The sequence below is a fragment of the Argiope bruennichi genome, chromosome 9, assembly GCF_947563725.1.
Source record: "Argiope bruennichi chromosome 9, qqArgBrue1.1, whole genome shotgun sequence".
NCBI classification, from domain to species: Eukaryota; Metazoa; Arthropoda; class Arachnida; order Araneae; family Araneidae; genus Argiope; species Argiope bruennichi.
In genome coordinates, this window is record NC_079159.1 from 9136986 (window position 1) to 9281164 (window position 144179).

The 144179-nt window shown below is 30.5% G+C and overlaps 1 protein-coding gene across 2 annotated transcripts; it reads left to right on the forward strand.

Moving 5' to 3' along the window:
• Positions 1-1012: 1012 nt before the first annotated feature.
• LOC129985221 (POU domain protein CF1A-like) lies at positions 1013-69159 on the forward strand. 2 transcript variants are annotated; one of them, XR_008785544.1, is made up of 2 exons: positions 1013-2508; positions 68582-69159. XR_008785544.1 is itself a non-coding variant. In XM_056095161.1 (1 exon), the coding sequence occupies exon 1, from the start codon at positions 1052-1054 to the stop codon at positions 2144-2146; it is 1095 nt and encodes a 364-aa protein (XP_055951136.1). In that variant the 5' UTR covers positions 1013-1051; the 3' UTR covers positions 2147-2514. The 2 variants fall into 2 exon arrangements, 1 of the variants encoding a protein (XP_055951136.1); XM_056095161.1 differs by lacking the exon at positions 68582-69159 and having other exon boundaries at positions 1013-2514.
• Positions 69160-144179: the final 75020 nt, after the last annotated feature.

A 144179-nucleotide genomic window follows, 5' to 3' on the forward strand; every position in this document is an offset into this window, starting at 1 on the left:
TGATCTCCTAATACTAGCTAGCCAGATAATTTTAAAACTCAACATACATACATACATGCACATTTTTTTTATATATATTTTGCTAAATTATTTAAAAATTTATTTATAGTCGAAAACATTCAGCAAACGACTTATAAACCGATGCTTATCATTTTAAATTTAATTTACTTTAAGTCAATGAAAATCTCTCTCTCTCTCTATATATATATATATATACATATATATATATATATATGAAATGATATTTCGGAGATATCATTTGATATCTCTGAATGTCAAATGATATTTCATTTTTATTTTTGCAAAAATACATGCGTATATAAAATTTCTACAAATTGGTTAAACCTGAAGAATTGTTTAATATCATCATCACTAAAATTTGATTTCCAAAAATATAAATAAAAAAATTTTCTCAATAAAAAAAAAATTAGGAAATACTTAACTGGGTTGTATTTAAAATGATACTAGTAAAATATCCTGAAAATTGAACACTCAATATACATTTTCCCATTCCATTACTCATTATTTAGCTTAAGAAATTAAAACTTCTTTCTGGTTACCCTTTGTTTACATTTTTCGCCCGCTATTCCATAAATGAGGACGGTATTACGCATATGTATGCTTGCTTTGAATAATGCATACAGTCCGAACGGGGGATTCTCCTTTACAAGATGTGCCGTAGTGATTGTGTCGGGTCCTCCCTATAGTGTGTTAGTGCGTCTAGTTATCGCCTTCTTCTTTATCAGCGCTTTTCCAAAAGTCTCCTCTTGATCGTTTGGCTGACGAGGAGAATATTTTTTTCTCTTTCTTTTTCACAGGCAGGCAACAGACGAGAGCGCCAGCACGTGACAGCAGGTGAAGTCGAGTCCCTTGTTTACGGAGGGCCATCTATCTTCGACGTTGGCTCCGCCCAGGCCACCCCTCCCCGCGTCCAATGGCAGGCTGCTACGTCACTAAGGGGTGGCGCTAGTGGCTGCTCGTCGTTCGCTCGACTCTCCCCCTGCCTCACACCACGCGGCGACGTTCGTCGAGCTGAGATGTTCTTACCCCGATGGCCAGCACGAGCCCGTACCTCTCATCGTCTGCCGGTCTGGTGAGCGACAGCCCCGGCATGCAGGTGGCTACCTCGCCGTACGCGCGCGACGCCGCCCCGGAGATGAAGTACATGCCACCACAGAGTCACAATGGACATCACGCTGCCATGGCGCCCCAACACCACTGGGTTCACAACGACGCCTGGTCAGTGGCTATGCCGCAGGACGTGAAACCGCCCGATCTTCACCATCACCACCGTCCGCCCCAACACATGGCACCTTGGCACCACCACACGCCCATGTCCAGTATGACCGGCAACGGTCCTTCGCCCCACCACCATCACATTCAGCAGCACTATTCCCTTAATGGAATGATGAGCGGTCACCCTGCCATGAGAGAGATGCAGCAGCACGAGCACCATCACCATCCACACCATACGCACCACGAGGAGCTCTCCCATCCCATGGACCACCATCACCGGCACCCGGACGAATGTGTACCATTAGGTGGCGGGGGCGAGGAGGCTCCTAGCTCTGATGATCTGGAGCAATTTGCAAAACAGTTCAAACAGCGTCGCATCAAGCTGGGCTTCACACAGGCAGACGTGGGCCTAGCCTTGGGCACGCTCTATGGCAATGTGTTTAGCCAAACGACCATCTGCCGATTCGAGGCATTGCAGCTGAGCTTCAAGAACATGTGCAAGCTAAAGCCTCTCCTGGCGAAATGGCTGGAAGAGGCCGATAGCACCACGGGCTCACCGACCTCTATAGACAAGATTGCAGCCCAGGGGCGCAAAAGAAAGAAGAGGACGAGTATTGAGGTGTCTGTGAAAGGGGCGCTGGAGAATCACTTCCACAAGCAACCAAAACCGGCCGCCCAGGAAATAGCCAACCTCGCGGACAGTCTCCAACTGGAGAAAGAGGTGGTCAGAGTGTGGTTCTGTAATCGCCGACAAAAGGAAAAGAGAATGACTCCACCTGTGAATATGGGGCCCGGAGGACAAATGACCGAAGGGGGCCTCATGATGGGTAGTTCGCCCCTGCACGCGCACAGCCCCAACCAACTCATGCAGTCTCCCCCACCCCCGCATTCGATGGCTGCGGCCCACTGACCAGCGGCCGGGCCCGCGGACTCCGTCCATCACCAAGCCGACTCCCCGGTCGACCGCGAGCCCCTGCCGCCGTTTTACTTCTCTCTTTTGCGGGGAGACGCCGCCCCATCCTACAAGTGTACATGAATAAAATGTTTTCTTTCCCATTCCTCCAACGGACCAGAGGGGATGCGAAAGAAACGAAACTCCCCACAACCGTTTTTCTTGTGCGTGTGTGTGTGTGCCAATGTGTGGTCCTCTTTCGCAACCTGGAGGAGGGGTGACTGCCAGACAAATGACCCTATCGTATTTCAACCCCTGCCTCCTCGTTCCATTGAGTGATGTCGGACCTAAATCGACACCTGTCGAGTCCATCTGCTAAGGTAAGAGTGATTCTTTCTAAACGATTTCTTTATGACTGTTATTTCAATCGTTTCTATTTGTTTTTTGAGGTGTTTTGTATAATTTGTAATTTATTCTCATACCATTAAAAATGTCATCACATCATGGAATAGTATTAATTATTTAAAAAAAATCGATGGGTATAATTTATTTTGAATCTTAAATATTAAAGAAAGATAAACTCTTTCTTTTAATATATATATATATATATATATAAAAAACGTATTGCTAATATTTCACTTAATATGACAAATGTAATTTAATTAAATAATAAAATAATATCTTACTTACTAATCTATCTAATCTTGGAATGTAAAATTATATTTTAGCTGTTTGTTCCTATATTGTAAACAAACGCGTGTAGTATTATGTTGTAATTTAAGAGAGATGTTTGAGAGGGAAAATTGATGTTTAGAATTTGTAAAAATATTTAAATAATTTTCATATAAAATAAATATCTATGAGTTTTTAAAATCTTACATAAATTGTCTTTTATTCTTTCAATACAGCAATATTTTTTTCATGTAGTATGTACATAGCATGTTCATATGTACAGCTTTAATTAATAATTGTAGTTACGATCAAGCTTATAATTATTATTCTTTTAAATTCACAGCTTAGAAGAGATCGGCTTAGATTTCTGTTTATTTCGGTCACTGAAATGTTGTAATGATTTTAACTAAGCTTTTAATTAATTTGAAATCGTTCTATGATGAGAGCAATTATTCCCATGATTCAAGATATTTACACGTGCTTTAATGAGAGACTCGATTAAAATTAATTTTTATGTGAGTTTTGTATCAATATGCTTTGACAAACATTACAATACTATGTCTGAAAAATATTAAATCTTCACTGTGATGTTTTTATGCTTATGAGAAGTAGGAAATAGTTTTATTTTTGATACATATTCATAATTTGATGCATATTGATCTTTAACTAATAAAATCAACCTCCCCAGAAAAAATATATAAAATTAAAATTCACTACATTAATATTAAGAATCATGATTGTAAGATTGTTGTTAGATATTTTAACTGAGCCATAAATAAAGAAAAAATAAGACAAGTAAAATTATGCTTTCACAACTTATATTAATCTGAAGTTTTCAGGAGAAATACTTGGTGACTTGATATGTATTTTTTAATGTTCAGAATTTTTCAGACATATTTAAATGATGTTCAAAATTTTTAGAATAATATTCAAATATTTCTATTGACTTCTATTAAAATACTGTGAATAACTGCAGAATGTCTGTTGAAGAATGTCTGTCTATCAGAATGCCTGTTGTTGTTCAATATATGTAAAATTCGAAAGCGACGCTTCGAATGAAGCGATATTTATGGAAATCTTAAATACTCACGTTTTGACATTTAGCAGTATATATTTCTCGAAAACAGCCTCTATTATATTAAGTTCAGTATAATGTAGAGAGATTTGAAGTAAATATTGTATTACCGATTTTTTTTGAGTCGGATATTTTTATAACATATCGCAATTTAGATACATACATTATTTAGAGAAACTTTTCTAATATTTGTAAATCCTTTCACAGAGTGGGAACAATGTATTGCTTTAATAGTTTCTTGAATTTGTTTTATATTGGAATATAAGACCATATATCTAATAAATAAAATAAGTTCAGATACTTCATATTGACGAAAAAGGATTTTTAGTACAAAACTTACTTCTAGTAAACGATAAAAAGTTTCATGTCATAAAAACATCTGTGTGAAAATTATTGAGCTTACAAAAAATCAATTAGATAAAATTATCAAAAACTTAGAAATCACATGTTTGGCACAAAATAATCTTAAATAATTTTTGTTCAATTGCTTTTTTTTTTTCAATGTTTTTAATTTATATCTATAAACTGAAGAAATGTTTTACGATGTATAAAAAGCTCTTCTAATATAATTTTTGCTTAGTTCGAATGGTAAAATTCCTGAATAAAAATTCATTTACATTAGCAAATTAGTATTCCAACATTTTTCTTAAAAACAATAAAATAATATTTAAAATATGGTGTTAAATATTTAAACAATGCGCTGAATGAATGCATTGGTATTTTCGCTTCGTCTTCGGAAAATTAATATAAATAATAGGCGATGAAAAAAATACTGAACTGAAAAAAAGTTAATATATGCATTAGAAATTTTGTAAGAAGAATCGTTTGATTTTTTTTCGGTTTGTTTTCAGTTTTAGAAAATAAAAGTAACAAATTCAGCTTAAATACGGCTGCCAAACATGTGCGTTTCGATCGGTTGTTTACATATGGTAATTTTTTAATGCATGCTGATTTAAGCAGCACATTAATGATTTGATCCGCCGAGAAATGCATTTTAAGGTCAATTCTATTTGTATGGGGGCAGACGATTTTTTTCCCTTCTCATTTGAATAATTTTATGATCTATTTTAAGCATTACGATCTCGAAATACTTTTATTATTTATTAGAACTTACATTTGATTAATTCTGCAATTTAAATAAACAGTTTTCACTAGTTCTTTGTGCCTGAGCTACTACTTTCTTTTCACCAACAGGTTTCTGCTGATAGTTAGGTACAGTTTATTCTTGATTTTGTTTGTTTAACAAGATATAAATAACTTCAAAAAACCTAAGATAATTTTTCTCATGTATATAAGGCAAAATTTAATTAATAATGCTAGTTTTTTTTCTATGTGATTAAAATCAAAGTCTATGTTTCCGTTATTCCAATAAAGAATTAGCATAATATGTTATTTATAAAATTTATAATTAAATTTTCACTTACCTTTATTAAAATATACTTAAAGAAAAATTTATTTAAAATAATTTGGTTGAATTTGTTTCAGATTCATCGTGTTAAATATTTTTTTCTAGAATGAATACAAACCTAGTTTACGAATTTAAGTTTCTCTATTTTAAAAAGCAGGCGATGCCATATATCATTAATTTTTAGCCAGTTTATCTCATATCGTTTGCAGATTAAATGTAATTTAATAGAATGAAGTTTGAAGAAGTTTTTTGAAATTTCGTGTTAATTTAAAACAATGTTGAGAAACCAGCTGGCGTTTTGATTTCATAAAGTATATTATAAATTATTTCCATGTATCGTATTAATATTACTATTGCATTTTTAAATGAGTTTATTAATTGAAATCACTATTAATAATTTTTATGCTTTCGATGTTACTATCGAAAAAGGTAGAAACATAAAGATCAAATATTCTATGGCTCAACAACTCTCAAAATAGTTGGATTCCTGTGAGCTTGGTGGATCTTTTATGGAGGATTAACTTAAAATACTTCATATGTGCCATGAATATTTAAAAAAAAAATATTTTAAAAGATGTTATCGATGCCAAACTCATATTGAAAAATCTTCCTTCTAACAATAATAGACTACTTTTCTTTTAGAAACGCTGTTATTTTGTAGTCAACTTTTACTTAAAATTCTTTCTCGTGCTATTTTCCTTTTTTATTATGCTTTCATTATCATTGGAATTTGTTTGAAATTTTAAGACACATTGTGAGCATGATTTTAATAATTCACTTTTTTACGTGTAAAATGATGGCCACTATTTTTTTTTATAATTATATTTTCTAATGTTATTTTTTGATCAAAAACCTTATTTTAAATTTTATAATTTTAAAGTTCTCTTATTAACTATATTATATTCCTCGTTCAATATAAAACTATGAAAAAGGCATTAATTAGTATTTTTTGTCATTAGTATTTTTTAAGGCATTAATTAGTATTTTTTGTTTACAGATCGAATAATTTTTTTGCGTTTAATTCTGAAACGTGTACTTCTATATATATTTTATTAATTGATGTCGCTTTAAACAAATTGAATTATTCGTTATTAAAAAAGGCATGTTTAAAACAAATTTGTTCAATTACGACTTGTATAATGCTGGATTTGTTATAATAGCCCTAATGAATTATTTTCTCTATTTGAAAACAGAAATTTCGTTACCGTTTCTGTAGCAGGGATTGAAATCTCTAAGAATTAATTATATCTCCAAGAAGATTATATATATATATATATATATATATATATATATATATATATATATATATATATATATATATATATATATATATATATATATCAATTGCTCCTGATTACTGATATACTGATTTCAACACCTTTCACTGAACGATTGATAATCGTTACCTTAACATAAAGATTTGAAGAATAGTGAGAATATATAAATGATTATCGTTTTTTTTTTTTTGCTTTATTTTTAATGGGAAAAAAAAGAAGCACCAACTTTTATATGAACAATCTTTAAAAACTTAATTGCAAAACTGTGAAGAATAAGATCTTGATCAAGCAAATAGATAAGTAGACTGTTAAATTTAATTTCAAGTATGTTAAAAATTATCTTTCATTTAAATGAGATCAATAGTTCTGATCCATCATATCTGCATATTTTTATTCTTTTCTGCCGGAGATTTGATACTATCGGTCGGTTTTAGTAATACAAATATTTTCCTCTGTTTTCGGAAATTTGTATATCTACTATCTCGCTACCAAAAAAATACAAAGGTGAATTTCCTTTTTTTAAATTTTATTTTTATTTATTTTTTTATTTTGACTTTTGCACAAAATATGGAATTCAATATTACTTTAAATTTTAATTAATCTGTTGAACTTTTTTAGAGAAATTACTATTATAAATTGATAAAAAGGCAAAATTTTTGTTTCTTTGAAATTTATATCATATTTTTGAAAAAATAGTATTAGGTATAGAAAGATGGTATTTGCTTTTCGTATAAAAATCCAGGAGGCAAACGATATATCAATGTAAGTACTTGTAAGGATCAGAAAGAAAAAAAATTCACAGAATTTATTTTATTTTTTTCGGAAAACTGGGAAATAAAAAATTATTTTTATTTACCAAGTATTAATTGTAAAAATATATTTTGATAACTTTACCGTTAATTTATTATGAATTTAACTGAATTATATACAGGGTGTTTATAAAGTCCCGGACCCATTTTGATGCTTAATAACTCATAAAATAATAAAGATAGATTAAAATTAATAACATAAATGGTTAAATAGACTCAAAAAGTTTCATGACCCTTGTCAATGAACTTTCACGTGTGCCTCCTTCGTCGCACGGAGAATATCAAGTCGATAGTCAATTTCACGCCAGGTAGTGGAAAGAATGTCGGCATCCACAGAGCCTATTGCGGTTGTAATTCTGGCTTTTAGGTCATCAATGTTCGACACTCTCCTCCTGAAAACGTTGGAGGATCTTTTTGGTAAATTCTGAAATTTCTCTGTGCTTGCACTATCGATTTCGTTTCTATGAACCACCATAAAATCTGTACTTTCTCTTGTGGTGTATGCATTCTCATTAATATCCGCTCGAATAAAACATCACATACAAAAGTACTACATAGAACAAACTCATCAAAAGTAAACATAACATAGCAATAGTTGCCAAAAACAAAAGAGAGAAAAATGCAATTAATAAGCAGACGATATTTAGAAAAGTACAGATATTTAGGCTGGAAAATGAAATTATCTGAAATTAACCACACGCGCAGACGATATTTACAAAAGTAAAAATATTCAAACCTGAAAAGGAAAATATATGAGTTATTCCATCGATAAATGCCATAAGTTTGTTTATATCTTCATTATTTTATGAGTTATTAAACATCGAAATGGGTCCGAGACTTTATAAACACCCTGTATTTAACCCTCCAGCTGCTTATCTGCGGGTTGGCAATCTTGTTTTTCGCAGTTTAGTGTGTTTATTTTTACGATTACAGATTTTTATTATATTGTATTATTATTTTATAACATACAGTATCAGTTCACTTTGTTTGAAAAATATTCGAACTTATTTGCAAACATCGCGTCTAAATATTGTTTTTTAAAACATTATGCAGTCAGAAGGTTAATGGGGCTTACCCTATTGTTAGAGCAGCCAATGATGTGGTTCTGTTACTTTTTTGTAACTTTCATAAAGATAAGGAAAAAAGGAAGACCGATAATTTGATTGCGATTCCGTCATCGCTGGTAAATCATGATGTTTATAAATTAGTAACGTATAACAATCTTTGTTGTTTTTCATTTTGATCGTTTATTTCTTCTTAAGTTCTTTATCTGACAATTGAGAATTATATCATTAATAATCTCTCTTACTAGTGAAATGAAATTTTGCAGAGGCATTTCCTTTTAGAATATTTCGTCTATAAAATATATTACATTATGTTCATAGTAGTTATAATCCTGTTCCATTTAAATGCGCTTACAAGAAAAGAAAATTATATATTTATTGTATAAAAGTTTTGGATGCAGAAATAGTTTGATTCAAGAAAACATATTCGCGAATGCATGTTTAAATTTACTAAGATCAATGCATTATTTTCTTTCCTTCGAATGACAGTGTTGCACTCTATTTTCGCAGGGAAAAAAAGATTTTTCTATTTGTAAAAAATAAGATTTTTTATTAAACAATAACAATTAAGTGTGACTACAAATTTCTTTAATACACAGAGGAATTTTAAGTCATTATTAAGATTTTAACTTTATTAGAGTTAATTTATCTCCCATTTTGAACTGTCAACCTTGAAAATGTTTAGTTCTTTTTCTCCGTTCTAGAAGAATACTGAACTTAGAAATGCTTCAAAAGCATATTTTTCTCATTTTGCAATTATTAAGCGCCTCATCAAGGAACTTTTAAACAAAAAAAAAATTGCATATTTATATTGGTCACAAATTAATTATTAATAATTAAACTAGAGAAATCTTCAGATTTATATCTAGAAACTCGCTCCTGATAATTCCATCCATTTATTATTATTTTTTTCTCTTTCTTCCTGGAATTTTACTTATTCTTATTTTTTATCATATTATTCATGTTGTTATTTATCGATTTCTTCTTATTATTTTTCGTTTATCTTTGTTATTATTTTAATTTTTGTTCAGAAATTAGTTATAACATTTCGGAAATTATGAATAATAACCTTAATAAAATATCAATATGTGAGAGTTTATATCACTCCAGTTAATCACTTTATAAATCCAAATGAGATATTATGAAATAATTGTTTAGTTAATATTAATAAAAACTCTGCATTACAAAAATTATATCAACAATATTATGTCGACAATACTAGAATGACATTCTTCTACGCTTCGTAAGATTTCTGAAAAACTTTCATTTTAAATAATGAATTTCATAACGTAGAATATCGATTACTGTTGCCAAATTGTCACAATTAAGTTTTTAATAGAATTCTTATGCCAAACGATTTGCTAATGAGAAAAAAAAAGTAAAAATACCGGTTGAAATACTTTGCTGAGTTACGATTACTTACCCTAATCGAATTTGTTCGTCTTAATATGATTCTTATTCATTTTAAAATATTATTATGGTCATAAAATTAGGCAATATTTATAAATTTTCAGAAGACTAACATTTAAATAACTGAGCAACACTTAATGATAGTTACAATAATTTTATAAAAAATTTAAAAGAAATTCGAATTTGTAGTTTCAAAATCAAAAATTTATTTTCAAGTGCAGCAACGATAACGCGTGGTTTAAAAACAATGTATTTAATATCGTTCGCAAGATTTAGTAATTGAAGCAAAGAAGCGAAGGAAAGTTAAATGTACCTATAAATGTTAGTAAAACATAATCAATTTAGAAAAATACTTACAGAATTAAAAATAGATATTTTTGAAAGAATAGGTTGAAAAAAAATTTAAAATGATGTAAATATATATATATTTTTGCGATGATACGCGCATAAATTTTTGGAAAAAAAATAACATTTTGGTTAATTTAATTTGTTTTATAAACACCATTCTTTGTAAACACCTATTATCCAAGAAGTAACTGTGCATCAAATTTGATAACTCAGAAAATTATCTTGCTTGAAGTGTGTTTTAAACAGTTTTTGTCTAGTATGGGTCATGTGACGCATCGAGCAATTTCTAGATGATGTCCAACCCAAATTTTATCATATTTATAATCCATCCATACATGTTTGCCATAATACATATTTTGTCTTTCTTGAATTTTCGGCATAGAATTTACAACTATAAAACATAACGTATAATGATAATTACCATCATTAAATCCACATCATGATTTTCATGCCGTATATTCCATATTTTAATCATATCAATGAACAGCCATCAATCACTATCTACAGGACTGAGTTAGCTTCGAGTTGCTGATCATAAGAACCATTCATTTGATGAACTATGTTGTGCTGGAAAAAGAACACTACGGTTTAGTATTTGAGTTCAAAATATAACGATTAATGTGTGGAATTTAGGAGTATGCGAACTAACGGACGCCTGCAACGTTTTAAAATTTCTTTAACATAGAAAAATCAAAAATGAAAAGGAATCAAATGTTTATAACGTGCAAAACGAAGCCCTAAAGATCTTTCATTATAGTTCCTTTTAAATTCATAAAAATCATATTCACAACTATTCATTTGTGTATAATGATAAATGATAAGAAAAAATTTAAAATGATGTAAATATATATATATTTTTGCGATGATACGCGCATAAATTTTTGAAAAAAAAATAACATTTTGGTTAATTTAATTTGTTTTATAAACACCATTCTTTGTAAACACCTATTATCCAAGAAGTAACTGTGCATCAAATTTGATAACTCAGAAAATTATCTTGCTTGAAGTGTGTTTTAAACAGTTTTTGTCTAGTATGGGTCATGTGACGCATCGAGCAATTTCTAGATGATGTCCAACCCAAATTTTATCATATTTATAATCCATCCATACATGTTTGCCATAATACATATTTTGTCTTTCTTGAATTTTCGGCATAGAATTTACAACTATAAAACATAACGTATAATGATAATTACCATCATTAAATCCACATCATGATTTTCATGCCGTATATTCCATATTTTAATCATATCAATGAACAGCCATCAATCACTATCTACAGGACTGAGTTAGCTTCGAGTTGCTGATCATAAGAACCATTCATTTGATGAACTATGTTGTGCTGGAAAAAGAACACTACGGTTTAGTATTTGAGTTCAAAATATAACGATTAATGTGTGGAATTTAGGAGTATGCGAACTAACGGACGCCTGCAACGTTTTAAAATTTCTTTAACATAGAAAAATCAAAAATGAAAAGGAATCAAATGTTTATAACGTGCAAAACGAAGCCCTAAAGATCTTTCATTATAGTTCCTTTTAAATTCATAAAAATCATATTCACAACTATTCATTTGTGTATAATGATAAATGATAAGATTTCCCAATACTCATACCTTCATTAGTCACTGCCTTCGGAAGCGATAAACAATGCATCATTTGTGCTGATTGCAGATATTATGAAATAGTTGACAGTGATAAATTTAATATTTAAAATTCACTCCTTCTCATTGACGTTAAAAAAAGATCTGCAAATGCGTCGATCGATTTAAATTCATTTTCCGATATAAATGAATAGACAGTCTAACGCAGGAAGTAAAATAGAACATGAAGGAATAGAACATGAACAACAAATTTAACTGTCACTTCAAAGGTGAATTTGATTGTGAATTGTTGGTAGTTTTTTTTTTTTTCTTCTTAAATTTTGTTTCAGATATGTAATATCAAAGAAGAAGAAAAAGAACAAACCGATATTGGAATTCTAGATAAGAGGAAAATTTAATAAAAACATAAGCTCCAGCAAGCATGCAGTGTCCAAGAAAGAAAAAGTGATAGTCATATCAGAGATGAAAATGTTTCTACTTCTCTTTTGCTTTGACATTATCTCTTTTGTTCTTTTCGATACCGATTATTCCTGGCGGTAGGTCATTGAATCGATAAGCTGGGAGAAAAGCATTGGCAAAATGATATATCTATTCTCTCAGTCGGTTAAATCGATGTAATATCAGAACTTTACAGAAGCATTCCTTTTTTTTTATGTGAAGAGAGAAAAATTTATTTCGAATAAAACTGTTTTTTTTTTTTTTTTTTTTTTTTTTTTGAATTTTGAATGTTCAAAACTGCATTTTTTAAAGGTGATTTAAAGGTGGGATTTCAAAGGTGATAAAAGGAAAAGACTAGAAATCAAAATAAAACATTTAATTTAAATAAGTCGGTACATCTAATAGTTTGTACAATAAGTAGTTTGTAACCATCAGTGGAGGCAATGCTTGAATAATGATTCATAATTAAATCCATCGCGATGTTTAAAAATGAAGAAAACTTACTACTAGGTTTAAAATTTTGGAAACATTTCAAGCTTTTTTACTCATTTTTCCCCCTCATTAATTAAAAAAAAAAATTCGTACAATCTTTGTTCTTTTTTTCGTTTTCGATTACAGTGAATATAGTTGATCCTAAATGTTTTATCTTCTGAAATATTTACTTTTCTGTATTTCATGAAAAAGTGTTATTTTTTAATTTTTACTGTGTGGTTTCCCATTGATACCCATTATCTTTAAAAGAGTGGGAAAATAAATTGTATGTATATATTATATGTACATTTGCTGAAGATCAGGAGCTAAGCCGTTCATTAAATGACTTTTGTTAATAAATTAAAATTATTTTAATAAATCAAATAAGTTGTTCTTAATAAATTAAAATGGTTTTAAAACAACTATTTATTCAGAAAGAATTTTATTTATTTTCGAATAAAACAGTGTTGTGGACGATTTCGAAAGTAAAAGTTAATGAAATGCCTTCACAAAAGTAAAATATTTATCATTAATACTTTATCAAATTAATTGAAACGTTGAATTAATTGATAAATTTTCAAATTGACTGATAGGTTCTAATACTTAATTATTTCCTTTTAGTTTTCACTTACAGATTTGTTTCATAAAAAATTATTTCGATTCAAAATACCGTGGTATTGTAGTTATTTGCGGTAATTTCTTAAAACTTTCAATTTCCTTCATCAATAATTAATTCATTAGAAGTTAATTCATCAATTAATTATTCTTTTTCAAAGAGAGAATTATTGATGAATTTATTTGCTAAATCTGAATAGTTATTTGACACTAAATTATACAATACGATCTCATCAAATTAATGTCCAGTTTTATAATTCCTCGTTTCGTTTATCTTATTTAGTTTTATTTCATGAAGGAAAAATATTTCGAATGAAATTACTGTGATAATTTAGTCATTTTGTTTAGCTTGAAGTTTTGTTAGTGAAAAAGCAATGCTGATGAATTCTTTGGCAACTGTTGAGTATTTACTTTTTAGTAAGTGACAAAAATTTATTAAATTGTTTTTCTATAAATCTATTTTCTTTGTCTTCATCATCTAGCTTCATTTCGAATTACTTAGATTCAGATTATTGCGATGTCTTGACGTAAGTTCTAGAACATTATTTCGATTCGAATTATTACCATTTAAAGATAATAATTACTTTCAGTAACATGATCATATAATTTAATTTCATTATTGTGATGTTTCAATTATATGGCTTAAGCTCTAGAACATTACTTCGATTCAAATTATTGCCATTTAAAGATAATAATTACTTGCAGAAACGTGATCATATAAAATAATTTCATTATTGTGATGTTTTAGTTATATGGCTTAAGTTCTAGAACACACTTTCTTTTTAGATTATTGTCATATTAAGATAATAATTTTTTTGCAGTAACTTGATGATATAAAATAATTTCATTATTGTGATGCTTCAATTATATGGCTTAAGTTCTAGAAAACTATTTCGACTCAAATTATTGTCATATAAAGATAATAATTACTTGCAGAAACGTGATCATATAAAATAATTTCATTATTGTGATGTTTTAGTTATATGGCTTAAGTTCTAGAACACACTTTCTATTTAGATTATTGCCATATTAAGATAATAATTTTTTGCAGTAACTTGATGATATAAAATAATTTCATTATTGTGATGCTTCGATTATATGGCTTAAGTTCTAGAAAACTATTTCGACTCAAATTATTGTCATATAAAGATAATAATTACTTTCGTAACTTGATCGTATAAAAGAAATTCTATCTTGATATACAAATACAAAAATGAAATAGCTGATTAAACTACAAATCAAAACGTCTTCTTGTCAGTTCCAAAATTTTGGAACTTAACAGCGCGCGCGAAAGCCTAAACGCATCATGAATTCTCTTTTGTGTCTGAATTCATTCTGTCCTAACTTTCTCAGAAGAAAACTTTTATGACCCATATCCGTCTGGAATAGTTAGTTGCTAGCTTTCGAGTATAGCGTCTGAGAAGAATTGGAAGAAGCCATTGTTATTTTGAGCATAGTCTCTGGAATAAAAGTAACCAGTTAATAAAAACTGATTTATTAAACAAATGGAGTAACTTAATTAACCAGCAGTTGTCAACAAAGTTACTAAAATCGAAGAAAGCAAACAGAACTTCCATTATTTTACTTGTTAACTTTGCCGTGTCTGAATTATAACGTGAATGCGTAATTTTTTCACGAAATAAACAAAGGTTTGTGCAAAAAACCATCCATATCAACTCCCGCTTTATATCTTACATAAATTGGAATGTTGTATTTCCTTATTTGTTATAAAAGTGATGCATTTTCATATACTATTGTTGTGTATCTTTATCATTGAAGATGCTTTAATAACTAATTTTGAGCATCAGTTTAATAGATTGTTTGTTTCATGGTATAGTAAATACTCATCTATATTTCAGTATTACAAAGTTCAAATTTAAGGCGTAAAAAAAGTTCTTCAAGTTCAAATGAAACTAATGGCTACATTTTTAATAGTATACTTTTAACTATTACGAAGACCTATTCGCCAAATGTTTTTTTTTCCAATTCTACACTTATTGAAAAAAAGGCGAGCCAAACTGTTCCTTATCCCAAGATTTTGTTGATAATTCATGATGAAAGCATTAAAATTAATATATATATATATATATATATATATATATATATATATATATATATATATATATATATATATATATATATATATATATATATATATATATATATATAAGGAATACTGAGCATATGATGATATACTTCGCGATGAACTCTTCGGCATATACTATTAATATAAAAAAAATTCCTCATGGTGCGAAATTTATTATTCAGTTTTAAATATCGATTGAAATTCGTTTTTTTCCTTTATCTTTTTATCGAATAATATTAAATCATTGTAATGAAAATAATGTTGGCCAATTCTCTTCATTTTTGTCTTGAAAAGTATATATCTTATTTGAGGAAACAAAGTTACAGTTTACTTAAAATTTTCCTCTGATGACGGTTTGTACATTCTATAAATTTATGGTATGCAATAGATTACTAAAATTGACTAAATTTTTGTTGAATTATTTTAGGAAAAATACGTTTTCGCCGCATGTGCTCATAAAAATGATTTGGGTAATGAAGAGGGATTATTTATTATTGTAAAGATAACATCTCCGAATAAAAATAACTTTAATTAGTTCTATTCATTTTTATTTTAATATTTAATTGTCTAGTTTCATAATTTAAAAAATGGAATTTTGTGTTCACCTTCTATAATAATGGAATTTCGGAAGCTTATACACTTTAGATCCCACAGCATACTATTTGACTATATCTAAATTTTATTAAACAATTTATTAATAAATTTACTTAAATTGTTGTATTACACTTGTTTTCGAAGCTTCATGACACTTCTGAATTATTAATTTCAATTTAAAAAGGCCAAAATAATATAAATGAAAAATTTAATATTATATCTTTATTTATGCTATCTAGTTTTTATGTCATAAAATAGTTTCTATTAAAAAAGATTGACTAAGTTTAACTCTTCAAAAATATTGCTTTTAAAGAATACGTTTTCCCAGCTTTTATTATTTATAAAATAATATCATCCTGATACAACCCATTTTGATGAATCAACCCGAAGAAAATAGTAAAAGGAATAGCATAAAATATTTTTAATGGTTCTTTGTCTATTCCTACATTAAAAAAATTATTCCTTTCCCATTATTTTTAATTTACTTAAATTATTTACATAATCTTAACATAACTTAATCATAACGTAATAATTTTCATCTCATTTCTCCAAAGCTGCTTCATAGCTGATATTTCAGATTGCGTTAGCTCTGGAGCGGTTGCTTAAAAAATTACATAGCAACTACAAATATCAATTATAAATGGGACAGAAATAATAATTGAGTTGCTTGAATTTACTTAAAAATAATTTTATTATGACATGCTAAAGATTTTTATTCATCAAATATATATATATATATATATATATATATATATATATATATATATATATATATATATATATATATATATATAGTGTAAGCATTTTTTGAATCTTTCCGTGCTAATAGACAATCTGTTTGTACTCCTAGTGTTTGATTTGAATAGTTTTTCGTGCAGACAAATTGTAAAGGTTTTTTTTTTCTTTTCTTTTTACAAAATTACGAATTTTTTAATCAGGAGTTTTTCATTTCTTACAAATAGTCTCTTGCAGATCAACTTATTTGTGAATTGTAGTTTGCGCGTTTGATCATATTCAGCATCTAATGCTTTCAACAATTTAGAATAAAAATAATAGTTTTTACAAACCTGTTCGAATATTTTTACATAAACATATTCGAATTAGGAAGTACGAAGAAACGTTATGCAGGAAAATATAGAAGTGATGAGGGTTTTATTGTGAAGATGATTTTATTGAAACGGGCGGAATACTTGCTTTAACTTTTGTCCGAACAGATGTTGCCAATTGTTGCAAATAAAGTGAAATTGCAGATAAAAGCAGCATAATGAATTTATATTAATGTTGTAAATTGAAAGGCGTAAAGTAAAATGTTTAGTTAAAAATGAAAATCTCACTTAGAATAAGTTGAAATTACTAGTAAATTTTGAGCTTATATTCGCCAAACACTATTGCATAAGTGAAAGTCCTAACCTATAGATTATGTATAACTTCAGCATTGGCAAATTTAAAGAAGAGAGAAATTACTCGAAGTGAGTCTTGCAGACATAAAAGAAACTCTAAGAAATTCTAATAAGCTAATTATTAGATTGTGCTTTACTGTTTAAGTAAAATACACTCGTCTAATATAAAAATAAATGCTTACTATAAAATGGGATAAATACAAAGGCCAAGCGCAAAAATTCATTTGATATTAAATATTTAAAATTTCAAGTTTCAGTAGATAGAAAACAAAGATACGGAAACGTTTACAGAAGATGCACGATTTAAACTGATTCAGAAACTTGGATCTGATTACTAAAAGACGCAAGAATAATTTGCTGATTATTGAGAAACATAATCATTTTAACTGTTGATTGAATGATTGCGTTGTTTTTTAATAATGTTAAACATTGCACAAATTTATTTTGATAACTGATAAAAAAATACTCATAATCGCGTTGTACTTAGGATGCTTAGTTGTAAAATAAAATGAAACAAAATTTCAAATGCGTATCATTAAGAAAGGATGAAAAATATTGATTGAAAATGATTATCTTTGCTATATCGCTTTCAGAACTGCCTGTTTCATGGAAATGTATCGTTAACATAACACATTTTATCACTGTGAATTAAAATTCACTGCTGTATAAGATTACAGCACTTATTTCGTAAGATATGCTATTTATATACTCCCGTTTAAAATAAAATGTTATGAATAAGGCAGTGTTTGTTGATTTAATAGAAACACGCAGTCTATCATTTATTCATGCCCGTGAGAGTAAGTATGATATCAAATAAAATATCTTATGCCATTTCGTTACAAGTATCTTCTGTCGTGCCCCATAAATTCAACTGACGTTCATAACATGTCGCTTAAAGCTTGGATTTTATGAGTTCTATTTTTATTTGTTACACAAAAAAAGTCTTTCTGGCATATTTTGCTTCAATAATTAACTTATATCGTGTCTAAAATATATGTATATTTTTGAAATAATACTTTGTTTTCGTTGGCAAATAAGTGAAATTATGTGCATGAAACTTGTGATGAATATTTAAAACTTTAAAGGATTAATGGTTATTCATGACATGAAGACATAATAGCACGATATAGCGATTTAGTCAGTAGCCATGTGAATTATTTATTTTTTTCAGTTTGTTTATAATTTTATACAAATCTAAGATATTTAAAAGTGTTCAACTAAGCCAAAAACAGATTGTTTTAATTATTAGCAATAAGAGAAAATGGTAAAAATAATCAAAATCATGAAATGTAATCTTGTTGTTGCTTAAACAGGCGATCACAAAAAGCGTTTTTTATTATATATCGGACACATAATTGTATTTATGAAGTTAAAATTATTAAACTTATGCTCTTGGGAAAAAAAAGAATTTTTACATGGTCTTTTCTTTTATATTTTTAATAAAAATTCACATTATTTGAAACTGGTCCAAGCTTTTAATCGAATAAAATAAGTAAATTAAAGAAACAAACTTAAATGAACCTTAATAAAAACTTTCTTTGAATTGCAACTATGGTTTAAACTATTAAATTCTTTGAATTTATTCTTTTAGACTAATTAATAGCTAATTTTCATTATGTAGACTATAAACTGATGGCATAGTGGGTAATCGGGTGGTCTACGAACAAATCGAATGACTAACATATTCGCGAAAGAATTTTATGTTCGGATAGTAGAAGCTTCATTATACACATTACTGAAAAGCAATCGATATTTGGCACATTCTTACTCTTTGAAGTATATTACACTTCATTAAAAACGAATTTTAGAACCCCAAGATATTAAATATTTCTGTTATAAAAATGATACAAAAATACAACTCCATGAAATTAGTTTAAACGAAATGTAATACAAATACAAGGTGTTCCGAAAAGTCGTTTCTAAAAGATTGGGGAAGGGTGCTAGTTTGCATAATGAAGTCCTTTTGCCTATAGAACATAGGGTTGGAAACATAAAAGGATGGCTTGTCCGTGGCCTTTCCCTACTATATGACGATAGGTCTCTTTTTTACTGAAATTTTAGTATATTATTATGATAACGGTTTCTGGTAATAGTAACAGAGCTTGAAATATGTTGAAAATTTAATTATTTTTTTGAAACTGAGAAACGATAGTAATAGATATTAAAAACGACTATTTTTATGGCTAGAGTCCTTTTTTTTCTTTTAGAAAAACAAAGAAACTAATTTTAAATTTTTCAGTGCTCAGTTATCTTGATGATTTAGGTTTCAGATATGAAAAATTAGTTTTTAAAGTAAAAATGAACCGATTTTTTAAAAATATAATTTAATCATTGATCAGAAATCTTAAAATTTAATTCTTAGATTTTAAAGAAATAAAAGTAGATATGAATTATCTGTTTTTCAAATAAACTTAAAAAATCGGAAAAAATTGGTTCCGGTTTTTTTAAAAAATGTCTAATAATTTGGATAGTCGTGGCTTTTAATTTTAAATTCTAATTGAATCACTTATTTTATCGAAAACTTTTTTCTGTGATTTTTAATGATATTAAGATTTTTATAAACATGGAATTGAATAAAAGTGAAAATGAAGTGGGATAAGGCGAAATGACATTCTAACGAGTAACGTACTTAAGCGTTTCTCCAAGCTTAGAATGAGCTTCTGACAGAGAGAAAACGCATCTTTTGTTTTCATTAGATATAAAATAACGCAGTAAAGAAATTATTTTCTGGAAGTTTAGATCGATTCACTAGATTAATAATTCACTGATAAATGAACAGATCAGTTTGCATTCAAAGTTATTGAACTGATTTTTTTTAGTTAGTCAATCATCCACTATACATCATTACTGCTTTACGATCGATTAAATATTCATTGCTTGTCTAATTAAAATTCTTTAATGCCAAACCTGCTATCATGATTATGTCTTGAAAGGAAATCGCTATGTCTCATATGTCTCTTCTACATTTCTTGTATTTAAATGTATTTTATTTCATCCTTAAAATAAATTTCTATTATAATATAATTCAAGTATAATAATATAGAATTTTTATTACATTTAATTCAAGCATTTCCAAAAAAAAAAAAAAATTGCTTTCTAAAAATATCAATTTTAGTTTGGCATGCGTAAGCGACTTTTGATACTCTGATATTAACTGATTTTTAAGTTTTGAAGACATAAATAAAAAAAATTGCTATTCATCGTTAGATTCAGAAGATATAAAAAGTAAGGAAAGTCATGATTTCTCATTTTCTAAAATATCTTAGTTTGTTTCATCTAAAATAATACCTCCCTCAAAATGCTTTTTTGAACAGAAATATTTAAATAAGCAATGAACAGTCTTGTTGTTAAATACTTATTTTACATTTTCAATTCGAGTGCTTTCAACCAAAATGTTTGTCATTTAACATGAAAGATGAAATTAAAAAGATCATTAGTCATTTGAACCAACCGTTCTTATAAAAATTTAGTAACTTTTTCTATTTTTAGTATCAAATTAATTTCAAGCTTTAGATTCTTTTTTTTAAATTTCTTTTTTAATATCACAACCATTATATACGAACTTTTAAGAACTTTTATGAAATGAATTTTTGTTTGAATTTCATCTATTTCCATTATTCCCAAATTTGCGAAGTTTATTATTAAAAATGGAAAAAGCGAAAATGAAATTTGATTTCTTAAAAATTTAAAATATTGTGATATTGTAGTATTAAATAGCAAATCGTTGGAGTTAATGAATATTTTAAGTTGCAATTCAAATATTTGGTACTAGATAATTGAAGTTGCTAATTAATTGTAATAAAATTTATTCATTTGAAATCACAGATCTTTTCATTTTTGAAAAATGAATATTATGATTTATAAATAGGATAGTTAGTTGAAAATATAGCTTAAAACGCGGATGCAACTGAAAAACAATTGTACGAAAATTTAAGTTCTTTCTGTCGTGTTCATGTTAGTATAGTTTGTTAAAATATCGCCTTAGAACGAAATGCGGAAGTATACCTTCAGTAACATCTATAGATGTTTATATAAGCATCACAGCATAAGTATTTGCAAAAATTAAAGATAAGGAATTATTTATATAATAGTTAAAATATTACTATTTTTCCATTTACCGATCTACAGCTTGAAATATCACTCCTCCAGTCGCACGTTTTGAAATGGCGGAAAGTTCTAGTTCCCAATTACGTCACTTATCATCGTTGCTTAGTCTAGAAGAAACGCCACGATGTGTAGAAATGAAAATCGAATTAATTGATATGCTGCAAACATAACGGTGCAAATTACAAATTCTCTATAATTTATTCACCAAGGCTACCATTATTATTATTTGTTTCTGTTGTGTGTACGCTTTTATGTCCAATTTTTTTCTTTGTCGATGTTGGGCTTAATGTTTTTATTAATAATAATAATGTTTATTTTATTGAAGTTGTCAAATATAAATCAGTCAGTTATAATTTTGAATTCTGATATGAAATTATTTTTTAATTGTTGTTAAAGAAAATAATATCACATTAGCTAAAATATAAGTATTTTGTTAGATATCATTTTCAAAGCAAGATGATTTTATGCACTTAATATTTCTACGAAAATTTGAAAAGACCAATAATGTGGGATAAGCCAAGAAATGTGGTAACCTAAAAGCCCATTTTCGAGTAAAAAACAAAACAACATGTTAGTGCATTGTAATACAAATTGTTGAATTGAAAGTTGAACGCATCCGTTAAATGTTACATGCTGTTCATTTCCCTTCATTGCTGCACAGATCATTATGTTAATAAAAATCATTAAGCATTTTCAAGGAAGTTCCTTACAATATACTGTACTTATTAGCATGTTACTACCCACGATTTAAAAAAAAATAGTGTTTCTGCGTCCAAAATATTTATTTCAGCTTTTATTTCATTTGAACAGTTTCAAATAAAAAAAAATGATACTCGTTTAGGTTCTTTTCATGTATTGTAAGCTTATAGAACAGGTTTACAGTAAAATAAAAGAATATATAGTACGGGATTTATATTATCATTCCCCTAAGTTCTATTAGTTATTTAATTTTTGAGTAGTTTTGACCAAAATGAGCAGATTTTTCTTTAAAATCAACTGTTCCAGATATTAAGGAGGAAAGGAGAAAATGAAGCCAGGATAAAGGATCAAAAGCTCGATTCTAATGTTGAGTACCTGACCATTTGTTATGGTCAAAAATAGCAGCTGGAACTTGATTTATTAAATTTATTTTAATAATATTCAAACAAGTTATGATTCTGAATCGTCATTATTCTTTATAATGGAATGATCATGCTGTTGAGAAGAATTGAAGAAAGAAGTTGTTGAGAAGGATTTTTCCAATATATATAAAGTTTAATCTTTTTAATGTCCTTTTAAAAATCGCAGAATTTTCGCCAAAGCTTTAAGTATTAGCACACTTAATGCATGACTAATATTTAGCGTCGTAGTTTAGCGTAAAAATAAGATATGGATTTGAGGTATCTTCCCATTCGCTGAATGGTTTCAAACTTTGATGCAGATCTTAAATCCTGGTGTCAAAAATAGATATCAGATTTCATTATTTTTATCATTCGATTCATTCTACTTTTGGGTGTGCACAATACATGCAAATCGATATTGTAAACCAGTAGATAGTCTGCAGTTCGATCGGTTTAATCCAAAATTAATCATTAGTATATAATTTTAGTGTGAAAATCTTTGGCTAATATTCATCCGACTAAAATATTACATTTTCATAATATTACATTAATTATATGGCAGAAAGTCAATCATACGACGATTTTCTTCAAAATGACAAAGAGTTTAGTTATATTTAAAGTTATATTACCCGTTTTAAAGCTACACTAAATTATATAGAAATTCAGACGATTAAGCTAAACGTCAAATATTTTAAACATAGCTGTTAGCGTATTTCATATGCCGTGTTCACAACGCATAGACGGAGAAACTGACAGACAGATTTTCTGTTGACAGATTCTCCTGAAATTTAATACAAACCTGCCATTTCGTTCTAAAGATCACATACTGCATTTCATTCATCTAGCATCGTCTATTTTTTTGAGTTATCATGTTTGCTGACAGCAGGAAGAACTTATTTAAATTAAAACCGAATATCGATTAAATTAATCTTGGAATGTTCTTAATGAATTATCATTTTCAAGTTGCATTTTATTTTACGGTTTTAAAAGATGTGATGTTTTACAATTTAAAAAAAAAATGTCCGATCCTATTATTAAACATTATTTGAATTGATTAATTAAAGGTTTGCATTTTTTTGCTATTTTGTTTTAAGTTATTTTTAAATTTAAATTGTTCATTTTTTTAAATACAATATACTGAAACAAACTTTTTGAAAAGGATCTGCAATGAAGCATTTTGTTATTTCAGTTTTTCATAATTGGCTACTGTGACTTATATAAACATTAAATTTATTAAAAAATTGGTTTTATTAATTCGGAAAGGGAAAAAGGAACGAGATTTGCAATGTCTAAAGGTTCCTAGAAGGCTAAATGCGACCCTGACCACTAGATATAATTCCAAAAAAGGGGAAGCTCGAAACGTGAGTATGAATATTCATATCAAACTATCTACGACGATATTTTTCTAATATAAAAAAATATATGATATATCCTTCTAATTATGAAAAAAAATCTGCTCTTTATCCGAATATGATACCTTTTTCCGTTCGTCATTCTGTGTTATTTCACTCATCACAAGCCATAAGTCTTCCCAAAATGCAGCTGAAGGCCCCGGCCGGTGGCCAATCTACTGCAATAAACCTCCAAAACGACGAATACCTTTAGTACAGTAATTAATGAAGGTATTTTCTAGAACTCTTTATATTTTCTTTTTAATAAACGCGCCATATCATGATTTTTCCGTATTCACACCATTTGGGAACCTGAAAGAAAGAGAATCCATGAATCATGAAACAGCAGGTTTAATTTTTACTTCTCTCTACGACCGTTGCTGTGTTTATGTTCTGTTTCTCGTAACCGTATCGTTCTGAGCGAGCTGAGAGCTCAATTTGATTAATGTGATGACTCCATGAAAAAAAAAAAAAGGAATGCAACCAAATTCGCTGATTCTACTCAACACTGTGCAGATGTTAAATGGATAACCGTTTCGTCTGATTCATGCAGATCGTTTTTTATCTTACTTTTTTTCAGTCCTCACCTTTGGATATGCAATTGCAAACATGCTGATTCAGCTTTGCGCTTTTTGTAAGCTTTTTTCATCCGTCGAAAGAGAAAGAACTTTCGTTAAATACCACGCTCTCATTATTTGTGTGGGAGACCTTCGGAATCAAAAAACACCAATGATTCATACTGAGAGAGAAAATATGTATTGCTTTTTGGCTTGTGATAGAAAACCTCTTTTTCGTTGGACTTCAGAATTCGAACTGATCTTTCCATGAGAAGTAACATGTGTGCTGCATGTGATTTTCGGAGCTAAAACTCGGGATGCTCTGGATATTATCAAGACGGAATGCTTAACTCGAAAGCTGGATGACTTCAGCAGATAGCACAGATTTAGATACTACAGAAATTATCAATATTCAAATGAATTACGAGATTTAATTACTATGATTTACTAACAAATATAATTGAAGTATATTTACTTCATTTATATATACTATTAAATAATCTTGCTATAATTTATATATATAAAAAATTCATTCAAACCTTTTTTACTATAATTGAAGCAAATAAATTGTAATTGAAGTATATTTACTTAAATTTACATATAATATTAAATAAACGTACTGAAATTCGTATTTAAAAAAATAATGCAAAAAATTTTACTGTCATTGAAAACAGACCAATTAATTCAGAATCGGGAAATAATATGTAATATTTTTTTGAATTTGGTCAATAGTTAGTCCTGGTTAATCCAATGTATCTGATCACTTTAGAATATTCTTTAATGTAAATTATAAAGATTAATTAGTAGTTTCTTACACTTTTAGCGAAAACATTTTTGCTGAAGGTTATGACCAGTACTCATTCGAACATAACTTTATTATTACGAAATTGATAATTACTTTTTATTATTTAATTTAAAGAAAATGGGATGTTTTATTCAAAACCAGAAAAAATAGGAGATTTTTTTTAAATCTGGTCAGTAAATAGTTCTGACTGATCCAAGATATCGCCTCACTATAAAATATTCTATTTGTGTAAATTATGAATGAATAGTCTCTTAAACTTTTAGTGGGGACATTTTTGCTAAATGTAATGATCAGTACTGATTATTCAACTTGATTATTTTAAAATTTATCATTATTTCGCAGTGTTTAATTTTTAAAAAATGAGACAATTAATTCAAAATCAAAAAATATATAGTACATTTTTTTTAAAAAATCTGGTTAGTAATTAGCCCTGGTTAATCCAATATGGCTGATTATTTTGAAATTTATCATTATTTCGCAGTGTTTAATTTTAAAACAATGAGACAATTAATTCAAAATCAGAAAAAGTATAGTACATTTTTTTAAAATCTGGTTAATAATTAGTCCTGGTTAATCCAATATGGCTGCTCACTTTAGAATATTCTTTCGTGTAAATTATAAAGTTTAATTCATAGCTTCTTATACTTTTAGTGAAGATATTATTGCTGAAGGTAATGATCAATACTGATTCATAACGTAACTTGATTATTATTAAATTGATAATTACTTTGCATCGTTTAATTTATAAAAGAAAATTAAGCAATTAATCCAAAGCCAAGAAACAAGTGATTTCGCATTTTTTCAAGCGATAAACAAATTAAAAATTAAGACGGTTCTGGTTGATTCAGAATGTTTAGTTACTTTAATATAAAAGTAAAACAATATCTTATGTGAAATAGGAAATAAAAAAAAGCGTTTTGTGAGAATTTTGAATTATTGTATGAAGGTCAGTGAAATTCTAAAGTTACATAACAATTACAACTGTGCGTTAATGATCCAAAAATAGTTATATTTTAATTTTAATCTTATTCTTTATTTACTCAGCTTTTAATTTGGCTTGCAGCCAAAATTCGCATAAATTTTTACGTATAAAATTCCTTTGTGGACTAAAATCGTCTGAAAATGTTTAATTGCACGCAGTTCCTATCTAAGCTTTCATTTGTAATCATTGTCATATTAGGCGGTTTTGTTGATACATGTTGGCTTCAAGTTTCAGTCGAAATTTTAAAGTAAAATTGTATATTTCAAAAGAATTTTCAGAAATAAGCTCGAAATATTATGTGTTGTAATTCATCCTTACTGTAAAGCATTTAAAAAAATTTGAACATTAAGAGTCTGTTTCTTTTATATACATTTCAGTACATAGCCGAAATCTTTATATGTATTTACCTTTCGCAGGTGTCAAAATAGAAGTTTATGTATTAAAATGTTATGTATTATATTATGTATTCTGCTGTACTGAGTTTGTAAATTAATATATGCTTTCCCTTTTATATAAAAAAAAAATTATTTTTTTGTGCAAAAAATGAGAGACGAGAGTGTTTGAAACCATTCAGATACATTTTAAAATAAAATTCCTGTAATTTTCATTAATCTTTAAAAAAATGAAACTTGTTCTTTATACTAAATCTTTCTCCGCTTGTAATTTTCATCTTCTATATTAAGTATAGTAAATGCAGTACTTCAATAATAACAAGTCAATTAGATGGATTACTATTTAAATTTTTTTGATACTATTAAAAGAGCAATTATGAATTCGATGTTGCGTTACTATTATATCCTGGCAGCTTCATTTTAATAGGAATTTTCCAATTATTTGTAGTGTTTTAAATCATTTTTTTTTTCAAACGAAAAGAATTTTTCCAATGTTTAGATATTTTAAACCTAACTACGATGAGTTAGTGCATATTTTTGATATACCGAATTTTCGAAAACTATTTTGCTGCGATATTTATTTCAACAATAAATGTCTGTTTCATTAAATTGGAACAGCAAATCTTATTTTCTTCGTATTTTGCTGTATGCGACAAATACATAAAAAGAAAAATATTGTTACCAATAGTCGCGAATTTAACAAATTTCGATGCACCTTATTAAATAAAAAACATTATTTATTATTATTGGCATGTTTGTTCATGTATATGTATGTGAATATGAAAACTAAAAAACGCAGTAAGTTAAGTGGATGAAATATGGCATGATGTTCTTATGCAAAAATTGTAGATCTATATCAATCTATTACAGAATCGATCGACGGTTAGAGGACTTTTATTTTAAATATGGAACTATGCCAAAAAAAGCTATATCTATAAAGAAGCATCGTTTCAATTTTTTTACTTTTTATTTATTTATTTTGCTTTTTTTCAATTTGGAATTTATTTATATCTAGAAAACAAGAAGCTTTTTTTATGCCTTGCATTTTTTTTTCTCGTTTCTTGCATTTTTTTTTAACTAAAAAGCTAATCAAACCTCATTCCATCTCGAGAAACAAGAAGTATTATAGCTTGAAATAATAACTTAGTAATCTCCTAACTTAGTATTATAGCTTGCTTCAAATATGCATTGTAAATTTTTTACATAGTAGAACCTATCTTTTGCCTTTTGAATTTGAAGTTTAATTGAATTTGTTTGATACTTATTATTAATTTTTTTTAAATAAGGCCTTATTATTGGGTCAATATTTTTATTTTACGTTTTATGTGTATTACCGTGTTCATATTATAAAAAAGCCCCCCCCCCTTTTTTTTTATCAGAATTTGGAAATACATTTTTTTAGTAAGGGTAATAAAATTCTCCTGACTTAATATTATAGAGCATTTCTTCCAATTGTACATTGTTTTATATGCTATAATGCAACATTTATGTCAATAAATGCAACTTATTCAAAAAAAAATGTTCTTTAAAATTGATCCTCCCGTCGAATGGTTATCATATGAGGCTGAATTGACTATATTGAAGTATTTTCATATTAGTATAATTTCAATTCCTTCTGAAAATGGGCGCTAGCATTTTTCTCTAAAATTATTTCTTACGGTTTCTATGAATGTAATGTTCTAAAGTTTTTAATATATAAATATCAATTTTTACTTGTTTATTATAAATTTTTAACTGCTCCCGGAATTTCAAAATGCATTAATAACTACGAAATTACACATCTCCTATTTAATACTTGATTACAAATTTCCTATTTGATGTGTTTAATAATGTTTTTATTATTAATTTGTTGTATAAAAATCCTGGAAATGCATCATTTACCTACAACTAACATTAGCAGAATTTTTAAATGTAGTCTTTAATGTCATTAAATGTAGTCATTAATGAAAACCGAAGTAAATAAATAAATAAAAAGGCATTCTAACATCATGGATTTCGCATAGCACGAGTCCCTTTGTTAATGGGAATTCCGAACCTCGCCTACAGCGTAGTTTCCATACAATACAGAATGAATATATCATGTAATGGAAAAATTAAATACTTCGCCTGCAATACGTTTTCAATACATGAAACGAGTGAATCTTGTTATCGAAGGATAGAATCCCACTTATACAGCACCGTTTCAGTATAACACGGAACGAATAAATTGTGTTATCGAAGGATAGAATCCCACTTATACAGCACCGTTTCATTATAACACGGAACGAATAAATTGTGTTATCGAAGGATAGAATCCCACTTATACAGCACCGTTTCAGTATAACACGGAACGAATAAATTGTGTTATCGAAGGATAGAATCCCACTTATACAGCACCGTTTCAGTATAACACGGAACGAATAAATTGTGTTATCGAAGGATAGAATCCCACTTATACAGCACCGTTTCAGTATAACACGGAACGAATAAATTGTGTTATCGAAGGATAGAATCCCACTTATACAGCACCGTTTCAGTATAACACGGAACGAATAAATTGTGTTATCGAAGGATAGAATCCCACTTATACAGCACCGTTTCAGTATAACACGGAACGAATAAATTGTGTTATAGGAGGTTAGAATTCTTTTCTTATACTAACTACGGTTTCAATACAACAGTACCAAGGAAATCAAGTTATAAGAGGATAGAATTCTATTCTTATAGCACGGTTTCAATATAACACGGACCGTGACAATCGTGTTATAAAAGGTTATAATTCTCTTATAGGTTTCAGTATAATACCGACCTAATGAATCGTGTTAGAGGAGGTTAGAATTCTACTATGATTTCAATATAACACTGACCGGGATATTCTTGTTATAGGAGGTTAGCATTCTGTTCTTACAGCAGGTTAATATTCTATTTTTATAGCAAGCAGTCAATAGTCCATTATTATAGCATGGTTTCAGTATAACATGGATCGAGTAAATCGCTTTATAGGAGTTTAGAATTCTATTCTTATAGCAGATTAATATTCTATTCTTATAGCGCGGTTTCAAAGTAACACGGCTGAGTGAATCGTGTTATAGACGGATAGAATTCTATTCTTCTAGAAACGGTTTCAGTATAAGACAGACCGAATAAATCATGTTATAGGAGGTTAGAATTCTATTCTTATACCACGGTTTCAATATAACGCGGACCGAGTGAATTCTGTTATAGGAGGTTAGAATTCTATTCTTGAGAACGGTTTCAATATAACATAGATCAAATGAATAATAGTCTTATAGGAGGTTAAAATTCGATTCTTATAGCACAGTTTCAATATAACACTGACTGAATGAATAATAGTCGTATAGGGGAATAAAATCCCGTTCGTAAAGCACGGAATAGGAATGTATATATATATTCTTGTAGAATGAGAAAAAAAAAATAATGTATCGTGTGTATATATATGTGTATACATACATGGTACATTTTTTGTCATTTTACAAGAAAAATGTTTGTATTATTGCTTCTATTCTTATTTTTCATTATGTTACTATTCTCTGTCATGAAATTATGCTAAGCAAAATCATCACTTCCTCTAGCAGCATATGACAGCTCCTAACTACGCGTTTCCTCGTCTTTTGATACAGTTGTCACGGTAAATTCCTTTTTTTTCCCGGTCACCAATTAGGCAGAGGGTAAAAAGAAGGACAGATGATGATAAAGGATTGCGGTGTTTGACAAACGACATCATGAAAAGGTGAAATGGAAACCTCTGGCGCGGGGAATTGGGTTGTAACGCACCCAAGTACCTCAGCGGAACATCCTCGTGCCTTACAGAGGAGCTTAACCCTGTTTTTGAAACGCTTTACTGGAAAACACGTGGTGGAATATTTGTGATTTGCGTACAAAAAAAATGCAAAACTTAGTAAGAGATTTTTAGATTATTTTGAATGTAGTGATTCCAAAGATTTATATTTACGTTTGCGGTTCACTTAATTTTGGCTTTAAGTTATCATTAGTACCTTGTTATGTTTGAAGTTATAAACAGAGAAAAAGTACTGTGAACTTCAAAGATTTTAAACTTAAAATGTTGATGAATTCTAACATTTTGAGACTCATTGAGGCCTCGAAAACGATTTTTTTTAATAATGGTCTTTCTGGATTATTTAAATCATGATGGCTCAAAAATGTAACAGAAAGTGAATTGATAATGAATAAAATTGTTATTGGCAATATGAACTAGTTAATGTATCATTTATAAAGTTAAGACACAAAATAAAATGAATTAAATATTAGGGAAATCTATAAATAATATATTTTTATATGGCATAAAATGATTACTTAAAATTTTAAAAAATTAAGCTTTATATTATCAAATAATATAAGTAAAATTTAAGGACTGATTAATTTTTTATAAATTGAATTTTGGTAAACTTTTCTGCTCTATATTTTGGTGTAATGTGCAGTTTCTTCTGTTTTCATATTACATTATTAAATGGAAGTATGCACTGTATTAAATTAATCACTGAAAGTATGTGAGTTTAAGGCCTACCTTTCATTTAAAATTTTATTTTGAAACTATTTTCACTTTTGCGAAAATTACTTTTCCAGCTTTAATTTAGTTACATTGCTTATCTTTCAAAAGACTCAGTTATTAAGAATATTTAAAAATGCATTGCAATATAATATCGCCCACCTGACAGCAACTATTATATAATGTTAGTTTTAGTTAACTTATGTTAATGATAGTTAATTATTTGCTTCAAAACTGGTGATAGACTTTTGAATTATCTAATACTGCTTTGATAGTAACATCGAATATAATTGTATATCAACCCATATTTTCCCATTGAATATTTTTCTGTATTTTTATTGTTTTCATTCGGTAAAATAAAGTTTGATTTTTTCTTGAAACATACACTTTTTTACAAAGGTAATTCAACCATTTTATACAAGAAACTGAATTTATTTCTCAAATTATTTTATAAATATATGTAACTATAATCATATATTTATAAGAAAATAATTTATGATCCAAACAGGTGAAAGTTTAACATTTGCTATCAATATATGTTTGCTAGATCATATGTTCTATTAAATATGGAATACACATTTCCACTGCTGAGCGCAGGACTTATTGTCGTAACCTTGTTGAGTATCGTGTCGCGCTTTGCAGATTGAAGTCGCCCAAGCCTTCACAAAACCGGACGATACGCACAGGGAAAAAGTAACGTAGTATTCGATAAAAATAAATTTTCAATAAACGTTCCGAAGGACGCATTTTCATGAATGCTTTGTAGCCTGCTGTGTGTGAATGCCACCAACAACGAAGGTCGTGTCGCCTTATTTTTTGAAGACTACTTCCTGTCCATAAAATCGCGTCGTTTAATTCCGTCGCCCGAAAGTGTCAGAAAAATCATTCTTTAAACCGCAGACGATGTCTCGAAAGAAAATACAGTTCCTGCAAATGGCAACAGAAGAGAATGACAAAGACATCTGCCCAAAGAACTCGAGTGTCGTGATATTTTTACTTGTACCTCTATTTTGTTATTCTGCGAATTTGGAACTGTTCAGATTTCTCTGTCTTTCATGTAATACAAGTCCATAATAAGAATCCCAATTAAAATATTAATTAATGAAAATTGAGATAAAAAATGTCTTGGTTATTTATATTAATTGAGGAAACTAAATCCGAATATACAGATATTCGACTAACAACACTTAATTTTTATTTTATTTAAAATAAGAAATAGTTCTTCGTAATTCTCTTTTTAATTTTCTTTTATTTATTTAATGTATTACACTTTTTAAGAAATTGATTTTTTTTTCTGATCATCATGCATTGTCTTTATACACAGTTTCCAAGTATTCGTACTTGTGTTATTTGTTAATCTGTTTCAAAAATATTTCATCTTATAATAAGAAAATTTCGGAATATTTTCATAATTGAGGGGGAGGGGAGATTTACATCCAGTATTTTGTACGTAATCTTTTTCTTTTATGATAATTAGTTCAAAATACGATTTCATCCAAACTATGTTAAACTAGAATTTTGAATTATAATAATTATCACTATTTCTGCAATAAGTTTTTTTTTTCAAATTTGGGAAATGAAACTTTTGATCTGCCCGAATATCATTATTATTTTATTTATTATTATTATTTTTTTTTTTGGATTCAAATATAATCCTTTACTTAAATAGACCTTCTTGTGCTCTAAATCTCTACAATTTCCGATTAAACATGTATTATTTCTTTCTGAACCACACCTTGTATTTAAAATCATGGCCACTTATACTGGTCAGATTGTGGAAATTCAGGGGAATAAAAATTGTGATGCTATTTCATGCTCATAATAGTATATATATTGAAGAACATGCGAGACTTGAAGATGACAATTTCAGGAGGAATATCCACAACTGTATTTTATTTCAAATACGCCCTATTTACTGGGTATATAATTTTACACATATTTATAAAGATTTTTGTGTTATTCTTATTGACAAAGCTATTGCCAGTAGAATAAATCTTTCATTTTCTGCTGCATATTTTATTATGACGAAAATATACAATTTTCATTTACAGTGCATTCCCGAGTATCCAGCTTTCGGACTGTCCGGCTTAGTTTTCTATTGCCGTAATTAAATGAAAAATGCAAGGCGTCTATTAAGTCATTTATTAAAGACTAAGTTTTGACTCTTATCTGTGTAATCATTTATCAGCGAAAAATAAAATCCATTTCAGCCATTTTTTTTAAAAACTAGGCTTACGACTTAAATTAATGTTTTGTTTATGTTTCTTGCATTTAAACTGGGCACTACAGAATTTATGTATCCTTTTTTTTTTCTATGAATTTATATCCTTTAACTTACTTTTTCTCTAATAAATTCTTGAAACGTTCAGTGCAGTATATAAATATATATAAACTATTAGTACAGAAACTTCTTTTTTAATTCTACGTGTTACCGACAACTGCTTCTCTGATTCACCGGACCATGGCTGCGTTCACATTGAGATAAATGGAGAGCTTAATACTCAATAAGAAGTGAGAAAATGCGAATTATAACAGTGAGTTGTGGATAAAAACTTTGTCTTCTAATATTGGTTGGTAAAGAAATGAATTCATTGAACTCCGGCCTATCCGGCTATTTTGTTATTTGCCACATTAGGCCGGATACTCAGGAGTATACTATATCATCTGTCAATAGTCTCAAAACAGATTCTGGGGAAAAAAATGCTTTATTAATTCGAAATTTTCTGCATTGAATTTGATTATTAGCTACGATTACATTTAAATGTTTTAATTAAATCAGGATGTTAAATTCAAATAACAACATTTTTTAACGATCCAATCATTTTTGCTTGGTTTATCTGAACATTGTTTCATCACAGTGCAATAGAACAATAGCTCCCACAACTGATTAACACGATCGAGACTCTGATTCTGATTCCTGTCATCTATTGTTTTAAATGTTTGCAATTAGAACTAAGATGATTATTATGATTTGCACGAAATAATTTTAAGAGTACGGTGATCATTATTTAATTTTTAATACCTTTATTTTATATCCTGGGGATTTTTAGTTTAAAAATCAAATTCTCTATTTCGAGTATTTGATTTTTCAGTTTTCTTCTCAGATTTGATTCTTCTGGAATTATTTGTTATGCTTTTTTGATGTTTTCATTTTTCTTGTCGTAAGTTCATAAAACTAACACTTTGGAATAAATTAACAGCATTTCGAAATAATCGATTCTCTGAGCGAAAGAACGATATTCATAGGGGAAAAAAACAACAATTATGTAGCTTCTGTCAATTTCTGTTTGACACGATCTGATTTCTGATGATTTTAAATATGTATCTGTTTCATAATAAACTTTAAGATGGAAATTATGTCTCACTAAAACGAAGAAGTAATTCCATATTTTCGGAGTTTTATTCTGCACAATACAGTCTTGACTGTTTAAGTGGCTAAAACATCAATTTTACTAGATTCTGAGCATTTCGGTTGCTTTAATCATGCATCAAAATGCTATTCAAATTCTAATGCATTTCTCTTACTATTTTTTTATATATATTTTGAAGTTCATTTACTCTAATGTAGCATATTAATGCTTTAAATTTCTTAAAAATCTGATCAAGTTACAAATTTTAAATACTGATTGATATAATAGTTATTATTGTTGCTTGTATGTATAACGAATATATATGAATATAATGATTATAGCCAGATCAAATTAATTACCCATATAGCCACTATGTCTTGGTCGAGTTTCTTTATCTGGTATAAATAAATTAATGGTGTTAAAAAGTGGTCAAAATAATTGGTCTCGGAGTTGCCTAGTATAGAATAAATTGAACCGGAAATAGAAAGGATTTATTAATTATAGGAAAATAAAACCTTCCAAATAATTCCATACATACACTATAGTGAAATGAATAATCATAATAATGTTCTGCAGTCAGAATGCTCTTTTAATTAGTAAAAAAGCCTTTTTTTTTTAATGCTACTAATTTTCTTTGAATGTTTCTTTTCTGAGTGCGAATGTGTGTTTGAAAACAGTGATAATGCTAATTATAATTTTCAATTTATTATTTAAAACATTTTTTCAGAACAAGTATTTATTCAACAAAAGAATTACTTATTTCAATAGTTATTTATATTTTTAAAAAAAGATTTAAGAACGCCAAATATATTTTTTCAGTGAATCGTTATTTATTTAGTTTTGAAAAACAATATACTTATATACAGAAATATAATTTAAAATTTTAGCCCAATATCTGTAAAATTATAATTCAAAGATATAATTCTATGTAAATACGAACCAATTATTGGATTTAGATTAAAAATACTTATCATCTGCATGTAAAAATTTTATCAACAGGATATAGAAGAAAATTAAATCTTTAGGTTCAGTGAGAAATGATTGATTTGTTCATCTTATAATAGAGTAAGTGCCCTTCCTCATGGAGCTATTAAAAAGGAAAATGACTTGTGTTGGAAATTACTGCAAGACAGCTTTTGCTTCTTGAATTTTGTTAAATCCTGTCATCACGTATGATAGATACATGAAGTTAAATTAATCTTTCTTACCTCTGATCCTTCCGCTGGTGAAAAACCGTCTTGTCTGAATAATGGGAATACGGATTCTATCACTGATGTGAAGTAAACATTATTGATTTATATTTAAAATGTTTTTTTAATTCCTAATTCATTCATAGAAATTTCTTTACTGATTTTCATTTTTCATGAGTGTAAAGGAATAGAGTTAAATGGCTATACCATGACAGATGTAACTGTGCATGCCATCTAAAATCTAACTGAACAGTATCTTTCACAGTACTGTGATGTCACATCCCCCCCCCCCTGTCGGCATTGGTTTAAAAAGTCAATAAGCACTACACTATTGACTTGCATCAGTTGAGCACAAATTGACTGCATTGAATTAAATGATTGAAAGAATTATACCAATTCTGTTTGTACAAATTGCTCTTAATCCTTTTGTTTACTTGATTACATGAATAGTAATTAATTATTAAGATGAGGCGTCATTAACCAAATGTTGGCAACAGACATGGAGAGCAAAAAAGTTTTATTTAATGACATTTTAATAATGGTTTTGCGTTGGCAATACAACAAAAATAAAATATTGCATCTTTTCAACATTAAATCACTGAATTTTTTAGCATAAAATAAAAAAAAATTGAAAGAAAGTAAGAAAGAAAATAGAAGTTTGAAAAAAAAGTAGAAATTTGAAAGAAAGTAAGTCAAAGAAAATAGAAGTTTGAAAAAAAAGTAGAAATTTGAAAGAAAGTAAGTCAAAGAAATTTGTATATAAATTAATAATATTTAAACAGTAGCACACTGAATGTTTTTCTTGTTATATAGTTTCTGACATTTCCATCATAATGTGTTGTATCTTTCTATGCTCTTATAAGTTTATACATTTTCCCATAACAGCAATGAATATATGATACCAAGTATTCCGTAATATCTACCGAAAATTTAATATTTCTCTGATTTTATTAACATGAATGATATTCACGATTTATATAATTTTATGATATATAAAAATATATCAGAAAAAAATTATCAAATTAATTGTGATATATGATCGTAAAATGTAATTAGATTTAGTTGTGACACTATGACATATATGCGATCTTTTACGGATAAAGTGATATTATTTTAGTTCTATAATCACTAGTTTTGTGTATCACTATTATTATATTCTATTTTTATATTTATTGATATTTACACTAAAAACGAAATTTTAAGATTTGTAATGCATTTTATTTTATTTATATTTTTTTATTGCAGCAACTTTAATTTTTGCTGACTTGGGACTATAAATCAATTGATTTTCCGTTTAAATTTAAAAGTCATTGAAATTATAAATCGTTTGAATCTGTTCGTAATTTTTATTAATAAGTTGAAAGATGTATTTATATATTTACACGTATCGAACTTAGTCTATAACATAAAAATGAAATGAAATATCGTTTTCAAATATCCACCGTTGAGAGGCTCTTTCTTTTCTAATCTACATTAAATATTCAGACTGAGGAATGGTTCATCCAAATAGAATTGTTAATTTACCGAAGCGAACTTTTCCCCAATCATGGAGGTTTCAGAAATGAAAGTCAATGGAATATTCAACAAAAACAATTCAATAGTAGTTCAGATTCTAGTTTAACCTTCATATTTCTTTTTATCTCTCCCCCCTCCTTGTACCATCCAACGTATTTGCCTTTTTTTAATACCCTCCATCGATTGATTGTATATGTTTCAAAAAATGACGCCCATCCATCTTGCAAGCGGTTCTGCCCGGCGACAAATCCCGACCTCTTATCAGGGGTCGGCTGCACGGTCGAGCGGCTCGGCTAACAGGCGAGAAACACCGGAGACTTATCGCCTGTGAAATCGACAGATTATCCGCACACCCTTCGGGGAGGGAGACCCCTAATCCACTCGGAAAGAAAATTCGTCTCGCACCACCCCGTCTCCCAGTTCCATCTGTTGCAAAAGCGAAAGTTTCTCTTTCTGTTTTTAAACTTTTAAAAGAGTATTTTTTTAGAATAATGCAGATTATTTTGTTATGAAATTCTATTAATATTTAGGGTATAAAGACTGTTGCCAATGACTACGCTAGTTGACAGGGCGTACATACCTACAAATGGTGAAATCATTAGCGAATAATTCAATATGTGTTTCAAAGCATCTTTTTTTTAACGCGAACAGGAGAGATACACATAATAGTAAAAAGAAAAGAGAAAATAAAGTGTAAATACTCAAAAAAACCAGTTAGCTATTTTTTTAGAATGCATAATAATTTAAAAAATTAAAGTTGCATAAAATTGATGATATGGTGATTTCGATATAAATTTGAAAATTGAAGCATTGATGCCCATTTTTCGTTACAATGGAAAGGAATGCAGCAACTTCAAATCCCCATCATGTTAAATAAATTTCGTTTTAGAGGTAGAATGTTCTACGAATTTATTAATCGCTATTGCTTAAAACTATTTCCTTCTAATTACCCGTATTAAATAGAAAGAATCATATTCAGGACTATTTCACTAGGCATCAAAATGCATCAAATAATGTGCTATAGAACTTTCATTTCTGTAATAAAATTTTGTTTATTTTGATGCAATAAGGCATTAAGATACTTCAGCACAGGATTTCCTGTTCTAGCGTTTTTCAGCAGGACTTTATAAACTAGCAAAGTAATGTTTTGAGTAGTTTCCTGTACCACAAGACTTGAATGTATTTCGCGTTTTTCAGCAGGACTTTATATACTAAGCATTGTAAGCAACCTTCCTGTACCATAGGATTTTACTGTATATAGCATTTTTCAGCAGAACTTTATGAACTAGGCTTAGTAATGCACTAAGTAGTTTCTATACCTTGGGGCTTTATTGTATGCTGCTTTTTTATATACTGAGCATAGTAATGCATTGTGCAGTTTCCTGCGCCATAGGATTTTACTGTAGATACCATTTTTCAGCAGAATTTTATCAACTAGGCATAGTAATGCACCAGTTAGTTAGCATAGTAATGCATAGTAGTTTCCTGTACCACAGGACTTTAACGTATTTAGCGTTTTTCAGCAGCACTTTATGAACTAGGCATAGTTATGTACTGAGTAGTTTTCGTGCATAACATTCTAGTCTGTAGCATTTTTAGCAGGACTGTTTGATCAGGCATCTAATGCATTGAGTAACTCGTTGTTTTGAGTTGACTTTTACTATATAACTCTTTATTAATGGACAAACTTCGCTAAAAATTGGGAAATCGTCGAACAAAAAGTGGCAGTGATATATGTAAAGTAGTTTAATTCGAAATCACATGGAATAAATGATTCAGCTGTGCAGCTTTTTAGTGAAAACTGATTGTATGAAAATTTATAAATACGCTCTTCACATTCAAACTGAAAAATCGTATTCGGGAGTTCTCATTTGAATGTATAATTTGCGGTAATTTAAGTGGGCGGGCCAGGAGGTGCATCATTACCAATCGTTTAATATTCCTAAATGCGATCCTAATGTATTTCAATACATAGAATATATTTGAACAAAATTTAAGTTTTCAGCTTTTTAACAATCGCTATTCTGTGAAATATGCATTTAAAAAGAAGGTTGTTGTTTCATTTCATGACATATCGCAGTTTCTGTCTTTCTGGGATAGTTGCATTAAATAAAATGTAATAATTTCTTAAGCTTAGAATGCTGTAAATATTCATCCATTCTTAAATTGTGGATTCTCTTTCCAAATATAAATAAATATAATTTCTGTGTCATAAATTCACTCTTTTTTTTTTTTTTTTTTTTTTGCAATATCTTTAAATGTTAATTTTTAAAAAGTAATAATGAAAGCTTATTTTGAAACAGGTATTTCTTTGTAATTTATGAGGTTTTAAGATCAAATGAAAAACCTTTTAATTTATCAATTTCTTATGATTTGATATTTTATTTTTATATATTTAGAAGGTATATTTGAAATAACTAAAATGTTTTTGGTTCATAAATGGAGATTTGAATATAATTGTTACCATTTCAATAGTATATGCATACATGTTTTTTTATTCCAACCGAATTAAATTGAGAACACACGTGTTATTCATATAATTTTTGTATTAAAACTACTGAATGCAGAAGCGAAATTTGTACTCTAAGCTCTGAAAAAAAAAACTATTTTAAAGTGATTAAAAAAAGTAACTATCAAGCAATTAGATCCAGTTTGATAGGAAATGGCCATGCTCAGAGGGTGATCTTTCATTTTGGAAAAAATTCCCTTTGGGGGGATATATGCATTAAGTTTTGTCTAGGACTTTTGTCTTTAATTGCCATAAAAAAAACTACAATAATTGCTTTACATAATAAATTTGAAATGACTGCATTCTTCAGTATTAGGCTCAATAAGACAACAGACTAAGAATATAAAATGCTGTCTCATTATTGTTTTTCTTTTCTTTTTTTTATTCAAAAGGACGTATTTGCACTTTTATTTTCCAATTTGAAAAAATATTTTTATATTTGCATGATGTAGATACTTTGTAAAGTACCGCTGCCTGTATTGTGAACTATCTTTTTGTATAATCGTTAAATAATTCCATTCACAGTGACATTGTCGAGGTTTAAATTTTAGAAAGTTGAATACCCTGCATTTGAATTTTTGAAATGTATTATTCATTTGGTATTATTAGATGAACTATTTTTTTAGCTTGCTTTTTTGCTTTTTATATATTAAATTATTTGCACTGCAATGATTTTACTTTGAAATACATATCGTTTGCATAATTACTTTTATCTGTTTGGTAAAAGAAATATTGTACATGCAACTGAAAACATCCATTTATTATTTCAGCTGTACTTTGGTAAATGCAAGTAATAGTTAAATAGTTAAACGTGTATAATTGCAGAGCTTTTTAATTCAGAATTAGGTGTTTTTGTGATGTTTCAAACCGAACCCACCTTACAATAGAATGATTAGTATTCATTTGTGTCATGTGATGAAGGCTCTAACCAAGTAAATAAAATATTGGCGGATTATAGGTAACCGCATAAAATAGTGCAGTTAAACCTACTGCTACCAGTAAATGTTATACATAAGTTTTGGCATTTTTTATAACTTTAACCAGACTCATTCTCTGAAAATAATGAAATGAAAAAAAAATTTTGTTCAAAATAAATTATTTGTTGTTCGATGATATCCACTGTGCTTGAAATTTAAACTTTGTCCCGGCTATCACAATAAACAGATTCTGATTATTTTAAACGGCTATTTTTTTAAAAAATACTCGACTTTTTTTTTAGCCTATACATTTCTCAAAGAAATTCAAACAAACTTTTCCAAGGTTTTTAAACTTATTTTTTTATATATAATCCTCTTTAAACTTATAAATCTTCCAAAGAACATAATCAGTCTCTATAATTTTTCCATTCGATCATTTCTCACAACAAATACTAGCTCTTTCCATTGTTTCCAAATGCGATGGAATTAAGCATCCCAAAGGTGAGATTATTCGACGGAAAAGTCTTTTCGGCGATTAGCGCGGTACTTTCTGGTCCGTCCGTCCGTCCAGGGAGTTGGAGAAAGAACGGAAAATTAACAAGAACCTTATGAACGTTTGTAAAGATTAAGTCTGGATTACAGCTTTGGGATGCATTATTCTGGCTCGGTGGGATACTAGCAACCGGGTTTGATTCGAATTCGAGAGGGATTATGGGATTTTTAAAAGACTGATGAGTCTTCATCGTGCCGATAAAACTATTCGGAATGTTGCTAAATGGAATGATTTTTAGCTGTTCTTGTGCAGGATAACTAATAGTTCAAACTGACGATGCCGCTGATTAATTAGGATTGAAATTCGTTTCATTATGTCGCTGCTCGCTGAGGATGTTCTTTAATATTCGACTAGAATTTCACCTGCAGGATATGCGAGAATGAATGTAGCGTTTGCTTTTCTTTTTTTGTCTTATTGGAAATGGGTGCTTGAATCTTTAAAGCTTCGAACATCTGCTCGAGCTTTTGCAAAAGCCTTGAAAATTTTAGCTAATTACACTTTTCGTTTAGACATTATGTGGTTTTAAAGGGCAACTCAGTTTGTGCAACTTTAAAGATAATGCATACGCATCACTATTTAATGCGTGTATTTCACTATTTTATCTGTATGCGTTTGTTTTCCGATTTGTGATTTTTTTCCCTCTGTTAAAACAGCATATAAATCTGTAAATCTCTAACCTCGTTAAATATATTCAATTTTATGAAGTAGCAAAGGGACAATTTAACCTCAAACTTATTGCATATAATTTGCAAAATGTTCGAATGTATTTTTAAATGCATTTTAATTGTTTAACAATCAAGGAAACCAACGCAAACTGGTCTCCAAAGGCAGCTAACATGAAAATAAATAGAATGGAGATCATCATGGAATGGTATTTTTACTGTTGATACCCTATTTTCTTGAAAGATGTGTTAGTTTGTTGAGCTATGAGAGTGAGAAAATAGATTCTTAACGTTTTTAAAACGAATTAATGATCCTTTGATGTTATGCTTCAACTTTTTAGAAAGTCTCATTAGAAGACAGTGAATGACTTTTCAATCAATTATATCATTGATCATTATCTTGCTATCAGACAGCAGATATTCATTTGCAGGATCTTTGCCTTTAACTTTGTACCTGTTAATTTGTCAGATATTTGAGGGATTTCTGTATTTCTTTCTGTATTCTATAATAAAATATTTTTAATAAGCCAGTTAGTTGCAAAATGTTACCATAGTCTATGCAAATAAAACGGTTTGTTTTGAGTTACAGTTTATTAATAATTTTCTTTTTCATTTTCAGAGTAATTATAATTTTTTATCAAAATTGTTTGATAAAAAAATCAAACGATTTACGCTACGTTTTGCAAAGTTAAATTAATTTTGATAAAATTTGTTCTGCATATGTATACACACACACACACGCACACACACACGCACGCACACACACACACACACACACACACACACACACACACACACACACACACACACACACACACACACACACACACACACACACATATATATATATATATATATATATATATATATATATATATATATATATATATAGACAACTCAGTTGACCTGGGAGGCACCTCAAACATGTGGATGGGATGTTTCCAGAAGGGTAGGTGGTTCTCGCCGCCCTAGTGGATACAGAAATGGATTGAGGTGCCTACCCCTTACCGATGATAAGACGTGCCTCCTATGGAAGAGGTTATACCGTGGCCGATGATGACCCTTAGGACTGACCCTTAGTTCCCGCCTATGTCGTCGTGGCGTTCGATCATTCAAAATTTTTCATGTCCCTCAGGGTGAGACGAAGTAGTCAGGTATGGTTATGACTCTCTAATTAGAAACTCTTAATGTGTTGAACCTTCTATTAAATAAAATCTTTTACTCTCATTCTTAAAAGGAGTTATCTTATTTGAGATTTTATGTTTGAACTGCATTTGCAGTAAAGGATAGAAAATTTGAATTTTTCCTGGTTCTCTTGAAATTTCTTTAACGCAAATCTCTATAATTCGGATATATTTTAATTATCTTCCAGGCAAAATTAAAAATAGAGGAAAACTATTTTTATTGTAAAGCATATTCTTTCTTCAAATACATTCAAACCTTTTCTTCAGTAATCATATTTTTTTTTATCGTTTTAGAAAAACTTTAAGAAAAAAATTTAAATCATTTTAACTGTGAATTTGTACAGTTGTTATATTCAAACTACCGGTATACCGCTTTTACATAATCTTATTTATTCATTATTAATTTATTCAAATCATTGTATTTAAAAATATTTTTTTTAAGTTTTAGTATAATTATCACTTTATGTTTTAAAATTACTTATTGTTTATTAATTAAGAATTTATTATTTATTAAAAATAAATCTTTTCTGTCATTTGCTCTTTCTGTAATCATTTTAGATCCTTTTTTTATTATTAATTCGGGTTTTTAGATAAATGTGATTATCATCGCGGTCCCGTTAGCTTCTAATTAGTCATGTACACCAAGTTATTTTAACTTTGATTCTTCGGTCGTGCTATTTATTTATACAAACAGACCCTTATCCAGGTCTCCAATGTGAATAAAATCTTTTGCAAAAAGTCTTTTATAAATAACTTTACTTGTTTTTCGTGAATTTCTGATCGAATAGGGAACTTGGAAACGAAAAATTAAATATATCGACCTATATCCTAGTGTAATATGTATGATGATCAACCTAAATGTCAATTTTCCCAATCTTTTCCATAAATAATGGTAAACATGAAAGAGAAGACAGACAGACAAAGTTAATTGCATCACCTGCTTGTCGATTCTTTCTCACCACTTTGTGGCACAATTAAAAATACCAGTAAACAATTTTACATTTCTCGCATTCTTCGTACGCATGCCACGGACCGAGCTATTACAGCCTCCCAATGCCTATAATAAGGACCCCTAATGACCGCAAATGACATCTAATAATGCCTAATCATTTAGCGACGACCTATCATTTGGAAGTAAACCCCTCCGCATTATCCACTTACGCCGGACTCCAGAGCTAAACATGATCTCGATGACCCCTTGCGGAAAAAGGTACACGGAAGACGACGTCTGGAAATCTTACTGGAAATGTAATCATCACCACAGCTGAAGATTTGAAAGATGATCAAGAAAGACGGTTATAAGCAGCAACAGTGTTGAGACAGATTAATGCATGAACGCAGAATTTTAAAGAATTTCGTTACTTTTCGGATTTGTTTTAAGAGCAGTTCTTTTTCTAACGATAGTCTTCCTCTTTATTATCTCTATTGTATTATAAACTCTATTTAAAACACGATGAATGTGTATTTTGGACTGGGGTACTCTACAGGACTAGCCTTTAAATCTTGTTACTTTATTCGGCACAATTATGCTTTGAAAGGTAGGAATGTGCACATCGGAGCGATTTTTTTTTTTTTTTTAATTTCTTTAGTTAAAAAAATTATGCGAAATATTGGCGTTTTTTTTTCTGCTATAAATTTTGAAAATATTATTAAGAAAAACTGATAATTACACCGTTTTGAAGTTTGTTTTTTAAATTATACCAATTAAAGTGCCTTGAAAATTTTTCATAAATTCTGACAATTATTTAAAAATATTTTTTGAATAATTTCTAATAGTAGATTTCATTATTCAAGCTGTTTTCATTGTCCCTTCGTATATTTAATCAGGTGTTTGTTTAAAAATATTTTTGAAAGAAAGCTAAGCGACAAGTTTAAGGGAGTGTTAAAGAAATGAAATTAGAATAAGGCGGACATTAGAAGATAGATTTTCCGGACAGTTATTTTTATAATAGAATTATGATGTTATGGGACAGGGGTGGCGAACCTTTATGGATCAACGTGCCATTTTTTCTAAAGAAATGTTTAATGAAATATAGACGTGCGGTCAAATAATTTTGACTTGTGATTATTGGGAAAATAATAATACTAACAACTTAAAGGTCTTTATTTACTATGAAAAAATACATCTTGCACTGTACAGTAGTAATTATTTTAGTTATACGTGTAATTCAAATTAAAGAAACATTAGTGTGACTTCTGTTGTTGCAGATTAGATAACAAATAATTTATATTAGGGTTGTAAGATGTTACTTTCAGCAAAATGCGTGCTGAATCGGAGTCATCTGCCAAACTGTTTCTAAGCGAGTCTTCAATGTTATTCATCTCTGAAAATAATGACTCGTAGGCATAAATGGATGAAAATATAGTTAGCATGAACCAGCTTCTTCAAACAGTTAAATGTGTCTGGAATCGAATTCCTTGTTTCTAAAATTTTGTTACTGGCATTTTTATTTATATTGCTTGTTAATATTTCTGCTTCAATCCATTCCAACTTTTTCCTTGTTTTAATAAATTTGTGAATCCATATTGAACTAGACTGGAAATCAATCAGTTGTATTTCAAAATCTTCCATTTCTAACCAATCAAAGTGGGAAAAGTTCAGTTTATTAAATAAAGTCATATGCAAACTGTTCTGATCGGTGGCGTGCCCAAAATAATGTGTCGCGTGTCATTGGTTCGCTATCCCTGTTATAGGACATTTAAAACAGCATGGATTTGTTGTTTGTCACAATTTGATGCATAAAAATATTTTTGGGAAAGGGGAGGGAGAATCAGGAACAAAAACCTATTCATAAGATATTTAATTGAAATAAAGTCAGATAAATGTTCCTCGGCAAATCAACTGATCGCCAAAGGCGGTTAGTGTTTAATGTAAGCAGTTTGAATTCTGGCTAAAATGAAATTGTTCATTTAAAAGTTTTTTCCTTTTTGGAAAGCTATTAAGTGAGATGAACTTCGAAATAATTTTTAGAAGCGTAAGTGGGAACTTTGATATTCATGTGACATATATTAAAGCTGATGCGAAAATTTAATTTTGTGTATTCATTGCATATCTTGAAGAGGGAAAATATACTTAAAACACTAACGAGATATAAGATTGAGTCCCAGAAGATGACATTCACCGTGCTTTTATCATTGATTAAAACGGTACTTGAATTGAATCCATTGATTTGTGAGATATATTTTATAATCAATAATCCCAATTTTATGTATTGACTCCCCTCCGTATGGTACATACTCGTTTACACCCAGAAGAATCTCATTTTTTGTGTGGCGGCACCAAAGTGCCCCCCAATTCGTGTGGATTTTACAATAAATTACATATTAATTGAATGCCCAATTAACTTTACAAGACCTGGAGGGTGAGAAATACCACCCAAACGTTTTTACATTTTTAAAAACCATTGACTTTTATAATTGTATTTAGTACTTTTGAACTTCTGTTCACTTTTTCTGTTCTGTTTGACCTTTTACATCGATTCATCGTAACAATTTTTTCTCATCAATGTTTCATTTAAATTTATTAACATTGTATATTCTTGCACTTTTATTCATTTTTTTTGCATTTTAAATTCCTATTTGGGAGAAAAATTCTGAACTTGAAACTAAATGACATTTTAAATTTGTGAACCTTAATATAAGGAGAACATTTTGACAATATTGCTGTCTCGAATTATTTCTTTGGAAAAAAAATCATTTGAATGCAATCGTTGTTTTTGAGAAATCGAATTAATGCAGTAGATAAAAAGACTACTCTAGTACACTCCTCGAACACTTGTCATACACCACAGTAATGCGACTCCACAAAACTGAATCTGCCGGTCAATTTTATTATGAAAACTTCCTTCCTCCTTTTCTTTATTTTTTTTCTTTTCTTCTTAATCTTCTTATTTTATTGTATTAATTTTTTTCCTTATTTATCATCTTCAATTTTTAAAAGCGTTTATTACTTGTATTGTTATGCACTTCTTTCAACATTTGCAAGATATTGAAGGTAAGTACCATAGAATTCTCGCACTCAGAGCATTTTGGCTCTAATTTAAAATACATAAACTCTATACATTTGTGGGCACTTGACAAGTGTAACAAGACTCATTTTGTGTTTATTATCCTCACCTGCACATATTTTTAAGTTATATTATCTATTTTATTTTCAATTTAATCATATTTATCTGAGAAGGATTTGTTTGCCTGTGTTGAATATTTAAATTGCCATAAGTAATTTCTTTACTTACAACTTTTTATACAGTCTTTCTTATATTATAATTTCTCTGAATGGGGAGATATTTAACCCGAATAATAGCAAATATTATAAGGTTGTGTAAGCATAAAATGGATAGTCGTGTAGCGAGAAATTTAGAATAGGTTCAGCAGGTGATCCATCAACCTTTGATGCTACACAAACGTAACGATCTGTTATACAATAAGGTATAATATAGAGTTTCCACAATAATTTATTTCTCCAGAATTTTTTGTACTTTCCGACAATTAGTGTACAAGCTTTTTTTTTTCTTTCTTTACGATTGTTATCATTATGACTTCCCACCAGAGAACTTCACTGGTTTGACTGATACTTCAACAGAACAAATTATGATCCAGATGATACATTTTACACAAATTTTTTTCATGGGAAAAAAAATAAATAACCGACAGTATTTCATGTCTGACCATCCGTCATTTCTGAGGTGTTGTCTCCAGCCGTCATCACGATCCCAGGATGGTCGCGTAAGAAGTCGTAACTGTCACTGAGGGGTGAGGAATAATGGTTCTGGAAAGATCTAGTCCGTGTAACGATGGCTTTTTTCCTTCGCCATTTCCATTCAAATGAGCCGGCCCGAGAGAGAGTTATGCGTATTTATAACTTTGGAAATAATACAATTAGGTTACAGCTCATGCATAGCGAATGAAGGGAAGTTCCAGCGATGCGTGGAGGGGATGCCTTCGGGTTGCCCAAGCGATCTCATCCTGTGCCGAGGAAGAGTCTGGGTGAAGGTGAGGTTCTCGGGGAAGTTGGGACATACTTCTTTAATTGGAGATTCACCACCGGCATCCCTGCAAGATGTGGGTTTTGGTACTGAGAGGGGTAATGGTTTGGAATACCTTTTGGGCAAGATGGAATGCTTTGTTTTTGAGAGAGGAACGTCTAAAACAAAAACGGATTTGTTTTATCCACGTCTGATAAAAATATTGACAGTCAGGCAGTGGCATATACTGGCCAGGTTCCGAAAATATTCTCTCAAAGTATTTTTCGAAAATCGTTCTCCGAAACTCTGAAAACAATCAAAATCAAGCCAGTAATGACTGGATTTAGAATGCTTTGTCAGCTTGTACATTATATTCCATATTAATACATAATTCCAAGAAAAATTACGAACTCTATATTCATTTAAAATTATTTAGATTACAATTTCTCGCTAGATATATAACTTAATACTAAAGTGACAAGACAAAGTTAGAGAATAGATTGACCAGAACAGGTTTTTGACACTTTGTTCAAGTTTCAAAAAAAGTATATTTCATTTGTCTAATATGATAAAAATGGATTACAGCGGATTGATTGACTTGATTTTGAATAAAATATTGCTGCTTTGTCCTGGTTTTGAATAAATGTGTGTTATTTCCACTGGTTTTGTTTAAAATGTCCTAGATTGTTTAAATTTTTATTTATAAAATAGTTTAAATGCTCTACGTTATCAGAAACGAAATGTTTATTTTTTAAATGGAAATCTTATGATTTAACTGATTGCTGCAAAAATCATAATAAAACCATATTTATACTTCAAAGTTAACAAGCATAATTTTGATTACGCCTTTGTAAACAAAAAAAAATTAAATATTAGCAATTGGAAGAAATACAATTCGCCTGCAAGTAAATGCTTTTTTAAAAGCTTATTTTATATAAAGCATTATAGTTAACAAAAATCTTCTTATCGTCTGCAATTTTATTTTTAATCTACAAACTTTAGAATTCTTTCAAAACTAGCAAAAGAACGTGGCCAGAAAGTACTTAAAAATATAATAAAAATGTCAAAAATAAAAGTTAAGTAATTCAAAATCAACTGTTGCCAAGCAGTGGAGTATTTATAAATTTCCTTGTTTCAAATCGTCTGCGCTTATTTTATTAATTCTTGTGCATTGAAAGGTTGAAAATACCCTTTCTCTGTTTTTTAACAATAAATATGCGAATCATGTTTGAATTCGACCCGATTATTTAGATGGAATTGTGGAACATAAATGCATATATATACACAATGGTTTTTATTTATAAGATAAACAGTTATAAGAAATTATAAAATTGTTGACCGTATATAGTTCTAAAAATGCCTATTCCCCATTTTTATAATGATTGATGTAGTAATTTATTAAATTCCATTATGTACTAAATTTTAAAGGAATTACGTTGAAGTTTATTAAATTGTGTTTACCATAAAGATTTTTCTTGATTATAGTCTCAATGTATTATATGTGATATTTTTCTTCTTTAAATTCAAAAATTTTTACCAAGATGCTTATTTACCCACAACTAATGATTGTAATACCAAAAATATGAAGGGGAAAAAAATCTTTCAGCTTTGAAATTCACTTCTAGCAGTTTTTTTTTTCTTTTGACAATTTATATAATTTTATTAAATCGCAAAACATTCAAAATCAAACACTTTGCGCTAAAAATGTCTCTATGGAAACATCAACGACGATTTATGTGTTTTGTTTTCCACTTTTTAGTTCATCTTTTAAAACATATCTCATGTTAGAGCAGTTAATGATGTTGATACGACCGTCATTAGATTTAAATACAAATCTTCCCAGCTATTCATAAAGTAATAATTCACTTACGCTTGTGCTACTAGGCGTTTTTCAATAGAAAGTGAATATACAGAAAGAGAAAGCTTTTCCGCAGAGCGTGGAAAGCATTTTTTCTCGCACGCATGTCTGCAGAGTCACGAGAACCAAGTTTACAAAAGCATCGTTAACTAGCAATTTGGATCAGTGCGAAGAGCTTGACTATTGTCCGGGAGTTTATTATGTATGATTTCGGTCACACAACACTCCAGACTACAAGTAGGTCATTTTCGAAATGCTTTCATTTTATTACTGTGGTTAAAATTTTGGATATTTCTAGTTCTTTTATTTAAAATAATGTTGTAGAATGGACTGTTATCATAATTATTTTAATGAAATTTGATGTATATTATTAGACAGTTTTGTATGTGATGTAATTATGTTATGCGACATTATATTTATTACAAAATGTAATAAATATGTATGTGATGTAATTATGTTATTTATTACAAAACTGTTAAGAATTAAAGAATAAATCTTTGTCACTATTTTTAGTTTAAAAATTGCTTTTGTCTTGCGGTGCTGATTTTTAGATCCAATTTTTCTTCTGACTTTAGAACATTTAAATTCAAAATCATTTTAGATTCAAACCTAACATTTTACATTAAGTGACAAATAAATACCTCTACAATATTTTTAAAAAAAATGAAAGTACCACATTAGTTAGAATCAGTTTCCCTGGAATTAAATTGAAAAGGAAGGAGCTATTTTTACTTGTATTTTATATTATTATTTCATATTAAAATTATTTAAATCTTTCTTCAGATTTAATTTCTAAAAAGTAGTTTTGAAGAATTCTTTTTTACTTAATCTATCCATTGGTTAAAGTTAAGACACTTCGTCGAATAATCACTGCTATACGCTCTGTTTCTTTGAAATATTATTAAATTCACCTTGTCTATTCTTCTTTGTATTGTTAATAGAATACCAAAAAGTTTCATATTGTCATATTAGACAAGACTGTCCTTATTTTCCTTCTAGAACTAGCTTCAATCCTTTCTTCCGTATACAGGTTGTATCAGGGTGAAAAAATGGGGTTGAGGTCAGAAAAATTAATTATTTTGATAATGTAAATTTTATATATTTTATATTAAATTAATCTATCAATCGTAATTGATAGCAATATAAATATTGCTACTAATAATATACTATTAATAATAATATACATCCTAAGCAGTGACTCTGCATAATTCAGCTTCCTCGACAGTCACATTTGTTTAATTAGAGTTTTCAACCCATTATCCTATGTTAACATAGCCTCTTTCAGCCCCATTTTAAATAACCCATAAGAATAGCTACTTGAATCCCTCACAGCAGCAGGGGAGATCCCAAGTTAAGTTTCAAGAAGTCCACTCCTTGACCTTGGACCTTGTATTAAAAAGAGGAAGTATATGCACACAAAAATATAACCGGAATTCAAATCGAAGTTAACCATATTTATCTTAATTTGGTAAGAAATTTGTTGTTCACCTTCAGCTCAGGCGAGAATTTTAAGCTACAAGGCGTTAAACACAGAGTAAGATGCCATTTTTGCCATAAGGAAAAGCCTATTTAATATATAAACGAAATCCAAGTGTATCTTTCCGAATCTTATCTGTGTCTTCAACGTTTAGATATGTTCTATCAGAATGATAGCAATAAATCGAATTTAATATCTTCGAAAGTGCAGATGAACATCTATAAAGAAAAGTATTAACTATTATTGTTCAACTAATTGGGTAAAACTAATGATAATATTGTCCATTACTCTGCGTTACTACTGGATTGATAGGGTTTATTTTTTCAATTAAAAAAATTGAAAATATTTTTAAGAATTGAAAGAATTTAGACCAACCTGAAAGAAGCAAAAAATTAAAAATTGTAAATTTTTTGATTTTTAAATACTTTTTAAATCCGAATTAATAATTTTTTAACAATTAATAATGTAATATTTTCTCTTCGTCAGAAATATTGCATTAGGGCTTATTTTAATAAGAATTTTATATTTCAAAAAATGGCCAACATAATTGAACGGTCAATTATATTTGGAAGTGTCACAGAATTTCATTTAGAATTTTTCGATAATTTGGAACACTTCTAGGGAAATAAATTCATGAATTCTGTAACAGGAAGATTAGCTTCAAGAATTATTCTTTTCGTTCCATATTTATTTAAATTTTGCATTGTTAACATATCATTATATATATTTTTAAGTTTTTATTCCAGTTAAATTTTCTTCAATTTACTATATTTATGGAGATGACTCTACTGATGCGGTTTTATAAGGAATGATTCTCTCTTTTGTCACACCTACATAGACAATATAATTAAATTAAGCATTCCAATTTACAACTGCAATTTTACGTGTGAACAGATCCTATTTAAATATTCACAAATTAAAAATCACTTATTCTATTCCAATGAACTCAAATCTTTAGTTTAGTATCTGCATCAGTTAAAGATAATATCTTATTTTCAAAACACCTTTTCGATGACAGCGCCTCGTATTTCACGTGCATTTTATCGTGTGGCGATGTTTTGAAAACGTAATTTAAAAAAAGAAAGAAAGAAATGTTGTTTTACTTCCTGAATCATATACGTGAACTAAATTTTCAAACTTAAAATGCAGGGCGGCTCTGTCAGACGACGGACGTAACCGCTTTATTTCAGCAAGCGGCCAGCTTACAACTTCTTGTTGTCGGTATTGACTTATTAGTTGAATATTCATCAGGAGCATTGTTATTCAAGACCGATCCTTCGAATTACGAAAGTGAGAATGATGGATGTACTCCCATCCTTGAATTACAACTTCCTTGACAACGCATTTTCAAAAAATTTGCGATGTTTTAACGTTTTTGTTAATAACGCTGCGTTTTAAAATCACGCCATGAAGTAATACCATGAATATTTTATTTTTCGCATTCGTTTTTTTGTATCTATGATTTCAGTATTTGAAGATCGTTGTGCTTGAACTATGCAAAGTAAGCTCGGAATCTTTGATTACTAAACGCTAGAAGGAAATGTCTATTGGAATTGGTAATATAAGAGTCAATGAAATTTTAATTTTAACAAAACTGGTTTGAGAAAAATAGACGAATGCTTGTAGAGATTCCATAAAAAATTAGTCATTTTTATTCAAGGTGAATTTAGATCTTGTTATGAAAATTTGCGTGATATTTAAGCATGGTAAGCATGGACAAAAATGCTGTGTCTATTGGCAACAACTGTTCTACGACCTGTGGTAGTTGACTAGAATAGCAAAAGGGAGTATATTGAAATTTGTTAATTCATTTTTCTAATTTAATTTAGCAATTTACAATTTAAAAAAAAGAAATTCGTGTCTTAGATATTATAGTTTTTGCGCAAAAGATTTTTGAAATTAAGAAAAGACTTTATACTCACCTTGTATAATGTATTGAAACAGTAGATGTTTTTCCATAACATGATTTTTTTAAGATATTATAAATTAAATAAATTGGAGTTTATATTTTCGTGTGTGTTTGCTTTAATTTATGAAATATTCATTTAATTCAATCCATTTTATGATATAATATTTTGTTTACTAATTTCTTTGTTTTGATTTAAGAATATTGCATTCAAAATTTTATCAAAAGAACAAATATATATAAAAAAAGTTTAAACAGATTAATTTTAAAAAATAACAATTTTTTATTATTATATGAAGGAATAACAATTCTGTTTAAATTTTTAAAAATAGATAACAATATTAAAGAAATTTGATTTTCCATGTTGAAATACCTCTGTGTGTATCGTTCCTTGGAATTTATTTCTAAAATTTAGTGCGTAGTTGTTTTTTTGTTACCACTTGACTTGAATTTCACCTTTTGAAATGTTAAATATATTTAAAACCATTTAATACATTTCAGTCAAAATAAAATTTTTCAACCTGATGAGGGTTTGATACATTAAAAGAGGCAATCGTTTAAGTAGATCCGAAAAGGAATTTCTGGCTAGCTTTCAATCTTTTTTCTATGAGGAAAGACCTGTTTGGAACTAAATTACATTTTAACCCTCTATTTAACTACGGTACTTAAAAAAGAATTTTATCTTTCCCTAAATAATACTATTCTAAACCTTAATTAAAGGTAAAAAAACTGATGCTAAAATAATTCGGTAAATAAAGGATTAAAGATTGAGCGAGTGCCAAAAATAACTTACTCAATGCTGTACCATTTTGAAGCCTACATATATGACCAATCTTCAAAAATAGCAATCCATTGATTAATATTTGAAGATTCTTGTTGGAGAAAAAGTAATTGATATCAAAAAAACATTTCACTTAGAAGAAAAAAAGTTCTTGCTTATATTATATCAACCGTGATTTTCACTTGAGGAGCGTAATCTTTAAATTGTCTGGTGAATTTTTTGGTGTATTGTTATTTGTTTAATATTAAATTCTTTCTCAAATCTTATTCAAATAATTCTTTTGTATAACAAATTGTAAACACACATCAAAGAATACTTTTATAAATTGTTCATTTGTAGCGATACAAATATTTTTGCTTGTGAAATGTTCTTTAATTTCACTGCTCCTCAATTAACCTGTATTTCTGCTCTGAAATTAACTTTTATCCTTTGTTTTGATGTGATTCGATTTATTAGAATTAATCTTAAAAACATCAGTCTGCTTATATAAAAAAGATTGATTTTGGTATTTATTATAAGATCAATATTATTTTCTAAATAAATGAATCATTGAATGAATGCATATGTATTTTATTCTGATGAAAACACCAAAGCTTAAGCAATCTAATGAAATGAATAATAATAAAAAAAAAATTCGAGGGCAATATTTTTTGACCCATTTATATTTCAAAGTTTATTTTACTCCCCTAATTACGTCCTTTTCTTGATTAACATAATAAAAAAATTGTTTGCAAGACACTTTAAAATTATTATAACTTTACCTTGTTTCCACTAACAACTGTCTTTTTCGACCGATCATTGAATTGACATTAGGGAAATCTTCTCATTGTGGGTACAACGGCAAATATTATTTACGGCAATATTATAAACCCCCGGGGCGGCATCTCGAAATGAGCGTGAGATGTGGTTGGATCTCGACACCCTGGAGGGTACACTAATAGGTGGGGGATCTGACTCCTCCCATCGATGACGGGACGTACTTCCTTCGGGGAGGGTTTTACCGTGGCCGGTGATGGCCCTTAGGACTCAACCATAGTTCCCGCCAATATTGCTGTTGCGGCGGTCCGGTCATTCAGTTTTTATGGTTTAAATCCGTGTGCCTTCGTGGCGGGTTGGAGAGTCAGATGGCTGATTTACGGCAATATTATATTTTGGGCATGACTTCTGATTATATGTAGTTTCTGTTGAAAATTTCAGTCTACCATACTCAGTTTCGTAGTTGCTTCGCAGATTTGTTTGGTATTATTTTTCTCTAAATAATCTTTCAAATATACAAACTGGTTGAATACAATCTTAGTGTTGCTGATATTGATGTTTTTTTCCTTAAAAACATGTAATAGTTAATAGGTATAGGTTTTCTCATGCAGAATGTAAGGTTCCAAGTGTTAATAAGTGACTGAGTAGTGTATTATGGTGCGAGTCCCTTATATACGGATTCTTAATGATAACACAAAGCTAAGAGTAGCCGATTCTCTAATGAATATTATAACATACATTTATTCACCTTACATCCATTGATCGAGCTCTATAGGAATTATTTGATTATTGTTGTAAAATAGTATTTACCGTTTAAATATATCGATTGCCCTGAATTTCACTGATATTATATTTACACTTACTGAACTGGGCTTAATAAATTACGTATTTTATCCTGTGCTAATTTATTTGTTGTAAATGGCTCTAGTTGAATATCTTATTTCATCATTTTTTATATTTTACTACAAACAGAAACTTCAAACATCCCTATTTATTTCACTTTTAGTGCATTCCTTGACACAGATTCTTTGTAAATTCTAAGAAAAATAACTGGCATGGCGTGATTTTTCGGTCCTCAAAATGGCAGTCATCATCAAAGCAAGCCTGCAAATTTGATGCGCATCAAAGGTAACACCCGTCGCGCTGTGACTCGTCGTGTTGTGCTGATAAGTGTTGCTCAAAGTAAAGAATCTTTAAAAGAATTCCTCAAAAGCATGGAAAACAAAGCAAATATACGAGTGAAACAAGGAAGGAATTTGCATTTCAAGACTGTAGATTCTTGAACAATTTAAACATTATCCTGTCATCTTGACAGATCGACTTTCCATGATTTGGTATTCCTGTCTTTTCTCTCTTATCTCCAGCGCATATGTTTTGTAAGGGACTAGTATTTTCGAATTTACTGTTGGCAACTCGACGAAAGAGCAGACGATATCTTTATTCAGAGTTGAGCTTATATTTGAGAGAGAGGAATTTTTGACACCCGCGGGAATTTGTTAACTTTCCATGCATACATTTCCCTGCATATCATGCATATATGCGTATGCGTAGTTTTAAAAAATTCAGTATTTTTTAAATTTTATGCTAAGACAATTAGAAAAGGTTCAAAACATGAATGGAAGGAATAAAAAAATAGAAATGATGCAAACATATTAAAATCAAGCCGTATGATTTTTTTTCTTATCTGTATAAATTATTTATAACTTTCATTAGGGAAAATCTTTTATTTAATTGTATTATTTTTATTGTTTAGTGGACATTCGAAACAAAAAAAAATTAGATTCTTATATATAAAGTCCTTATATAAAAATTTCCTCATTTATAACTCTATAATTTCAAAACGAATTTAAGCGTTAATTTGTATGACACTAATAGAACACAATTATTATTTTTTAATTCTATTGAATAAAATAGCATCTTTTTTATATAATTCATCCATTACTAATACATTAATTTTTTAAAAAACATTTATGGAAGTGTTTGATTGTTAGACAAAGTCATCATCATTATTATCTTTTTAAGTTGTAGTTTTTTTTATGTGTCTGTATTAATACTAGATTGATAGAATTTAAAATGATCGTTAGAATTAATTCAATTTTTTTATAAGGTGGAATTCATTTACAGTTTGAATTTTATATTTTCAAAACTTTATTTTTTTATTTGCATTGTTTTTTTTTACCTATATTTCAATGTGGTTTTATTCATATTTTATTGTATTACGAATTCACTATGTAATTATAGGCAGAAATTTGAATATTATAGGGTGGTCAATATTTAGTTCAGCATTAAGTTTAGTTCAGCTAAACCCATGGCTGGTGATTTTGCATGTCTTAAATCACACTTGGAGACTTACGGCTGGGTGGAAACCAACCAATGGTCCGCTTCCATCAAGCATTTAATTTGCACGAACACTGTTATCTGTCTATTCGCCGGTTTTTGATGTCCGAGTATTTACTGAGATTTCAAGAGAAAGGCTGGTCGATCCCAGGCTCCTCAGGCGCAATTATTCGATTGTATTTAATTATTTTTTTTTGTTGATTTGAACTATTAATTAACAAATAAAGACACATTGTTATGGTTACAGATAAAAAAAAATGAAACATTGAAAATATACCAGCTTTGTTTTCAATATTAGGTATTGGTACATATCTATTTCAAAATAATATTATTTATTACAAATTAAATTGATTATTAATCTATATTATGTTATTCAAGTAGTTGTTAATATTGTGTTTAACTGATATATTATTTGCATTTAATTCGCTTAGATGTAACTTCATGTCCATGATTCCATCGTATTGTCAGACATTAAAGCCGTGTTTTTCGAATTGTCTTGCTTATGTTCTGGTCTTTGTGTACATCAAACCATTTGTGCATTTTTCTTTGCATTTCAAAAGAATTAAATTTAAGCAATGAAGCAAAGCTCAATTAAAAACGTAGGTGTAAGATTTATCTGACTTTTTAACTTTCGCGATGTTGTTACTTCACTTTTATTATTCTTTTTGCAAACTACGCAAATGTTAAACCTAATTCTTCTTTAGTTCTCAACAGTGGGAGAAAATCACGTAATGAAATATTTGATGAAATAATGAAAACAATTTGAATCCCAGCTAGCAATGTATTTTGTTGTTGGAAATCAGGATAAAAAATATTTTTTTTTAAAATTGTCAGAATGCAGAAAACAGTTTGCACGGACATTTAATATGTGTCATTCAAAAGATATTTTTAAAATAACATAAGAATTAATTTTGCACTATGATATTTTCATAAGTTATTGAAGAAAAACAATAAAAATTCACTTAGTTTTTAATTAATCAAAATTTTAATTAAAACAATTAAAAAATCACACCAGTTTGCACATTTCCCCCTTAAAAGGCATATTTGTTCCAAATTTGGTAATTGTAAGTCAGACGGCTTGGCCCTCTAGAGTGCCAATACTCACACTATTATTAGTAGAGATGTCATCACTAGAAAAAAAGGCTTTTTAAAAGTGTTTTCTTTTCCTCTCCTTTGGATTTCAAACGAATTTAATACAAGCAATATATATATATATATATATATATATATATATATATATATATATATATATATATATATATATATTAGGGATTTAAAAGCAGATATGAGCTAGCACAGTAAGCAAAAAAGATTTCATCATTTGCATCAAACTGGCAATTTCAAAAAAAAAGAAAAAGAAAACATGGTGGAAGAGGAAGATACTCATAATTCCTAACCAGCCAAAATAATGCATTCCTGGTTAATCACTTTGGCGTTGCACATTCTCCCATAAACCACGAACTCCCTCATGTCCAAAGGGCGATCGTCAGTTACTTCCTTGAACCCGGGGTTGTATGGTCTTCCACTACTGGTCCTTAGACTTTGCCCTCTCTTTGCCGTGGAAACGTTTTCAACTTTGACTCCAGCGTGCAAGGACGAAAGGGTGTCGAATTTCGGCGCGGATCGTGCGCATTGCGTCGGTGAAAATTATCCCTCGTTTGATCATCGCCGAAATTATATTGCAATTTTGTTGGAATGATGGGGGATGTTTTTGGAAATAACGATATTGGATGACTAGGTAGTTAATTATACTTCTAATATTTGCTTTCATTCACCGTGCGAACCATGTAAATCGAATGTTGTATGAACAATTTTTAAAAAGTTAAGCGTAGGCGACCGGACGTTTCATTTTTGAATAAAATGTGCCGATTTTTACTTTCTGTAATTCAAAGTAAACAAGGACAAAGTATTGCAAGTAATTGACGAATCTCGTCTATTTTAGACTTCTTTGAAATAATAATAATAATAATAAAACATAGTTTCGGAATTATGCCTGCCTGTGAATGCAGTAACTCATAAAACCCTTTTGAGCTAAAAGGATAAAATTTAGTATGTGGTCGTAGATAAATCTGCAGATTTCAGTCAAATGTTGAATCTATTTGGGGAAATGGTCTATCCGAATGCTAGACGAATAAAATTTATTACTACTTAATGTAAAGAGCTAAATGGATAAAATTCGGTACAGTTTTAACATCTAAAATGAATAACACCATAATAGTTTGGATTAGATACTTTAATGGGGTGAGGGTGACCGTCTGTCGATTTGTAAATTCACATGCATGTAGATGCAATAACTTAAGATAAATAACTGTATCTTATTTCTGTGTCCAACTTTGTTCCAGAAAAAAAAAGCGTCAAAATAATATAACGTGACGTTCCGTGTCCATCAAAATCGGGTACTTGCTTATTATTGTTACTTGCAAGTGGAAAATGAGACAGAAATTAGGTATATCAGTCAATAGTTGAGCAAATGATTTTGTGAACATTTTATATAGGAATATCTCGCATATATGAATAATGGTATGACATGATTTGTTAAATGAATTGAGTTTCATTTTTCAATTTTCTATCATTGGAGGATATTCAACAAAATAAATTGGAATGAAAATAAATGAAGTAAAGTATTAAGCGTGCTTCTAGTAATTTTATCCAAGTATAAAGTTTTCTCAAATTTTCTAATTTATTTTAATAGTTAATTTTTGTTTTTTGTAAGCCCTTTTTCAGATATTTTTTAAGAAAATATCACTAAAAAATTTCCAATATGTATATCAGTTTTCATAAATACCAGATAATTTCTATTAAATATATCAATAAAGGAAAAATTTTAATGACAGGTACTATATATTTATATTCGAATGGTATAGTGACCCAATAAAATGGTGATATAAAGTTTATTAAAGTGGATATTTAATTAAGTGATTTAGTTTTTTAAACTTTAAAACAAGGACTTCTAAATCTTGTGTAAGAGAACGCTAAGCTGTAGCAGATCGGAATTGTCCCTATAATCTAAGACATGATCAGAATGGAGCAGATTTACACACTAGAGAACTTATAATTTTGGAGTAATTAAGGCATTAAAATACCATTGTTCACTAAAATTGGTAACAATATATTGTGAATGTTGAAATTACGAAAAATAAAAGCTAAAATGCTAATTATTAGAATTAAATTTATTTTTATTGTGATTTTTAAAATTTATATATATTTATATATATGAATAAAAATTTGGATAACTCAAAATGTTTTAATTAAATGCGAGAGACTTTTTTGTTAAATTTTAATTGATATTTACAAAATGGAATGCTTTTATTGAAACATATTTTGAGTTAAGATAAACAATAGCAAGTTACCTGTACACATGTCTAAAAGAAATTTTAAATAATGAAAATTAGCAATTTCATATGTATTTCAAGATATAGAATATATTTTTGTGCTTCTACGAGTGAATATTATTTAAAAATATTTCAGTACTCAAATCTTCCCACTACAAAAACATAAGCGGCGAAAATAGAGAGAACAGAAACGAAGAAATAAAACAATCGAAACACACGGAAAGTCTGTTGAATCGTTGTCGGACGCAGATTCCAGTATTAAGCTCGTACACGCATAAATCATTCGAATTACATGACTTTATTATCCTAACCCTGAAGAAAGAAAAAGAACTCAGTATGATTGCTAAGAATCGAGTCATTCTGGTCTACAAGATAGACATCGTCCGAATCTCGTGACTGCAAAGTTGGAGGAAAACAAGGTCTTCAACGACCTTATAAAAAGCCAGATCTTACAAACGATAGGATTGAATGGCGACAACATTTTGCACTTAAACGGCGTGTAAATGTGTCGTCTTCTGCTGTCGGCCGAGACACCGATTTTTCGAGTCCTAACGTTTTATTGCTTCAAAGGTCTTTGCCTTATTTGTGACAAAGAGTACTTGATCACTTTTGTCTGACTCGATGTTGAGGTTACCGGAAAAAATTGCTACTGTGACGATACTGGATGATTTATTTTGTGTCATTATTGATCGCAGATATGAATCTCGAAACTGGAGATGGTATCTGCAGTATCTCATTTGGTTTCCGGTTAAGTATACTGACAAAAGATTTACATTCGCTCTCTGTTTATTTTCTGGATTGTAGCATTTAAAAGAGTATAATCTTTGCTTTATCCTCTATAAATCAAATTATTCTGAATAATTCGTTTTATTTATTTATTTTTTTAAAAAAAAAGTCCGTTGTACTGTAATGTATTGTGTGTTAAATCTGTTGATGTAGAAATGAAGATTTGTTTGAGTTTAATTGTATTTGTTGAAAACAATTGCGAATGTGTCATAATTATATATCTTTTGCACGTGGTAACATCTATAAGATTCAGATTTATAAAATTATCTCTTGTATTTCGCAATGCCGATTTTGCCTGTTGTCTAACATACGACATGTGTTTATGCTAACCATATGAAAATGAATAGACTTCATAATTTCTGATTTTTTTTCTGGTCTATGATATGTTTTGCTTAACGTTAATTAAAATTATTCTGCCCATTTTTCTATCTTATTTCTTTTCATATATTGCATCACTATCATATTGTCTATTTCATATATTGTATCACTATCTTATTTCTTTTCATATATTATATCACTATCATATTGTCTATTTCATATACTGTGTCACTATCTGTTTTGTTTGAATACAGTAGTTGCATTTCTTATTAACTATACAGGCGTATCGCGTTTTATCGTTTTTGTTTTTTGTTAAAAAGTGAATTTGGCGAGAATTTAGAATTTTTACTGTATCTATCATGTGATCTTTGGCGAGTGTTTTTTGGCAATTCATTTCTAGCATGTGGTTAATAGTATCTGAGAATAAATTTGGATTTTATAAGCATTCTTCCGAACTGATTGAATGAAAAATTTGACATAAAACTACACTTGTAGTCACATAATCCCATATAGATTTGATATATTTAAGGCACTGTATTCTTAAGTTATGGCGTTTATATATTTCTGAAAGCACAGACAGTCAGATATTCAACTCCTTGTTCGATTTCGTTTAAAATTTTATAGGTGTCTACATCATAGATGTTAAATCTATGTACAGGACTTTATATATCTGGCTCTTTTGTTTTTCGAACTCGGAAAGGTCTAAATTCTGAAGATTCGTCAAAATCTTGAGTTCGAATTTTTGACAATTTCAATACTTACTCTATACTTTGTAAGAAAGTTTTTGAATAAAAGAACCGAATAATCGAAAATTTTCAGTGTATATGTTTCGGTAAATGTGACTGATTCGGTGATTATGAACAATCATCGGTAAATGTACATAATCACCAGTTTATTACATCCCCCATAACATTTATATTTATTTATCTAGAAAAAACAGCATTTTTAATGTTAAAAACGCAAACAGCAAAATTTTTAATCTCTAACATATTATATTTTATTATATATACAATAAGTAAATTATATACAATACATAAATGTAAATCTCTTAATTCTCAGCGCCATCTCTCGTCTAATCACTGAACAAAAATTAAAAAAACAAGCAGACACGCAACCCACGTGGTGTCTCCCCAAATGTTCTAAACATCTAATGTGCGGTATAAAAGTAAAGCACGTGACTCCACCGAAAGAGGGTGCTTCCAAACAAATGCATAATCAACCTGGCAACGCCTTCATAAAAATGAAAATTAACTACAACAACCAAAAAGGAAGAGGGAAAAAAACATGATATGAGAGTGGAAAAAAGATAGACTAAATACTCATAAAAAATGGCCTCATCAAAAAATAAACAGAACCAACAAAATAAGCGAGCCAGAGAAAGAGATGATATAAAAAAAAAAATAAGCAAATTGGGGTCAACTCTGAGCCTTATGCATATTCATGAAGAGAAGCGCGCTTCGCTTTTAAATGAATGAGTCAGAGCGAGCTGTAGTAAATCGGTGCGGTTTACAGTCAAGAGATGGAATGAAATAGTTTCTCCCGAAATCGTCTGCGTTCTTTTTCCCGCCTCCTGGGTAGTTTGTCTCATTAAAGTGATTGCCCTGCACGTAATCCCTTTGTTGGAAGGCGTCAAGTGCGGGTTTTAGTGGGATGCGTGTTTAAGGAGACGGAATACCGTGTAGGATGAGAGGGGCAATTTATTTACCTCTGGCACCCTTTCCCCTAAATTTGTCTTTGCCGAAGATGTGTTTTGTTCTGCGGGTTTTAAAATGCTATGAAGGCACTCTTTGTCCCCACGGCAGTACATGAGAAATATTTATAATTTTCTCTTGTCTTCTAAACACGAAACGGTGCACACTTTTACCACATTTATATTTATTGACTTGGTTTAGTCTACTCACCTTACGTGTCAAATGGGTATTTTGTGAAAATCCTACTGCTTTCCATTTTATTTTTTGCTAGAACACAGTTGATAACTATGATATTTATATAACAATACTTACTTTCTTGTTTAAATTATAAAATAACGTCACTGGACTTATATCCAGAACATTATTAGGAGTGCACGAATGAATAGTGTAACATTTTGGAGTTGGTCCAAAGGAAAATAGCTTCGACTTTATTGGTCATTGCTTTTTCTTTAAAAATGTATATGGCAAGAACAGATCAAATACATAAATAATATATTTTGCTATATTGTTTCAACTAGTTGATTTATTTCTATTTGTCATATTAGAATATTATATACAAATAATTGAAATTGGAAGGAATGATTCTTCAGATACTAACTTTTAAAAATTATTTGGTTAAATTTCTGCCAGTAATCCGAGATAGTGAGTTAATTCGAGTTAGTGAGTTTAAAATTTTAGTACTCCATTTTTTGTTCTTGTATGCGAAGTATAGAGAAAGTATATTAATATTCAAAAAATTCAAACTCGAGATTTTGACGAATCTCCTCGTTTTAGACCTCCTCGAGTTTAAAAAACAAATTTTTAGAAAATGTCTATCTGTCTGTCTGTGACAAAGATAACTAAAAAATGCTTTGAACTAGACACATGAAACACTTAATTTGTATATTTCTACCAAATTTTGAGCAAAATCCATTCAGTGAAAGTTTATATGTCCAGCTGTTCCAACATAAGTTAATGCAATAACTACAAAACATAGAAAGCTAGATAGGTAAAATTTTGTACACACCTTTTACATCTATAATATAGATTCTTGTCAAATTTTGAGCCAAGTCGGTCGGTACGTTCAGAAACATGTAAACTTCATAACTCAAACACCCAGTGACTTAAGTATATTAAATTTGGTATGGGATTTTGTTAATACAAGTTTCGTTTTGTGTCAAATATTTGTTTCAATCGGTTGGGAAGATCACATCTAAATTCCAAAATCGATTTTCGGATGGCTATAACTTCATGTCAGGGATTAATAGCAAAAGAATTCGCCAAGAATGGCACGATAGATTCAGTATAAATGCTAAATTCATGCCAAAGGTAAATATTTTGAAACGCCAATGCCATGCAGGACGTTCTTTGAGATAACACCTTTATTAGAGAGTTGGCTAGAAAGTTTTTTGAAGACCACTGCCTTTTGTTTAATTCAGAACGCAGGCTAAGTGCTCAAACCTTCCAACTCTTGTTTTCTTTGAAAGACCTCACCAGGGTCCAACTTAATCTAATTGGGGCCCGGGGCAGAAACTTCTTTGGGGGTCCCCCTCTGCTTCACTTCTTCAGTAGTGAAGAACCGAACTTTATCTAGGTATTAAAATTTTTCACCTCATTATAGATATATATCAAGAAAACTGACTATAAACTAAAATAGCTATAAAGCCCCCCCCCACGAAACGTAAAATAAACTTTCTATTCGATTTGGGGGCCGCCCTCTGATGTAGGGACCTAGGGCAACTGCCCTGTCTGCCCCTGCCTTTGTCAGGCTCTGGACCTCACATTTCGAATATTGTATTCCTATTTGCCCGACTGCCTGTCAAATTTATGGGTTCGTTAAGTTAGCAATTCCTTCTGCTCGAAAAACCACTGTAATATGCTGATAATTATAAAAATTTAGAGTTCTTATTCGCAGCACAAAAAGCAGACATATTCTATAATATATGCAAGTACATACTTATATTTACCACGGAAATTACGTGTTGTTGCATATGACTTTGTTGGTGCATGCCCATATGCGTACCCATGCCCATTTTCGAAGTCAGTTGTCATTTGTCTTATTTAACAGTGCCTTGTAATTTGTAGTGTTATAACGACTATTTAAATGTAACTGTAATGAATAAATCTTGTTTATTGAAGTAATGGTTTTCATGATAAATATAAAAAAAAAGATTTAAGATTATAAGAACCTCAGTTTACTTCATCCCAAAAAATTTCGGATTTCAATAAAAGTCGGCATTTTAATTATCGGTATACAATCAGTCTCAGTAAATCTAGTGTTTAAAAACATTCTTCTTTTTAAAAATCATAAAATTTCTTATCATTGTCTAGTTGCCTTTGGCGGCAAGCTAGTTGGCTAAGAATATTTCTTATGTTTAATTTCAGTTAAATACCTCAAGCTTAACTTTTATTTTCTTTGAAATTTTTTCTACAAAGTATTTTAAGCATTAGAATGTGACAGACATTAAAACTGTGTCATTTTAATTGTCTTACATTTTGTTTTATTTGCTGTGAATGCGAACCATTTTAACGAAGTCCCAAGGTATCGTAGTGCTACTATTAAAAGCGTTACAGTGTGGTTTCGGTTAACTATAACTTTATTTTCCCATATAAACTACTCAGACATTAAACAAAAGACTTCCTCCTTAGCTTTCAATAATAGAAGAAGATCTTGCATTTAAATATTTGATGAAACAATGAAAACAGTTTGAATTTCTTGGCAACAATGAAATCTGTCGTTGGTAATTTGACAAAAAAGTATTTAAAAATATTTTTAAACCGTTAATAAAATGCATGAAAGTATTCTTCGACAGTGAAATCGATATCATTAAAAACCAATTATCTAAAATTTAAATTGTATAAAAATCTATTTAGTAGAATTATGTTTTCGATATTTTTTTAGGAAAAAATTATCCGATTAAAAATAATTAATTTCTAATTAATGATTATTCTAATTAAGTCTCCTAAAAATCACTCAGAGTCTCAGGCTTCCATCCTTCCATCTGTGGTAAATTTCTATCTGTGATATTCTAAGTCAAATTATTTATTCTATAGAGCGCCAGTGTACACACTCATACATTATTAAGATTTAAGCTATTGATTACGATGGAATCCATTTGTTTCTAAAATCTTTGATGAAATGGATATTATTTAAATATCATTCACCTGAAAATTTTAATAGGATACATTATTAAAAAAAAACTCATTCAATGCATCATTGTTTACCAAATATTTATTAATTCTGCTGTGAATTTGTGTCTCATTATAGAATATTTACTGGCTAAAAAGTCTAATTAAGCAAATTGTTGCCAAACTTTGTATGGAATTTAGTTTTGAACTGAAGTATATATGAGAAAAAGAAAGCGGCGAAAATAAATTAATTGAATTATCACTTTTGCTTCTTTGTAAACGTAAGTTCCCTTGCCTTTGGGCATCCCAAGTACTAATGTAGAAATACAATTATTAAAAAAGTATCCCTTAATCACAGTATTTAATGCAATTTTCCATTACTCTTACAATGCACGGGAAGTCAAATTTGATGCCAGTTTTACAAGTTTCGTCAAAAACTAAAAAACTTCATGTTCTGGGAATAGAACGCGTTCTCAGATGATGGGAACGTATTCGTAGTGGAAGAAAAAAAATCGATTCTTTTTGGAACGAGTAACTAAATACTTAAAGTGTGATGGATCGATTGCGAAATTAATCGATACGTAATGACGCAGGAATCGATGTGATTAATGATGAATGCGACAGGTGAAAGAGCTCTTTTCTCTGCACAGAAAGTGTCTTTTTCTGCATTCACTTGTTATTATAATTTTTTTCTTTGTTCACCGAATGTTATTCGTTGATTGGATTTGAAGGAAAATTTTGCTCCGTTGTCCAATCAGTAACCAAGTCTTGATAAATGAAATGCTTACTGATTGGATTGCAAAGTGATAAATGATATGCTGAATTCGAAAGAACGTTACAATGTTTATAAAAATGGTTAGAACAGTTTTTCGATATTTTTAAATTAGCATGAAGATATTTTAATGCATACGTTGTCGATTAATATTTTTACAAATTGATATGTAGGAAATTGTAGATTAACATCTGAAAGTCAGTTTTGAAGTCTGAAAGTTGGTATATTATCTATAAATTTCAATTTGCATCAAATAAAAATCGTTATGATTTTAAACCCTGCAATGCTAAATGCTGGATCTAGAACTTCCAGATTTGGCATTATTTATTTTTGGATAATCGGTGTCCACTAAGAAAAGTTTTTCCAAAATTTTAATTATATTTTTAATAAAAAAATTACTCAAAAATTAAACTTTTTTTTCTTGATAATTTTGAGCATGTTATTGTACAAACACCAATTTCACAGCAACTTAAAAAATGCCTTTTCAGTGGAATTAATTTTTTTCTATGCAATTTTTCTTTAATAATTTTTTTCAAATTATTTAAGTATATTTTGTAACTATATTATTTATTGTTTTACTAATTAAAATCAAGCAATCGCACATTTCAATGATATTGGATAAATTTGGTTTGTATGTGCGCATTATCTTTGTTATGAAAGTAGTTTTTTGAGAATAATATTAAATCAGTCCTAAAACAATTTAAATTTATCTTAAGTAATTTTTAATCTACGATAACTCAGATTGGAGATTTGAAACCCTTTAATTTTTTTCTTAAAAATGTGTCCTTTTAGACAATTTATATGATTTAAAAATAAAACAATAATTCCCAGAAGCCAAAAAGGTGACGTTGCTTAATAGTAATTTTTTCCTCATCATATATTTGTTTTAAAAATACTAGTATTTGTCACGATCGATATTTTAAGCATAAATAAGTAGATTTTAAATTTTTTGTGTTGTAATAGTTTTTTTATTTCATAAGTTATTTCATAAAGTTAAAAAATAATTAGGATTCTATTAAGCTTAAGTCAATATAATGATTTATTATGCTGCTCTTAAAAATTAACGCCCAAATATAAAAAATACCTGTTATTATATTTGCGAATGTTTTTGTTCTATAGCAAGCAAAAGTATTCCGAGGAAAGAAAATGTATTTGAAACTCATCACGACTTTTGGAATGTTACATTTATTTTTGGGACAAAAAAAAAACCCTAGGTTCTAGTGTTTATAAGTTGAGATATGCATCGTCGAGGTTTCATTCTAAATGTTTATATTTTTTTATGTTTATGTTTTCAATAGTAAGATTTAATTTTAAAAATAATCCTTTTAACAAAAAATAATTGCTGTTAGTAATGTTTGTTGTTTTTATATTTCCAGGTCAGAAAACAAAGTTCCTCATCCCACTGGCCGACAACACTGCCAGGAAATCACCAAAAATAAACGGAATGAAAAAAAAAAATATTTCACAGTCTATTCAATCATCAAATGATTTGTTTCCCTCCGTTTATATTTTTAAAGACATTGGCCAAGCATGTGGTGCAGTCAGTTTCATGCATTTCGTTTTTGTGGATGGCATCAGTGCTGCAGACAAACTTCAACAAGGAATCATATTGATTTCGTTTTCACCGTCAGAAACATTCGAAACATGAAGACTTCATCGAATTTCATTTCATCAATGTTTTCTTTTGTGCTTGGAAAAAATTCCTGTATTTTAGCTGTCTCTTGTGTAACTATGTTTAATTTTCATAGAATCAACTATCCTAGATTGAATATCCTTTATGAAATTAAAATTCTATCCTATATTTTTTAAAATCAATAACTGTGCTAAAAAGTATACCGTGGTTTTTCCTGCATTTGTTTGATACAAATGTTTCATTACGTTTTAATAATTTAAATGTTTGTCATTTTTTTAAAGAATTTTATTTTTGGTCAGAAGCAATTTAAAATTATAAAATATTATTCATATGTAAATTACTTATAAGTTGAGTAGTATTATATAATATGTTTTATGCATGTAAAAGGAGATATAATCTTATTTAATCTAGCTATTGAGCATAAACCAAAATATACCTCTTAGATTCATAGAAATAATTTTTTAAACTTAAATCTTAGTTTTTTTTTCTTTCTTTTACTATATTGCTTTACATTATTACATTGAATCAAAACCTCTTTTTAAACCGTCTAGTATAAATAATAACCTTCCAAAATTTAATATTCAATGAAAAAATAGTACATCTCTTCTTTAGTACAAAAGAAGTTAGTGCTGAATGTTTAATGATTTAGGTGCTACTGATTTTTTTTGTGCTTTTGATATTTTAAAATTAATAATTATGCATTGTTAAGAAATGTGTTTTACACTTCTGATGCCTTTGTCTTTATTTCATATTGTTGTTGTGCTTTATTAAAACTTCTTTGCGACTATATTATGATGTATGAAAATTCCTTGTTGAGCTCTGTTAGCTATTGTAAAAATAAATTGTGTTTATAATTGTACAGATTATCTGTTATAATTCATGCAAACGAATTATTTGTTTTTATGAGTTACATCATATTAATGGAAGAGGATTCCATTGGAGAATTTTTTTTAATTGCTTGTTTCTGTTTAAAATGAGTAAATATGTTGCACTTTGTGTTAGTTATTACATATAATTTGTCATAAAACAATATGTGTGAATATTTAGTAAAATTTAGTAATATTGGCACTTATAACTCTAATCCAAAATTTACTGAAAATTATTCAAATTTTATTTTCAAGGCTTACTCTAATTGAATATAGACACACTCGAATTAAAAAGGCATATTAAGTACAAAATATATAATGATTTCAGTTTACATTTTTTTCTTAATTTTTTCAGTGAATTTTAGTACAAAATATGTTATAATCTAACGGCCAAATTGTGACTCATTTACATTTTTATACTTGTAAATTTTTTCTTGAGTCATTTTCAAGCCCAATGAACGCATCTGATGCTCTTGAAAAAAATACTTTTTTACCCGGTGTATATAATTTATGATAGAATAAATATAATTGATGGAAAATTATTCCATATTCTTCATTCATTCATGCAATTTTCTGTTATATAATTTGATTTAATGTTCATTTTTTGATGTGAAATTCTTTGAAATGATTTTCTTTCACTGTAGTGATCTCTGTAAATATTTCCTCCAACTTTTTTGAGTTCCTATCGCTAACCAAGAAAACTTTTAATCCTATTCACTGTCGATGGAAGTTTCATTTCGAATTTCTTCTCTTTCGTTTCATTTTACTTATATAAAAATTACGTATTTATCTTGTTGATTGAAAATGTTATATTATCATAAAGGTGCAATTGAATCTAACTGTGTATGATTACTGAAATGTTTATTATGTATATATTCTCAAACATTTCTGAGTAAATAGTTATTGAAAAATTTTGTTCTATAAAACATTCCAATTCTTATTACATTCCATTTATTTGAGTCAAATTTTGACGCCAGAGGACTAAAAAAATAATTAATTACAATAAGCGCAAATGTATAACTTTTCCCTTTATCTATTTAGCTTTTTCTTTATTTGACTTGATATCGCTTCTTTTTTTTTAATGGAATCTCATATTTCTCAATAGTACCTTCTACCCTAAATTTCTATATTCTCTCTCTACCCCTCAGTTTTGTTTGAAAGAAAGTCATACTAGTCATACTTTTCTCTGCATTATTTTCATCTAATCGAATTGATAACAATTTCGCTTTTAATCGCTCAACATGTTAGTATCAATTTACATTACATTTTCATTAAAAAGTTTTCATTTAAAATGTTTCATATTCAGTTTAGAAATTTGTTAATTAAACTGATTTAGTATCAGGAACCATTTAACTCTCTTCATTTTTTTTAATTAATTTAAGAATTCTTTATTATTTGGTTCTTCATTGTTAAATAGATTATCTATGCTCATTAGAATTCTAAAATGCTGCATGTTGGTCATAATTTAAAAGAACTGCCCATGACGCACACACACACATGCACATAATATTTTGAGAATCTGCTTTCAAAGTTAGAAAAACTTGGTCATAATTTTTTTTCGGTGTAAATAAATGTGATTTTATTTTATTTACACTAAAAAATTATGTTCCATATTAATGCATATAAAATTAGAATAAAATAATTTTATTTTTATTCCAAGAAATTAAAAAAAGATTTTTTTGAATTTTTTTTTTCTTTCTTCTATCTTTACTTCATTTTCTTTATAATTTAAAATAAAATTAATATAATTTAGTTAAAATCTTATTAGTTCAAATTTTAATTTTTTAAAACACTTCTATGATAATTTCAAAAGATTTTTCACCTTTTGAGACCATTAATGCCAATCTAATTTCAAAAATTGCTAGTAACATTAACTATAATAGTTTAGAAAGATATTGTGCTTGTTTGTCTTTGTTTGAATTCTCAATGAAATATTTATTTTACAAATTCACATTTTAAATAATTTTATGTTCTAATTTAGGGCTTTAGATGTTTAATAATGCAATATGTCACAGTTCTTGGCGTCAAAAATTATTGGCAATATGTGAACGGGTATTTTCTCTGTAATTTATTAAATTCCCTTTATTATAAGCAATTTATTATGCACTTTTTTATAAGCACTTTAATCCACCCTGAAACATTCCAATTTCGCAAAATTTCTGATGAAATTTGCTTTCAAAATATTTGCATTTTTAGTATGAAGAAATGAAAGAATTTTTGAGACAAAATCCAAAATGTTATATGTTTGTAATTTTTTTCGAATCTGAATGCGTTGTTAAGAATTTGTTTTGACTTAATACAATCATGTTATAAACAACAACTTTATATTAGATGTTACCTTTCTTTGTATTAATGGAAATTCAAAAGTAAATGAATGTACATATGTAAAGGATTACATTGCTACTTTATGTGGCTAATAATAAATAAACTTGTAAAAATTTTGTTTTCTTTTTTTATATAGCCTTCATATTTATTAACTGGATGGGTTTTTTTTCCAAAAATATTTTTTCTGACTTACAGCATCTCAATGTCTTTTTTTAGTTATAAAAATATAAGAGATATTAATATTTAAGAAGGTTTTTATTGAATATATTCATTTATCTCTGACACTTTGCTGTATATTTATTACATCCTGCAGAAGTTCCACTTCTTCAGAGTATTGTGTGGTGCAAAATAAACAGAAATTAAAGAATATATAAACCGTAAATACTTAAAAATATATAAAAAATAACCTGCTCGTCGAAGAATGTGTTATGACTTTTTTGTAAAATTTATATAAAGAAAAATTATTAATGTAAATTTAACAAGCAAATTTTTGAAGTCCTTAGTTTTTGAAAATTCTGGTCGATATAGAAAAAAATTTATTGCGTAATTAATTATGTCAGTCAGTTAATCATATAATTAATGACTTTTTCAAAAAAAAAGCATACAAGAAAGTTCTGTTTGAAATTTCTTTCTAGAAAATATCAAATGCATTACAACAATAAGAATTCCAGCTGATTCGCAGGAAATACTAGTTGTGCTAAATTTCATCGAAATTATATATTCGTAACTTGATGATTCATGATTTCTTTACCAAAACATTTATCTCATACATAGTGTACGAGAAAGTATAATAATCGTAAAAAATTCGAACCCGTGATTTTGACAAATCTTCACGTTTTAGACCTTCCCGAGTCCAGAAAACATATTTTTAGAAATTGTCCGCCCGTCTGTGATGAAGATAACTCAAAAAAGCCTTAAGCTAGACGGTTGAAATTTGGTATACGGTCTTCACACCATAATTGCAGATTACTATCAAATTTTGTGTAAAACCTGTTCAGAAGAAGTCCATCTGTTCGAATATAAATTAACACGATAATTACAAAACGAAGAGAGCTAGATAGATGTAATTCAGTACACAAATTTTGAGCCAAATCCAACTACGGGTTGGCATGTAAACGCGATAATTCAAAAATGCAATGACTTAAATATATCAAATTTGATATGAGGTTTTGTGTTAAATTTCTGTTTCAATCGGTTGAAAAAAACATGTTTAAAATATAAATTCGGTTTTTGTGTACTCTTAAGGCATACCATAGATTTTTCGCCAAACATACACTACATATTCAATAAAATTACTAATTTCACGCCAAAAGTTAATATTTCCTAACTATTGTACGCCAATACCATGTAAGGGGTTCTCTGACATGGCAAGTTTTTTAGAGAGTATGAGAGAAAGTTTTGCGCAGATCTATCCTGCTGGTTTAAACATTAAACTATGATAGGTATTAAAGCCTTGTTGTTTTAATAACTTTATATCTATTAACTTTATTGTGTATATCAGTTTTCCTAATAAAATTGAATTCAAATTGAAAATAATTTAAAGTGTGCGGGTAATTTTTTTTAAAAAATTGCCTGTTGTTTTTTTGTGCAGATAATATGCAGAATTTTTCTTCCCTAACTTTCAACAGTAAACTATATTTAATATAAGATAATAAATTAAAATGAAAATCTATAAAATATGCTATTAAATTTCTAACAAAACAACGGAATGGTATGAATTTCACTGGGACGATAAAATCTGTTGTCAAAAATCTTGCAATAACATATTTTTGGAAAACCTGTCAATATTCAGAAAAGATTTGCACGACAATTTAATTATTAATTTTTTAAAAGATCATTTTAGGTTAATTTTTCAAAGGTAATTTTTTAAAACAGAGTAAAAATTAATTTTATGAGATTATATTCTGAGAAGATGCCCCGAAGAAACGTGAAAACCTAGCTTAAATTTTAATTAATCATAATTCAAATAAAAATTAATTCACTTCGAAGTGCATGCTTTCACTTTCTAAAATATATCTGTGCTAAATTCGGGAATTCTAGATCAAACTAATTGTGTTGTGATCCTCAACACATGCACAGATTCTTCTTTCAGAATATATAACGAGATATAATATAACGAATCCTTAAGATATCTTTAAGAGATATAACGGATCCTTGATAAGACTACCCTATTCAAAATTTGAGCCTTAAAAATCATTATAGTATATTTCATTTTATAATTAAATCTGTATTATATATTTTAAAAATAATAATTTCAAGACAAAATATTGTTATATTAATCGTTTTATTATTTTGTAATAGTAATCTAATATGTAATAATTATATAATGGATATTCGGAAATTATGGCTGGAAAATTAATGCGTAATTAAGTAATAATTACATAATCAATATCTAATAAACTACAAGCAAAGAAAATCGAATATTAATGGAGAAAATTGGATGAATTAGAAGGCTCATTTACTGAATTTTACGAATACTTCATAATTTGGAAATAGTTGAAAACTTTTTATCATAATGTTAAATTAATGATTATTTTTAAAGATTACGCTAGTTTAATAAAAAAATAATAAATAGTTTAAAAAATGAATACATTTTATTTAAGAAAATGTATGCAATTTTTATATATTTATGAAAATGGCTGTTGGTGTGGCATCATAATCTGTATAAAAATAAATTGATAAAATGTGGCAAAAAAGTTCCAATCTTCAATTTTATACCATTATATGATGCATTCAAATATTGAAAAGAAAAAAAAATCTGCTGAAGATATTAAATTTTTATCGAAATTAATTAATATTAATATTTTAAAAGTAATATTTGGAAACGACATTCATTTAATATTCGGTGTATGAAAATATATACAAATATGTTTTGAATCAAAAAAGGGAGCCGTAAATAATACCCTACTAAAAAAAAATCAATAGCGAGTAGCAATAGAATCAATTGCCAAAATAGCTAGTAGAATTAAAACATGCCTGTCACAGATTTCCATCTTTGAAAAAAAAAACCTTCACGTGCTTAAAATTCACATTGATTGGCATTTGTATTTTAAAGTAATCATATTTAACCAATGCTTAAAAGATAGCAGTTTTCTTTATCGCGTCTAATTTAGTTCATTTTCATTCTTGTGAAAATAGGCTGTGTAATTCCCAGTTTTCAATTTATCATTTTTTCATAGCAAGTAAATCTGATGATAAGAGAGATCCATGAAAGAAATGCAGTATGTAAAATAATAGCCTCGATAGTATTATATTCTGGATCTGAAATTAATTGAAAAATATGTTGGCTTTTTAAAATGTAATATCAGCACAAACACATTTATTTGAATTTTTGGCCGAAGTATTGAACTCTGATTCATAACACTACGGAGAAAATCTTACCAGAAGTGAATTGTTTTGGTAAAGATATGTATCGTTTGTTAGTTCCATGTACAACATTCCTCCACAAGCAAAATTATGAGCGATAATTATACCTACCGATTGGACACTCCTACGTTGATATACATGAAGATTTACTTCCAGCTTTCAATCAGAATATTTTCAATTCTTAAAAATCCTAAAACTCATCAGTAATCTTTTCCAATTCTTTTCAAAATGAATTCATACTCACCGACTTGCTTAAATTTTATTACTTTTCATTTTTTACATTATTGAATTTTTATCTATAATTGTACATGTTTTTTCTCTTTATTTTTTTTATTTCGTCTATTTTGTTTATCTCTCCACTTAATGGCTCTTCCAGTTCTAATTCTTCGAACTTTAAAGAAATACAAATGCAATAATAAGGAGCGTTAAGAAGTTTCCTTTCAGTTTCTTTGTATTAAACCCGATAATGCCTGTAGGCTGGTATACTATCTGCAAACTATAGCATGCATGAAGAAAAAGATGAATTCAAAACTCTCCACAAGGCAGGTCATTGCACTTAAAGCTACCAAATTTGGCATGCAGTTGCTTCTTGGATAGTAGGTTTTTACTAAAAAAGTGTTTTTCGAAATATGAATTAGAATGTTAATTAAAAATTAATAGATATTTTAATGATTTTTTCATATCTGCAATGAATTATTAATTTTAATGAATTTAATTTTTCATATCGGAACATATTGCTGCACAAAAATACTTGATGATGATGTCGTGTTTGCGTTACCACGGAAAGGGGTTGCAGTAGCTTCTGAGGGTAAGGACCCCTGAGCACCCAAGGGCAGAAGTGTGACTTCTAGCTCATACGAAGATGAAACTCTCACAATCGCTTGCACAACCTCGTTTTACAGGAGGGCACATTCACACACTTCACAGATAGAACACAGAAGAAGAACAACCATGCCCGAACCGGGACTCGAATCCAGGACGCCCAGATAACGAGGAAGACGCACTATCCCTATGCCAGGACGCCGGCACAAAATTATTTATACAGCACTTTTAAAATTTGAAGAGTAAGCTTTTCCATGACATCAGTCTTATTTTTGTGCTTTGTATTTTCCAATTTTAATAAATTTTAGAAGTCTTTCTAGCTTAAAAATTTATGTATACACCACTTTAAAATTTAAAGACTAAGCGTTTCAGTTTTATTTTTGTACATTCTATTTTCCAATTTTGATAAATGTTTAAAAGTAGCAATACTTTTCATAATGTTAATTCCTTGATTTATACTCACAAAGGTGCTTTGTTTTATTAAACATGAAATTTAAAAATAAAATAAAATTACATGAATAAAGTTAGGCTTGATTCGGTTGCCAACTACAGTTTTATATCTCCTAAATAATTTTATTTTTATTATAATGACGTGTTTTTCAACTATTTTAGTATTCTTTCACGTAATTAGCAATAATCATTATAAAAATTCACTTTGAAAAACTTACACTTTCTTGGGGAGGGGGAAATGAGGAAGAACAGGCCAAGAGGCAATCAGCTATTTTAAGAGGGCTCAAAATGCATTCACAAATTTAAAATTCAATTAACTGTTACCACAGAAGTTTGCGAGTATACATTCCAACTTTTTCTCGTAAACATATATAGAAAACATGAAACATTGCTATTTTCATAGAATTTGACTTCGATTAAGCTTTTTATGAAATTAAGTTTGTTAGGGAACCTCTTAACTCAAAAACAAAACCAATTAGACGAATGAAAATTCAAATATTATTTTTAACTCAAAATTGCAGATAGGAATAAAATTTTTGACTAATCATGCTGCACACTAAGAAAATAAAATTTAGCATGAAGTTTTGACTACAAAATTGCAAGTCTGTATCAAAGTTAGAATCCAGTCGCCTAAAAGAAAGGTATTAAATATTCGTTTTTCTTCACTTGTACAACGAAGCTAAATAAAAAATTTTTACTGAACCCATTAACAGGAATTCTATCCATCCGTTCGTATACATGAGAAAGAAATAACTCAACATGCTGGAAACTAAGAAAATAAAATTTAACATGAAGTTTTGATAACAAAATTGTAGGCCTTTATCAAATTTTGAATCAAATTGGCTAAAAGAAAGATGTTAAAAAATTCAGATTCGTTTTTATTTTTACTTATACAACGAAGGTTAACACAAATCTAATCATATGATGGAAATATATGAGAGCATCCTAAAAGTAGAAGGGCCGCGGTGACCTGGTGGTATGATCTCGGCTTCAGAACCCAATTCCATGGAGAACCGTCGTGTAAGCGGGTCTGGTGCACGTTAAATCTGTCGGGGCCACACGCCTTCCCACTAGTGTGTTGTAGAAGCTTGGAGTAGGAAGTGTCAACTCAGATTTCGTTCTCGTCATCTGACCTGGGTTCAAAATGACGAAGTCCATCACAAAATATCCCTAGTGTTGCTTTAAAACCGGAAGTTAATATATGCCTCATCTCTCATCCTCTAGAAGTAGAAGAACAATTTTCAGAGGTTGCTAGAGATCATTGCACTTCACAAGAAAACATTTTTTCTTCTTCTTTGTGAAATGGCATCGTAGGGTAATGCGTAGGACATACAAAACAAAAACAAACAAAAAAAAATCCAACCACTTTACTTTTCCACAAGTTTTTGCATTGCTGATGAGGTTATTGGAGTTTTCGGAAAAAACATTCCCAAATTTCAGAACAGCAATGCAAAAGTAAGAACAGAATAAAATATACACTTGCAGGCTTAAACGCAACAGCTGTCCGGTAACAATCTCCTGTTGTTCTCCAAGAAATTCTGTTAACAGCACGACTTCGAACGCCCATGCCACTGAGAGGTCGGTAGCGATTTCGGATCCTTTCAGAAGCTCCCATATCTCCAATTAGTTGCTAAGGAGACAGTATTTCACAAGAAACTTTTAGCTCATTATACGCTTTAACGAGCCGGTAAGATGTTACTCAAAGCATCTGTTACTTCCTGTTATGTTACGTGATTTCTTAAAAAAATTATTGCCTTTATGGGCGGTGGGGTTTCTGTTCTAAGCTGCCTTGCCACCTTGTAACAACAGTTCGAGCCACCCCATAAATATAAAAGTCTACCGTTTCGACCTGTGACCCTGAAAGCTGTCTCCCCCCCCCCTTCTCCCCATGAGCTACCTCAGTTAGAAGATAGTAAGAGTGCCCCCACCCCGCTTCTTTTTTGTCTTGGAGGGCGTACAGTGGGAATAAGACTTTTTGAAAGGCATATATTTGATTTTCGTTTCTTTAGCTGAAGGGGGGAGGTTAAAGGTCTAGAGAGCTGGTTTTGGATACTTTGTGATTCATCTTCTGTTTCAGGTGCAAGAAAGACTCGCGAGGATTTGTTTTGCGTAACTAAAAAACATTTGTTGCTAGTTGGATAAAAAAAAAAAAGCTACAGGTTGCATTGCTCCTGGTATCGTTCTTACCATTTGATGAAATTCAGATGGATATCCAGGAGCTTATAATTCATTATAAAAAAAAGACACTTTGATAATAAGATTTGTGATATACTTGTTAGATTCGATATTCTTGAGTTGAAACCAATGATTCGGAAAGAAAATGAGACATTTTAATTCATCTATGAATTGAGTACTCAAAATGAATGGTAAATATCTTTTACTTACTGTTTTATTGCCTACATGACTACATTGTATTGTCTGATAGCGGATTCTAAAACCCTTCGCGCTTTTTGTACATGCGTTAGGATGAGTTTAATTTGACGAAATAGTGGTGAGAGGAAGGAGATGTTTATATTTCACAATAAAATGAAATGCCGGAAATGTGCACATCCTTCCGCTTCTCACCCTTTAGTAAGATGGAATCATCGAAAAGTGGTCGTCTCAAGATACTAAAATTAACAGTAATTGTCATACATATGAGATCGCCTTTTCGTATTCTTACTGAATGCCTACATTTGACATTTGTATCATTTTCAAACCACAAAAGTTACATTGATAATTTACTTGACAGAGATCCGCGTGCTAACTTTTTTTTTCACTTTCTTAAAATCTATATTAAGATGGTAGAAAGGATAAGGGTTTTATGCCCTTATTTAAACAAATTTTTGAGTTTATATTATGGCTTTCTTTATTTAATTACCGTTTAACATGCCTTATTGACATGTTAATTACTTTAATTCATTTTGCTTTGAAACTGTCTTAACTGTATTTTTGATAAGTCAGCCATCTAACTCTCCGACCCGCCACGAATGCACACGGATTTAAACCATAAAAACTGAATGACCGGACCGCCGCAACAGCAACATTGGCGGCAACTGTGGTTGAGTCCTAAGGGACGTCACCGGCCACGGTACAACCTCCCCGAAGGAAGTACGTCTCGTCATCGATGGGAGGAGTTAGATTCCCCTCCTATTAGTGTACCCTCCAGGGTAGCGAGATCCAACCACCATGCCGGAAGCCTCTCATCCTCAATTCGAGGTGCCCCCCGGGGGGATACTGTATTTTTGATAAAATTTACTAAAAGGTAAACATTTATTTGACGTAGCATTACTTATATAATGGCTTTTGTATCATGAAGGCCCCACTCATAGCAATTGGCATGAGTATTCTAGTTTCCCACTTTTTAAAGTCATGTATCCAAAACTATGGTTGTGAGTCTATAATTTAATTCACAGTAAGATGCATGAACATTTTAAGTTCACTAAGATGACATATTCTTAAAAAAAATATTAATTTCTTGAATGCACATCTTTCAAAAAATGATCTGCTTATCTATAGATAATGCAACTTAAATTTGATTTCTACATTTCAGTTGAAACTTTTTCTCTTCTCAATGAAAATGTCATACGATATAAAGTCACACAAAACCGTTACTATGCATATCATCAAGCATTTAATTGCATTATACACTTTTCTGTGAAGACGCATTTATTTTTTTTTCTAAAAAATTCACACTGAATTCCAAAATAAAGTTCGAATGGCACACATGACAGTGAATTAATTCCATTTAAAATTTTTAAATTTCTGGAGAAATTTTATTTTTATTTTTACAACTTTTTCTCTTGAGAACAGTAAAACTTATGAATATGAACATATAGTTTACTAATTATTCTTAAAGTTCCCTAAAATTCTCAGTATCTGAAAGCAACTCCTGTAGCGTGAAACAATGCTTCGCAACGCCCTGCTAAACCAGGAATCGCTCTTGAAAAAGATTAAACGGGCCCTGTATCGAATTAACACGGGGGGAGGACAGATTTTTCTGCACGATTTAATTGCGGAGAAAGGAAGAAGAGTTACTTACGTTAAATGGGTCGGCGATCCCATCGTCCCTGCCCGCTTCGCTGACCCTCCCCCCTCTGAATCTCCGACCCCAGGGATTTCGATGGTGTTCCAACAGCAAATCGTTGGGGCGGATTGACGCTGCCTCTGATGCAGAGAAATGCAATTAACTAAACCAGTAGAGTGACTGTAGGCAGACCAGAAGAGTGACCGATGGATGGACAGATTCGGAGTTGTTTCAAAGGACATTTCGGTAAAGAGGAGTTTCAGTTTATTTAACTAGTTGACTGTCATACCACCCATATTCGAGTGACAGCCAAAATTTCTATTCAGTGTAGAAATTGCTGCGAGTAGAACACGCCTATACTCAGTTAATATCACCTTGTTGCGATATGAACTAAACATGCGATTCACACGTTGTTCACTGTGTGAATATCATGTGATTCACGTCTATTATCTAATGCTATATTCTCTTCTGTATTGCCATTAAACGATAACAAAGAAGTAAGCATCTTATTAGATAGTTGATCCGATCACTTGCATGAATCATGAGAGCGTTAATCTGTAACAACTTTCAACCTTTTAAAAGAACACGAAACTCTTAAAACTTTAGACATTCTTCATTCTCGGAACGGAAAGAATTAAAATTGTCAAAAACGCTGACCTCGAAAATTTGAAGGATCTTCATATGTTAAAGTTCCATCATTTTAATGATGACAAGGGAATTTCAACTTTATAACTAGAAACTAATATTTTCTTGTACACTCTTTTTTAATAGATATTATTTACGATTGTCGTTACTCTTTTCAATCGTTTAATAAATCCCTCAATGATAATTGTTTTTGTAACTGGATTAAAGCCATCTCAAAACTGTTAAATGTGTATTATTTTTCTTAATATGTATAAGATATTGCCTTGGAATGTACTTCAGTTTCGTAAGTAAATATTATGTTAAAATTTTAAAATTTTTACAATTTGCCAAATTTGTTTCAAATAATCGTACTTTCCTCTAAGCTTGGATTTGTAGTATCGAGTTCAGATGCACTCAGACAGTCAGACCGGCAGACTTCCTGTGAATGGATTTCGTTCAACAGTTGACAGAAATCTGCAAAATTGGTTGTAATCCTATACCTGAAAATATGCTTTTGAGTTACTATGTTCACAGAAAGACAAACTGACTGACATAATGCCAATAATATGTTTTTCGAATCATAGTGACCTGATAGCATGTCTTGTCTCTGAAGAAAAGACTTAATCCTTAGGATCACAGTTTCCTAATAGTTAAGTCTGATCTTCAGCTTGGGTGGATTTGGGGATGGAAATTTGATTCCTCTAAAAAAATCTGTTGTCCATACAGGCCTGACTTTGAGGTCCAGATGCCCTTCTGCTAGTGAGGCATCGAAATTTAAAGAAGGTGTAAGTGTGGTTCATGCCATTCGAGTCCATTTCCCAGAATGATGAGGACAACTCCATTCTATCCTTCATGTAGCAACAGAACGAAAAATTAATAAAACTGATCGAGATTGAAAACAAATATTTCTTTGTTCTTCAATATCACAAGAGGGGCATTTCAGCCCTCGAAGCTGATAGCAGTGAATTTCTTCGAAAGCAATTATTGGAACATAAATGGAAAAAGTTACATAAATCTGAATGTCCAATTCTTTATTTATTTACCTTTTTTGTCTCTGGGAGATTTAATAGTACTTCCCTGTTAGTTTACATTTAATTATAAACAATATTGTCCGATGCATTCTAAACGGAATAAGTTGAATAAGTTATTTCTGTAAAACACACTTCACTGTTCATGCCCTGTCTTGGAAGTGAAAATAACATTACGAGATTATTCCCCTCCCCTTTCAGTAAGAGTGGCTAAAAGTATATTAAAAAGTAAAAATACGACTTTTATGCAAATATATGTGTATTTTAAAAACGTTCAATTCGCTCTTTATTCCAATTTAATTTTGAATACAGCGATCCTGTAAAATGTATTGATTCAAGCGATTAAGGCATTCTTCTGCCTAGGGTTTGCAACCCACAATAAGAATATGTATATGTATTTTTTTATTACTTTTTTCGATCTAAAGTATCAAAAAGTGAAAAAAATTTCAAAGAACTAGTATGTACCCTACCTTAATGCGAATATATAGTGTTATTTCGATTCCTTATGCCATCCATATCTATGCGATTCGATATTTCACGGCAGGTTGTGAAGCTGTATTTCGGTATTGTTCGTTTCTATTTTTGAAGCCCGCTTTCATCATTAATGATCGTAGGCATGATGCACTTTTAATTTGATATTGAGGATCGATCGTCTTCTATTGAAGTGAAAGTTTGTGTGTAAAGTGAAAGTTTGAAACGAAGTGCTGGTTTGCTCATTTGAACATGGTTCAATCTTCAAAACGGTATTTTAAAATAACTAAGTAAACCTAAATAAATTTGAACTAATCCAATACAAAAAGAACAAACCCTGATATTGCATGCAAATGAATTATGAAAGCATTGAATCAACAGGATTATATTTGGACCTCTGTCTAATAGGTATCCAAATATTAGAATATTGAATGTATAAGACTGATTTTGAACATTTATGTAATGAGAGGCCATACATCAGAATACTGATTGTAAAGTAAACGCATTTTTGAACTTCTATCTAATACGAGTTCATATAGTAGGACATTGAATAAATAGAAATCCTTTTGAACATAAGGCTCATTTCGAACATTAACATAATAGGAGTTCATAAATCAGAATATTGAATAAACAGGACTCATTTTGGACCTCTTTCTAATAAGAGTTCTTATACTAGAATATTGAATAAATAGGACTCATTTTGGACCTCTATCTAATAATAGTTCGTATATTAGAATATTAAATATATGGGACACATTTCGGATCTCTATCTGGTAAGAGTTCATATGCCAGAATATTGAATATAAAGGACTCATTTTCGACCTTTATCTAATAAGAGTTCGTATACCAGAATATTGAATATATAGGACTCATTTTGGACCTATGTTTAATAAGAGTTCGTGCATCAAAATCGGTCGATATTAGATATAACTCTTTTAGATGGTATGTACAAAGGTTTAGAAGGTTAAAATAAAAATATAATAGTTTCATACATAAAATGCCAGTTGATCGATATCTAACATATACTAGGTTATGTATCTGCTATATAATATGAACAAGAATTATATATATTAACTGCAGTTTCTGATCAACCTCACTGAATGGTGTCTTTCAAGTGTTCAATTTATGTTCATAGTATTTTAAGGTCAATAAATTCATGTGAGCTGTCCTTTTCTAGCATCAATTCTAAGAACTGCAAACCTAGAAGCCAGATTACTGATGCCGATTTTAAATTTATTTTAAATAAAAGCCTACTTGCCACAAATCAGTGAGGAACACCATATTTTCATTGAACCATCTTCTTTAATTTTTTTTTTTCAATCTTAACAAAAATATAATTAATTTTATCGCTTCCCATTTCCTATTTTCCTGTGTTTTAAAACTCTATTTTCAAGTAGTGATTAGGGACAGGTTTGACTCTTTTGCCTAAAAGTTTACCGACCTACCATATATACTTTTGCATAGGTTAGTATTTCATTTCATAGCCCGATGTTTAATAAGCATCGAGGAGAAAGGGGGATCGAAAAACTGACTGATAGGGAGGGGTAGGGTCCTGCCAACCACCAAGCCTCCCCGCTGGTCTGCTCAGTGGTGTGGAACTGACTACCGGGTTCAGTTAATCTTAGTAAAACACTCTGAGCCACTTGCGGCTATGTTGCTATTACGGCGGCGTTGCTATTGCTATTTCAGAAGCGGGATCGTCCCATAGATCGCCATATTTATAACGCGATCCTCTATCATAAGTTCAAACAAAAGATGAGAAGTTTTATAGAAGAAAGAATTTAAACATCAAACAGTTGTTAACACTGACACATATTAAATAATAACCGTTCTTGGCGATCAGCTGATTCGCCGGAATTATTGGTAGTATTTATTTCTTTGCAGCCCCTTGGTATTATTAAAGTGCTGGTAACCAGTTCCCAGCTAATTTATAGAACGAAATAAATCAATCTGAATAAATAAAAAAGATAATAATAACATGCAATTATTTTGAATTCATTTATTTGCTTATGTCAATGAAATATGTCCAGTGATACTGGACAGTGAACCTGTTCATCCAAAATATGGTGTCCAGTGACATTGAATGGTGGAAGGTTAATTTTATTGCATTCTAAGTAACTTCATGTTCATAGTTTCCACAACAAAATATTTTTCAGTACCAAATTATGTCAGATATTAAGGTCGTGTTATTTTATTAACTTTACATCTATTCTGTTTGCTGTACACATGAACCTTTTTGATGGAGACGAACCTCGAAGCATCACGATGCCTTAAAAGCTGAAGTGTCTAGGTAATCTATTTATAACTGTAAGATATCTTTTACGGTAAAACAATTCTATTTTCTGATTCTTCTTGCAAGATATTCTTCAGATATTTATCCAAAATCATCATCCTTAGCCTTCAACAATGGAATAAAAATCACATGATTTACATTTGGTGAAGCAATGAAAACGATTTCAATTTGTATAATATAAAGTATAATGTTGTATAATAAAGTATAACGTAGTATATAAAAGTATAATGTTGCCATAATATAAAGTATTGCTGGAAATTATGCAAAATAAATATTTTAAATAATTATCGAAATTGGAAAAAAATTTACTATAACTTAATCGGCATCATTCAAATGAGATTTTTTTTAAATTTTAAAATAGTGTGAAAATTAATTTTGCGGAGTAATATTTTTGGAAGTGATAGCAGTAAAACAGCAAAATATTGTTTAATTTTTAACAAATAAAATTTTTTTAAAATTGCTTCGAAATGCACATTTTCACCTCCAAATTATTTCTGTGCAACATTTGGTAGTCTTAATCAAGCGATTTCACTTGCAGAGCGACAGCACACATGCACACACTCGGATGATTGTGCTTAAACAATTTATGTTCAACAATTAAAGAATACCATGGAGGCATACTTGAATCATTTCCTTAAAAACTCTGTTTCACGGCAGTAATTAAAATTCTTTAGCCTTCAACAGCATGGTCAAAAATGTCTCTTGCACCACAAAATCCCAATAACCAACCTCTCCAAATCTGTTCGAGTTGCCCACCGTTAGAGGCTGGTTCGTGGCAATGTTGGTTTAGGCTTCCGAAAGGGGGGAGGGTCTTGGAGAAGCCTTTTTCTTGCGGAATTCCTACACCCGAGGAGAGGTTTCTTGTTGTTCTTCCCTGTTGAGGTGGTCTCTGAAGAAGGTGAGACTCAGGTGGCAAGTGGCATCGAGTGTTGGCGGAGGTCCTCGACTTGAGGCTCTCCATGCCAGGGTGCATCCTGGTGTGGACGGCTCTGACGAAACAATTAGCCGACCCCTGTGCGTTTTTGCCTGCTAGTCGTTTGGTGGGTGGTCCTCCCTCTTTCTTGCTAGATGGGAGAACCCTTGGTACTTTTTCCACTCTGGGATTCGATAATCAGACGCCACAGAAACGACGACTTTTGGAATGCAAGGATAAAAGAAAGTTGGTCTTAAAAGCTGGAATTAAAGTCTTTTTTAAAAATAATAAAATTTAATTAACTCTTTTAAAAAAACTCTTTTATTAGTGTTCTGAACACAGAAACTTGTTTGTTTACATTATCTTCTGTTTCTTAAAGTTATTATTTTTCTTAGATTTCAGTATTAGGTATCATGACTTTTGTGGAAAAGAAAATTAATTTAATTTTAAATTAATTCAAATCACTAAAATTAATTTAAAATTTCATTTTTGTGTAATTTTGTGTGTTTTGTATTTAATATATTAATTCAGTGATTAACTGATCATTCGGTTCTGAAAATATGAAAGTGATATATTATTATTCAAGACGCATAAATATACAGATTTTTTTAAATCCAGCACATAAAAAGTGAGTAAAAAAAAATCGATTGCAGATTTTTTTCTGAACAAAAGGAAACAAATCAAGTTATAAGGAAATTTAAAAAAGGTGGGATTTGCAACTTAGATTACTTAGATCTATGTTCATCTGTAAGAGGCCCCAATAAGTATTAAATGTCTTGTAATAGAGTCTCATTATTCAACTTGTTTAATGCTATTGTAGAAAATCAGTAATCGAAATTGGTATCAATACTAAGCGCTAGTGTTCAACCATCTCTGACAGTACCAATGAGTGGAATTATAATAACAGCTAATTTGAAATTAAAAAATAGGACACTTTTTCGAAGATATTCTTGGCAGTACAAGATTAATCTATTACTTATCATGTGTGGATCTATATGGTATCAAAAATAATTATTACATCAAAAACTGACATATAACACTAAACTTTAATGATTCAAATTAACAAAGACAAATATAAATATTGTCAGTATTGGAAGTGATGTAAATAATGTGCATTATTGCTGCACCGACTGATGCGTTTTTTAAATTAAATTGCAAAAGTCTCTCATTATATCTATTGACATATGGTTTCTTCCCCCAAAACAGATCTCAGATGTCAATTGCAGATGCCTCAAGCTATAGATATTATTTTCAAGTGCACCCACAAAAATAAATTCATCAGAGGGGATATCCATTTAGTGAATTTCAATATACTTTTATTGCGTTAATCAAATGTTAATCGGAATTCTATCAAATTCTAATTTGGAAAAAAAAAGCTTTGAAGGCATTACTATTCATTTCATTCATTCAAATTTAAAATTATATAATAAGGATGAATAAGGCTTTATTCCACTTAGAATATTTAAATCACAGTCATATGCATTTAGAAGTTTGTTTTGACCTTTATAACGCTTTGCTTTCTCGTATTTCTAATAATAATAAAAATGAAAGTGTGTGTATGTGCGGCTTTGTTTGTTTTGGCTCTCTACATGTCAGATCGTTCGACTTGGAACTACCAAATTTGGCATATAACACATGTGTGTGTGTGTGTGTGTGTGTGTGTGTGTGTGTGTGTGTGTGTGTGTGTGTGTGTGTGTGTGTGTGTGTGTTTTGGAGGATGATGAAGCTCACCTGGAGTGGCTTTTAAACATTTTAAGTAGAATTTTTATTAATTAAAATTTAAGCGATATTTTGTCGTTTTTCCGCGACATCATTGGAAAAAAAATTGCACCAATTTAAAATTGCAAAAAATTTCTTTTTATTGATGCTAATTTAATAGTCATAGTAGACATTGTTGCTTTGAAATTCAAAGAGTTTCTTGTGACCATCGACTTTTGCGTTTAGAACCCCATTTCTTCTGTTATAAAAATGATTTAAACGTATTTTGATGTATTCTCAAAGTTTGTTTAAGGTCTTTTGAAACTCCCTGCATGAAAATGAAACACAAAAACACTTATTTATCTGCAAGACTTTCTTACATAAAAACATGGAGCATGCAGTATCAGTGGCACTGGTCCGCTGTCTTGAACTCACTAAGGATAGCAAATCTCCGTTAATCACTCCATCGGATCGGCAAAGTGTTCTTTAACGACGTGTTTAAGAAGTCCGTTTTATGTCCAACGCCTACCCGTTTTTTAACACCCTATTTTTCCCAAAGAAGTTAAACGAGGGTCATTGTAGAAACGAATTACGGGTCGATTGTTTTCCCTCCTAATCTGCCCGAAGATCTCTATCGGGTCCTGGCAGCGGAAGCGGATTTTTACGGCCTCCTATAATTTATATTTCCTCGGACGACAAACATTGTGCTAACACTGGCTCTGCCGGTCACGAGCTGATCACTATCATTTGTTAGTTTTAGAGGGTATTAGGCTTCGATTGCCTTATGTTTTATGGATGTAATTACTTAATCTCGTTGCCCCAACACTGATCGGAATATAATCTCTTTCGTAGAAAACGGAGCGATGCAAATATACGAATGCTATCATTAAAATGCATATGCAATAACAGCAGAAAATATTGCTCTATATGGGAATACAGTGAGACTTCGCTTAAAAACATAATTTGCTCATAAATTTTCTTCGGAATGAGAAATATTGGTTAATCAAAACAATTTTTTTTCCATAGAAATAGATATAAAGTAGGAAAATACTCAAACAAATTTATAATAGTGTCATTTATTATTTATAATGTAGGTCCTTTAAACAAAGAAAAATGCCTAAAGACCTTTATCTTTAGTACATTTCAAAATTTAGCCGAAAATGAGACACAGCATTATCGTTAAATGAATTTATAGCTCACATAGATATTGCCTTTTTAGGGTGATGCTTTACAGCATATGATGCTATAGTTTCCTGTATTTTCAGAACACTTAATTTCACTAGAATATTGTTCCATATAATATTTCTTCGTCTCCTTACCAAATCTTCTCTGTAGCTTTTTACTGTGACCAGAATGCAGCGTCGTAAACTCTCCAATAATCTTGACAATTTTTCTCACCAGCTCATCGATGTTGTTGCTATACATCTCTGCCACCACAAATTTGGACCAGAGATAAATCTCGTCCATCTCGGTGTCGCATTCGACAACGTTATCTGGTCAAAGTTTCTTTCTTGCAAATATTACGGTTCTCTTCAAACAAGAGCTCACACAGATTAATGCAAGCCAATCCAATATGTGACGTCATTTTGTCACTTCATCATTCGTTCTGCTAAACATCTCTGGCTATCTGAGTCATTTTTTTTTTTAAATTTTGTTTTATTCGCTTTGCGAGAATCTTGTTAATCAGATTTGTCTGTATAGTGGAGTCAATTTAGTAGGCAGAAATAACTCAAAAGAACCTAACAACTAATTACTTATTTCCTTATACTTATTTCCTTAAGAGGCGCAGTAGACTGCAATATTACTTTGGTACTTCCTACGCGTTATAATTATTATGTAGTAGTTATATTATCCTTCCGATATGATAAGAAGTTAGGGTTATGGGACAAAAAGCTTCCGAAATGATGGTTGGTTTTTACTACGCTGGTGAGTGCATAAATGGTGTGGAGTCAGGTACCTCTATTGATGACGGCATGTGCCTCCTATGGGAGAGCTTATACCATGGCCGGTAATGGCCCTTAGGATTCAATCTTAGTTTCCACCTACTCTGTCACAGCGTCCTGTCATTCAGATTTATTCGTGCATCTTAGGACAGGTCGGAGTAGCTATTTATGCACTAGTTATTCTAGTTATTATGTACTAGTTACACTATATTATACTAGCTATTATGTTAAAATGCTATAATAGTTATTATATATTAGTTATACTTCGTACTAATTCTTATGTATGTATAAATTACAGTGATGTTGAAATATCCATCATTCGAAATTGGTGAATTGATACAACTTTCTTTGAAATTAGAATAATAATCTTTCTCAGTAAAACTAAATAATTTTCTGGTAGTAAAATAGTAAACTAGTACTCTCACAAATGGGATGATGAGCATTTGTAATCAAAAAATGTAAACGCTGTTTATAATTTGATAATACTGAAAATAGTTAAAGCAGATATTAAATGTCCTATGGATATTTAAAAAATTGATTGTCATTTGGAGCGTGATTATTTAAATCTATTGTCGTAAAATTTGTTGAAATTAATAATGTTAAAAAAATATCGGGCCCAAAAACTGAAATAAAAGAAAGCATTGGCATTTTCAGCCGTCTGAATACATTTTAATAACATTGACAATGAGCATGTACCCATAATTGTAAAATATAATTATAATTTGTTGTCTCTTTAAACAATCAGTTCATAAGAGAGTATTGTTCAAGCCAAAAAACTTGTTATTGAATTAATAATAATTAACAGATCTTATCAAAAGTTGACAATGAACATTTTCATCGAATCATTTAATTAAGAAATAAAACTATAATTTAAAGTCGTTTAACTCAATCTGTTTAAAAAAGAACATTATTGAGATCAAGAAAAAAATTATTGAGTTTTTTGACAAATCTTAAACAAAATTAACAACGAGCCTTTGCATAATAAAATGAATCTAAAAGTGTCACTATGATGTCATTTGAAACGTTCATTTCAATACCGAACGCATTTCAAATTAAAAAACAATCATTTAACTCTGAGCTGTGTTAACAAATTTTAATAAAAGCTAATGACGAACATTAACTTTCAATAAATTGAAAAGACACTGTAATTTATGTCACTTAAAATAGGCAACCAAAACATAACAGTCCATTCTGCAGAAAGTCTAACAAAGCATCACATAATTGGCCGTCAATAATACAGTCACTCAAAACAATTATACCTTTAATCAATGACATATGATGTTTACAAAATGTCTCTCAACATTTGCAGTCAAACTTTTAATTTCGGAACACAAAATAACGGCTAAAAAAATAAAAAAAGGACGCTTTATTTATCTTCAGGAGGAGGAAACGCTGTCTTTTTTTCCCTGTATATTCTTCGGCAAAATGCAAGAGAAAGAGACAAAATAAAGAAAGAAAACGAATAATTGTTTAGAGTAGTTCGCACGCGACGCCGCGTATTTTTGCGTGACCAGGTGGAAGTTAAACATTGTATTGACTTTGACCGATTCGCATCTTTCCGTTTTTGGGGAGTAGGAAATATGAGATCAGATAAGGCTTTTCAAGTGATATGGTAGCGAGCAGGTTCCGATCCGCGGACCAGCACGCATTGGGGCTCTATCTATTCGTTCGTTATCATTACCTTTTTTTTTTTTCTGTGTTATTTCTAATGTTGGTATGGAAACAGCTGTGTATTTCCAAGTTTCGATTTTTTTTTCCAACTTCAAAAACTTGGTGGATTTTTAATCATTCGAATAGCAGGCAATTTTGAATTCTCAACAACAATCTCAACAATGTAAAGCAATACAACTGTGAGCTATAATAAACAAATACACTTAATTCTAAAGGAAATTTAAAACTGAAAGTTTTCTCATAACGTAACTCATAAGAAACAAACTTTTAAGAATGGTTGAGCACTCTACAACTTAAAATTTCTTTACAAGAACATAGACCGCAAGCGATAGAAATATACTGACTCCTATTTCCTACCAATTTTGAAGTACTTCTGCCAGAATTTGGTCAAAATTTATCAATGATTTCAAATATTGTTTCTTTGTTTCGAATGTTGAAATTTGTTGGTGTTTTGGTCATTCGAACCACTGGGAATCTAGAAGTCCTAACATAGACAGCGATACTTTCTTATCAAAAAGTAAACGATGGAAAATATAATCCACTTATTTCTCAGTGAAATCTAAGATAGAATGAATGATTCAGAACTCATATGGAACGAAGTTTTATGAAGGGTTGAGTACGCTGCAACTTAAAATTTCTTTACAAGAACGCAAAGGGCAAGCAAGTCAGGAATACACTAATCCATATCTACAACCAATTTTGAAGAAATTTACAAAATTAAGTCAAAATTTACTATTGATTTCAAGTATTATTTCCTATTTTGAACTTTGTTGGAGTTTTCATCATCCGAGCTACTAGTATAAAATGGAAGTTCCAATATGGAAAGCGATACTGTCTTATCAATATGTAAACGATGGAAAATGACATTTTTCAGTGAAATCAAAGGAACAAACTTTTAAGAATGGTGGATCATCTACAGAGAGAATTTATTTACAGAAATATAGAGAGCAAGCGAAATAAAAACGCATTGACACATATTTACAACCAATTTTGAAGATCTTTTACCAGACTTAGGACAAATTAGTCCACTGATTTCAAATATATTATTTCCAATTTTGAACTTTGTTGGAGTGTTGATGACTTGAACTACTGGGAATGTAGATGTCCCAACATGGAAAGCGGTACCATTTTAACAATACGTAAACATTGGAAAACAAAATCAACTTATTTTTCAATGAAATATAAGACAAAAAGAATTACTCAAACACCATAAGGGAGAAACTTTTGAGAATGGTTGAGCACTCAGCAGCAATAATTTTTTTTTACAGGAATGTAGAGAGCAAACGAGATAGAAACACACATACTTATATTTACTATCAATTTTGAAGACTTTTCCCAGAATTTGGTCAAAATTTATCATTTATTTCAAATATTATATGCAATTTTAAATATAGAAGTTCCGATATGGAAAGAGATACAATCTTTGCAATACCTAAACGATGGGAAATAAAATCCACTTATTTTCAGTGAAATCTACGGTAAAAAAAGCAATTCAGAACTCATATGGAACAAACCTTGGAATTATTGAGATCTCTAAAGCTTAAAATTTTTTCACAGAAACGTAGACCACAAACGGGACAAAATACCTATATTTACAATCCATTTTGAAGAAATTCTACCAGAATTAGGTCAAAATGTATCACTGACTTCAAATATTGTTTCTTAGTTTCCAGTTTTGAACTTTGTTGGAATACTGATCATTTGAACTACTAGGAGTATGGAAGTTCCGATATGGAAAGAGATACAGTCTTTTCAATACGAAAATGTTTGAAAATAAAATCCACTTATCGCGAAACGCTGTTGAAGAGGAAACTAAAGCATTTTAAAACAGAATGATTCAGGACTCATTTTCGAGAAATTTTAAACAAAAATAAAACAAATTGCAAAAAAAAAATAAAAAAAAAAATATAGGAAGTAAAAGAACAGAAACACATTGGACCATATTCACTGCCAACATCGAAGGAGTTTTATCAAAATTGTTTCAAGATTTATCACTGATTTCAAGTTTGGATTTGGTTTTGGTAGGTTTTTGATCATTCGAAATATTTAGAATGTCATAGCTCCAGCATGGAAAGCTGTATGGTTTTAGAAATACGGAAATGTTGGAAAATAAAATCCATATATTTTTTATTGAAACCTAAAACATAAATAAGGACGTTTCAGAATTTATATCGCATAAACTTTAAAGTATAGCACTACAGCAAAGATTTCTTATCAGAAACTAGAACACAAGTGAGATAGAACCAAATTGGCCCTTAACTACTATTAACCTAGTAGAGCTTTTACCAGAATTATTTTAAGATTTGCTACTATTTTCAAGTATCTGCTTTTTTTGTTTTAATTTTAAAAGACTTTAAATTTTCTGTTTAAAAATGATAAATGTTAAAGGAAATTTTCAGAATCTTTGGAAGTATGTAAATTCCAACATGGAAGCAATGCCATCTAAGCGAATACTGAAGGGGGAGGGGGGGGAATCCCAGTGTATCTCGAAAATGAAAAAAACCCACAGAAACAGAATATTTTATATAGTACGATTTCAAAATCATAGATTAGACTTGTAAGATAATACAGCACATACAACATTTTTTTTTTTTTTTTTTTGCTAAAACTTACTGATTTATATATACATTCGGAACTACTCGAATGCAAATTTCTTTGTTGGAAGAAGTTTACCATTATGTCTCTGAAAGGGAATCTGGATTCAACGCATTTGAGCTTCATGTTATTTCAGCAATTATACGCTTAATTACTTAATTGTCACTTCAGAAGCAGGTTGGACTACTTTCAGTGAATAGTCTACTGTCCATTTCGATCTTTGATTTATTGATCAAAGCCTCATGAGGAAACATCTCAATGTCTCATTTTTGAGATTTCAATGGACACTTTTATGCATTTCGAATAATCTGCATATGTTCAAGAAATCCCTGTTATTTTTGAAATTATACCTTAATCGTTTCGTTAGCACTAACGTGTTACGCTTGTTGAATAATATTTAGGCAAAACTGCACATATTTAAGTGATCCCCCTGTCATTTTTGAAAATATACGTTAACACTAACATGTGTTACACTTGTTGAATAATATTTAGGAAAATTATTGAACACATCTTTGAAAAGAGGCACATTTCAAAGATGCTACAAGTCTTAATACTTTTTACATATGTATATCGATTTACATAATATTTGTTTGTTGAATAATATTTAGGCAAAACTGCACATATTTAAGTGATCCCCCTGTCATTTTTGAAAATATTCGTTAACACTAACATGTGTTACACTTGTTGAATAATATTTAGGAAAATTATTGAACACATCTTTGAAAAGAGGCACATTTCAAAGATGCTACAAGTCTTAATACTTTTTACATATGTATATCGATTTACATATATGTCCGTACATATTGAGTAAATATCTATCACGTAGATAAGACAACTTCTGAAATTTTGTCTATGAGTTCTGAATAATCTTCTGTTTTATCCTTTGTGAGTATAGCACCACTCTCGAAAGTTGTAATACCATAAGTATAAGATTTAGTGACAATGTTTCAGAATCGTATTGGAAAAAACAAGAGTTTAAGCCTTCATTCAATTATTAGTGGTTCAGAGTTGGTGTTTGTTATTCTGGCTGTATTCTAGAAACAAAAGTTTGATTATGTCTTCCTTTATCTGAATGTACTCTTTAGAATGGTGTGAACGATTATCAGAGATGTCGTATGTCTATGGTTTAGCAGTGCATGTAGTGTATCTGAATTTTTATGTGTAGTTTTAAAACGGTTCTTTAATGTAACAAAAAAATAAGACGAAGTGTGGAAGGTATAAAGGTATTTTGGAAATCCCAATTTTTAAAGAAGCAAGAGTTTGTTTAACAATTTGGATATTAAAACAGAGTTACTCACAAATTATCGCGAATGTAGAAGAATTGTCCCATCACATTAGATTAGGGTTACCCAATCAGTGGTAAATGTGCCATTAATGGTATATTACTTTTTTTTTGATAGTGCAAATTTTTATATAAAAAATTTAAACGAATATAAAATGACAGTCCTTTAAATTATTTAAATTTATTATTCTTATGCAGATATATTTTTCCATTTTTAGTGTTCCCTTTAAGGGTTTTCATACGACCTTTAAGAGGCGCCGGTCGCACTAATTGTATTCTAATTAAAGCAAATGTTAAAATATGTAGCAATTTCTCCAGACTTTAGATTGGAGAATTATAGCATCTCCTCAGATTGTCATTTCCTTCATCATAACTTCTACAACTAAACTCATTCAAACTTTGACCTTGAGCTTATGATGATAGTATTATGATGATACATGCATAATGCTATCATCAAAAATATGCACATCCTTGTTTACATAGTACAAAGTTTAAAAAGGTTGAAAGAATTATGCATATTTTGGATAATAGTATTGTAATGGTACCTGCATTATCATTCTTGAAGCTTATTTATGTGGTACAAAATTTAAAAGGATTAAAACATTATGCATATTTTTCATGATAGAATTGTGATGGTACATACTTTTGCATTCCTGATATTTATATACATGGTACAAAATTTAAAAATGTTAAAAGAATTATGCATATTTTTGATATTAGTATTAGTATTATGTTGATACATGCATCTGCATTACTGATGTTTATTTATGTGGTAAAAAATTTAAAAAGGGTTGAAAGAATTATGCATATTTATGATGATACTATTATGCCGATACATGCATTCTTGATTTATGTGGTACAGCAATTAAAAGAGTTAAAAGAATTATGCATATTTTTGATGATTGTATTATAATGATACTTACATTAGCATTCTTGAAGCTTATTTATGTGGTACAAAATTTAAAAGCGTTAAAAGAATTATGCATATTTTAGATGATAGTATTATAATGGTGCATGCATTTTTAAAGCTTATTTATGGTACAAAATTTAAAAAGGCCGAAAGCATATAGAGCCCAGAAAAAGGCTGTAAATTTGTGTAAGGTTTCTTAATTGTTTTAATTAATTTTTTACAGACACTTCCTGTTAATTTAGTTATATCAAGATTACTTATTATCAATTATTTACTTATTATTAAGTTATATCAAGATTATATTATTACTTATTATCTTTTTATGGCTGCATTTATACATGCTAAATGAAGCTGAATAAATCTCAAAGAAAGTGATTACGATTTAGATGATTTTGTATTACCATACATTGCCGAAAACTGATTGGAAATTTCCGCGCGTGCGTGCCAGGGCATTTAATTCTGTAAATATTGAAGTAATGCGTAGCGATTGACTTGATCTTCAAATATGCCTCGGGGTTCATTGACGCTGTTTGCAGTCGTAAAAGTCCTATGGAATGAAATAAAAATACTTACAGCTGCAACCTGCACAAATATAGTCTTGGGGAAGCACCGTTTTAATGGGTTTCCTTCAAGGTCATCCTTTATCTTATTTTTCATATATTAATGAAGAAGTAATGAATTCAAATGTTTGGTCCAAATGGAATTTTGTTTGCAATTACCTCGGAATAATAATTTTTGTTTATCTCTATCATTATTATGTCCTCAAATGAAAGATCTGCTATTTACAAATTAATATAAATTAATTTCCCGATTTGTATAGCCGAATTTTAAATAAAAGAGCTTTAAATAAATAATACTTTTTTTTTTGCAATAACATGATGCTCTTTTGTTAACATTTTTCCTAATAGTGCTTGTTAATAATTGTTCTGTTTGTTGGAAACTTGAATTAGTCGATTGATAAGGTTTGAATATTAAATGAATGTTAAATGAATAAATTTTAATCACGAACATTTTTGTAATTAATTAATACTTATTAATTTTTAAAAGTATCTAAAATTTTATCGACCTTCGAATGTTTTAATTCAACAGTAATTAGCTTTCAATTTAGGCACAATTCTAAAATCGCATTCGTAATGTAGCTATGAAATTCATATTTGAGGCATCCAATTAAGTTGAAAACTATGAATTTGGATAAAAATTCACATTTGTATTTTTTAGTTTCAAAAATTAGGTATGTTTTTGTTTCCAGTGAGGCCTTTATTTTGTTTCTATGTCAATTAGAAGCCAAGCTATGACAAACTATTGACACGTAAATGGCGCTTATTTATAAGCATTTAAAAAATTGAAATGCATTTTTTGAAGAGCATTTTTTCATAATTCTACTATTAGAGTATTATTTCAAAAATGATCAAGATATTATTAAGATTATAATTAGTACTCGTTATTAGTATAATTAGTACCTATTATTAGTATACTTAGTAATCGTGCAGAACTAACTGTGATTTAATGCTGAATGCTCTAGAAGTGAATTTATGATTGGAGAGAATAAATATTGTTGAAAAAAATTTCCAAAATTTCATCTATTGCACACAACAATTTTATTTTTGAATATAATTTTTAGTTAATAATTAGTTACATTTTAAGATATGTTACAAATGTAATGTTACTAATAAAAATGAAAAACTGTAACAATTTTTTTCTCTAGAACAATCCTAGTTTTTGTAAATAAATGCTAAAATTTTCATCAAAATATGCTTTTTCTTCAAAAGTGTCGTATATTTTTAAATAATTGTACACTTTTTTCGTCCTTTTATCCTTTTATTAATGAAAAATATCATATAAACATTAAAATATGTATATATTTTTTTAAAAAATCCCCTCCGAATCTAGTTGAATACCTTATTAAATAAGTTATAAAATGATGGACACGAAAGTATAAAGATTCAAAAATATTACGAATACGAACTTTAACTTGCGTCAATATTGAAAAGGAATTATTTCGAAACGAAACATATCGACTAAACATATAGTCTTGGATTTTTATAAAAAAAAAAAAAAAAAAACATGAATAATTTTCAATTTCAGTCGAATGTGTGTTGAATTGCATGTGACTCGCGAGTTGCAGTTAGCCAGCTTTTGATGCTGTTTAAATAAATTTTTATAAAAGAAATATAGATAGTATTTTTTTTTTAATTTCCAATTTAAGACCAAAAGAGTTATATGATTAACAAGTCGCAACTCGAAAACTTTCCTTGCTTTTAAGATGTCATTTTATAAATGAAATTTTTGCAGTATTGACAAACTGGAAGTACGAAGAATTAAGTATGACTCGCGAGTCACAATTGCCGTTCCTTACACTTGATACTTGAAGTGCACATTTGAGAGGTTTGAAGAAGTTGCTGTTATTTGAAAACCCGTATATGAAGCTGTCTGAATTTGTCCGTGCATCCGTTGAGCGTGTCGGTGTTTTGTCGGGCGACACCTGAAACGGGCAACCTTGGGAAAAGCAGCTCCTGCCGGAAGTGCGGAGGTCAGCGCTTCCTTTTTTTACCTGCAGAACGTGTCCCAGCAACGCTTCGCCTACTTGCCCAGCACTCGCTTTGTTTGACGTCATTTCTCCAAACTAAACTTTCAATCGGAATATTGAGACTCCCGATGACAACAGACTTCTTAACATATTGCCTATGGGTCATGAGATTTCTCGTTTTTAGCAGACCGAACGTTGTGGTCGGGTCACGAGATATCTCGTTTTCATGTTTCTTCGGTTAAATCGATGCCTAACCAATCAAAGGCAAATATTTAACACATTAAGGAAACAAAGAAATATGTAAGACATACGCCTGGGACAGCACGTTTTTGGGCAAACTTGTACGTTCTAAAATCATCATAACTTTGTTATTTATGAAGCAATAACAGATGGGACACACAACACGAGAAAACTCGTGAGTGGTCCTTAAGGTCTTAATGTCTTAAAACAAGATACTACTACAAATCGTGCCGAACACCATTGCACAAAGGAATATACTTTACCAAATATCACACTCTAAAACATTATTCAAGTCTGTGAAATAAATAATAGTTAAAATGTAAAAAATCTTGTTTAATAAATACATGTATAAAATATATAGTAATATTTAAGAATACTTTATGTAACTATAATACCAAATGCAAATTTTAAAATTTGCATATATGCATCCTATTGTTTGCCATGCATGCTTCTAGAGTGCGGGCCCTGAGAGCATGTTGAGTGCGCAGAGAGCTGTACGCAGTATGTTCATTTCTCTCCAAGTGAACGCGATTTTTAAATGCATATCGACAAATCAACAGATGATTCGCAATTGATCATAAAAAAATTAAAAAAAGAAAAACTTTTCACCAGAGATATAGGCAATTAAAGATATTTTTGATGAAAGTGAATTAACGAAAATTTTCTCTAAAATTACATATTAGAACTACGTTTGTGAAGAAATGCATAGGAAAAAATATTTTAATCGTGAAAAAAAAATCAGTCATATATTTTTGATAGATTTCCACGTTTTATTTCGCTTTGAGCTCAGAAAAAAATGGTTTTGAGGTTTTCGCAATTGCTCAATACCGTGATAACTTTCAAGCAAAATAACGTATTTAGCCTGCTTGTAAGTTATTGCTCTTCGAAGAAAATTGGCTATGTTAGAAAACTTTGGACTTCACTAATTTTGAGTAATTAATGACCGAATTTGAAGAAGAATCTTCCGTTAATTGATGGATTACCTTCGATGTAGCCATTGAAATATTTCAATAGAAGTATTCCAAATCAATCCCCATCTAAATGATACTTATGAAAAACTTTTTGTAAATTTAATTTTAGAGACAATTGTATATTTTGCATAAAGACTAGATTGAGTGCACCTTCCTTCAATTTTCTCGTACAATTCAGAATCATTTTGTGTTGTTATGTAACAAAGTATAAAAAAAATTGAGTTTGCATTTTGTATCGTAGACTAACAGATAGGGACTCTTTTGACGGATTTTATCTAAATTCGGATACAGGTCTATAACTTAAATCATAAAACCAAATGCTAAATTGTTTCCACAGTATCTTATTACAGTTTTGAATTATTACGGTTTACGGTAAAACAGGCTACCCACTGTTAAATTTCGGAAATAATTTATAATTTTTCTGTAAAGACGTCAAATTGAATTACATTTTTTTCCCCTTGTGTCAGTTTTGAATTTTCCTATAGGATGTCTCAGACATAAGTCCAAAAACGGTTTCCATATAGATCCTGTTATTTCCATATAATCCATACATAATAATTCCAAAAAAAAATTAATTAATTCAGGGAGGTTTAAAGCGTGAAGATTTCTTAAAATATGCAACTTGATTTTACTGATTATTATATATTTTTGTATTTTTTTCTGTGGATGAGAAATGTGAAAAAGAGAATAAGGGAAAGAAAATAATATTTAAATTGAGCAACATTTTATTGAAATTTGTTTTAATTAAATGTATTTTAAGATTCAGATATAAATATTAAAAAAAAATCACTGCCATTCAACTTTAACTGTTTTAATAGATACTGGAAGGTATCCATTAATCAATACAAACCCGTCTTTAGGAATACGCTCAATTTTTTTTTCTCAGGATGATTTTGCAACTTCTTTGATGAAAGTGAAATTAATCAAAGATTTCCACATACTAACGAAATTGTGTTGTTGCTCAATTTAAATATCGTTTTCTAGTTGCAGGTAATACTTTTATTCATATTGAATGCATGAAATTTAAAAAGTCCTTCCATCTTATCTTAGACGTACATGAAGACATCTACTATAAACATTATTTGCTCGCCATCACCTGATGCCACAATTTCACCTTTGCATACTTCTCTCTCATACATGGAAGCAAAATGGAACCAACCTGCCCAAGAAAAATTCTTTTTTTATTCATATTTTAAATAAGAAATGCGAAATATTCCATCATTCTATTTTAAATGTTCTAATAGATGCCTTCGAAACACTATTTGTTCGCCATCAGACATATCCCTATTTTCCTACCCATGAAGATGCAGCAGTTTCTACACTCAACTCCAAAAACCATCTCATTCTTGTCAAACCGTTCTGTGGCCAAACCGTGGCACAAAAATTAAAGGCGCCCCCCTCCTCGAAAGTTCATCAACATCCCTTTTACTTCAGACGGTTGTACAGCAGCACTCCATTCATCGTCCTTTCCACCAACAGCAGAAGAGTCCATTACTCAACGGCAGCAGTTGCTTAATGAAAACATAACGTATCGCCTCCCTTCTCTGCCTTGACCCCTGCACGAGGATGGGGGAGCAGGGGCCACTCAATATTCCAGGAGCCCACAATCTGATCTTTAATTAGCCAGAGAAACTCGGCGAAAAATTGGAAAAGCGGCGAGACCCGGCCTCGAGTTCTAATTTGCATTCGATCGTGATAAGTCAGTGTCTTGCCGCCAATCACTACCAGCTGGTGACTCCCGAGCTCATTGATTTCTAAACCCATTCTCTCTACTTCCCACCCCCCTCGAGAAGTTGCCTTCGGTCCTCCGGAATTCAGAAAACAATTATCTCTCGACCGACCCAAGGTATAGTGGGCGATATCAATAATGAATTATAGGGGTGGGGGGATGTGTGCATAAGCGTGGGTGGTTAATAGACCTACTGAGTGCATTTAAAAATTATATATGTAGAATAGATAAGGGGTTGGAAATTGGAGTTATTGGGATAGCCCTCGCTGAGCAGGCAGGGGGAGATTGCTGGTGATTAGTTTATTTGTGAGAGTGGGAGGTTTTCAGTCTAAAAATTAATGTACCTTCTCTGAAATTTTGAAGACTTCATTGAATCATATAAAGGCTATTTAATAGGAAACTTTGACTTGGTACATAGAAAGTTCGAAATAGATTAGAATCTGAACAAAATTTATTTGCTTTAAAAATGTATATATTTTTAAAAAAATTTGTTTCAACAGAAGAGAAACCTTGTATCAACTAAAAGTACTCGTGAATTGCGTCAAAATAATAATGAATATTGGCAGAATCTAAAACTATCCTACCACTTTGTTGATGTACAGCAACTCAGGTGTTGTCCTCGTCATCTGACCGCGGTTCAAAATGACGAGGTCCGTCCCAAAATAGCCCTAGTGTTGCTTTAAAACGGGACATTAATATAACTAAACTGTTCTTTATATACGAGAAAAAAAATTGCTTTTTTTTTTTTTTTGACAAGTGCATATTTTATAGAGTGTATAAGAAATAAAGTTACAAAATATTAGATAAATCATAGAAATAAATAATGATGCCTGTAAACAAATTTTCTATGTGAAGATCCCTTGTCTCATGGCAGAATTCATCGGAAATCATGTGATGACGGGCATCAAAGATATCACATGACTAATGAAAACCCGAATGAAAAATCATTAATCATGAATTCTGCAGCCCATCCTAACTTCTAGAGAACCAGGTTATTTGCCGAGTTGCTTGCTGCTTCTTCACTTAATAGAAAGCGAACTGATAATGAACTGACATTAGTCATTGTAATCGTAGTTGGTGGAACACGGCAATTAGAGCACTTGATGACTGTAATATTATTAACAAAAGATGATGTGATTTCCATCGAATTTTTTTTTTTGAGATTGACGGCGGATTTTTTAAAGATAACGAAACCGCCTTATGTTCTTGTCTTGGAACAAGCTGCGTCAGCTTTTACAATTGGAAGTGGTATCTGATCATTAATTGGACTTTCTTTTTAATTATCACGTGGAATGATTTTTTAATTGTTAAATACCAAAATTTTCATTAAGACATTCATGAAAAAGATTTTTTGAACTCATAATGGTCAGAATCAAAAGTATTCGCAAAATATTGAAATCAAATCAAATATTGAAATTTTGAAAGGTAATAATATTTTCTTTTTATATGATTCATAAACAGTAAATTGAATAACAGATATGATTCAAAAACTGAAACAGATGTACAATTCTGGTAGTAATGCCATAAATTCAATTACTTTCATATGACCCTTTGAGTTATCATACAACCATGCTCATTTAAATATTCATATGAAAAGTCCCTCAAAGGTATTCATGATTAGGATTTTTTTTTAATTCAGGAAGATCTACATTAATAATATTCAGTAAAAACTTAAAATCCATTTTTTTAAGTTAGTAATATTTTATCTTAAAAGGCTTCATAAACAATAAATTGAATGATAGGTATGACACAAAAACTAATACAGATGTACAATTCTGGTGATAATCCTTTACTATATCCAATTCCTTATATGGACTATGAGTTATCGTGCTCCTATGTTCTTACATGGGCGGATCAACAGTCTTCCAATTGGAGGGTTTCGTCCAAACTTTCGAACAGATATATTTGCGAATGAAAGTGAAATATTCTAATTTTAATTCTTCTAACACGTTCTCTATCTGAAATATTAAGTATATTCCTTATAAGCATTTATCTACTATAAGGTTTTCATGACAAGATTTGAGGAAAACTTTTGCCGATCATGGTCAGCAGTATCTAAAAGCCCATCGCATTTCAAAATTTATATACATATGAATGAAAAGAAAGCTTTACCCATCTTATCTTGTGAACTAGGCAACTCGAATGATTTTGATTGAATTTGTATCAGCAAAGGATGTATTTAGGGAGGAGAAATATTTCAGTTGAATTCTCAGCGAATCAGCCATTTCGAAAGGTGTGCCCCTTCCCTAGATGAATAAGAAGGGAGGGAGTGAAGGGAAGGGGGTATATATATTACATAACATTTTGGAAGTAGAAAGAAATTTCAATTTTGGTACATTTTTATCTCATCATAGTGAAAAATTGAAATTTTTTTTTCGGTATTTCTAATTGCTTAGAAGTTATATATCAAGAATTGATTTTCAAACCTATCTTTGACTGTCTTTTAACTTTTTAGTTACGAGCTGAAAACTGATTTTGAACTTTCTAGATTCAAATACCATAGAAAAAACTCTATAAAGGATATGTGGTTGAACGCTTTCGTTAGTTTCATTATTCTCTATCCGTTTTCATTCGAACATTTTTAGAGGGGCCGAAGGGAAGGAAGGGAACTCCCCTTTTCCTTCATATCTTTGGATAAAAGAAATCTACTTTAACACTGTTCGGTTTACACCAATGACCATAGAAAGTCCCTGGAATTCATGTAACGCCAAGCTACTTTCCCACAACTTATCGCCACTACAGGAGACAGCTTCTGAGTGAAGCGGGCTCTCCTTTAACCGCCACCATTTGCACTGTTCGGTTTGGTAACAGAAATTTTTATGTCTATAGACAGAAGAAAAAAAAACTTTTTTATGGAAAGGGGGGGGGAGTCTTAGGTTTACTTAAAATGTGGCAAATTTTTTATCGACTATTTACTTTCAAAATATCCTAGTAAAAAAAAATTAAGAACGGTGTTAAATTTAATAACTTTTAATGTGGGCTTTACAAGCCCATATTAAAGGTTTGTGGTTAAGCATACATTCACAGATTAACAATTTCATTTCTTTTGTTTCAGGGTTGTTAAAAATAGGGTCAAATTTTTATTGTAGTATTTTCTTTCTAAATGTCCTATGAAAGAAAGTAAAAATGTAATAAATCTTCAAATTCGACAGATTAATATAAGTTTTTGGCTAATCAGTCTGCCAAGAAATGTTAAATGTCTCACCAAGACCACTAAAAATATCGCTCATCATTTTGTCTGGCCTTTTAATGAGCTCATTAGTCTTTACGTAAACAACTAATATGTTTAAAAATTCTTTTTAAAAAAATCTGTCTTGTTTCGAAAGTCTAGAAGTAGTTTCTAAAGTGCATGATTCTTAATGAACTTCTGGAAGTGCAGAGTTGAGGGAGGTCAATTGTCCGTGAGAAAGGGTCAGTAGTAATTAAAAGCCATATCTCATTAGGAATTGACGGTCGATAGTAATTGAGATCATCATCGACAGACCCCCCATTTTTCAGTTACGTAATGAGCAATGTCTTGACCTCCACGGATATTTTCCCATCAAGACGGGCACCTCCATAAATCATCCTGCGTTCATCAGGAAGTGATTATGGCCAAAGACGATAGAAGTTGACGTTATGGGGAAAGCAGGATAGTGTATCTGTACACCTAGATAAATAGTTCTGAATGTCATTGACTGAGCTGAACAGTGATTTATATCATTTAGTTTTAAATACTAATAACGGACGTTTTCTTGTGCTGAAATAATGTTGAACTATTTAGTTTCAAAGAATTCTTACCATTGGCGTAAATCTAGAAGAAAGCCTTATTATATCTGTCACCGCTGTTAAGTCCATTTTCTAATTTTTGTATATCTTCTCAACATCCTAGTGTGTGAGTTCGAATGCTGTCCCAGTCAAAACAGTTAAGAACTTACTTAGCCTACATTATAAATTGTAGTTAGTGCAATGATAAAACTGTTTAACACATTGCGTACGGCACTCTGCGCGCTTCCAGGGCCCGCAGATTTTTTGAACGCTCTAGAAGCATGCTTGGTAAGCAATAGGATGCATATATGCACATTTTTAATTTGCATTTGGTATTATATTTACATGAAGTATTCTTAAATATCGTTATATATTATATGCATGCATTTATTATATAAGATTTTTTGCATTTTAACTATTATTTATTTCACATACTTGAATAATGCTTTAGAGTGTAATAATTGATAAAGCATATTCCCTTGTGTACGGTACGATTTGCAGCATATCTTGTTTTAATACATTAAGGACCGCTCACGAGTTTTCTCGTGTTGCATGTCCCGCCTGTTATTGCTTCATAAATAACAAAGTTATCATGATTTTAAAAAGTACAAGTTTGCCCCAAAACATGCTTTCTCAGGCGTATGTCTTACAGATTTCTTCACGAATATTAAATATTTGCCTCTGGTTGGCTATGCACTGATTTAGCTGAAAAAATATTGAAAACGAGATATCTCGTGACCCGGTCATAACTGTCGGCCTGCAAAAAACGAGAAATCTCGTGATACGTACGCAATGTGTTAACATAGTTTGCTTTGTTTATTTCTAAACTTTGGCAACTTTCGTTCTAAACAATTTTTCACATCAAATGCTTATCATTCATCAAGTTGAGTTTAAAATTCACCGTGTTAAATAAAAAGGCATATTAGTTGCCCTGATGTTAAAAGCAGGCACAAAATTTATTCCATCAAAACGCAGGACACTGAGACATTGGTTATTTCCCGGCTGAATTTCTAAGTTTCGGCCATGATTCACAACAGTGTAGGTGTTTTTTGACCTCTATTTCCAGTTCTCCCCAAACACCACTTCGGTGTCGTCTTTCGCCAAACGATATATATAGGTATCCAAACACCCTTGCCATCGAACGACCGAAAGAACCAAGGCACCGCAAACAAAAAAAGCAAAAAAAACCAAGAACCATTTCCCAACCCTGGAAAAAAACAAACGCCGCAACCCGAGCTTCCAGACGAATTTCCTGTAGAACACCCTCTTCCACCCTCAGGCAATTCCTCCCCCCGGGTGGACCGATGATCCTTTTGAAGATGCAGAGCACGTCCCGGGACCACGAGGGGTGGAGGCAGGGAATGCCGGGAAATGAGGCAACTCTGGGTTTAGAGTCGTTACTGGTTGATGGTTGAACGTGTTCTTTTCTGGAACACGCGGCTCAAATTTAGATGGAGAGAAGCTTTTTTCTTTTCTTTTATATATTTTTCATTCTCTTTCTCGGTCACCCTCCAGGCTGTTGTTCTTGGCGGTATGAAGATGAAAGAGAAAAAGCTCTTCTCTTGGCCCTAAAATGTGAGGAAGAATAAACCCTGGAACGATTCAGGATCCAACAGGAAGTACGATGTATTTGTTATTGGATCTGGAAGGAATAGGGGGTGGTGGCAATAGACACGTGACTTAAAATAAGTTTTTAGAATAGATTCTTTTCGGCATCTTCCCCTCATCTACAACACATATTTATGCTTCTCTACAAATAGCAACGTTCATATTCGGGGCAATGAATCCCTCATGATTGTCTTTAAAACATTAAAAAAAGAGAGGCCATCACAAGGTGGCAATGACAATAGAAGTTTTAAATAAGTTGTACAATTTTTTTCAAAATATACAATTTTCTACGGACTTGTAACTGTTTGTATTCGGAAACAACTAATGATTGCAGTTGTTCTTGTCTGTGTATGTGGTCTGCCAAAAATTTTCTCGCATATTCTCTAAGAAATGTAGCGCATTGTTAGCCATATGCTGATACACAAACACTAGAAAATCGGAAGCATATTTTGAACATATTTTGTTCGACCAACTTAAACTAAAATTGGACAGAGAACGACAATTGCAATTATAATATAAAATTTCATTTATTTTAGTCTCTGCAATTTTAAGCTATTGTACTTACATGTATGCAAAAGTACTGACCAACAGATGGTCTGGCCCTCCAAGGATTTGGTTCTAAATTTTATATATATCTATACTGAAGATATTAAACCTGTGCACCAAATTTTATCTATCTTGTTATTTTCGCATTGTAGTTATCATGTGAAATTACATTCGGGTAGAAGACTTTATGTGTATGGATTTCGTTCAAAATTTGACAGAAATCCGCAAATATGGAGTAGCCACATACTGGGTTACATACTGAATTTCATCCGCTTATCTCAAAGAGTTTGTGAATATTGGAGATTACAGACAGATAGAGATAATTTCAAAAATTCACTTTATGATTGCGAATTTTTTGACGATTTCAATACTTTTCCTTCTTATACGAGAAAGTAAAAAGCGTACATTATGAGGTAACATTAGACACTTGGTTTTAAATATGTTTTATATATTTCATTTTTATTGTTTGATTCGAAGTTCTCAAACTAATTTCTACAGACTTAAATCATTCGTATATGAAATATATCGTCCGATTGTTTTTTTTTTAATTCAAAAAAAAAAAAAAAAAAGAAAGAAAGAAAAGAAAAGAAAGCAGAGAAAAGAAAGAAAGAAGGAAAAAGAAACCGGTAAGTGGACATGGCGTGCGTTTCGAGATCCATCGAGTCACTATTACGACTACCCATATACGAAATTTCATGGCTGTAAGTGAGATAGACCCGATGGAACATTGCAAAAGCACTCCTCCACACACATGCACACACACACATACACTTCCTTTAATAAGTTTAATAAGTGTAGATGTGAGATTACGTATTCTTATGTCTACGATGAAACCTGAATTGATTGCATTTTCTGAAACAGGTTGTATCATTTAATCAAGGCTTACAATGACGAAGTACATCCTAAAATTCCAGCGTACTTCTTCAAACTTGGACGTTCAACTAATTAAATTGAAGTAGTTTATAAACTGATTAAACATTTATTATTTAATTGGGGGCTTAAGTTAAATAATACTGACCAAATAATTCAATAATCTCCTTTATCAAAATACCACAAGACGGTACAGTCATTTAGCATATACGAATGAAGTATAATTCATGGTTAAATATGAGCAAGCCCAAATGCACAGAAATGAACAAAGACAACAACAAAGAGTGTAACAAGCTAAACACCAAATACTATTTTTAAATCAACAAGTACACATAAACATTGAAACAACCAAACAAGTGTACTGGCAACTATTATAAACAGCATAAATATTCTCTACTATTAGATACTGAATACTCAAAAATACACAAACAAGGATGTGTACAAATAAAAAAAAATGCTGAATATATTGTACGTTCTCATTGATAAATACAAATGATTTATGTCAATAAAAATAAGACTATGTGATCAATAATACTATTTTTCAAAATGACAGGCATGGTTAAAAAAAACCTACAATGTTACAAATACAACACCTGTTGGCAAATCCATCGATTAAAAAACCCTTCGTATTTTGCATACATCTTACAACTTAAATCCGTCGTCTAACATACCATCAGTTGAGAAGCATAGAAAAAAGAAACGATTTCGATATTCTTATGGAATCTTACATAAGATGATCAAAACAAACAGGGGCAGTAAAAATTCCTTCCCGAAAAATTACACATATACCCAACCCCTGAGGGATCGCAAATCTTTCCAGAGGACCCTTTCCTTTCCAATACATAACAATCATTCACAACGCTTCAGGCCATATCCTCCATGCGTTAAACGACAGATTTGTTGGATCATGAGAACGACAGAATGTTAAGGAAAACACATACAAATGTGCACACATTGTTTTTTGCATCACTCCTCTCCCCTTTCTTGACAATGAGCAGATTGGCATAAGGCAGCTAGAGAGGAGGGGTGTACTACTTTGCCGTGATACATCATATTCAAAAGGGGGGGTGTCTTTTGCATAGGGATGGATTGGGATTGCATTATATAAACACCTGAGCCCGGGATCTGACACTGTAATCCGGGAAAAGCGTGCCCGCGCCTTTATTTGCATTTTTCGCTGACGAAGTTGGAGTCGCTGAACTCGTCTATGGAAATCGGCTCGGATGCAATTGGATAATGCAGGTTGGAAATGGATTTGCCTTTCGTCTTGCGATCATTTATTTATTTATTTGCATCTAGCATTTATTTTCTTTTGAAAAATTTATTCTCTCATCATTTGGATTTTGAATGGTGGAAGGTTTAGGTCGATAAATGTTTTTAAAAAAACTTGAAGGAAATATTTGACTATTAAGAAAATATTTGGTATCAGATTTTTTTTTCTGAAAATGATTTAATATCAATTCAGGCATTAGAATCTCACTACTATAAGTTATTAAAGAAAAGAACGGTATTTTCCAGCTCTAAATCAGTTAAATGTGCATTTGAACTAGAAAATATTGTAGATGAACTAGCTGAAGAAACTGTTTTTCAAAGCAGAAATCTTTCTTTCAAGAAAATAAATAGATAAATTGGGATTTGAGAAACATTACCTTCAATGTTGGATTCAATGTAAATAAGCAATCATTCAACGATTTTATTCCGCCTTGATACTCGTAACGATTAAAATAATTGGTACGTATGTTAAACCAGTCCTTTTTCAAATAAAACCAAAATAAATAATAAAACAAGGCGTTCGGTTTGGTTGGAGGCGTTGGTTCGTAGATTTTTCCAAAAAAAACAAAAAAAAAAAAACCAAGGCGTTTGGTTTCCAGCACTTTCCAGGATCGCATCGAATTGGAAAAAAAAAAAAAAAAAAAAAATTGAAAGTACAAAAGAAAAAATATTTTCAGATTTTCAGAGAAATACATTTGCTGCTGCTGTTATTTTAATGAAATATTTCCAATAAATAAATTTAAAAAAAAGGTTACTCGTTTTATAAATTCGTTCATTTTCTGGGGCAGAAAAACATGTTCCGAGGTAGGTGTAATTGAACTTTTGAATACCTTGAAATTCTTAAATGACCATTATATATGTACCTAAAACATTTGTTCCTTGAAAAAAACCGATTTAAAAAAATTAGTTTCATTAAATAGAGGACATTTTATTGATTGCAGAAATTTATATTGTGCAAAGGTTTCAAAAGTCGACGAGTCAGATTAAATTTCAACTATGCCAATGTTTGAGGTATTTCTTGTTTTCCATTTTGAAATTGAAACTCGCCAATGCAGAATAAGAGACGAATGTAGTGTTTTCTACGCTGAATTACTTTGCATAGTCCAAGTAGTTTCTTGGATTTGTGATGGTAAAAACTTTGCATCGAAGTTCTTCATTTGCAGCGACTCCCTTTCACCTTTATATGTCTTAAATAACATCGATTCCATAAACCAAATAATAATTAAAGCGCAATCCAATCTGAGTTTTCTTCAAGGCAAAGGTGTGCAAGTTTTTTTTTTTTTTTTTCCTTCTTCTTCTTCTTCTTTTTGTTAGAGGTTATATGGAAATCCATGGCAATGAACGCGCCAATTGGCTTGGCAAAGAAGCGACAAAATGAGTTAATTTCTTTCCTATGAGCATTCCGAAATCTTATTTAAAGAATGTCTTTAAAGATAATATTGTATCTGAATGGAATACCTTGTATCAAGTATCGACTAATGCGCAATTCACTTAGGAATTTATTCCATGGAAACTTTGGAAACTTTAAAGCATATTTAAAACGCTTCAATTTGTCGCCGACTGATAGTTGTTCGTGCTATGGTGGTGCAGTCCATGACGCCAAACATTTGATATTTGAATGCACCAAATTTATTCCCGAAAGATCTAAATTCAGAAACTGCCTTCTAAAGAACAGTACAGCTTGACCTCATCATTTATCTGCCTTTATACAGAGTACATCATCTTTCATTTCTTTTTGTACATATATTAGTAGTATTTTCTCCTGTATTAGTTAGATTTTATTTCTGTGTGTTTTGCCTGTATATATTTGCATATATACTTTTATGATTTTGCATTTGTCTTTTGAATATTGTATTTTTATTTGATCATGCTTCTTCAATTATATTATTTCATTTACTGTATATTTCTGTTAGTATGTGAGCAATATCGTTTTTTTTTTTTTTTCGTATTTGTGTATTTTTTTGTTTTCCCCATTTTTCTTTGCATTTGTGCCTGCGTCCTTATATTTGAAATTTATTCTACTATCAATTGTGCACTGACTTACATTTTTAAGTTTTTAAGCCTCGTGGTGTACATGTTGGCACACAAGGAATTTATACATGGAGAATTTAAAAAAAAAGTTTGATATAGAGTTCTTCACTTTTTCTCAAAATGTATTTGTTGTTGTTGTTTTTCAAATTTCGGTACACATTCAACAAATTCCTTCCACTGCAATTAAATGGAATCGTTACGGCATTATTTGCAAATATCATGCTTCTGTTAAGGCCATTCTTATTTACTTCTCAGCTATCGAATAGCTTTAAGAGCTATTTATAGTGAAAAATATCCTGTATTTTTATTAGATTTAACGTTACACAACATAAATGTTTTATCTTTATTATAAGTATATTAAAATTAAAATAAATTTACTATAATTACTACATCTATACTCACATATTATGCTAATTTGGGAATGATTTAATCTAGACATTTTTCTGAGCTGGCTGGTTTATGATTATAAACTTAAAAATTATCGCATCAAAATACATATTCGAATTTCTGTTAGAAAACAAACTCTCTCTCTCTCTCTCTCTCTCTCTCTCTCTCTATATATATATATATATATATATATATATATATATATAATTTCCTACTATTTGTGATGAAAAAATCTCATTCTTTCTGTGAATACACATATTAATATCAGGTATAAATTTACTTTAAAAAAATCCACTTATACACAACTGAAATTTCGGCGATTTTCTTCGTGATGAACGACACAACTCCCTTAACCCTTTCTCTACTGATTCGGCCCAACACGGCCATATATGTTCCACACTAATTGGCCATTTGGGGACCGGTTTCTGTTTCAAACGAGAAGTGGAGGATATAAAGCGAGGCCATTCTCGGTTATAACTTGCTTTACATCCTACACTCTTTCTTGAAACAGAAAACGGTCCCCAAACGACCCGTTAATAAAGAGCTTTCACGGCCAGGTTGGGCCATGTTAAGATTGGTTAAACTGAAATGATGTCAATGTTGAAGACTAATCAGATTTCGTATACGCAGATATTTCTTGCTATTAATATATTTATTGTAAAATAAATTTCATTTTGCTGTAAAAAACTATAAAATGGACACATACCAAAATACTTAGAAGTCAAGATAAAGTTATAGGAGATTCTTTTTTTCCCTCCAGCCAGCAGGGTAGAACGATGCCGAACTTGTCCATCAATTTTCAATTTCGAAGAAGGGATCAACTCCGCAGACTCTTCAATAAAAAGGGTTCAGCACAAGCGCAATGCGCGGAATATGCGAAAGACCAAAATAATGGACCCGCCTGGGTCGGGTCAACCCCTCATTCTGGCGGGATTTCGGGGAGGACGGAACGATTTGCATAATACCCCCTTAAGACCGCACTCTTCAAAAGCATTTGAATCCCCTATCGCTGCAATACGGGTTAGTGGAAAAGGGTTTTAAAAAGTCGGATATTCTTTCCCACCCCCTATCGCACCCTTTACCTTGTTCGAGAAGGCCCCTTCTGGTCTGTACAAGTTCGATACTTGTGGAACTTAAGCAGAGACGGCAAGGATTTCCCCAATTTTTTCCCTCTTCCTATTTCTGTTTATTCGTTTTTATTTTACGACTCTCGTCTGGATTCCAACATATGTGCCAGTTAATTAGATACCAAGATTTCTGGATGTAATTTTCATTTTATTCCGCATTTAGTAAGAAATTTGTGCTTGACAATACCAATTCGTATGCGTAGAAATAACATTATTCAAGCTTGAGTTCATAGCAATAGAGTCAAACAAGGTAAGCGAGTTCTTAGAAATATGTATTATTGTTAAAACAACTATTTTTTTCGGAGATTTTACATTATTTTTTGAGGATTTAAGTAACTATATGATGAAAGGCAAACTTATGAATACGATATTTTTTTAATCTAAATGACTGGCACGTCATTGATAATAAGCAATAAACATTACAAATTGCCCCATTAGAAATGTCTTATGAATGGAGCAAAATTAGGACATAAGTTTTGCTATTGGATTGGAATCATCCACTACCCCATGTCATTTATATGTCATGGAAAAATTCAGTATCTGTAAGGAGAATTATTATCCTCGCATTTGAGGCTGGAAGCAGGTAGTCTAAAAAAAAAACTGTCTGACCTGTCCACCACAGGTGATACACTAAGTCTCAGTGACGATATGGGTCCTAGGATTAAAATAGATCTCATTATGAGATTTCTCACTTGAATGCTCACAAGAAGTTAATCCTGCTATTTTATCAAACATATGGCATTTATAAGCCACAAGGGAAAGTTGCCAATTTACTTAAGGACTCGCGACTTTGCCAAAATAATATGATTTTATTATCCAACGATTTTACTGGATGATGCAAAATAATTTGTTTACGGAATCATGGATGGAAATCAACTCTCGTTTGAAGATCCTGAGACTAGGACTTTTGGAGGATTGTACTTCGCTAAAGAAAGGTATGAAGAAGGAGCGGTTGTTGTGCCTCTTAATTCTGCGAGCAGTCTCAATTCACCTAATGCTAATTTAGTATCTCGATAAACCATATTCTAAATGTAAATCTCTCTCTTTTCATCTCTCCTCTCACCCCTTTTTTTGAGCAATAAGAGTCTCATTACTCATGCGCAAAAGTGCGGAGGCATTCCAAATCCGAGAATGAACAGTATCTTGACTTTCTATTTTCTTATTTGAGGTGAGGTTTGGCAAAAATTATACACAGAAGCTTTTCTGGAACTTTTTTCATGATTTCCAATGACTTGGGATGTCTACGACCCGTTGGCGAGGATGAAATAAAAAATTACCATTTAAAAAAGTGTCACTACCATTGTGAAAGTTTAATTTTTAATTCATGTATCGATTATATTTATTTAGATAATGATACTTTCATTTATTTAAGTCCATTTACTGCATATAAGCTTAATGAGCTGTTTCTGAATAATTCTAGTTAACATGCTCACAAATAGAAAAACAGACAATCCCACAATCTGTTGACAAACTTCGCCCAAAAGTTGACTCAGTTTTATAACTCTGATGATAAAGCCTTATGGTAATTTTCATTTAATTAGTTCATTAAATTTTTGCATTATCGCTCATATGCAACCAGACGAACAGACAGGGAATTTTTTCAATGCTGTCTTTCCAAATCTACAATCTTATTGTAAAATCCTAATGCAATTACCATTTTTCTATTTCATTCGGTTTTCTCATTATCATGTTCACTTACAAACAGAATTCCAAATGTAAATCTATTGGATCCAGGGAGATCTAAAACACAGATATTAATCGAAATTTTGAGAATCATCTATTTGACGATTTCAATACTTTTCTCTGTGAATTTCGCATAAGAGAAAGTAAAAAATAGAAATGAACATTTTTGGATAGGCATGTAGCATGTAGTAAGATAATAATGTGTACCGAGCTGCTTAAACCGGAACAGATACAGATGAAGTTCATTTTACCGCCAACTTATGAATTGATTTCTATTAAGAAATAGCGGAGTCAGGTATGTTTGGTTTAAGAACAAATTCTTGAATCTCCAAGAAATTGAAAATCCATCCGAGATCTCCCCTTCTTTCGGGAGAGGGCACGTGCCTCCCTCCGTGTTTAATTTATAACGTTAATTAGCCGTAAAGTTATAAGGCAAATGAGCGTCCGTCTCACGCCATTGCCCGGTTCCGCTCAGCCGGTTCCGGTTCGACCGGTGTCGCTAATTACACAGAAAATGAGAAATCCCATCGATCGCCTTCGAAGCGCTAACTTTTAATCAGAAAATGGGAAGCCAGTCCCTCCCGAGTGGGGGTGGGAGGGGGTTTTTTGGAACTCGTTTGCAGCAGTTTTCTCTGGTTCCTTCCGAATCAACCATTCATCTCTGTTGTGTTGTTGTTTTCTGGTGGGATTACACACCACTGTTAAGTCTGAGGTATAGTTTCCAATATAATTGAATACTAGAAGAAATATGGATTTTGCAATCATAATAGTAATCATGATTTCGTTCGATTCCGAAAATATCAACTAGAATTCAAGTACCAACGTTATCCTTATCCTAACAACATTTGTAATATTGAAGGTTGCAACGTTGTTGTTTTCTGGTGGGATTACCCGCTACTGTTTAGTCTAAGGCACTATTTCCAACATAATTGAATACTAGCAGAAATTTGTATTTTGCAATCATAATTGCAATCATGATTGCATTTGATACTGAAAATATCAACTAGAATTCAAATACCATCTTTATCCTTATCCCATCAAGATCTGTAATGTTGAATGTTGAAACGTTGTTGTTTTCTGGTGGGATTACACACCACAGTTAAGTGGCGGCCCAACTCATCTAAGGTAATTTTCAGCATAATTGAATACTACTAGAAATTTGGATTTTGTAATCATGATTGCAATTGATACTGAAAATATCAATAAGAATTCAAATTACCAGCGTTATCTTTATCCCATCTAGATCTGTAATGTTAAACGTTGTAAAGTTGTAGTTTTCTAGTGGGATTATACTCCACTGTCAAGTGGCGGCCCAATTCATCTAAGGTAATTTTCAGTATAATTGAATACTACCAGAAATTCGGATTTTGCAATCATGATTGCAATTGATACTGAAAATATCTGCTAAAATTCAAGTACCAACGTTGTCTTTCTGTATTGTTAATACATGCATTCATATTATCTTTGTACTCGCAAATGAGATAGCAAGGTGCTATTTAGTTGGACATCATTTTGTAATATTACTGGACATTATGAAGGATTTAGAATTTGCAATTTTGAAGCTCTATCTATGTGAAAGATACAAGTACAGCAACTAGGGAACTTTGCCTCCTTCTCGCTTTCGCTCACCAGTCCCAGTGTTGTCCAATATTGTATGCGATGTTCGTTACTTTCGATTAGCAAGTTTTTAAATTCCATTAATTATTCCTTCAATGCTGAAAATTTAGTCTTTCATTGATAAGAGCATACATTTACCGATTGACTTACTTCTTATGCAAAACTCAAAGACCCACAATGACAGCAGTAATCAACTTATATCTCCACTATCCATGCATTAAATCAATTTTTCACATTTTGTCGCCAAATTTGCAGCTTCACAATCAGCTTTTCTTTTCAAATATCTAGATTCTCTTCATTCCTTCTTCGCGTTTATTTTTTTTTTTTTTGTTTGTTTTTTAATCTGATATCTCTGGGCATCCCATTACTATTTTTTTTAAAAAAAACAATGCATGTTTAACATGTGTATTGTTCAGATATTCAAACGACTGTTAGCCGAGAGTCGAAAAATTTCCATTACTCGAAAAAGATAAACAAATCGAAAGACTATTCATTAGTGTTGCCATAAATGATATGTCTAAAAATCGAATTAACAAATAATATTGTTTTAAATTAATTTACTGTAATTTGGTGTTAATTAAAACTTTACTTTTCTTTTCTTGTCACCATTTCACTTTCGAGAGCAATATTAATACTTACCATGACTTAATAATTATGCTCATTAAATATTTCAAAAAGTACTGGCAAAACAAACCTCAAATGTCATGGCTCAAATGACTCCTATCTGCTGATCAAAAGCGAATAAAACGCGATGTTTACATAATTTTTTTATATAATAGATAGATATATTGGTGCAAGTATCGTTTTCACTGTTTGTAAATGGAATCTCACGACATTCCATAATTGTTTATTTCAAAGAATATTTTAAGGCAATGGCAAAGATTTGGATTTCGAATCTTTAGGTTGCTACCGATACAAAAGATACAGATTATATTTTTTTATAGCAAAATAGCAGTTATTTAATATGAATGAAGAATCTCGATATTGGATAAACGGAAAAATAAAATAATTAAGAAATAAGGAAAGAGAACACTTCCACAATATATTAAATTTTAAAATTAAAACAGATGATATCGAATCAACAAGACTAGTTCGTGGGTATATTAGTAATGTTTAATTAAATTTTTTTATGAATAATTTCTACCTGGTTCTCTAAACAAAGTGTTTTTATGAATCAAATTGTGATAAAGTTATTTTAATAACTTCACACCTTTATATTATGCACATGAGCCTTCCTAACAGAGGCAAATTCCATGATATCATAATACAATTGAAAGCTTAACTATGGGGATAAATGAATAATCTATTTTTTGATTATACGTTGCCGTTCGCGTTTCTCTGATCAAACAATCTTATTCTTCATAAAAATTGAGCAGACAATAAGTAGAATCTTTCTCGTTTGATTTCCGTAAAGGAATCACAAACTGACTACTCCGAGCCGCCAGACGGCACACAGAAAAACTTGAATGACTAGACAACAACAATACTGACTCCACAACAACAATACTGACGGGAACTGTGGTTGAGTCCTAAGGGCCATCACTGGCCACGGTACAACCCACCCCTAAGGAAGTACGTCCCGTCATCGATGGGAGAAGCCAGAAACTCAACTTTTCGTGTACCCACAAGGGTGGCGAGAACCAACCACCATACCGGAAGCTTCTCATCCTTAATTACGAAGTGTCCCACTCGTGGGACTTTCCACAAACGAAGAAAGCAATGCGTTTAAATGTTTGATGAGACTATGAAATAATTTCAAATTTTAATGCAACAATGAAAACTATTGTATGCAAATAATAATTTAAAAAATTGTTAAAATTTAAGAAAAAAATTGCGCGAAAATCAAATTATTATAATAATGTTTTTTATCATATTTTTATTTTACGATGATGTAAATATTAGTTGTGTGCAAAAATATTTCAGGAAATTATTATGGACAAATGCCATTCAACTATGAAACTATGTAATTTTTTTTTTTTTGTTTTGTTCCATGCCTGTTATGAATGCCATTGTTGAATAGCACTCAGTAATTAAAAATAAAAACTATGGTTAATTTTGAATTAATTCAAATTCTAATTAATTTTTTTTAAATCACAAATTCAAAAATGTGACCAAGCCCCAGTCATGCAACAATGGATGCTAAGAATGCTATTGTTGCATGACTCTAACGAATGCAGCTTTAAATCTCATTCATGAAGGAAAAATCAAAATAATTAATTTTTCCCTTGTTAAAACTCTAATTACATTTTTAAGAAAGTCACTCTTAGGTGCATAACCCCCCCCACACCCAATGTAACAATGTCCCAGTCATGCAATTAAGAATGCCATTGTTGCATGGCAGTCACGAACGCCACTTTGTGCCGCATTCATTAATTAAAAATTAATACAGTTAATTTTTAGGCAGTTAAAATTGTAATTAAATTTTTAGAAAAGTCGTTCCTAAATGCATACCTCCTCTCCATAATATATACATGCGCCAAATTAAATCGAAATTAATTAAAATCGAAAATAATTAGTTCATTTGAAGACATAAATCTTTTTCCGATTTCTATAAATTATCGGAGACTTTGCGTGGCCACGTTGCGAGTTATAGTGGTTTATTTTGACAGACACATCTGTGAATCATTTACTTGCTCAAATAGCTAAATTTGATAAAGAAAATAGAAATTCCTTTTGTTTTTGCGTGATGAACGTTTGCATCTTCTTAGGTTTCCTCCCCTTCATCAAACAATGCTTCAAATGAGAAAATGCGCATCAAAATGGTTCTCATGTTTTTACATTATTATATACGTAATATACAGAAAGTATATAAGTCGTCAAAAAATTTAGAGATTTTTAATAATTATCACGTTTTGGAACTCCCAGAGTTCAAAAAACACATTTTTAGAATTATGTCTATCTGTCTGTCTGTACGTGACAAAGATAACTTCAAAACGTTTTGAGCTAGACGGTTGAAATTTGGTATACGGTCTTGACACCAAATTTACAGATTTCTATCAAATTTTGAGTGAAATCTCTTAAAGGGAAGTTTATCTGTCCGGCGGTTTGAATATAAGTTAACGCGGTAATGACAAAGCGAAGAGAACTAGATAGATAAAACTATATATATATATATATATATATATGTGTGTGTGTGATCTTAACACCTTTCAAATTTTGAGCCAAATACAGCAAAAGATTGAACGTCTGTCTGTCTGTACTTTCAAAAACATGTAAAAGCATTAACTCAAAAACCCAATGAATTATATATATATCAAATTTGGTATGGAGATTTGTGATTACAAGTGCAATTTTGTGTCAAGTTTTCTTATTAATCTGTTGATAAATGTCTAAAACACAAATTCTATTTTTGAATGCTGTTACCCGCATGTCAGGGATTAAATTCGCCAAATAATTCGCCAAGAATGACACGATCGATTCAGTAAAAATGCTAAATTCACGCCAAAAGTAATATTTCGTAACTATTGTATCTCTAATAGAATACAAGGCGTTCTCTGGGATAAACAGCTTTTATTAGAGAGTATGCTAGAAAATTTTGGGAAGACCATTGCCGGTGGTTTCGAAACAAGCTATCAATAAAACTTCTTTAAAATGAAGATCAGTGCCTACTTTCACTTTTGCATAGGATTTACAAAGCATGCTCTGAGCAAAGAGGCATTGTATCTACATAAACAATCGTCACTGGAACATTGCGTCGTTCAATTGATGTGATAGTGGCCATTTCCAATCATGCGTGCATGGATTGATTGTTATACGTCATTACAAATTTCAGAAACACGATTATCAAGCATCAAGGATTCCAACAAACTATAGTTATTTTTAATTATCTAACAAAACTAAAAACAATGTCATCGCGAAGATTAATCACATAATATTGTGATGCCATTAAGTTTTCTTTTTTGTTTCTTTAATCACCTTATCCTTGTACTAATATGTCATTTAAATGATTGTGTTCCGGCCCCGTGCAGCAGTTGGCGACTTTTTCTTCTGTATAATTACACACTCGCTTGTTATGCGTGACATTGATAAATGCAGTTTGGCAATTAAATTGTCGCAATAACTCCGGTGGACAATTTTTTTTTTCGTATAAAACTTACAGATAAATGTTGCAAATATTCCAAACATTGAAGTTATTTTAATGTTACACTGACTGAAAACAACTTTTTTGTTCTTATCACTTTCGTGTCTTGGCAGTACAAATTCGAACGCCTTTTTATTTTTCTCGAATAAATTAGCAGTACATTTTCCATAAAGTTAAGTATGATTTCTTAAGAAATTAACGTTGCTGATTTGGAAAAAAGGAATTTAAAAAATGTTTCTAACTTGCTGATCATGCGGCTTATTTTTTTTCTTTCTTTTTCCCGTACAAATCTTAATTCATGATTATAAATATTATATACTTAGAGTTCCTTTTTGTTACAAATTTTAAATTTTATTCTATTTATGAATATGAGAACAAATTCAATTTATGCTACTCGTTCGAACATAAATAATTTTTAAAAAATATTTCACATTTGTTTATTGTTTAAATCTTAACCTGCTTGAATCAATAATTACCTTTTTTAAAGTTTAAAAAAAAGTGCTTTTGTTGCCAATATCATTAGCATATGTAATATTCTGTATTTCTTTCATTATTTGGCTGTTTCTGCATCCATTTTCGCCAATTTCCAATAATATTACGTTTCATGAATAGTTTATGAACACTCTGGCCCTTTTATGATGACAAACATTTTCACGACACCATATCCATAAAAAATATTAATACGATTCCTTATAGAAAAAAATGAATGCTTGAAACTTGCATTAATTAATGATATTTAAAAGGAAGTTCAATTAAAAACTATTATTTGACAAATCTTACTGTAGTAATTTAAATATAGATGCTTTGCTTAATTAATTTTTCCTGAAAATTTTGAAAACTTTAAAAGAAAAACACCTACTGGGATTTTTCGCTATTCCGAGGTTTCCAGTTTATGTAGCTGTCTCACGATTTAACACTTTGAAGCACACAATTTAAAAGAAAATAACAATCATTTTCATTTTAGATTTTTTTACAATAAAAAAATTGGAGAAATATTTATATCGATTATTTAACAAAAAAAAAAAAAAAAAAATAAGAATGAAAAAAATAACAAGTTCTCCTTTAAAGGGTGATATATATATATATATATATAATTCCACCAGTTCACAGCTTCAAAAGTAGTATAAATTATCAAGTGACATGTTTTTAGTTATAAAACAATTTATCCAGTCATAATAAAAAAGCACATACCGTTTTGAATGACAAAAATTCATTGCATCACACAATGCGTCACCCTTAACCACATCAGCACACACAACTTATAGAAGCATTTGACTAAATATGCATTAAACAAAAAAATGCATATGACACAAAACTTAAATATACATTTACCGTTGGTGCATAGCATATTAACTGTATGATAATGAGCACCTTTCCACAATGGGTTAAAATATATCCCACCAACCCATAAAAAGCTAAGCAAAAGGTGGGACAGTTTTTAACCCACCTGGTTCCAAACAGTTCATAAATTTTACATTAGAAGATTCTAGGATGGAGATTTTTTAAAAAAATTGCCAATTCTCGAGTGACTCTTTGTTTGAGAAAAAATTTCTATAAATATATGATGATGCCACATATGATATATGATGGCACATTCAATGCCCTGATAATGACAATTTGATATAGGTGATGTTATTGATTGAACGTTTGATTTGGTTCTGGTGGTGATGTTATTGATTGAACGTTTGATTTGGTTCTGGTGGTGATGTTATTATCATGCCCAAAAACGATAACGACATGACATACAATGACAGTGGGCTTCAGTCTTTGTTCTATCTTTTCATTTTCGAATATCTTCTAGTGTCAATCTCCCCCTCCCCCTCCGCGCCAATAACCCTTCCTCTTTTAGTACTATTAGTTTATTATATTTAAACTAATAATACTTCAGATATAGATTAATTTAAAGCAATTAAATTAGTCAAATTAACTATGTAACATTAATAGAATTCATTTTTGCTTTTACATTTTATTTTACTTCCCAACAATTAAAACAAAGCTGAAAATCTTTGCATTAACCTTTTAGAGGTAGTTAAAAATTACTCATCATGACAATTAGATATTTTTAAAAAAAGGAGAATTTCATTATTGCGCAGTTTTATAGATTAAAAAAAAGTGCTCAAACAAAGACAGATATAATTCTATGTCTGGATCTACTTCAAGCTTATTACGATATTTGGCATTATTATACATGAAGTCAAGTATATTCTATTTAAAAGATCTATTTTAGTGATAAGTATTAAATTTTTTATTGTTTTGGCGCCAAAGACGCTTTTTTCACTGTTATGCTTTCGAACTGGTATAATTTTCTCTTTTCACACTTGATTGAAAAAAGAAAATTATACACCTCTTTTAAAACTACCCACAGATAGAAGAATAATTTTTAATATTTTTAAAACGTTACAAATTTACCGCAAATTAATAAGTGAAAATAAAATGTGCTTATATATTGTTTGATGGAAAGTAAATATTCATCGTACATCTTTCATCTAACTCTTATTTTGGCGAAATCAGTCCACCGACGCATGCGCAGAAGCGGAGAATCCTGCCGTTTCTGAAAGTGGGCCGTATTTCAAATTTTTCTCTATCCATCTTTTTTTTTTTCAGATAAATTATTTATGCATTTCAATTTCTTCTTCCCCTTTGTTCTATAGAAGCACATGAGGTGTATTATTAAGTATAGATGAATGAAACGATTAAATCATTTAGTTAGAAATAGCCGAAGTTTTTAATTTTTACATTATCTTTTACTTGTAATATAATCCCTCAAAAAAAAAATAACTATGTCACATGTTATTTGCCTGAGGGATTTTCCATTATCTGCTCAGAGTAAAATCAATTTTTCCTTCTCCATCCAAATATTGATAAATGTTTTTATATACATTTTTTTCTTTATATGAAAACTAAAAACACGTAATGAATGGATAGTAAAATGAATCCAACCATGGGTTATTCCCGTTTTTATTAACTTCATAATCCTGACGGAAAAGGGATATAAATTTCTAAAAACGCTGTAACGGTTTAATGAAATTGTAGGTTGTTTTTGCAATTAATTACATAAGAATATCATCCATACATTAGTACATGAAAATAAAGTTGGGAATAAACAGAAGAGCCAACAAATCGGATGCAATGTTGCTGAAAACAATAGCTTTGATTCTCTAAAACAGTTTTGCTTCCTTTAAAGAACTCTTTATTGCCCACCTAAGTAAATTATCAAAAAAATAAATGGAAATTTCATGCTAAAACAAATCGAAATTTAATGCAAATAAGCATTTAATTTCTGTTATGACTTATTTATTTATGATAAGATGGCTCAAAATTATATTTAAAGTTTTGTTTCTATTCACCAAATTCATGTTTTGCGAAAAATGACATGTTCGCTTGGCGAATTTGATGCAAAATTCGATGTGGATTTACAATTTGGATACAAGGACTACAAACTAAATTTCACTTACACAGATCGTTGCGTTTTTAAGTTATTGCGCTCTCATACGGAACAGTCGGACAGATGTTCGTCATTTCCCAAACGCTTTTTACTTTCTCGTATAAAAAAGGTATAGTAAACGTCAAAAAATTCGAGCTCGAGATTTTGTCGAATCTCTGCTCTATTTAGAGACCTTTGAATTCAAAAAACTCATTTCCGGAAAATGACTGTCTATCAACCTGTCTGTAACAAACTCCAAAACTCTTTGAGCTAGATAGAGAAAATTTGGTATACAGTCTTTATGGCAAATTAGGCTGGCGTCCTGGCATAAGGTTAGCGCGTCTTCCCCAGGATCTGGGCGTCCTGGCTTCAAGTCCCGGTTTGGGCATGGTTGTTCTTCCTGTTCTATCTGTGAGATGTGTGAATGTGCCCTCCTGTAAAAAGGGGTTGTGCAAGCGAATGAGTGATGCGTGAGTAGTCAAGTCGTACTCTTGGCCCAAGATGGCTCTACGATAAAAACAAGAGGCGCTCCCCCTTAGGCTTAAATTGGCTGTCTTCGAACAGCGGGCTTGTCCGTGGCAAGTGCCATAAGAAACAACAATAACAACATGGCAAATTTGCGGATTGCCAGCAAATTTTGAGTAAAATCCATTCAGAAGAAGCCTGTATGTCCGGTTGTTATCTATACAGTAGACACCTATCAAATTTTGAGCCCAATCCAACGAGGGGTTGAAGGTCAGTCGGTCTATACTGTCGGAAGCATATAAATACAATAATTCAAACACAAATTACCCAAATATATTAAATTTGGTATGTGGTTTTAAGACTATAATTATAGTTTTGTGTAAAAATTTGGTATCAATCAGTTGGGAGAAAATGCGTCTAAAGTACAAATTTACCTTTATTAGAGAGTATGCGAGACAGTTTGGGGAGACCATTCATGCTGGTTCGAACTAAGAAAACTCTGACACGGAGAAGAATACTTGAAAAAGGCAAAAGAAATCTCGGATTGAATCTCCCTACATGCTGACATAATTAAACAAAAAATGAGTAAAATATAAAAGTTAATATAATCTCAGAATTATAAGACACATTAAAACTGACACGCACAAAATTATGAAATAAATCTAAACTTTATCACGTCTTTTCATGGGTTAATAGCTTGTTCTAAGATTTATTCTTCATATATCTACGAAAGATTACTGATACAAGTAATGCGACATTATTAATACCTCTCACTTAGTATAATCACTTGCATTTTCACTAGCCGAAGCATATTATAACCGAAGTACACAAATTGTGAGAAAGCCGTTAGAGAAAATGATGAATTTCCACCTGTGAAAATGAGACATCCCCTCTATCAATAGAACGAAAAAAAAATCATAATAGGTTTTAATAACCTCCTCTCTTCTGTTTCCCCGGTTAAATTGCTATGTACACCACTCGACAAAGTCTACGGAGATTTTCCCGTACGATAGCGGACGTGATGCCACGGGGAAAAAAATCGTATCAACTTCCTGCGGAAATATTGCCACACTCAGACGATTCTTCTCCCCTTACGGAGCATGAAGGATTACAGTTTGTCACGTGAAGGGGATGATCAGGAATACACCTCCTCGAACTCCTTCTGCCGGTCAGTCTAACGGGTTGTTTGAGCGGCATGCATGCGTTGGTGAAGAAAAAATGGATGTAGTGCGCATGTCTGGATTGAGTGATTTGGTTATTTATGCCGTTTTTCGACTTCGGATTTTTTAATGATGCTATGGAAAAAAAATTGATTCAACTTTACTGTGAAGCTATAAGCTTTCATTTTATTTATATATTTATTTTTTTATTTGTATTTTTGCTCATTATATGTTCAAATGATTTAAGTAAAACAAATTAATCAATCGAGTAGACAGCAAATTTAATAGACATAAAAAATGATAACCCATATAGATAGAAAAAGAGAGGTACACAATAATTTTAACATTAAATCGTGCAGCTGAAACCCTGAAAATATTTTCTGTCAAGATTTTTCGAAAATATCCTAGATGTAAGCCGAATGATTGTGATTATCTTCCTCCTATCCATATGACCCAAATTCATGAAAAACGACAAGAATTTTGTTGATTTAAGTCTTTAAGAATATTCTGGTTGTCAAAGGATGCTTTGGTATTAATACATTTTGGACTCAAAATTTCACAAAAATTTTCTGCTTGGGCATACTGTCAAGAGCAACGGTAAGCAGTCCGATTTTATAGAGAAAGATATTTCCTTATTTCATGAAGTGAATGAAATACTCATAAGCTAAATCAAGTCTAAAAAGCGGTAAACCGTTTCGGAAAAAAATCATAAATTCCTTATACCATATTTTTTCTCAGCAACTACTTTTGAGCCCGTACTTCCTAATTGTATACGAACTTCTAACAAAGCTTAATAATCAACGAGAACTACTCCTTGCCTTATTTCAAATCACATTTTTTATTCATTTAAGAAAATCAGCTGGAATAGTCTCCCGAAACATTCTCGCATGACCTTTAATAAACTTGTCATGCCAAACAGCGCCTTATATCCCTGTGGCGTATAACAGTGACAAAATATTAACGTTTGGCGAGAATTTAGCATTTTTTATTAATGATTTTTTTTTCCATCCTTGGCGAGATAATTGGCGATTCATCTCAGGCATGCGTTAATAGTATCCGAAAGTCGAATTTGTGTTTTAGATATGTATTTTTCAACCGATTGAAACAAAAATGACAGGTGGCCATCTTCTAAAAGTGTCTTTTTCGAACTCAGGGAAGACTAAAACGTGGAGATTCGTCAAAATCTCGAGTTCTAATTTTTTTGACAATCGCTATACTTTCTATATACTGCTTATACGAGAAAGTAAAAAGAAAGAATGAAATATCGAATTTATAAAAAAAGGACTATTTAAAATCAGGCTTACTAGTGCGCAAATGCTTCTATTTCCTGAATTTCCTACAAATGTTACATAAGCCACGAATTATATTTCTTTTTTTTTATATGCATAACATAGTGTATTTGTTTACATGCAAAATCTATTTGAATTAATCCTGTTTAAGTGGTATATCAATTTCAAACTCAATATATATATATATATATATATATATATATATATATATATATATATATATATATATATATATATATATATATATATATATATATATGTGTGTGTGTGTGTGTGTAATGATATTTTAAACTCTCAATTTCAATTTAATTAATTTCCAAGAATTTATCTTAATTTAGCCCATAGTAACTTCATTCTAAAAATATTCTCTTATTTCTCCAATTCCACTTTTCTACTTAATTAATTCAAGAGAAGCTTCATAAAATTGCTTAGTCAGCTAAACACCGAGATACTTTCACACGCTCGGCATGAAGGGGTAAAAATGTCCAGTAAGCACATTCTTTCTTAAAAGATCCCTGTGTTTCCCTTACATGTGATCGACATGCGTCAGAAATCCCTATCAGAATCTTATTAATATATTGGTACTGTGAAGAAATATTTTCCCTATCAAATTCTAAGGTTATATAAGGCGAGGGATAATTTATTTCGGCCCTTTTTCTTCCCCACTTCGGCTTTTGTAATGCGCTGTGGCGGACGTCTTGTCCGCGTCTCTGCTTGTAAATAATTATGCTTACCCGATGGATTAAAAAGAAGTTAAAAAGATAAAAAGTCTCTTCACTGCTGGTCACAACTGCATTCTGCTCACATAAAATAATATTACATATATATATATATATATATATATATATATATATATATATATATATATATATATATATATATATATATATATATATATATATATATATATATATATATATATATATATATATATATATATATATATATATATATATATATATATATATATATATATATATATATATATATATATATATATATATATATATATATATATAATATTTGCAAACATACAATTTATTATAAAACTCAAAGAGGACTACAAAATGTTTATTTAATTATTTTTAAAGTTTTCTAATATTAATGAGATAATTGAAATTGTAATTGTGATTTTTAAAAGTTCTTGATAATCTGATTCCAAATGGGATGCACTGATTATAATTCACCGTTTTAAATTATTCGGCTATTGTTTCAAATTTTCTATGTGAGTCTCGTCTGATCCATGGATCGTAACCTATCATTATTATAAATTTAATTGGAAATTAATATGTTCCAAATTGAGTCTCTAAAATTTTTCCATTCTATTATCTTTAAAAAATCCCTTTTTTAAAAATGCCATTCTTGGTTGTTGTTTTCGTTTTTTTTTCAAACCTATTTGAACATGATCATTTAAACCACGATATAAAACCATAAATTCAGGAAAGCAAGCACCATAAATTGCGAATAATTACATACATTTACTAATAATAACGACATAATTTGACAGATTCCATCATAGGCATGCGTATCATTGCAGCTTTTACTCCGTTTGCATTATCGTGACAAACAAAGGGAGAGGGGGGGAGCAAATTTATCAACACTGCATTGAAAGAAATCTTACTTTTTATTAATTTACTTTTGCTTATTTCATTTTTACATTTAATATTTATTTTTATCATGCGGCACAAAAGCGGAGTCCCGATTCTTCAGGGTGCAGCTGCTTCAAGAAGTGTCACGCCATTGTGTGTGTTGACAGAGGGAAAATGATACACACAATCGACGAGCGAGGCTTCCGTGCCGCTCTTATGTGTGGAATGCCGCATGCAAATGGAATCGGGTTCTAATTACATGTTGTGCAGCAGAGATGAGAGCGAGAGCGTTTCGGTGGAACAAATCGATTTATACTTTCTTCTTTATGAAAAGAGAAAATCTATGTTAAAAAAACCAACTTCCGAAATTTCAATGACCCTCCACTTTTAAATATCCTTAAGCCCGAAAAACGCATTCTTTCTTTTCCGTATTTTATATGTTACCATTAAAACTCGAAAAGCGTTCATGTGCTAATCTGGAGATGAACTAATTTGCTTCGTTAAAGTGCAGAATCAAGAGTTTTCTGCATTTTTACTACGTAATGTGCACATTAGCGGCTTCCGTATCGTTATAGTTCAAAAGTTATTACCCTCATTTTCTTTCCCTATTCCTTTCCGGGCCGTATTACAAAAATGTGACTCCAAATCTAAATGTATCGCAAACAGGTATGCTTGTCGCTAAAACCAATTGCGATGCAACTCAAAGGGTCACCAATCTTTAAATTGTAGTAATAAGTGAGCATAATTTTATCATATATTTCGCAAATTCATTTCCAAAGTTGTAATAGTATGTAAAATCGTTTGATTCTTCGTATTATAGTTCTTGAACTGATTGATTCCATCAACGTGGTTTTTGCTCGATTGCATTAACATGATTCCTTAGTTTGATTAGTTTGGTTATACTAACGGCTTTTTTAAGCAACGCTAGGGCTATTTTGGGACGGACCTCGTCGTTTTGAACAGCTATCAGATGACGAGGACGACACCTGAGCTGGTACCCCCTCTCCAAACTTCCACACCACACCAGCGGCAGCATGTTTGGTTCCGACGGATTTAACGTGTACAAGGCCAGTTTACACAACAATTCTTCGGTGGAAGCGGGTTTCAAATCTGAAATCCTCCGTTTTCGAAGCCGAGACTTTACCACCAGGCCACCGTGACCCTCGTCATTTCTTAGAAATTGAAAAATAAATAAATAACATTATGTTAATTTCCTTAATTGTTATAATAATTTAAACCGTTTCATTCTTTGTATGGAAGTTTTTCAATTGATTAATGATTGATTCTATCTATTGTTCGACTGTGTTAAATTGGTTTTTTAAATATAAAAAAATAAATAAACAACATTTAATTTAAGAGAACAGAAACATTTTGCTGTTATTCCAGCAAATATCTTATTTTCACTTAAACGAGTGCTTAGAAAATAATGTGAAGATTAAAGAGTGTCTAATAGGTAATCTGCAGATTATCTAGATAACTCGCAGATTCTATAGATTAATTTGAAATATAAAACAATTTTAACGGGAAAATGAAACAATTTTGCTAATTAATCCTCACTTTAACGGATAACCCTAATTAATGTGCAGATTAGCTAGCTAATCGGATTAACTAGGGTTAATAGATTAATTGATTTCTGAACTTTAGCGTAACATATATAAAAGGAAAGTATTGTAATTGTCAAAAAATTAGAACTCGATGTTTTACCAAATCGCCCATTTTCAGACCTTTCTGATTCCAAAAAACGCATATTTGGAATTACATTTATCTATCTATGATCACGATAATTCAAAAATGCTTTGAGCTAAGCAGATGAAATTTGATATGTTGCCTTTACACTGGATTTGTAGATTTGAATCAAAATTTGAGATTTATGCCATCCGTTGACAAAAAATATATCTGTCTGACCGACTGAAAGTGAGCGTGACATTATAAGGAACTAGATCAAATTTGATACAGAATTTTAGCATTTACATCGGGTAGATTGTTCAGTATTTGTTCCGTTAGTGGAAATTTGTATCAAATTTAGATACAATCCATCAAGTGTCGCAGGCGTGAAAAAGTAATAACTCAAAAATGCAATGATTTAGATTAATGAAATTTAGTGTGTGATCTCGTACAGCTGACAGAAAATAGGGGGAATGCATAGTAAAATTAAAAAAGCGGGGTGGTGAAGTGATGCAAAAAATACTATTGAATATTGAAATTCAAATTAAAAATTAATTTACTGAAGGTGCTATTAAAACCAGAATATATTAGATATTTCATTGAAAATTTTAGATACCTTTAATTCCAGAGAATCAACTTCCGAACTGGTCGCTGAAGGTGACTAGTTGTTTCAGAAAGCAAAATCACTAATCAAAAATATTGTTAGAAGGAGATTCTTCTATGAGGAATATGAAAATTGTATTTTGTATTTTGGTAGTTAGCAGTACGGAATAATTTATTATGTAAAGCGAAATTAATTTAATGTCTGCGATGTAAAAAAAAATATTTGGTTAAATTAATCGTGGTTAGAAGAAGATAATAATAATATTATAAATGTAAGCATAGCCAGAACAGAAAATTAACTGATAACCATGCTTTTGAACATAAAACGCATCCATGAAATACGATAAAATTATGTTTTCTTTTTTCTTATAAAATATACAAGAAAATATAAAGAGTTGCTTTACTTGAATTTGAAAACTTATGAAAAAATATTTAAAAGTTTAATTTCAAAACTTTTTAAGTTATAAACTCTTAAAAATAATTTTTAAATTCAAACTCAGTTTATAATTCAAAACTTTTTAAATTACAAACTTAGTTTTAAAAATATTCTTTATAATCATGGGAAGAAAATTAAAGTGTAAAAATAAAAAATATATATAAAAGGATTTAAAAAATTGCAGCCATTTTCTAATCAATTATTATCAAACTTATTATATGCTTCATTCTTATTTTTTTTTTCACTTTTCAGTATTAATTTTTTGATTTCTTGTTTAAATTACCTTTGTATTACGTTTAATTATTTTGAAATGGAAAATTTATAAATGAAGTACTTAACAACTTTAAATCATTAAAGAACTATTTAATCATATCTTTTTCAAATACACTTGAAATGTTCCTGAAAGATTTATTCAACATTATTTAAAAAAAAACATTTTCCATTAATTTAATATCTAATTGCTTCATTTCCTTCTCTGCACGCTTCCTTATTTATTTATTTTTTTTTGAAATTATCAGAAAAATGATTTATTTCTTAATGAAATAATTATTACTTACCGTTACCATCAACATGTCTGACTCCACAAAGTACCAACCGATTGCTGAGTTAAAGTTTTTTTCTTTTCTTTTTTTCAATGCTCTTTTAATCGTGAGCTGTGGTTTAGGTTGCAAACGACAATAGGCGGAACAAAGACGGAGGGGGGGGGGTGACGGAGCAGGTGGAACGCGAGGGATCGAAAGTAGCAATTAGTCTGTTAGACAATTTTGTCATCCGTCAAAAGAAAAAGAAAACATTTATATGAACTACGGTATCGGAGAACCCTTTATTTGCGAATTTCATCTGTAATTATGACGGGTTATACTTTCCTATCAACCAGCTTTACAATCACCAGTTCTTTATGAAAAGTTTGCATAATATAATTGTTTCCTATTACACCGCGGCGTTTTACTATCATTATGTGATCATCTTTTTCATGTGAAGTTGTAGAGACAATTATATTGACTCATTATATCTTGACAAAATAAATTATGCGGTTCTTTAGGATGCAAAGTGAAATGGTCAGATGAACCTTGCTGATTTGCAGCTGTTTTTAATCTCAAAGTATTAACAGTTGGTCAAAAAGTTACCGAAAATGGGAACGGAAGTTATTCATTTTTCATCCGTGTGATGTCTAGGTTAATAGTTTGGGCTTTTGTCCAAATTGAAACATAGTTAACCACTGTTACTATTTAACACTATTTTTTCAAGAAAGCTTGGTTCTGGATAGTAAATAAAAGAAATGTTCTCTTCTCGACTTTTTCATATGATTACACAATATGATGGGTTTTGAATTCTTCCTATAATGAGGTCTACAATTTTGGTGTGAATGGGACATCCGAATTTCATTTATTTGAGGTTGGTGGCTACGTTGAAAAGTCGATCTTTTTGAGAAAATATTATTCTATTATTTATTTAATGTAATTAATATATAGACAGTTTTCTTAAAAACCGTTTGAAGTTTGTTTCTAAGTCCATTTTTTTGGGAAGTTGAAATGACTTGTATGTATGCCTTTATATACGTTTTAAGGCTATTTTACAATTTTAAACGTTATTTTTTGAAATTCTAATCTTTAGCAGAATTTTCTTAACCTCATAAATTAAAATCTAATGTACATTTATTTTGTTCAAATTTGGTCTAATAATTTGTTACTATGTTCTAAACTAGAAAATGATTAATCTATTCTTTTAGAATTATTCTAGTTATTTTAATGATCTATAATGCGAAAAAAATTAATTTTTCATTTTATTTATCAGTTGATCTATAATATTTAAAGAGTGAATAGAAACACGACTCATTTCTCTAGTTCCGAAATATTAGAAAATATATTTTTAAGTTATCAATGAAATTTTAAGCAAATAATTTTATAAAACTCAAAACTAAACGATTTTTGTTTTATATCTCTTTTTATCTTAATTCTTTTTTCTAATAAAAAAAACTATCATTTAACTGGTATATTCTAATTTCATAGGTGTTTTTTCAGTCTTTTTTCATACAAAAATTCAAAAATATACTTATTTTAGAGATTTTTTTTTTTTCAGAAAATACATTCCGAACGAACTCTAGCGCACTCACATATGCTTGAAAAGACAGACAAACATTCAATAAAAAAAAATTTGATTTCAAATTTGAATTTTTTCTGCTAAAGCTGCACACCAAATTTAACCCATCCATCTCGTTGCGTTTTGAGTCATCGTGTTCGCCGGCAGAGAGAAATTTAGAAGACGGATTTAATTTAACAAATTCGATGCAGTCTGTTCACTACGTTCAATACAGGATGCACGAATTACTGTGCCAGATGGAGCAGATGCCGGGCATATGGTTTCCTAGTGACAATTTCAAATGTCTTAACTGACCATAACCAGAAACAAACTGACCAGCTAACTCGAATTTCTTTAAGAATGCCCAATGCAAAAAGCGATGCTCGTCCAGTGACAAAACAATCCGGCGGTCACCCATCGGAAGGCCTTCCGATTAATTTCCAAGCGACCACACCCGGACGATCCGGCCGAACAGCAAACAGAGCGCGTTGCCCGGACGACCGGATGGCCATTACTCAGATGACGTCATGGTCTTACATGATCACTCCCGCTGTACGTGATAATAACGCGATGGTCAATCGGATCATTTTCCAATAGAGTAGTCCGGGGTTACCCGCGTACCTACGCTAATGTAATTGAAGCCTAGGTCTGGGCCTGCCATTAGCAGCGCGAGTGGCGCAAGTCGTCTAATTGGGCCGATCGCCTCGGCAGGGTCCACTTATGCAAATTAAGGTTTTGTAACCCATTAAGTGGGCCCGAAGTGCTGAAACGTGTATGAAGTCAACTGACCCCAAGGCATGTGTCAGTTGTCCATTAAATGCAGCAGGCCATTGAAACTGTTTGCTGCGTTTATCAACAGAGCGTGAACAGTTCTCGAAAAGCTAGTGAAAAAATCTAATATTAACGTTTGAATCCGACTGCCGTTAAATTTTGCACTATACGAAGATATAATGTATTTGAGAAGTAACATACCCATAGTTGTAATATTTATGCCTTACATAAAAAAAGTATTGCTTGATGTGAAAATTAGATATGGGTATTTTTTTGATGCTTTAAACTTTGTAAATACAAAGGACTAGTCTTAGAATACAAGGGCTTTTATGTGTGTTTCCTTTTAAAGAAATAACTTCTTCTGTTAGGCATTAAATGTTGGAAAATTTAAATATACAAACTTCATAAACATAGAAATGGTAGAAATGAATACTTTGTAAGTGGTTATAATTAAAGAATAAACGAACCTGAAAGAGTTAAAATTTATTGAAACACAAAAATGTTTACTAAAATTTCTGACATATAATAATAATAATAAAATATAATTGCTGAAATATAATATAATAAATATAATATATATAATATAAATATAAAATATAATGTATATAATATAATTAAATTAAATAAATATAGTGTCGTTGTAAAATTTTCGAATTTATTTTTCTGTAAACCATTTCCGAATTACCTGCTTAGTATCAATGTCTGACAAATAGTGGCATTCCCAAAGCTTTCTTCTGTTCACCAAATACCATAAAATCACAGGGGAAAAGGTCCAGGCTGCAAGGATCATCTCAATAGTTTATTCTAAATGATCTTTGAAAAAAACAATCTTACTGGAAGATTTATCTATTGCTACGATATAAAGAAAATAAGTAAAATTATATTTCTTTTAAATATTTCTCACCTTAAAAAAGTGTAAAGCTTGACACGAGACTGTTTGAAGAAGTAACGTTAATCTATATTTGCTTATGCATTCTGCTCCAACTATTCATTGCTCCATCTTTGACAGAAGCCAAAAAACTAATTTGAACAGATTGTCTGTTTTATTGTATCCTTCTTTCGTAACCGATTACACATATCATCCAAAGCCGTGCGAGGCCTTTTCCTTGTTGGTTTTTTGATAAATGGGGAAATGATTAAGCGTTTCTAGAGTAGGCTAGGCATGGCACTATTGTCTTATAATAACTCAAATTTCCCCATTCGAAGAAAATTTGATTACTTTTAAACTTAAAATCTACTGTTTTTATTATAGTAAATTTGAATTTTTACTGTTGTAGATTAAGTGGGTTATTTCGAACAAGCATTTGCCTACTGTATGCTAGGTTTGATTCAGATTTCGTGTGTGATCGTAAAGCCCTGCCCTAGTTAGATATTTTTTTCATTATGGCTCACTTTGTAAGGAAATATTGTTTTAAATATGAAAAAGCAGGAAAATTGCGCTGACAAACAATTGTGCTGTATTGTTGTGCAATTAATATTTTTGTAAATACTTTATTACAAGAAAAACAATTTTAAAAGCAAAATCATACGCATAACAGTAAATGTAAGATCTGGCTCCAGCACATCCTAAGCTAACCATTGTCCGTGCAATTTTAACAAAATCAAATCAGTCCATGAGATCTTAATTTAATGTTATTTTTTTTTTCAAAAATTTCTCAGTGTTATTAACCTTCAGACATGATCCACGTGATATAAAATTTTCTTACATTAATTAATGATAATTTTTTTACCTTTAAAAATAAGCCAAATTATTTTTGTAAAATGTACTTCAATCAAGAAAATATAAGACAAAAGCTGACGAAATTGAGTCAGTGGTTTGGGATGGGCGACTGATTCATTGATTTTCCTTATTATTTTAAACATGTAGAAAAATGAATTAATTTAATTAAATGTTAGTTTTGGATCAGTGGTGCTATCTGACAGGAAATTTCAGTATATATTATGGTGAATTACGATATGCATTAAAAATTAAAAAGTAAAATTAATACAAATTTAAAAAATTTGCTTCAGTAAAAATGCATTTTAAAACTAGTCTTTTTATTAAATTTATTTTTATTTGACCTTTGTTTTTTAGCATAAGTGAAATTATTAAATTCAAACTATCACTTTGTTATTTTTTATCCTGATTTGGCAACAAATAAATATGTAATGGCTAGTATTTAAATAAATCATTTTAATCACGTACGTCTAATATATAAAATTCTCGTGTCACAGTTTTCGTTGCCATACTCCTCCGAAACGGCTTGACCGATTTTGATGAAATTTTTTGTGCATATCCGGTATCTATGAGAATCGGCCAACATCTATTTTTCATCCCCCTAAATGTTAGGGGTAGTCAATTATTAATTAAAAACTAACTTTCCCGCCAAAAAAATCTTCCATTTTTCCCAACGCCAACTTTTCCGCCAAAAAAATCTTCCATTTTCCCCATCGCCAAATAAGTAAGGCATCAGTTGTTTTTTTCTCCCAACAGTAATTAGGCTAGGGTTAACATTTTTCGACGGATTATTTCAAACGATTCTGTTTATTTTCTTAATGTTTTATGCATTTAAAATTAAACATTGTTAATTAATCCATGTTTCACATTCATTCTGAAGTACTTTTGAATTAAAATAACACAGAATAAAGGAAATTAAAAATGTCTAATCTGCATAGCGTTACCCCAACTGGCGTAGAAAAATTTACGCATTTGCGTTGACGTAACTGGCGAAGAAAATCCACGCATGCGCATTGTTCTGATTGTTGGCATGACAACCAACGGACGATTTAAATTATTTTTAGGTTAGTTGCATGCTTTTGTAAGTAAAATGTATTTATGTTAGTTATATATTTTTTGTATATGCTTATAGTTTTAAGTACATCGTTTTTTAAGTAGATTTTTTTAAACCTGTTTTCGACCGATTATTTTAAACGATTCATTTTATTTTCTTAGTGTTTGATGCATTTAAAATTAAACATTGTTAATGAATCGATCTGTTCATGATGAATCTGAGAAATTTTTGTTGACAAATTCTTGAGATATTACATAAATTAAGAAAGATATTCTTTAGTGACCATAAAGTTTAAACGCTCAGTGACTCTATTATCAGTAATCATATTATTAAAAAAAAATGCTTTGTTTCAGTAAAAAATACTATATTAATTGCAGATTAATCATTTACACTGTAATTTAAAGCATAATTTCTACGAGGGGTAACAGAAAATTAGAGAGATATATATCACGCTATAACTGAAGGCCTTTATAATATTATGAGTGAATTATATGACTATCAAAATTTGAAGTTTTAAAATATTTTGCTGAAGAATCTATTAAAGTTGGAATTGCGTAAAATGTTTAATGGTACGACCGGAGTTTTATCCCCTGCTTGGCGAAATTTTTAAAAATCGCAAACAACGGCCTTGCGAAATGTTCAAAAGCAAAGAAGCAGATGTTCAATTATAGTGCATAATAAAGATTGCCAGCTTTGGTGCGTTATCGCAACTTGGCGAAGAAGGGGGTTAAACTCCGGTTAAACCTATTTAATTATTAAAATTTAAACGAACATTAAGATTGGCGAACCGGCTGGTCGCCAAAGGCGGCTAGTAGATTATAAGAATCTAAAAACAAAATCAGAGACAGTTCAAATTTGTTATAAAAAATCATTTTTATTTTTAATAGAAAATAAAGCTATATATCTTTTTATCATCGATAAAAAGTAAATAACTTTTATTGTTGTTACATACGCAACAGTTAAAAATTTCTCCCCGTTATTTAAACGTGTCAAAAAATGGAGCACGTTTTACAAATCTAACTCTCAATTCAAAACACGTATTTATTCATTATCGGATTAAATATTCTTTTTTTTTTCATGAAGAGTTAAAACCTACATTTAAAAACTGAAATTTTTAACGCGAAAATAACCATTAAAAACTCTGATTTTTCCTTTAACACAAAAATAATAACATTTTAAATGAACGGTGGCAAAAACAAACAAAATTGCAAACGAATGAAGTTTTTTTTAAGAAAAAAAATTGTTAAATCAATTACAAAAAAAAAAGTAACGAAAAAGGGGAGAGAAATTAAGTGCGAAATAGGGGGAAAAAGTACATTATAATAATAATGGGGGGAAAAAATCAACTTCAACCAAAACGTTTTAACTCGATTGAAAAATAACAGAAAAGCACATCGAGATTACATGAGAGAAGAATCAACAATAAAAATAAGCATATTATGTAAATGAGCGCTATTAGTGTGCTAAAAGTTAGAAATACAAAAATAAACTCTTTTATTTTTTTTCTACCTCCTCTTAGAATAAATAACACTTAACGAATTCGGTATTAAAAAAGAATAGAGCGGGTAAAGAAAAATAAAATCAGGGATTTAAGAAAAGGGAGATAGAAAAAAAAAGGAAGAAAAAAAAGATTTGAATGAACGGATGAATGAGACGCAAGAATTGTTCTTGAAACAGCCATTACTTCGTGTTCTTTTTCACCTAATGGTGGTGCGCAGGCTAAAAACAATTTAATGCATCGGGGTTCGTTCACTAATGAAAAACGCACCCGGCAGACGCCTTCCGATCAGCAATTAAACATTCGCTTCCATAAAGAACTAATGTTTTTGTTTGTTTGCTTACTTTTGGCAACGCCACAAATTGAGTGAACTGGCTGACGATTTTCAAGAGCAGTGAAATAATTCCATTTGCATTTTTTTAATAGAACAGAATATAAAATGAATTTTTAATTGTGCGTTTATGGTTTTATAAAGCTTTATTGGTTATTTATTTTTAAAATATGTTAGTCAATTTTTCTTATGATTTACCATTCTAAAGCTTCATGAAGTTACATTCTTTTTGCGAGTTTCTCATAGTCTGACACGAAAGATGTCACATATATCATATGGTAAAAAATAAATGTCTCTACGTGTGATTCATCCATTGCCTTTTCCTCTGACAGATTGATACTATTAATTTTCGTTCACATTTTTAATGTTAAATGGCAATAATCTATGAAATAATTATTACTGAAAAATGCAGACAAACTCACATAACAAGTGATTTGTATAGTGAGCAAAACAAAATGTAAAAAGAGTGACTCACTTAAAGAGCGATGTTTCGCAAAACGAATGACGACGAGACATCTTGACGTCACATGCTGGATTGGTTTGTATTAGTCTCTGTCAAGCGCTTGTTTGAAGAGAACCCTTATATTTACATAGCGAAGAAGGATAAGAAGTTTTGGATGGATAGTGTTGTCGAACTCAACTCCGAGGGATTTGAACAAGTGCCTGCAGAGCCTTAACAAAGAATTGTGGTCTTTGACCTAGATTATGGGACTAAAGGTGTATAGCAACGATTTCAATGAGCTAGTAGAAAAACATAGTCAGAATTATCAAACATCTTTAAAGTTAAATTCTGTGTCACAGCAGAAAGCTGCGGAAGAGAATTGATCAGGAGATGAAGAAATATTAGATGTAATACAGCAACAACCAGTGAAATAAGCAAGGTGCTGAAAGTATGGGAAATTATTGCATTATATGTTGAGGAGCATCACTCTGAAAAGGTAGAGCTTTGTTCATTGCAAATTTATTTAACGGTAATGCTATATCTCATTTTCACCAAATTTTAAAGCAAAGCCGAAGACAAATTTTTTAGATAATTTTTTTTCTGACAAAAGCATGCAATATAAATGATAAATTACTTTTTTATATATTTGTTTAAGCATCATTTTTTTCGGAATGAAACGCATTTTCCTATTTTACATGGATTCCTATAAAAAAAAATTATTTCGTCTAACAAATGTTTCTCATTACGAATAAGTTCGGGGACGAATTATACTCTTTAAACAAGGTTCTACTGTCATTCCTATGCAAGTTAAAAATTTTAATTACTCTTGCTTAATGTGCTGTTTTTTTCACTGATTTTTACAATTTCTTAAAAAGGACAATTAATGAATTTCTTAGACGTGAATCGGAATGCACATGTAATTAAATACATATTTTAAAATCTATACATATTTTCACAGTGTAGTGATTGTTTTTGTACAGAACAGGCCTAAAATTTTGGAATACAGGGCACATATATGTATGTTGGTTACTTTTGGTCGTCGCGTAGCAAGGTTTATCTCTAATATATATTAATCAATCTTTATATTGTGAAATATTTTTTCTCATCTTTATCTACGTATATGACATTATATATGAATCGAATTTAAAATCTGAATGAAGAGCTGTGGCAACTGTTAACGAAGAAAAATGATTGTGTAGTAATTTGAAATGGTAGCTGCATTATATTCCAGTCAAAATGATTTTATTATAAATTTTATATTACAAATTTCAAAACCGCTGTCAAGATAGTACTTAGTTCCAGTAATAAATATTACGAGTTATTAAATGAATCTTTGTCATATTTTACATTTACTACGCAATTTTACATTTTTACAATATAAATAGACAGATAGATACAATTCAGAAGAGTTTTTTTCGTACTATATGTGGAACGAATATAAACTTCTGACTTCCGAACAGTTTTTCGAATTCTTTGGAAATAATAATTTCCAAAATATGGTTTCAGCAAAATTTCCAGGAACCAAATGTTTTGATAATTACAACATTTCATGTACATGCAATTTGTATAAAAGAAAGAAGACAGAGCGTTTCGAGAATATTCTACAAAATAAAACAGAGCTCGTGTACTAAATTGCTGAAGTTTGAGATTTTTCGCAAGAATATTTAATACAGAAATAAACCCGTGTGCAAAAAGTAAAGATAAATAGAAAAACCAGCATCACAATGAGACGAGCAGATAGAACTGATTGTTTAATCAGTCAAGTTATTAAATTAATAAAAAAAGAATCATTGCTTAGATTTTAGAAAAATATTTTTAATTAATTAAAAAGAATAAAATTACTCTAAAGAGATTCTTGGTTTGTCATTCAGTTTACATCTTGCTTTCAAGCTACATAAGGGTTATAGAAACGGCATATGCATAATATGAAGCAACAGCCAAGTTTCATTTTATTTAATTGTATCAATGTCTCGTTTTGTAATAACAGTATTTTACTATTCACTATGTGATTTTGATCCTGGTCTAATGTCGAGAGCACAACTTGCTGGCACCTACTCTTCAAACTTCCTCACTGCACCAATGGGAGGACATTTCACAATCAAGTCAGATTTAATGTGGACCAGACTTGGATACACGACAGATTTATGGTGTAGTAGATTGTCGATTCTGAAATCCTCCAGATCTTTTAACCCTTCTTTGCATGATGATGAAAATTTCCATCATTGCATTTAGTGAACAAAAAAACTGTACTCAACTTTTTACACAGCTATTGCGTAATAAGGAACGTAGCTGTTAAAAAAATCAAATGTTACAATCCTTATAACGAGAACTTGTCATTCCGCTGCTTCTAGTGGTTGGAAGAAACGTGCGATTTCTTGAAGATTATTTTATAGCTAATTTGAGATTTTTTTACTAATAAAAGCGGTAATGAGTGGAGTAATTTAGAAGAGAGGGGCATTGAAGATTTTGTACTGACCTTAGCAAGTGAATTTGCATGATGATGGATATTTCCATCATACTGTTTTTTAATGACTTTATATTATATATTTATACTAGAATTTTTAAAACATTTTTCCTTTAATCTATAGCATGAATTATATCACCTTGATTTATTTCACAAAAAAAGAAAGAAAAAAATCATAAAAGGAAGGGTTAAATGTTCCTTGACCTAACCATTAGGTAATAGGCAAATAAATAAAAAATATAGGCCCCAAGAAAGTTGAATAAAATAAATAATCTAAATAATTTTTAGGCCATCACCAAACACCAATTAAAACCTTGTTTCTATGGCCCGTGGTGTGGCAGATTTAGACATAAATGCTCCACACTTCCTGACATAAGAATGCAAAGGTACGCTGTTGCACCTTGGGAACTGGTGTTGGTACAGCCTTTCCCATGGAATATTGATAAATAAATGCTCCTGTATCAAAGGCGAGCAAGTGGATGGATAATAGTATTTGCTACATAGAAAAGGCGCCATTGGTCGGACGGCATCATATGCCCTTAAGAACGATCTCTAGCAAGTGCAGTCACAGGCCATGGGAAAGAGACTTTACGTGAGACGGTACAACACTCTCTAGTCACTTCCTTCGTATCGAGGAAGGTATTAAAAAATCAACAGGTGATCGCGTTGAACTTGTAGTCTGGATTTTGGAGTTAAAGATTATGGGTTCATGATCTAATTTATACAAAGATCTTCTATGTGTAAGACGTCTAATACGCTTTAAATCCTCCAAATTCAAATGGCTTTTCACTTTTGGGATGTGAAAGATATTAGAAGAGGGGCGACATTTTCTATCTTATCATAATTTTCTGACTTGCTGCCCGAAATTGCGTGCAATTTCTTGAACGGACGTTAACCTGATTGTATTAAATTAGAATCCGCAACTCTGAAGTATGGCAGCAATGTTTATCTAATCCAAATATTTCAGTCATGAAAATTAAACTCTTCTTTATGTAAAAATAATCCAAATGAGATTTGTAGAGTTCTTTAAATGATTTAATAAACCTTCCACTAATCTGATTGAATATGACTTATTATGGACGCAGATTGACAAATTGGAAGTTCTATTTTTTAAAATTCACTTTCTTGTTTGCGGAGTTAATATAAGTTTAATCTGCGATGGATAAAAGTCTATATGATCTCAAAATTTTGGAAAAAAATAGGAAAACAAAGCGTCTATTTACTTTATCATGTTACTTGAGATTTTAAATGTCCAGAGTCATTATCGATAGACCTTTTCACTTATTTCATATTTCGTCTCTGAAATAGTGAATTATAAATCGTTCAATGAAATGATTGATGATTTGCTGATATAGGGTATTGATTTAGACTGGTAGATTGCAGTAGATTGATTTAGGCTGGAATTCATAATTTCTTTTGTACTTAGAAGAATTTTTTTCAATTGATTTTCTTCTGAATAAAGTTCGGGAATTTAATTTCGCTCGTATAATGAATAATACTTAATGATACTTAAAAAATTAGTTTATGCATTTCTAGACCAAGCAATTTTCTATTTAAAATCAATATTGTTAGAACAAAATACTTATTAGTTATGAAAGAATCTAACAATAGTATTACATAGTATTGCAAAGCATTTTAGGACTCTAAAATTGTTAACCCCTTCGGAAGCAAGGACGTCTATGACTTGTGACGAATTTCAAATTTTTTTATATTCAAATCTGCACTCAAAGTAATAATTAATTTAAAAGATGAAATAAAAGTCACTTGGATAAACTGAAGCATCTCGAGTGTTCTTTCCATTCTAATATGGATTGAAATAATAAATGTCCCAAACAGGCTATAACATCTAGTAATGGGGTTAAAAGAATGTGTGAAGATCAATATCCACAACTTATGACATGGGCCATTTATTTTCAGTGGTCTTTTGTAACTAAATTCGTAGTTATCCATCTGATGTGTTTCATCAGACATTTGTAAATATAATCCATCTCTTCATTGAAACTAAAAAAATTGATTTGATTTCTTAAAGTAAAAGAAAACTAACAGATCTTTTGTATTTCAAGTGGTTTCCCGAAACAAACGGAAGCACACGTATGTACCATATTGCTGCGAAATGAAATCTTCCGCAGTAATTTAGACCTGATCCTTAGCCCCGTGTCAACACGAACCTCAGCCTTTGCCCTCCAGAATTCCAAATATAAGTCAGAAATAAAAACATAACGGATAGAAAGAAGGCCAGCCTGTTAGCAAGGGAGGTAGCTGTGACACGAATGCCGAAAAAAGAAATAAAAACTTCCGAGCAGAAGCAAAAAAAAAAAAAAAAAGAGGCCCATTTGTATGAGTCCGGGCCCCCCAAATCCACGACAGGCAAGTGGAATGACCAAAAAGGCGATCCATTGTCCATGCAAGCCACGACCAAGATTCTTCTCGAAGAAAAGAGCGAACGAGCGGTAGAGAGCCGGGTGGGAGCCGAAGTTGGTATTCAAGTCCTTTCCCGCATTGCCCCCATAAAATATTAATCGCGGCGCCCGCTCGTGTGGGCCCTTGTTACATCTAACTCATTCGCTGCAGCTTCATTACCATTGCTAATGCCTTCGCGTTTCCACTACTTCTATTCCACCCTGGTTTTGCATACATTACCGCCGGAGAGAACCG

Excerpts from the sequence above, each read along its gene's own strand:
- LOC129985221 (XM_056095161.1), top strand. The coding sequence starts at position 1,052 with ATGGCCAGCACGAGCCCGTACCTCTCATCGTCTGCCGGTCTGGTGAGC.